The sequence below is a fragment of the Chelon labrosus genome (assembly GCF_963514085.1).
Source record: "Chelon labrosus genome assembly, chromosome: 11".
NCBI classification, from domain to species: domain Eukaryota; kingdom Metazoa; phylum Chordata; class Actinopteri; order Mugiliformes; family Mugilidae; genus Chelon; species Chelon labrosus.
In genome coordinates, this window is record NC_140344.1 from 21,233,098 (window position 1) to 21,365,624 (window position 132,527).

General features: G+C 43.0%; 4 protein-coding genes across 6 annotated transcripts in view; 2 read left to right on the top strand and 2 right to left on the bottom strand.

The window, feature by feature from the left end:
- Positions 1-4,823, bottom strand: part of LOC311495610 (receptor-type tyrosine-protein phosphatase eta-like) — a 17,735-nt gene extending 12,912 nt beyond the window's left edge. The window contains exons 1-7 of the mRNA XM_084555130.1: positions 4,733-4,823; positions 3,036-3,293; positions 2,665-2,934; positions 1,526-1,783; positions 794-1,066; positions 437-706; positions 78-341 (exon numbers count right to left, since the gene is read on the bottom strand). Coding sequence (XP_084411256.1) covers positions 78-341; positions 437-706; positions 794-1,066; positions 1,526-1,783; positions 2,665-2,934; positions 3,036-3,293; positions 4,733-4,751 — 1,612 coding nt within the window. The 5' untranslated portion in view covers positions 4,752-4,823. The remainder of the gene's footprint in view (positions 1-77; positions 342-436; positions 707-793; positions 1,067-1,525; positions 1,784-2,664; positions 2,935-3,035; positions 3,294-4,732) is intronic.
- Positions 4,824-21,784: 16,961 nt separating this feature from the next.
- On the bottom strand, positions 21,785-48,511 carry LOC311496229 (receptor-type tyrosine-protein phosphatase eta-like; the record flags this gene model as incomplete). The annotated part of the gene is made up of 7 exons (XM_084555991.1): positions 48,376-48,511; positions 32,755-32,776; positions 32,397-32,579; positions 31,994-32,254; positions 30,849-30,967; positions 25,159-25,264; positions 21,785-22,077 (listed from the first exon to the last, which is right to left on the bottom strand). The coding sequence occupies exons 1-7, from the start codon at positions 48,433-48,435 to the stop codon at positions 21,785-21,787; spliced, it is 1,044 nt and encodes a 347-aa protein (XP_084412117.1). The 5' UTR covers positions 48,436-48,511.
- Positions 48,512-68,324: 19,813 nt separating this feature from the next.
- ptpn5 (protein tyrosine phosphatase non-receptor type 5) lies at positions 68,325-76,258 on the top strand. Its single transcript, XM_084555900.1, has 12 exons — positions 68,325-68,705; positions 69,290-69,412; positions 69,580-69,675; positions 69,844-70,100; positions 70,709-70,901; positions 71,328-71,412; positions 71,616-71,695; positions 71,794-71,931; positions 72,031-72,141; positions 74,299-74,459; positions 74,638-74,751; positions 75,922-76,258. The coding sequence occupies exons 1-12, from the start codon at positions 68,436-68,438 to the stop codon at positions 76,013-76,015; spliced, it is 1,722 nt and encodes a 573-aa protein (XP_084412026.1). The 5' UTR covers positions 68,325-68,435; the 3' UTR covers positions 76,016-76,258.
- Positions 76,259-87,547: 11,289 nt separating this feature from the next.
- On the top strand, positions 87,548-120,646 carry dusp8a (dual specificity phosphatase 8a). Of its 3 annotated transcripts, XM_084554841.1 has the most exons (6): positions 87,548-87,799; positions 97,375-97,513; positions 117,827-117,993; positions 118,101-118,260; positions 118,613-118,736; positions 119,144-120,646. In XM_084554841.1, the coding sequence occupies exons 1-6, from the start codon at positions 87,563-87,565 to the stop codon at positions 120,384-120,386; spliced, it is 2,070 nt and encodes a 689-aa protein (XP_084410967.1). In that variant the 5' UTR covers positions 87,548-87,562; the 3' UTR covers positions 120,387-120,646. The 3 variants fall into 3 exon arrangements, with proteins under 3 accessions (XP_084410967.1, XP_084410965.1, XP_084410966.1); XM_084554839.1 differs by lacking the exon at positions 87,548-87,799 and having other exon boundaries at positions 96,924-97,513; XM_084554840.1 differs by lacking the exons at positions 87,548-87,799; positions 97,375-97,513 and adding an exon at positions 111,924-112,623.
- The last annotated feature ends 11,881 nt before the right edge of the window (positions 120,647-132,527 follow it).

The following is a 132,527-nucleotide window of genomic DNA, read 5'->3' on the forward strand; positions in this document are numbered from 1 at the left end:
TGAATGAAATTGCCCTTAGATTTTAATAAGCCTCTTTTCAACACAACACAACACATTTCAGACGATTCAAGACATACTTGTTTGACTAGATAGTTTCTGCTCTGTGGACTTGACCCCTTCCACCACTGTGACCACGGTAAACTCATAGTGTGTTCCAGGGACCAGATGGTAGAAGGTGTAATTCTCATTCCTGGTTGAATCATTGTGAACCTCTTTGTTGTTCAGGAGCGCTGTCACTAGGTAGTAGTAGGAAGGCTTGTGATCACTCTCTCTAAGCCATGTCAGCTGGATGGATGTTGTGTTCCTGTAATTCACTGTGATGTTTGTCACCGCTTTGGGCACTGTGGGGAATACAGGAGACAGTTAGAAAACAGGATAAAAATACTGTTGCATAATTCTGTGTCCTCCTTAAAAGCATTTATATGCAAATCCTTACTCGTGTAACTGGATGTCTGTTCTGCAGTAGATGTACTTCCTGGTGCAGCCATAGTTGTGACATAAACAGTGTAATTAGATCCTGGCTCCAGCTGACATATTACAGTGCTGTTCGTCGTACTGACTGTTGTGTTAACAAGTACTCCTGTGGCATTATAGGTTTCTACCATGTATTCGTAACACAGCCTAACCCCCACTGGGTCTGACCATGTCACACTGACTGAAGAGGTTGAGTTGGGGCTTGCTGCAACATTCAGCACTGGGTTTGGCACTGCAAATATAAATAAAAGTTGCAAGAATATATTAAAAAGTGATTAAATAACAAGAGCTTTCCGACGTATGCCTATCTTGTACTTACATGTGAAATTAGATGTATTGACAAAGGTGCTCCTCAAATTCTGGGGTCCAACGGTTTGCACAGATATATCGTAGGAGGTTCCAGACAAGAGCGAAGACAGCTCTGTGTTAGTGTCTGAGGAGTTTTTGCTTTGAATTTCACCATCTTCAGACTGGTAGGTGATGTAATATCTGATGGCTGGAGCGCCCGCCATCATGGCAGGAGTTGCCCACTCGAGCTGGAGCGAAGAGTTGGTCCTCCTACCAAACATGATGGAGCCAGGGGGGTTGGGAACTAAAAGATATGAACGACAGTAGCTTTATATTGATGAGAAAACAACAGGAGTTTTGGGTCAGGTGGATAATTCAGTCGATGGATAATTATGCAAAAACCTCACAAGAGGTTATTTCAGCTAAAGGGGGCAACACAAGCAACTTAAGTCAAGCATGTGCTTAATTTTCTACAGTTTTGTCAACTTAATTGTTAGGCAATGTTTCAAACAGGATTAAGTCTTTGCTTGTCCGAACATGCCAAACTATTAAACTGTTTCTATGGAATACAGAGAGTGAATACATGCACCCAGTATAGCATTTTATTAACACAGACTTGAATGCAAGGCAGCACTTGTGAGAAGCTGTCACGCAATCTGACTCAATTTCTCAGATTTTACATAATTGAATTATTTAACAGTGTTTTTTTGTCCCTCTCAAGATCTAGCTTAATAATAAGACCAGACTAGACTGTTGAACATACCAGTGGCAATTGCAGACGGGTCAGACGTGCTATTCAAGTTTCCAGCTACAGCTGTCACTTTGATGTCAAAGATTCTTCCAGGATACAAATCAGTGAAGTGGGCATTGGTGAATCTTGCTGAAGTGGAATTTTTATACGTCAGATTTGTATTGTTGATCTCCACCACGTAGTGATCAGCCCGTCCCAGAGGCAAAATCCAGCTGATGTTCAGACTGTCGGTTCCTCGTACGGCTGTAATATCCCCAGGCTTTACAGGTGCTAAATGAAAAGAAAAAAATATGCTTTTTTTGAGATTTGACATAGCATTGCATGAATGTTATTTCGTTATTTAGCCAGTCACCTGATCTCAGTCTGACTCAGGTGCATTTCTAACTCGCTAAAGACCAAGTTAAAACCACAGAGATGCAATGATAAGGAAGAGCAGAAGCTGGTTGTCTGGGAAGAACACTTCAGGTAGTCACCTTTATAATATCAGATGTGATTATGTGGTTTGATTTCACGTGTATGTGTCCATTGGCTTTTGGACTATAGGCTATATACAGGAAATATTCCATTACAGCTAAGTGATGGTCCTAAATTGGACACAATAACCTAGGGGGACCTGTGGATTAGTGGAGAGAGTAGCAGCTTTGGAACCCTAAGGTGACAGGTTTGCATCCCCCTATGTCCGTGGCGCCGCATGTGTGGCGTGGTGTGAATGAATGGATGAGTTACATGCAGAGAAGAATCTGTCGTAAGAAAAACGATATAAACCACTTTTTGTCTTACTTGTACAGTGAAAAATCTCTGCCTTTTCACTTTTTGTTTCATTATCTCCAGCCACTGTTATGACAGTGAAACTGTAGCGCACTCAAGTAGTCAACTCAGAGACTTTTAGTTTATTGTTCTGTGTAAAACATTTTTACTTTTACAACTAATCACATGTAAAAATTGAATAATTGAAGGTAGTATCCATGATATTATTTAAAAATGAATGTGTTGAATGCAGAGCCTGAAGAACAAAAAGCCATGTCAACATACAAATGCATGCATCTGAACTACAAATGCAAAACAATGACACTTAAAGTGTTATAAATGTCGCTAAATTTACAAACAGAAACTTGCTTAATTAAATTAATATTCTCAAAGTATGGGCTTACTTGTGAAGGCAGAAGTGAAGGCTTTCACCCCTTCCTTTGAGTATGCTACAGCAGCCACTGAAATGCTATACTGGAATCCAGGAGTTAAACCTTTGATGGTGAAGTTTTCATTAGCGGAATTACTGAAATTACTGGAATTACTGATTTTTTCTGTTCCTTCAGTCCACCGTATGGTGTACAAGTCAGCATTGCCTTCTGGTTTACTCCAGCTTAGAGACACAGTCGATGTTGTGACATCAGTGACAGTGAGATCTATGACCACAGCAGGGTCTGCAAATAAAAACAAAAACAAAAAAAACAACAACACAGGATTAAGTCAACAAACTCAACATGTTGAAATGTAATTAGCAGATAAATAAAGTGTTGCATACTTGTGAATTCGGTCACATTAAAAGGCTCTCCTTCTGTTTTATTGTCTCTAGCAATAGCAGTGACACTGACATTGTAGCTGGTGCCAGGCGTCAGGCTTGACAGCAAAACGGAGGTATTGTTTGTGATTTCGGTGTATAGCGATGAAGCATTACTCAACACCACCCGGTACTTGAACACGTGACCAGGAGGAGCTGTCCAGCTCAGTGAGATGGAGGAGTTGTCTGTGGTCACTTGAGGATTCTGAATAACACCGGGCTCTAAAGAGAAGAAGAGAGAAAACATCCAAATAAAAAAAAAACCAAACACATCAGATGGCACTTACGATTAACACATCAAGACAAAGAAACATAGATATTTAGGAAAAGTAGTAAAACACAATCATGAGGAAAAAAATGTACATCCACCAGGTCATAAGTACATTTAAATGAGCAGTGACAATTATTTTATACAGGTCACCAGTATTCAAGTTGCTAATGGCCTTAAATACTCATTTCCCTCCATAGAAAGAGTTGTTTCCCTCTGCTTTAAAACACAAGATTTAAACTCCCTGCGACTTGTCAAAAATCATACACATCGTCTTACTTGTATAGTGCGATATCTTTGCCTTTTCACTTTTTGTTTCATTATCTCCAGCCACTGCTATGACAGTGAAACTGTAGTGCACTCCAGGAGTCAACTCAGTGACATTAAGTTCAGTTTGAACAACAGTTCTGTTCCTGTTTGTTATTTCATCTGTCCACTGTACTATATAGAACGATCTGGAGCCCTCTGGTTCAGTCCAGTTCAAATTTATGGAGGATGTGGTGATTTCAGTGACAGAGAGTTCCCTGACTACCGCAGGCTCTGTGAAGGAAAATTTGTCATGTAGAAATGATTGTTAAAAAGAAGGAAAATAAATAAAAAAAACAAAACAACAACAACTAAAATCTTCAATTTTAGCAAATAATTCAGTGGCGACCGCTCAAGGCTGAAGCTGCATGAGACGACCAACACACCCACTGATGCGTCCAAGTACTGTTGTGAGAAAATACGGACAAAAGGTGCATTTGCTCCAAAGATTTACTCCTCAGTTTCACACAGGTGTACTAGAGACCTTTACAGTCCACCAGGTGTGCTCAGAGGACTCTTCACTGCCTGATTCTTTTAAGCACTAAGAATAAATATATCACGATGAAGAGGAACAAAAAATTAGGCCAACAAACAAAAAACTGCTGACAACGAAAAGCAGATGAAAGAGATGACTGTATCAAGTAAATCTTTAAAGGACCAGTGTGTGTAATTCAGTGCCATCTAGTGGTGAAAGTGAAGACTGCAAACAAATAAATCTCTATCATCTGCCACAGCAGTGACAGTTATTTCATACTGGACACGAGCAGTCAGGTTAGTAATGCTCTTAAATGTCTCAGTCACATTCTTAGACTTAGTTATTCTCCATCAGTCCACTGTACTCTATAGAAAGAGCTGTTTCCCACTGGCTCAGTCCAGTTCAGAGTTGTAGAGGAAGTTGTGAAACTAGTTACAGTAAGATTTGTGACTACTTCAGGCTCTGTGAGTGAGAGAAAGAGTAGTGGAAGCAAAGAAAACATAAAGGAATATAACCTAGAGTGTGGGAATAACACCAGTTTGGAAAACCGTGTTCTCATTATCCTTCAACTAATCCTTCTTCAATTTAAGCCAAACTTAAATTTGTACATACTTGTGTATTGAGACACCATGTCACTCGCTCCTTCAGTAATGTTATCAGCTGCCACTGCAGTGACATTTATTGTATACTGGACACCAGCAGTCAGGTCCGTAATATGCTTAAATATCTCAATTTCAGTTGTATTCCAAGTTACATTTCCATCAGTCCACTGTACTCTATAGCAAGAGCTCTTTCCCACTGGCTCAATCCAGTTCAGAGTTATAGAGGAAGTTGTGAAACTAGTGACAGTAAGATTTGTGACTACTGCAGGCTCTGTGAGCGAGAGAAAGTGTAGTGGAAGCAAAGAAAACATAAAGGAATATAACCTAGAGTGTGGGAATAACACTAGTTTGGAAATATCCAAAAAAGGTTCAAAAAAGGCAACTGGACTTGTAGAGAGACTGAGAACCTTCACAGACACTAGTTTGGAAAACCGTGTTCTCATCATCTTTCAACTAATTCTTCTTCAATTTAAGCCAAACTTAAATTTGTACTTACTTGTGTATTGAGACACCATGTCACTCGCTCCCTCAGTAATGTTATCACCTGCCACTGCAGTGACATTTATTGTATACTGGACACCGGCAGTCAGGTCAGGAATATGCTTAAATGTCTCAATTTCAGTTGTATTCCAAGTTACATTTCCATCAGTCCACTGTACTCTATAGGAAGAGCTCTTTCCCACTGGCTCAATCCAGTTCAGAGTTATAGAGGAAGTTGTGAAACTAGTGACAGTAAGATTTGTGACTACTGCAGGCTCTGTGAGTGAGAGAAAGAGTAGTGGAAGAAAAGAAAACATAAAGGAATATAACCTAGAGTGTGGGAATAACAACAGTTTGGAAAACCGTGTTCTCATTATCCTTCAACTAATCTTTCTTCAGATTAAGCCAAACTTAAATTTGTACATACTTGTGTATTGAGACACCATGTCACTCGCTCCTTCAGTAATGTTATCACCTGCCACTGCAGTGACATTTATTTTATACTGGACACCAGCAGTCAGGTCCATAATATGCTTAAATGTCTCAATTTCAGTTGTATTCCAAGTTACATTTCCATCAGTCCACTGTACTCTATAGGAAGAGCTGTTTCCCTCTGGTTTGTGCCAGCTCACAAACACAGAGGATGTCGTGACATTACTGACTTTCAGATCTCTGACTACTTCAGGCTCTGTGAGGGAAAAGGTGGTACATGGGTAAGAATATTTAAATCATATGAAATCCTCTTTGAGTCAAAGACCCTGTGGAAACCATGGAACAAGAAACACGTCATGCAGATGTCACCACGCTTCCTAAAACAGTAAGGTTAGGCCATAATTATCTTTGGTGTCACTGGACTACAATTGAAATATAACCAGCCAGCATATTGTTCTGTTTTTTTTGTACGACTATATTTCTATTTCAAAGAAAGGGCCGTCTTATTGACTCTTCTAAAATTCAGATGTAGGTGCGTACAGTTTCAGATGGTGTAAAGCCTGATTCACTGGAGGAGAATCCTGCAGAATATCTCAGCATAGGCAACAACTGTCTAAACTAAAAATGAAGTCAAAACCTTAAAAATGAGTCTAAAGGAAATCTCACAACTCATCTCTCTCAAGATGCAACCCAGACATTGTCATGGCTCTGTATTGAGTTTCCTGTTTTATTTTGTAAAGCTCTTCCTTGGTTTCCTGTGTGGTGTTCCTTCCTGTGATTCCACCTTTTGATTGCTTCACTGGTTTCTCCTTGTGTGCTCCGCCCTGATTAGTTTCACCTTTGTCTTGTCGCCCCTCTGCCACTCACGTATATATAGCCCTGCCTTTCATTTTATTCTCTGTCACGTCGTATTGTTGTCCTGCTGTACTGTCGCACTGATGTGTCCTAGTATTTCTTTCTCTTTGTTTTGGATGACCTGCCATCTTTGGATGACCTGCCATAGGAAGAGCTGTTTCCCTCTGGTTTGTGCCAGCTCACAAACACAGAGGATGTCGTGACATTACTGACTTTCAGATCTCTGACTACTTCAGGCTCTGTGAGGGAAAAGGTGGTACATGGGTAAGAATATTTAAATCATATGAAATCCTCTTTGAGTCAAAGACCCTGTGGAAACCATGGAACAAGAAACATGTCATGCAGATGTCACCACGCTTCCTAAAACAGTAAGGTTAGGCCATAATTATCTTTGGTGTCACTGGACTACAATTGAAATATAACCAGCCAGCATATTGTTCTGTTTTTTTTGTACGACTATATTTCTATTTCAAAGAAAGGGCCGTCTTATTGACTCTTCTAAAATTGAGATGTAGGTGCGTACAGTTTCAGATGGTGTAAAGCCTGATTCACTGGAGGAAAATCCTGCAGAATATCTCAGCATAGGCAACAACTGTCTAAAACCAAAATGAAGTCAAAACCTTAAAAATGAGTCTAAAGGAAATCTCACAACTCATCTCTCTCAAGATGCAACCCAGACATTGTCATGGCTCTGTATTGAGTTTCCTGTTTTATTTTGTAAAGCTCTTCCTTGGTTTCCTGTGTGGTGTTCCTTCCTGTGATTCCACCTTTTGATTGCTTCACTGGTTTCTCCTTGTGTGCTCCGCCCTGATTAGTTTCACCTTTGTCTTGTCGCCCCTCTGCCACTCACGTATATATAGCCCTGCCTTTCATTTTGTTCTCTGTCACGTCCTATTGTTGTCCTGCTGTACTGTCGCACTGATGTGTCCTAGTATTTCTTTCTCTTTGTTTTGGATGACCTGCCATCTCTGCAGCACATTCTGTTTTTCTTGTTTTCATTAAATACATTTTGTACCAACTCCTGCCTCAGCCTGTTCTGTCCAGCGCTTGGGTCCTACCCCACTACTCCGCAAACCTTGACAGACAAAGAATCATCTTCATTTTTAATCTACATCTAGACTTTTACTATAATCTCCTCTATATTTTTTCCAGCTTGTGCTTATAGAAGACTCTTTTCCATCATGTGTCCTCTGCAGACATTTACTAGATTATTGTATGAACCACATTTAAATGTTTACTTGTGTAATGAGACACAGTAACACTCGCTCCTTTAGTAACTCTATCATCTGCCACAGCAGTGACGGTTATTGTATTCTGGACAACAGAAGTCAGGTTAGTTTTTTTATCAAATGTCTCAGACACATTCATAGACTTAGTTATTTCTCCACCAGTCCACTGTACTCTATAGAAAGAGCTCTTTCCCACTGGCTTAATCCAGTTCAGAGTTACAGAGGAAGTTGTGAAACTAGTGACATTAAGGTTTGTGACTACTTCGGGCTCTGTGAGTGAGAGAAAGAGTAGTGGAAGCAAAGAAAACATAAAGGAATATAACCTAGAGTGTGGGAATAACAACAGTTTGGAAAACCGTGTTCTCATCATCTTTCAACTAATTCTTCTTCAATTCAAGCCAAACTTAAATTTGTACATACTTGTGTATTGAGACACCATGTCACTCGCTCCTTCAATAATGTTATCACCTGCCACTGCAGTGACATATATTTTATACTGGACACCAGCAGTCAGGTCAGGAATATGCTTAAATGTCTCAATTTCAGTTGTATTCCAAGTTACATTTCCATCAGTCCACTGTACTCTATAGGAAGAGCTCTTTCCCACTGGCTCAATCCAGTTCAGAGTTATAGAGGAAGTTGTGAAACTAGTGACAGTAAGATTTGTGACTACTGCAGGCTCTGTGAGCGAGAGAAAGTGTAGTGGAAGCAAAGAAAACATAAAGGAATATAACCTAGAGTGTGGGAATAACACTAGTTTGGAAATATCCAAAAAAGGTTCAAAAAAGGCAACTGGACTTGTAGAGAGACTGAGAACCTTCACAGACACTAGTTTGGAAAACCGTGTTCTCATCATCTTTCAACTAATTCTTCTTCAATTTAAGCCAAACTTAAATTTGTACTTACTTGTGTATTGAGACACCATGTCACTCGCTCCCTCAGTAATGTTATCACCTGCCACTGCAGTGACATTTATTGTATACTGGACACCGGCAGTCAGGTCAGGAATATGCTTAAATGTCTCAATTTCAGTTGTATTCCAAGTTACATTTCCATCAGTCCACTGTACTCTATAGGAAGAGCTCTTTCCCACTGGCTCAATCCAGTTCAGAGTTATAGAGGAAGTTGTGAAACTAGTGACAGTAAGATTTGTGACTACTGCAGGCTCTGTGAGTGAGAGAAAGAGTAGTGGAAGCAAAGAAAACATAAAGGAATATAACCTAGAGTGTGGGAATAACAACAGTTTGGAAAACCGTGTTCTCATTATCCTTCAACTAATCTTTCTTCAGATTAAGCCAAACTTAAATTTGTACATACTTGTGTATTGAGACACCATGTCACTCGCTCCTTCAGTAATGTTATCACCTGCCACTGCAGTGACATTTATTTTATACTGGACACCAGCAGTCAGGTCCATAATATGCTTAAATGTCTCAATTTCAGTTGTATTCCAAGTTACATTTCCATCAGTCCACTGTACTCTATAGGAAGAGCTGTTTCCCTCTGGTTTGTGCCAGCTCACAAACACAGAGGATGTCGTGACATTACTGACTTTCAGATCTCTGACTACTTCAGGCTCTGTGAGGGAAAAGGTGGTACATGGGTAAGAATATTTAAATCATATGAAATCCTCTTTGAGTCAAAGACCCTGTGGAAACCATGGAACAAGAAACACGTCATGCAGATGTCACCACGCTTCCTAAAACAGTAAGGTTAGGCCATAATTATCTTTGGTGTCACTGGACTACAATTGAAATATAACCAGCCAGCATATTGTTCTGTTTTTTTTGTACGACTATATTTCTATTTCAAAGAAAGGGCCGTCTTATTGACTCTTCTAAAATTCAGATGTAGGTGCGTACAGTTTCAGATGGTGTAAAGCCTGATTCACTGGAGGAGAATCCTGCAGAATATCTCAGCATAGGCAACAACTGTCTAAACTAAAAATGAAGTCAAAACCTTAAAAATGAGTCTAAAGGAAATCTCACAACTCATCTCTCTCAAGATGCAACCCAGACATTGTCATGGCTCTGTATTGAGTTTCCTGTTTTATTTTGTAAAGCTCTTCCTTGGTTTCCTGTGTGGTGTTCCTTCCTGTGATTCCACCTTTTGATTGCTTCACTGGTTTCTCCTTGTGTGCTCCGCCCTGATTAGTTTCACCTTTGTCTTGTCGCCCCTCTGCCACTCACGTATATATAGCCCTGCCTTTCATTTTATTCTCTGTCACGTCGTATTGTTGTCCTGCTGTACTTTCGCACTGATGTGTCCTAGTATTTCTTTCTCTTTGTTTTGGATGACCTGCCATCTTTGGATGACCTGCCATAGGAAGAGCTGTTTCCCTCTGGTTTGTGCCAGCTCACAAACACAGAGGATGTCGTGACATTACTGACTTTCAGATCTCTGACTACTTCAGGCTCTGTGAGGGAAAAGGTGGTACATGGGTAAGAATATTTAAATCATATGAAATCCTCTTTGAGTCAAAGACCCTGTGGAAACCATGGAACAAGAAACATGTCATGCAGATGTCACCACGCTTCCTAAAACAGTAAGGTTAGGCCATAATTATCTTTGGTGTCACTGGACTACAATTGAAATATAACCAGCCAGCATATTGTTCTGTTTTTTTTGTACGACTATATTTCTATTTCAAAGAAAGGGCCGTCTTATTGACTCTTCTAAAATTGAGATGTAGGTGCGTACAGTTTCAGATGGTGTAAAGCCTGATTCACTGGAGGAGAATCCTGCAGAATATCTCAGCATAGGCAACAACTGTCTAAAACCAAAATGAAGTCAAAACCTTAAAAATGAGTCTAAAGGAAATCTCACAACTCATCTCTCTCAAGATGCAACCCAGACATTGTCATGGCTCTGTATTGAGTTTCCTGTTTTATTTTGTAAAGCTCTTCCTTGGTTTCCTGTGTGGTGTTCCTTCCTGTGATTCCACCTTTTGATTGCTTCACTGGTTTCTCCTTGTGTGCTCCGCCCTGATTAGTTTCACCTTTGTCTTGTCGCCCCTCTGCCACTCACGTATATATAGCCCTGCCTTTCATTTTGTTCTCTGTCACGTCCTATTGTTGTCCTGCTGTACTGTCGCACTGATGTGTCCTAGTATTTCTTTCTCTTTGTTTTGGATGACCTGCCATCTCTGCAGCACATTCTGTTTTTCTTGTTTTCATTAAATACATTTTGTACCAACTCCTGCCTCAGCCTGTTCTGTCCAGCGCTTGGGTCCTACCCCACTACTCCGCAAACCTTGACAGACAAAGAATCATCTTCATTTTTAATCTACATCTAGACTTTTACTATAATCTCCTCTATATTTTTTCCAGCTTGTGCTTATAGAAGACTCTTTTCCATCATGTGTCCTCTGCAGACATTTACTAGATTATTGTATGAACCACATTTAAATGTTTACTTGTGTAATGAGACACAGTAACACTCGCTCCTTTAGTAACTCTATCATCTGCCACAGCAGTGACGGTTATTGTATTCTGGACAACAGAAGTCAGGTTAGTTTTTTTATCAAATGTCTCAGACACATTCATAGACTTAGTTATTTCTCCACCAGTCCACTGTACTCTATAGAAAGAGCTCTTTCCCACTGGCTTAATCCAGTTCAGAGTTACAGAGGAAGTTGTGAAACTAGTGACATTAAGGTTTGTGACTACTTCGGGCTCTGTGAGTGAGAGAAAGAGTAGTGGAAGCAAAGAAAACATAAAGGAATATAACCTAGAGTGTGGGAATAACAACAGTTTGGAAAACCGTGTTCTCATCATCTTTCAACTGATTCTTCTTCAATTCAAGCCAAACTTAAATTTGTACATACTTGTGTATTGAGACACCATGTCACTCGCTCCTTCAATAATGTTATCACCTGCCACTGCAGTGACATATATTTTATACTGGACACCAGCAGTCAGGTCAGGAATATGCTTAAATGTCTCAATTTCAGTTGTATTCCAAGTTACATTTCCATCAGTCCACTGTACTCTATAGGAAGAGCTCTTTCCCACTGGCTCAATCCAGTTCAGAGTTATAGAGGAAGTTGTGAAACTAGTGACAGTAAGATTTGTGACTACTGCAGGCTCTGTGAGCGAGAGAAAGTGTAGTGGAAGCAAAGAAAACATAAAGGAATATAACCTAGAGTGTGGGAATAACACTAGTTTGGAAATATCCAAAAAAGGTTCAAAAAAGGCAACTGGACTTGTAGAGAGACTGAGAACCTTCACAGACACTAGTTTGGAAAACCGTGTTCTCATCATCTTTCAACTAATTCTTCTTCAATTTAAGCCAAACTTAAATTTGTACTTACTTGTGTATTGAGACACCATGTCACTCGCTCCCTCAGTAATGTTATCACCTGCCACTGCAGTGACATTTATTGTATACTGGACACCGGCAGTCAGGTCAGGAATATGCTTAAATGTCTCAATTTCAGTTGTATTCCAAGTTACATTTCCATCAGTCCACTGTACTCTATAGGAAGAGCTCTTTCCCACTGGCTCAATCCAGTTCAGAGTTATAGAGGAAGTTGTGAAACTAGTGACAGTAAGATTTGTGACTACTGCAGGCTCTGTGAGTGAGAGAAAGAGTAGTGGAAGCAAAGAAAACATAAAGGAATATAACCTAGAGTGTGGGAATAACAACAGTTTGGAAAACCGTGTTCTCATTATCCTTCAACTAATCTTTCTTCAGATTAAGCCAAACTTAAATTTGTACATACTTGTGTATTGAGACACCATGTCACTCGCTCCTTCAGTAATGTTATCACCTGCCACTGCAGTGACATTTATTTTATACTGGACACCAGCAGTCAGGTCCATAATATGCTTAAATGTCTCAATTTCAGTTGTATTCCAAGTTACATTTCCATCAGTCCACTGTACTCTATAGGAAGAGCTGTTTCCCTCTGGTTTGTGCCAGCTCACAAACACAGAGGATGTCGTGACATTACTGACTTTCAGATCTCTGACTACTTCAGGCTCTGTGAGGGAAAAGGTGGTACATGGGTAAGAATATTTAAATCATATGAAATCCTCTTTGAGTCAAAGACCCTGTGGAAACCATGGAACAAGAAACACGTCATGCAGATGTCACCACGCTTCCTAAAACAGTAAGGTTAGGCCATAATTATCTTTGGTGTCACTGGACTACAATTGAAATATAACCAGCCAGCATATTGTTCTGTTTTTTTTGTACGACTATATTTCTATTTCAAAGAAAGGGCCGTCTTATTGACTCTTCTAAAATTCAGATGTAGGTGCGTACAGTTTCAGATGGTGTAAAGCCTGATTCACTGGAGGAAAATCCTGCAGAATATCTCAGCATAGGCAACAACTGTCTAAACTAAAAATGAAGTCAAAACCTTAAAAATGAGTCTAAAGGAAATCTCACAACTCATCTCTCTCAAGATGCAACCCAGACATTGTCATGGCTCTGTATTGAGTTTCCTGTTTTATTTTGTAAAGCTCTTCCTTGGTTTCCTGTGTGGTGTTCCTTCCTGTGATTCCACCTTTTGATTGCTTCACTGGTTTCTCCTTGTGTGCTCCGCCCTGATTAGTTTCACCTTTGTCTTGTCGCCCCTCTGCCACTCACGTATATATAGCCCTGCCTTTCATTTTATTCTCTGTCAGGTCGTATTGTTGTCCTGCTGTACTGTCGCACTGATGTGTCCTAGTATTTCTTTCTCTTTGTTTTGGATTACCTGCCATCTCTGCAGCACATTCTGTTTTTCTTGTTTTCATTAAATACATTTTGTACCAACTCCTGCCTCAGCCTGTTCTGTCCAGCGCTTGGGTCCTACCCCACTACTCCGCAAACCTTGACAGACAAAGAATCATCTTCATTTTTAATCTACATCTAGACTTTTACTATAATCTCCTCTATATTTTTTCCAGCCTGTGTTAACAGAAGACTCTTTTCCATCATGTGTCCTCTGCAGACATTTACTAGATTATTGTATGAACCACATTTAAATGTTTACTTGTGTAATGAGACACAGTAACACTCGCTCCTTTAGTAACTCTATCATCTGCCACAGCAGTGACGGTTATTGTATTCTGGACAACAGAAGTCAGGTTAGTTTTTTTATCAAATGTCTCAGACACATTCATAGACTTAGTTATTTCTCCACCAGTCCACTGTACTCTATAGAAAGAGCTCTTTCCCACTGGCTTAGTCCAGTTCAGAGTTACAGAGGAAGTTGTGAAACTAGTGACATTAAGGTTTGTGACTACTTCGGGCTCTGTGAGTGAGAGAAAGAGTAGTGGAAGCAAAGAAAACATAAAGGAATATAACCTAGAGTGTGGGAATAACAACAGTTTGGAAAACCGTGTTCTCATCATCTTTCAACTGATTCTTCTTCAATTCAAGCCAAACTTAAATTTGTACATACTTGTGTATTGAGACACCATGTCACTCGCTCCCTCAGTAATGTTATCACCTGCCACTGCAGTGACATATATTTTATACTGGACACCAGCAGTCAGGTCAGGAATATGCTTAAATGTCTCAATTTCAGTTGTATTCCAAGTTACATTTCCATCAGTCCACTGTACTCTATAGGAAGAGCTGTTTCCCTCTGGTTTGTGCCAGCTCACAAACACAGAGGATGTCGTGACATTACTGACTTTCAGATCTCTGACTACTTCAGGCTCTGTGAGGGAAAAGGTGGTACATGGGTAAGAATATTTAAATCATATGAAATCCTCTTTGAGTCAAAGACCCTGTGGAAACCATGGAACAAGAAACATGTCATGCAGATGTCACCATGCTTCCTAAAACAGTAAGGTTAGGCCATAATTATCTTTGGTGTCACTGGACTACAATTGAAATATAACCAGCCAGCATATTGTTCTGTTTTTTTTGTACGACTATATTTCTATTTCAAAGAAAGGGCCGTCTTATTGACTCTTCTAAAATTGAGATGTAGGTGCGTACAGTTTCAGATGGTGTAAAGCCTGATTCACTGGAGGAGAATCCTGCAGAAAATCTCAGCATAGGCAACAACTGTCTAAAACCAAAATGAAGTCAAAACCTTAAAAATGAGTCTAAAGGAAATCTCACAACTCATCTCTCTCAAGATGCAACCCAGACATTGTCATGGCTCTGTATTGAGTTTCCTGTTTTATTTTGTAAAGCTCTTCCTTGGTTTCCTGTGTGGTGTTCCTTCCTGTGATTCCACCTTTTGATTGCTTCACTGGTTTCTCCTTGTGTGCTCCGCCCTGATTAGTTTCACCTTTGTCTTGTCGCCCCTCTGCCACTCACGTATATATAGCCCTGCCTTTCATTTTGTTCTCTGTCGCGTCCTATTGTTGTCTTGCTGTACTGTCGCACTGATGTGTCCTAGTATTTCTTTCTCTTTGTTTTGGATGACCTGCCATCTCTGCAGCACATTCTGTTTTTCTTGTTTTCATTAAATACATTTTGTACCAACTCCTGCCTCAGCCTGTTCTGTCCAGCGCTTGGGTCCTACCCCACTACTCCGCAAACCTTGACAGACAAAGAATCATCTTCATTTTTAATCTACATCTAGACTTTTACTATAATCTCCTCTATATTTTTTCCAGCTTGTGCTTATAGAAGACTCTTTTCCATCATGTGTCCTCTGCAGACATTTACTAGATTATTGTATGAGCCACATTTAAATGTTTACTTGTGTAATGAGACACAGTAACACTCGCTCCTTTAGTAACTCTATCATCTGCCACAGCAGTGACGGTTATTGTATTCTGGACAACAGAAGTCAGGTTAGTTTTTTTATCAAATGTCTCAGACATATTCATAGACTTAGTTATTTCTCCACCAGTCCACTGTACTCTATAGAAAGAGCTGTTTCCCTCTGGCTTAGTCCAGTTCAGAGTTACAGAGGAAGTTGTGAATCTAGTGACATTAAGGTTTGTGACTACTTCGGGCTCTGTGAGTGAGAGAAAGAGTAGTGGAAGCAAAGAAAACATAAAGGAATATAACCTAGAGTGTGGGAATAACAACAGTTTGGAAAACCGTGTTCTCATCATCTTTCAACTAATTCTTCTTCAATTCAAGCCAAACTTAAATTTGTACATACTTGTGTATTGAGACACCATGTCACTCGCTCCTTCAATAATGTTATCACCTGCCACTGCAGTGACATATATTTTATACTGGACACCAGCAGTCAGGTCAGGAATATGCTTAAATGTCTCAATTTCAGTTGTATTCCAAGTTACATTTCCATCAGTCCACTGTACTCTATAGGAAGAGCTCTTTCCCACTGGCTCAATCCAGTTCAGAGTTATAGAGGAAGTTGTGAAACTAGTGACAGTAAGATTTGTGACTACTGCAGGCTCTGTGAGTGAGAGAAAGTGTAGTGGAAGCAAAGAAAACATAAAGGAATATAACCTAGAGTGTGGGAATAACAACAGTTTGGAAATATCCAAAAAAGGTTCAAAAAAGGCAACTGGACTTGTAGAGAGACTGAGAACCTTCACAGACACTAGTTTGGAAAACCGTGTTCTCATCATCTTTCAACTAATTCTTCTTCAATTTAAGCCAAACTTAAATTTGTACTTACTTGTGTATTGAGACACCATGTCACTCGCTCCCTCAGTAATGTTATCACCTGCCACTGCAGTGACATTTATTGTATACTGGACACCGGCAGTCAGGTCAGGAATATGCTTAAATGTCTCAATTTCAGTTGTATTCCAAGTTACATTTCCATCAGTCCACTGTACTCTATAGGAAGAGCTCTTTCCCACTGGCTCAATCCAGTTCAGAGTTATAGAGGAAGTTGTGAAACTAGTGACAGTAAGATTTGTGACTACTGCAGGCTCTGTGAGTGAGAGAAAGAGTAGTGGAAGAAAAGAAAACATAAAGGAATATAACCTAGAGTGTGGGAATAACAACAGTTTGGAAAACCGTGTTCTCATTATCCTTCAACTAATCTTTCTTCAGATTAAGCCAAACTTAAATTTGTACATACTTGTGTATTGAGACACCATGTCACTCGCTCCTTCAGTAATGTTATCACCTGCCACTGCAGTGACATTTATTTTATACTGGACACCAGCAGTCAGGTCCATAATATGCTTAAATGTCTCAATTTCAGTTGTATTCCAAGTTACATTTCCATCAGTCCACTGTACTCTATAGGAAGAGCTGTTTCCCTCTGGTTTGTGCCAGCTCACAAACACAGAGGATGTTGTGACATTACTGACTTTCAGATCTCTGACTACTTCAGGCTCTGTGAGGGAAAAGGTGGTACATGGGTAAGAATATTTAAATCATATGAAATCCTCTTTGAGTCAAAGACCCTGTGGAAACCATGGAACAAGAAACACGTCATGCAGATGTCACCACGCTTCCTAAAACAGTAAGGTTAGGCCATAATTATCTTTGGTGTCACTGGACTACAATTGAAATATAACCAGCCAGCATATTGTTCTGTTTTTTTTGTACGACTATATTTCTATTTCAAAGAAAGGGCCGTCTTATTGACTCTTCTAAAATTCAGATGTAGGTGCGTACAGTTTCAGATGGTGTAAAGCCTGATTCACTGGAGGAAAATCCTGCAGAATATCTCAGCATAGGCAACAACTGTCTAAACTAAAAATGAAGTCAAAACCTTAAAAATGAGTCTAAAGGAAATCTCACAACTCATCTCTCTCAAGATGCAACCCAGACATTGTCATGGCTCTGTATTGAGTTTCCTGTTTTATTTTGTAAAGCTCTTCCTTGGTTTCCTGTGTGGTGTTCCTTCCTGTGATTCCACCTTTTGATTGCTTCACTGGTTTCTCCTTGTGTGCTCCGCCCTGATTAGTTTCACCTTTGTCTTGTCGCCCCTCTGCCACTCACGTATATATAGCCCTGCCTTTCATTTTATTCTCTGTCACGTCGTATTGTTGTCCTGCTGTACTGTCGCACTGATGTGTCCTAGTATTTCTTTCTCTTTGTTTTGGATGACCTGCCATCTCTGCAGCACATTCTGTTTTTCTTGTTTTCATTAAATACATTTTGTACCAACTCCTGCCTCAGCCTGTTCTGTCCAGCGCTTGGGTCCTATCCCACTACTCCGCAAACCTTGACAGACAGAGAATCATCTTCATTTTTAATCTACATCTAGACTTTTACTATAATCTCCTCTATATTTTTTCCAGCCTGTGTTAACAGAAGACTCTTTTCCATCATGTGTCCTCTGCAGACATTTACTAGATTATTGTATGAACCACATTTAAATGTTTACTTGTGTAATGAGACACAGTAACACTCGCTCCTTTAGTAACTCTATCATCTGCCACAGCAGTGACGGTTATTGTATTCTGGACAACAGAAGTCAGGTTAGTTTTTTTATCAAATGTCTCAGACACATTCATAGACTTAGTTATTTCTCCACCAGTCCACTGTACTCTATAGAAAGAGCTCTTTCCCACTGGCTTAGTCCAGTTCAGAGTTACAGAGGAAGTTGTGAAACTAGTGACATTAAGGTTTGTGACTACTTCGGGCTCTGTGAGTGAGAGAAAGAGTAGTGGAAGCAAAGAAAACATAAAGGAATATAACCTAGAGTGTGGGAATAACAACAGTTTGGAAAACCGTGTTCTCATCATCTTTCAACTAATTCTTCTTCAATTCAAGCCAAACTTAAATTTGTACATACTTGTGTATTGAGACACCATGTCACTCGCTCCTTCAATAATGTTATCACCTGACACTGCAGTGACATATATTTTATACTGGACACCAGCAGTCAGGTCAGGAATATGCTTAAATGTCTCAATTTCAGTTGTATTCCAAGTTACATTTCCATCAGTCCATTGTACTCTATAGGAAGAGCTCTTTCCCACTGGCTCAATCCAGTTCAGAGTTATAGAGGAAGTTGTGAAACTAGTGACAGTAAGATTTGTGACTACTGCAGGCTCTGTGAGTGAGAGAAAGTGTAGTGGAAGCAAAGAAAACATAAAGGAATATAACCCAGAGTGTGGGAATAACACTAGTTTGGAAATATCCAAAAAAGGTTCAAAAAAGGCAACTGGACTTGTAGAGAGACTGAGAACCTTCACAGACACTAGTTTAGAAAACCGTGTTCTCATCATCTTTCAACTAATTCTTCTTCAATTTAAGCCAAACTTAAATTTGTACTTACTTGTGTATTGAGACACCATGTCACTCGCTCCCTCAGTAATGTTATCACCTGCCACTGCAGTGACATTTATTGTATACTGGACACCGGCAGTCAGGTCAGGAATATGCTTAAATGTCTCAATTTCAGTTGTATTCCAAGTTACATTTCCATCAGTCCACTGTACTCTATAGGAAGAGCTCTTTCCCACTGGCTCAATCCAGTTCAGAGTTATAGAGGAAGTTGTGAAACTAGTGACAGTAAGATTTGTGACTACTGCAGGCTCTGTGAGTGAGAGAAAGAGTAGTGGAAGCAAAGAAAACATAAAGGAATATAACCTAGAGTGTGGGAATAACAACAGTTTGGAAAACCGTGTTCTCATTATCCTTCAACTAATCTTTCTTCAGATTAAGCCAAACTTAAATTTGTACATACTTGTGTATTGAGACACCATGTCACTCGCTCCTTCAGTAATGTTATCACCTGCCACTGCAGAGACATTTATTTTATACTGGACACCAGCAGTCAGGTCCATAATATGCTTAAATGTCTCAATTTCAGTTGTATTCCAAGTTACATTTCCATCAGTCCACTGTACTCTATAGGAAGAGCTGTTTCCCTCTGGTTTGTGCCAGCTCACAAACACAGAGGATGTCGTGACATTACTGACTTTCAGATCTCTGACTACTTCAGGCTCTGTGAGGGAAAAGGTGGTACATGGGTAAGAATATTTAAATCATATGAAATCCTCTTTGAGTCAAAGACACTGTGGAAACCATGGAATAAGAAACATGTCATGCAGATGTCACCATGCTTCCTAAAACAGTAAGGTTAGGCCATAATTATCTTTGGTGTCACTGGACTACAATTGAAATATAACCAGCCAGCGTATTGTTCTGTTTTTTTTGTACGACTATATTTCTATTTCAAAGAAAGGGCCGTCTTATTGACTCTTCTAAAATTCAGATGTAGGTGCGTACAGTTTCAGATGGTGTAAAGCCTGATTCACTGGAGGAGAATCCTGCAGAATATCTCAGCATAGGCAACAACTGTCTAAACTAAAAATGAAGTCAAAACCTTAAAAATGAGTCTAAAGGAAATCTCACAACTCATCTCTCTCAAGATGCAACCCAGACATTGTCATGGCTCTGTATTGAGTTTCCTGTTTTATTTTGTAAAGCTCTTCCTTGGTTTCCTGTGTGGTGTTCCTTCCTGTGATTCCACCTTTTGATTGCTTCACTGGTTTCTCCTTGTGTGCTCCGCCCTGATTAGTTTCACCTTTGTCTTGTCGCCCCTCTGCCACTCACGTATATATAGCCCTGCCTTTCATTTTGTTCTCTGTCACGTCCTATTGTTGTCCTGCTGTACTGTCGCACTGATGTGTCCTAGTATTTCTTTCTCTTTGTTTTGGATGACCTGCCATCTCTGCAGCACATTCTGTTTTTCTTGTTTTCATTAAATACATTTTGTACCAACTCCTGCCTCAGCCTGTTCTGTCCAGCGCTTGGGTCCTACCCCACTACTCCGCAAACCTTGACAGACAAAGAATCATCTTCATTTTTAATCTACATCTAGACTTTTACTATAATCTCCTCTATATTTTTTCCAGCTTGTGCTTATAGAAGACTCTTTTCCATCATGTGTCCTCTGCAGACATTTACTAGATTATTGTATGAACCTCATTTAAATGTTTACTTGTGTAATGAGACACAGTAACACTCGCTCCTTTAGTAACTCTATCATCTGCCACAGCAGTGACGGTTATTGTATTCTGGACAACAGAAGTCAGGTTAGTTTTTTTATCAAATGTCTCAGACACATTCATAGACTTAGTTATTTCTCCACCAGTCCACTGTACTCTATAGAAAGAGCTCTTTCCCACTGGCTTAATCCAGTTCAGAGTTACAGAGGAAGTTGTGAAACTAGTGACATTTAGGTTTGTGACTACTTCGGGCTCTGTGAGTGAGAGAAAGAGTAGTGGAAGCAAAGAAAACATAAAGGAATATAACCTAGAGTGTGGGAATAACAACAGTTTGGAAAACCGTGTTCTCATCATCTTTCAACTAATTCTTCTTCAATTCAAGCCAAACTTAAATTTGTACATACTTGTGTATTGAGACACCATGTCACTCGCTCCTTCAATAATGTTATCACCTGCCACTGCAGTGACATATATTTTATACTGGACACCAGCAGTCAGGTCAGGAATATGCTTAAATGTCTCAATTTCAGTTGTATTCCAAGTTACATTTCCATCAGTCCACTGTACTCTATAGGAAGAGCTCTTTCCCACTGGCTCAATCCAGTTCAGAGTTATAGAGGAAGTTGTGAAACTAGTGACAGTAAGATTTGTGACTACTGCAGGCTCTGTGAGCGAGAGAAAGTGTAGTGGAAGCAAAGAAAACATAAAGGAATATAACCTAGAGTGTGGGAATAACACTAGTTTGGAAATATCCAAAAAAGGTTCAAAAAAGGCAACTGGACTTGTAGAGAGACTGAGAACCTTCACAGACACTAGTTTGGAAAACCGTGTTCTCATCATCTTTCAACTAATTCTTCTTCAATTTAAGCCAAACTTAAATTTGTACTTACTTGTGTATTGAGACACCATGTCACTCGCTCCCTCAGTAATGTTATCACCTGCCACTGCAGTGACATTTATTGTATACTGGACACCGGCAGTCAGGTCAGGAATATGCTTAAATGTCTCAATTTCAGTTGTATTCCAAGTTACATTTCCATCAGTCCACTGTACTCTATAGGAAGAGCTCTTTCCCACTGGCTCAATCCAGTTCAGAGTTATAGAGGAAGTTGTGAAACTAGTGACAGTAAGATTTGTGACTACTGCAGGCTCTGTGAGTGAGAGAAAGAGTAGTGGAAGCAAAGAAAACATAAAGGAATATAACCTAGAGTGTGGGAATAACAACAGTTTGGAAAACCGTGTTCTCATTATCCTTCAACTAATCTTTCTTCAGATTAAGCCAAACTTAAATTTGTACATACTTGTGTATTGAGACACCATGTCACTCGCTCCTTCAGTAATGTTATCACCTGCCACTGCAGTGACATTTATTTTATACTGGACACCAGCAGTCAGGTCCATAATATGCTTAAATGTCTCAATTTCAGTTGTATTCCAAGTTACATTTCCATCAGTCCACTGTACTCTATAGGAAGAGCTGTTTCCCTCTGGTTTGTGCCAGCTCACAAACACAGAGGATGTCGTGACATTACTGACTTTCAGATCTCTGACTACTTCAGGCTCTGTGAGGGAAAAGGTGGTACATGGGTAAGAATATTTAAATCATATGAAATCCTCTTTGAGTCAAAGACCCTGTGGAAACCATGGAACAAGAAACACGTCATGCAGATGTCACCACGCTTCCTAAAACAGTAAGGTTAGGCCATAATTATCTTTGGTGTCACTGGACTACAATTGAAATATAACCAGCCAGCATATTGTTCTGTTTTTTTTGTACGACTATATTTCTATTTCAAAGAAAGGGCCGTCTTATTGACTCTTCTAAAATTCAGATGTAGGTGCGTACAGTTTCAGATGGTGTAAAGCCTGATTCACTGGAGGAAAATCCTGCAGAATATCTCAGCATAGGCAACAACTGTCTAAACTAAAAATGAAGTCAAAACCTTAAAAATGAGTCTAAAGGAAATCTCACAACTCATCTCTCTCAAGATGCAACCCAGACATTGTCATGGCTCTGTATTGAGTTTCCTGTTTTATTTTGTAAAGCTCTTCCTTGGTTTCCTGTGTGGTGTTCCTTCCTGTGATTCCACCTTTTGATTGCTTCACTGGTTTCTCCTTGTGTGCTCCGCCCTGATTAGTTTCACCTTTGTCTTGTCGCCCCTCTGCCACTCACGTATATATAGCCCTGCCTTTCATTTTATTCTCTGTCACGTCGTATTGTTGTCCTGCTGTACTGTCGCACTGATGTGTCCTAGTATTTCTTTCTCTTTGTTTTGGATTACCTGCCATCTCTGCAGCACATTCTGTTTTTCTTGTTTTCATTAAATACATTTTGTACCAACTCCTGCCTCAGCCTGTTCTGTCCAGCGCTTGGGTCCTACCCCACTACTCCGCAAACCTTGACAGACAAAGAATCATCTTCATTTTTAATCTACATCTAGACTTTTACTATAATCTCCTCTATATTTTTTCCAGCCTGTGTTAACAGAAGACTCTTTTCCATCATGTGTCCTCTGCAGACATTTACTAGATTATTGTATGAACCACATTTAAATGTTTACTTGTGTAATGAGACACAGTAACACTCGCTCCTTTAGTAACTCTATCATCTGCCACAGCAGTGACGGTTATTGTATTCTGGACAACAGAAGTCAGGTTAGTTTTTTTATCAAATGTCTCAGACACATTCATAGACTTAGTTATTTCTCCACCAGTCCACTGTACTCTATAGAAAGAGCTCTTTCCCACTGGCTTAGTCCAGTTCAGAGTTACAGAGGAAGTTGTGAAACTAGTGACATTAAGGTTTGTGACTACTTCGGGCTCTGTGAGTGAGAGAAAGAGTAGTGGAAGCAAAGAAAACATAAAGGAATATAACCTAGAGTGTGGGAATAACAACAGTTTGGAAAACCGTGTTCTCATCATCTTTCAACTGATTCTTCTTCAATTCAAGCCAAACTTAAATTTGTACATACTTGTGTATTGAGACACCATGTCACTCGCTCCCTCAGTAATGTTATCACCTGCCACTGCAGTGACATATATTTTATACTGGACACCAGCAGTCAGGTCAGGAATATGCTTAAATGTCTCAATTTCAGTTGTATTCCAAGTTACATTTCCATCAGTCCACTGTACTCTATAGGAAGAGCTGTTTCCCTCTGGTTTGTGCCAGCTCACAAACACAGAGGATGTCGTGACATTACTGACTTTCAGATCTCTGACTACTTCAGGCTCTGTGAGGGAAAAGGTGGTACATGGGTAAGAATATTTAAATCATATGAAATCCTCTTTGAGTCAAAGACCCTGTGGAAACCATGGAACAAGAAACATGTCATGCAGATGTCACCATGCTTCCTAAAACAGTAAGGTTAGGCCATAATTATCTTTGGTGTCACTGGACTACAATTGAAATATAACCAGCCAGCATATTGTTCTGTTTTTTTTGTACGACTATATTTCTATTTCAAAGAAAGGGCCGTCTTATTGACTCTTCTAAAATTGAGATGTAGGTGCGTACAGTTTCAGATGGTGTAAAGCCTGATTCACTGGAGGAGAATCCTGCAGAAAATCTCAGCATAGGCAACAACTGTCTAAAACCAAAATGAAGTCAAAACCTTAAAAATGAGTCTAAAGGAAATCTCACAACTCATCTCTCTCAAGATGCAACCCAGACATTGTCATGGCTCTGTATTGAGTTTCCTGTTTTATTTTGTAAAGCTCTTCCTTGGTTTCCTGTGTGGTGTTCCTTCCTGTGATTCCACCTTTTGATTGCTTCACTGGTTTCTCCTTGTGTGCTCCGCCCTGATTAGTTTCACCTTTGTCTTGTCGCCCCTCTGCCACTCACGTATATATAGCCCTGCCTTTCATTTTGTTCTCTGTCACGTCCTATTGTTGTCCTGCTGTACTGTCGCACTGATGTGTCCTAGTATTTCTTTCTCTTTGTTTTGGATGACCTGCCATCTCTGCAGCACATTCTGTTTTTCTTGTTTTCATTAAATACATTTTGTACCAACTCCTGCCTCAGCCTGTTCTGTCCAGCGCTTGGGTCCTACCCCACTACTCCGCAAACCTTGACAGACAAAGAATCATCTTCATTTTTAATCTACATCTAGACTTTTACTATAATCTCCTCTATATTTTTTCCAGCTTGTGCTTATAGAAGACTCTTTTCCATCATGTGTCCTCTGCAGACATTTACTAGATTATTGTATGAACCACATTTAAATGTTTACTTGTGTAATGAGACACAGTAACACTCGCTCCTTTAGTAACTCTATCATCTGCCACAGCAGTGACGGTTATTGTATTCTGGACAACAGAAGTCAGGTTAGTTTTTTTATCAAATGTCTCAGACACATTCATAGACTTAGTTATTTCTCCACCAGTCCACTGTACTCTATAGAAAGAGCTCTTTCCCACTGGCTTAGTCCAGTTCAGAGTTACAGAGGAAGTTGTGAAACTAGTGACATTAAGGTTTGTGACTACTTCGGGCTCTGTGAGTGAGAGAAAGAGTAGTGGAAGCAAAGAAAACATAAAGGAATATAACCTAGAGCGTGGGAATAACAACAGTTTGGAAAACCGTGTTCTCATCATCTTTCAACTAATTCTTCTTCAATTCAAGCCAAACTTAAATTTGTACATACTTGTGTATTGAGACACCATGTCACTCGCTCCTTCAGTAATGTTATCACCTGCCACTGCAGTGACATATATTTTATACTGGACACCAGCAGTCAGGTCAGGAATATGCTTAAATGTCTCAATTTCAGTTGTATTCCAAGTTACATTTCCATCAGTCCACTGTACTCTATAGGAAGAGCTCTTTCCCACTGGCTCAATCCAGTTCAGAATTATAGAGGAAGTTGTGAAACTAGTGACAGTAAGATTTGTGACTACTGCAGGCTCTGTGAGTGAGAGAAAGAGTAGTGGAAGCAAAGAAAACATAAAGGAATATAACCTAGAGTGTGGGAATAACAACAGTTTGGAAAACCGTGTTCTCATTATCCTTCAACTAATCTTTCTTCAGATTAAGCCAAACTTAAATTTGTACATACTTGTGTATTGAGACACCATGTCACTCGCTCCTTCAGTAATGTTATCACCTGCCACTGCAGTGACATTTATTTTATACTGGACACCAGCAGTCAGGTCCATAATATGCTTAAATGTCTCAATTTCAGTTGTATTCCAAGTTACATTTCCATCAGTCCACTGTACTCTATAGGAAGAGCTGTTTCCCTCTGGTTTGTGCCAGCTCACAAACACAGAGGATGTCGTGACATTACTGACTTTCAGATCTCTGACTACTTCAGGCTCTGTGAGGGAAAAGGTGGTACATGGGTAAGAATATTTAAATCATATGAAATCCTCTTTGAGCCAAAGACCCTGTGGAAACCATGGAACAAGAAACACGTCATGCAGATGTCACCATGCTTCCTAAAACAGTAAGGTTAGGCCATAATTATCTTTGGTGTCACTGGACTACAATTGAAATATAACCAGCCAGCATATTGTTCTGTTTTTTTTGTACGACTATATTTCTATTTCAAAGAAAGGGCCGTCTTATTGACTCTTCTAAAATTGAGATGTAGGTGCGTACAGTTTCAGATGGTGTAAAGCCTGATTCACTGGAGGAGAATCCTGCAGAATATCTCAGCATAGGCAACAACTGTCTAAAACCAAAATGAAGTCAAAACCTTAAAAATGAGTCTAAAGGAAATCTCACAACTCATCTCTCTCAAGATGCAACCCAGACATTGTCATGGCTCTGTATTGAGTTTCCTGTTTTATTTTGTAAAGCTCTTCCTTGGTTTCCTGTGTGGTGTTCCTTCCTGTGATTCCACCTTTTGATTGCTTCACTGGTTTCTCCTTGTGTGCTCCGCCCTGATTAGTTTCACCTTTGTCTTGTCGCCCCTCTGCCACTCACGTATATATAGCCCTGCCTTTCATTTTGTTCTCTGTCACGTCGTATTGTTGTCCTGCTGTACTGTCGCACTGATGTGTCCTAGTATTTCTTTCTCTTTGTTTTGGACTACCTGCCATCTCTGCAGCACATTCTGTTTTTCTTGTTTTCATTAAATACATTTTGTACCAACTCCTGCCTCAGCCTGTTCTGTCCAGCGCTTGGGTCCTACCCCACTACTCCGCAAACCTTGACAGACAAAGAATCATCTTCATTTTTAATCTACATCTAGACTTTTACTATAATCTCCTCTATATTTTTTCCAGCTTGTGCTTATAGAAGACTCTTTTCCATCATGTGTCCTCTGCAGACATTTACTAGATTATTGTATGAACCACATTTAAATGTTTACTTGTGTAATGAGACACAGTAACACTCGCTCCTTTAGTAACTCTATCATCTGCCACAGCAGTGACGGTTATTGTATTCTGGACAACAGAAGTCAGGTTAGTTTTTTTATCAAATGTCTCAGACACATTCATAGACTTAGTTATTTCTCCACCAGTCCACTGTACTCTATAGAAAGAGCTCTTTCCCACTGGCTTAATCCAGTTCAGAGTTACAGAGGAAGTTGTGAAACTAGTGACATTAAGGTTTGTGACTACTTCGGGCTCTGTGAGTGAGAGAAAGAGTAGTGGAAGCAAATAAAACATAAAGGAATATAACCTAGAGCGTGGGAATAACAACAGTTTGGAAAACCGTGTTCTCATCATCTTTCAACTAATTCTTCTTCAATTCAAGCCAAACTTAAATTTGTACATACTTGTGTATTGAGACACCATGTCACTCGCTCCTTCAATAATGTTATCACCTGCCACTGCAGTGACATATATTTTATACTGGACACCAGCAGTCAGGTCAGGAATATGCTTAAATGTCTCAATTTCAGTTGTATTCCAAGTTACATTTCCATCAGTCCACTGTACTCTATAGGAAGAGCTCTTTCCCACTGGCTCAATCCAGTTCAGAGTTATAGAGGAAGTTGTGAAACTAGTGACAGTAAGATTTGTGACTACTGCAGGCTCTGTGAGTGAGAGAAAGTGTAGTGGAAGCAAAGAAAACATAAAGGAATATAACCTAGAGTGTGGGAATAACACTAGTTTGGAAATATCCAAAAAAGGTTCAAAAAAGGCAACTGGACTTGTAGAGAGACTGAGAACCTTCACAGACACTAGTTTGGAAAACCGTGTTCTCATCATCTTTCAACTAATTCTTCTTCAATTTAAGCCAAACTTAAATTTGTACTTACTTGTGTATTGAGACACCATGTCACTCGCTCCCTCAGTAATGTTATCACCTGCCACTGCAGTGACATTTATTGTATACTGGACACCAGCAGTCAGGTCAGGAATATGCTTAAATGTCTCAATTTCAGTTGTATTCCAAGTTACATTTCCATCAGTCCACTGTACTCTATAGGAAGAGCTCTTTCCCACTGGCTCAATCCAGTTCAGAGTTATAGAGGAAGTTGTGAAACTAGTGACAGTAAGATTTGTGACTACTGCAGGCTCTGTGAGTGAGAGAAAGAGTAGTGGAAGCAAAGAAAACATAAAGGAATATAACCTAGAGTGTGGGAATAACAACAGTTTGGAAAACCGTGTTCTCATTATCCTTCAACTAATCTTTCTTCAGATTAAGCCAAACTTAAATTTGTACATACTTGTGTATTGAGACACCATGTCACTCGCTCCTTCAGTAATGTTATCACCTGCCAATGCAGTGACATTTATTTTATACTGGACACCAGCAGTCAGGTCCATAATATGCTTAAATGTCTCAATTTCAGTTGTATTCCAAGTTACATTTCCATCAGTCCACTGTACTCTATAGGAAGAGCTGTTTCCCTCTGGTTTGTGCCAGCTCACAAACACAGAGGATGTCGTGACATTACTGACTTTCAGATCTCTGACTACTTCAGGCTCTGTGAGGGAAAAGGTGGTACATGGGTAAGAATATTTAAATCATATGAAATCCTCTTTGAGTCAAAGACCCTGTGGAAACCATGGAACAAGAAACACGTCATGCAGATGTCACCATGCTTCCTAAAACAGTAAGGTTAGGCCATAATTATCTTTGGTGTCACTGGACTACAATTGAAATATAACCAGCCAGCATATTGTTCTGTTTTTTTTGCACGACTATATTTCTATTTCAAAGAAAGGGCCGTCTTATTGACTCTTCTAAAATTCAGATGTAGGTGCGTACAGTTTCAGATGGTGTAAAGCCTGATTCACTGGAGGAGAATCCTGCAGAATATCTCAGCATAGGCAACAACTGTCTAAAATCAAAATGAAGTCAAAACCTTAAAAATGAGTCTAAAGGAAATCTCACAACTCATCTCTCTCAAGATGCAACCCAGACATTGTCATGGCTCTGTATTGAGTTTCCTGTTTTATTTTGTAAAGCTCTTCCTTGGTTTCCTGTGTGGTGTTCCTTCCTGTGATTCCACCTTTTGATTGCTTCACTGGTTTCTCCTTGTGTGCTCTGCCCTGATTAGTTTCACCTTTGTCTTGTCGCCCCTCTGGCACTCACGTATATATAGCCCTGCCTTTCATTTTATTCTCTGTCGCGTCCTATTGTTGTCCTGCTGTACTGTCGCACTGATGTGTCCTAGTATTTCTTTCTCTTTGTTTTGGATGACCTGCCATCTCTGCAGCACATTCTGTTTTTCTTGTTTTCATTAAATACATTTTGTACCAACTCCTGCCTCAGCCTGTTCTGTCCAGCGCTTGGGTCCTACCCCACTACTCCGCAAACCTTGACAGACAAAGAATCATCTTAATTTTTAATCTACATCTAGACTTTTACTATAATCTCCTCTATATTTTTTCCAGCTTGTGCTTATAGAAGACTCTTTTCCATCATGTGTCCTCTGCAGACATTTACTAGATTATTGTATGAACCACATTTAAATGTTTACTTGTGTAATGAGACACAGTAACACTCGCTCCTTTAGTAACTCTATCATCTGCCACAGCAGTGACGGTTATTGTATTCTGGACAACAGAAGTCAGGTTAGTTTTTTTATCAAATGTCTCAGACACATTCATAGACTAAGTTATTTCTCCACCAGTCCACTGTACTCTATAGAAAGAGCTCTTTCCCACTGGCTTAGTCCAGTTCAGAGTTACAGAGGAAGTTGTGAAACTAGTGACATTAAGGTTTGTGACTACTTCGGGCTCTGTGAGTGAGAGAAAGAGTAGTGGAAGCAAAGAAAACATAAAGGAATATAACCTAGAGTGTGGGAATAACAACAGTTTGGAAAACCGTGTTCTCATCATCTTTCAACTAATTCTTCTTCAATTTAACCCAAACTTAAATTTGTACTTACTTGTGTATTGAGACACCATGTCACTCGCTCCTTCAGTAATGTTATCAGCTGCCACTGCAGTGACATTTATTGTATACTGGACACCAGCAGTCAGGTCAGGAATATGCTTAAATGTCTCAATTTCAGTTGTATTCCAAGTTACATTTCCATCAGTCCATTGTACTCTATAGGAAGAGCTCTTTCCCACTGGCTCAATCCAGTTCAGAGTTATAGAGGAAGTTGTGAAACTAGTGACAGTAAGATTTGTGACTACTGCAGGCTCTGTGAGTGAGAGAAAGTGTAGTGGAAGCAAAGAAAACATAAAGGAATATAACCTAGAGTGTGGGAATAACACTAGTTTGGAAATATCCAAAAAAGGTTCAAAAAAGGCAACTGGACTTGTAGAGAGACTGAGAACCTTCACATACACTAGTTTGGAAAACTGTGTTCTCATCATCTTTCAACTAATTCTTCTTCAATTTAAGCCAAACTTAAATTTGTACTTACTTGTGTATTGAGACACCATGTCACTCGCTCCCTCAGTAATGTTATCACCTGCCACTGCAGTGACAGTTATTGTATAATGGACACCGGCAGTCAGGTCAGGAATATGCTTAAATGTCTCAATTTCAGTTGTATTCCAAGTTACATTTCCATCAGTCCACTGTACTCTATAGGAAGAGCTCTTTCCCACTGGCTCAATCCAGTTCAGAGTTATAGAGGAAGTTGTGAAACTAGTGACAGTAAGATTTGTGACTACTGCAGGCTCTGTGAGTGAGAGAAAGAGTAGTGGAAGCAAAGAAAACATAAAATGAATAAAACCTAGAGTGTGGGAATCACACCAGTTTGGAAAACCGTGTTCTCATTATCCTTCAACTTATTCTTCTTCAATTTAAGCCAATCTTAAATTTCTACTTACTTGTGTAATGAGACTCACTAACACTCGTTCCTTCAGTAACTCCATCATCTGCCACTGCAGTGACAGTTATTTTATACTGGACACCAGCAGTCAGGTCCGTAATATTCTTAAATGTCTCAATTTCAGTTGTATTCCAAGTTACATTTCCATCAGTCCACTGTACTCTATAGGAAGAGCTCAATCCCTCTGGTTTGTGCCAGCTCACAAACACAGAGGATGTTGTGATATTACTGACATTCAGATCTCTGACTACTTCAGGCTCTGTGAGGAAAAAGGTGGTACATGAGTAAGAATATTTAAATCATATAAAATCCTCTTTGAGTCAAAGACACTGTGGAAACTATGGAACCAGAAACACGTCATGCAGATGTCACCACGCTTCCTAAAACAGGGTTAGGCCATAATTATCTTTGGTGTCAATGGACTAAAACTGAAATATAACCAGCCAGGATATTGTTCTTTTTTTCTTTTTTGTACAACTATATTTCTATTTCAAAGAAAGGGCCGTCTTATTGACTCTTCTAAAATTCAGATGTAGCTGCGTACAGTTTCAGATGGTGTAAAGCCTGATTCACTGGAGGAAAATCCTGCAGAATATCCAAGCATAGGCAACAACCGTCTAAACTAAAAATTAAGTCAAAACCTTAAAAATGAGTCTAAAAGAAATCTCACAACACACACATTAACACATGTCGGTGAAAAGTTTTAGAAAAGGAGAAAACTTTACAACTGCATAATTCTCGTGTGTTTCAAGAGTGTCTGATGCCTGAGCTCTCTCATCGCTCTCAAGATGTAACCCAGATATAGAGAATCATCTTCATTTTTATTCTACATCTAGACTTTTAGTATATTCGATTATTGTCTGAACCACATTTAAATGTTTGTGTAATGAGACACAGTAACACTTGCTCCTACAGTAACTTCATCACCTGCCATTGCAGTGACAGTAATGTTATACTGGACACCAGCAATCAGGTTAGTGATGCTCATAAATGTCTACATTTGTAGAGTTAGTTATTTCTCCATCTGTCCACTGTACTCTATAGAAATAGCTGTTTCCCACTGGCTCAGTCCAGTTCACAGTTATAGAGGAAGTTGTGAAACTAGTGACAGTAAGATCTGTGACTACTTCAGGCTCTGTGAGTGAGAGAAAGAGTAGTGGAAGCAAAGAAAACATAAAGGAATATAACCTAGAGTGTGGGAATAACAACAGTTTGGAAAACCGTGTTCTCATTATCCTTCAACTAATCCTTCTTCAATTTAGTACAAACTTAAATGTTTACTTACTTGTGTAATGAGACTCAGTAGCACTTGCTCCTTCAGTAACGTTATCATCTGCCACAGCAGTGACATTTATTGTATACTGGACACCAGCAGTCAGGTTAGTGATGTTCACAAATGTCTCATTCACATTGACAGAGTCAGATTTTTCTCCATCAGTCCACCGTACTCTATAGAAAGAGCTGTTTCCCACTGCCTCAGTCCAGGTCAGAGTTATAGAGGAAGTTGTGGAACTAGTGACAGTAAGAAGTGTGACCCTTTCAGGCTCTGTGGGGGAAAGAACAGTACTATAACATGTGATTTATTCAAAACAATCACATATGCTGAATCTTCTGTAAGGGCCATGCTCTACAAAGTCATTGTTGCATACATGTTAATTAAAGGGGATTCAACAAGGCGACAGACTTACTCGTTGTGACATTTTGGCTGCAGTTCAAACAAGGAACAGATACTACATAGACGGCTCCAGGGGTCAGATCAGTTATCAGATTGTTTGCAGAGGTGTTGTTCCCAACGGTAAAGTTGCACTCACTTCCAGGTTCAATTCTGACATTAGTAGTCGTTGTTGGGAATGTGCTGCTTGCACAGGTTGCTATAAGATAAATGGACAAGAAAAACAAGAGAGTAAAACACTGTGCAAACAGATCTTTAAAACATCTTTAATAACACAGATCTGATATATTGACAGTCCCGCATAATTGGTATTGTGTGAGAACAAAAATAAGAGGCATGTAGTGCAGAAATCAAAAAGAAGAGACAGTACTTACAGCTAGTTTGTGCTTGGGTGTTCTGCAGAGGAGGGGACAAAGAAAAGCAAAGTAAATAATTTTGCACCAGCAGAGGTCAGCATTAAGTTTCGAACAGAGTCAACCCATCACATAGAAACCACACCATCGCTTTAGTGTCAGAGGGCACTTTTGGATTTATCAATGTCTGAACAAGTCTCAATTACTCTGATGGACAACTGTGAACAACACCACTGTTGAATAGATCGTGTCTCCTCAGTTTTTCTGAAACCGAGCCGAACATGCTGTAAACCCCCTATGGTCCCGTTTCTCTTCTTTATGGTGGTCAGGGAACACGGCGACTGAAAATCATCCCACCTGATGTGAGAGAGCAGGAACAAGACCAGATTTTTAAAACTCACATGAAACCCAGATATGTGAATTTTATTTTAAGTGTTCAAATAGTTTGTGAGAACATTTTATTTCCCAGCTCAGAGGAATTTATGATTTATTATTTTTCTTATTAACTTTAGAGTAATTATACATAAGTTTTAACTCCAGTATCACTTTTTTGATCACATATGATCTCATGAAAATAAGGGAACTGGTCTAAGCATTGATGACTTTATATTTATATTTTGCTGCACAAAGCATGTTTCTATTACCAGAATTAAGACACTGTAAAAGGCACAAATACTGACACCTAAATCAAGATATCTTTTTCTGACACCATCAGTCAGGTTAGTAATGCTCCTAAATGTCTCAGACACATCCATAGACTTATTTCTTTCTCCACCAGTCCACTGCACTCCATAAAAAGAACTGCTTCCCACTGGTTTGTCCCACCTCACAGACGCGGAATATGTCGTGAAATGACTGACATTCAGATCTGTGACTACTTCAGGCTCTGTGAGGGAAAAGGTGGTACATGGGTAAGAATATTTAAATCATATAAAATCATCTTTGAGTCAAAGACACCGCGGAAACCATCCAACCAGAAACATGTCATGCAGACAGAAGTTCATTTGAGGCTTTAATTTGGTCTGTGCTATGGTGACATGACACCTAAATCAAAATCTTTTTTCTGGTTTCTTGTTTGTTTTTGTTTTTCCCATCCCAGATCTAGTTTCTTATTCAACTTGATTAATTATTCATGGATGAAAAGTCCAAGCATATTGCTTTTAAACGTATTTTAAAACGGGTCTCACCAGGTTTCTAAAATCTACAAGTCCATTTCTATGGCTGTTAAGGGGGAAAAACAAAGGTGACTTGTTTTTCATTAATCCATTTCAATCCACTTCCTTTTTAAGGTTCAAAGGAGCACTCACAAAAGCAAAGTGTTATGCAATAAAATCCCATTGTAACTGATGAAAAGATCATGTTGGTACAAACAAGGAAGTAGACCTCGCTAATCCCTTGTGGGTAATGGTAAACGTGGGACTGAGAGTACAGTCCTTGTAGGATTACATCTAGTTATCTCAACCCCAAACCATAATTTCACATACGTACTTTCAAGCCACCTCATGTCCACTTGAGCTCTCTGTACTTCAACTGTGGCTATGGTCTGTATGTTGACCGAACACGCCACTCTGATTGCGCATTACTTATTAGCCAAAATTTAAACAGGCCAGAGTTACTCGCTGACATGTTGCCTTTCAGGTTGTTTGCCCGCTCAGCTAAACATTAAACGCATGGCATCATGGCTCAAACCTGCATCTTTCTCTCCCCCACAAAGATCCCAGACAAGGCCAATCATTAACGTCTATTAACTAATGACAGAACGAGGCCTCGCAGTTAAAATGTTCAGTTTGTTGCTCATACGCATTTAGGAAGATGTTCACTCAACGAATCCCTGTTGAATTCTATTGTTTTGTACTATTTTTTTTTTATCAAGGATTGAACACAGTTAACATTTTTGCTAAAATTATCCATTAGGAAATTGTTAATTAAGTCAGCATATAGATGTCAGCTCCAATGATAGCAAATGAAGACAGCTTTTATTGCTCATATGTTTTATCTCTGTCCACATAATGACGATTGTCTATTTCAAATTTTTTAAACAATTCGTCTTTTCCTTGACTTTACTACAATGAGAACCATCTGTTGATTGCTGTATATTAACCACAGCCAATCTAATTAAGCAAGACCTTTGAAATATAACAGCACAGACCTAACAACTCAAATATTGTCACACCATTCTGCGTTACACCTTTCTCCGTCCGCTCGCCAGTAGATGCAGATCAGCGTCCTCCCCTTAACTTTCCCTTTTCCATTCAACACCAGCGACCCTTCCCTTCCTGACAATCCTCTGGGACGCTATTTTTTCCTTTCTGAAGGTCTCACCCAGCGGCACATGAGAAAATTATGATTCATTACTCTGAGTAATTTTGTGTAAATATATTTATGCTTTTTGTGTCTTTTTACGGAAGTCTGTGGTTTATTCTTTCTTTCTAAGTGGCTATTATCTCTTAAACCTAAACCTCAAACATTAACCAACCAAGCTTCATATTAAACTGTCAGGTAGAAAAAAAAAACCCTCAAACTGTCACTTTGGGTGGATTTTGCACTTAAACAGGAGGAACAGTTAGCATGAGGAAGTATACCGTCCATGCGTGTGACTTTACTTCTGCTGTTTGAGTAGGGTGTCTAACAGGACAAACACCCTTTGAGGGAGCATGTAAATGGGTGAGTTTCTGGTTACAGTTTAGTGACACGTTACATTTCCAACAATGCAAATTCAACTTTTAGGCAATATATGTAAGACTAGAAACTAGATTTGGGTTGGACATACTGTACGATGTTTCCTTTTTTTCCTTTCCCCAAAAATGAACTGTTAAAAGTGCATTATCGCTATAGCCCTGGCAACATTTTACAGTAATCTATCTTCTTCTACTTAGCCTGCAAACATTCAACAAGTATCGCTAACAAATCCTGACCCTTATGTGGGTGAAGATATTGAGACAGATAATATAAAATCATTCGAGTAAAGACTGCCTGTATGGTAAAGTTGTGCCTTTGAGGACCATTGATGTCTAAAACACACACTTGTAAATAAGTCTCAATATTAAACGGACAATACTAAAAGAAATTCAGATCTAACATATATCCCACATGGAGCTGTGCCGAGTTAATTACCACCAAACCACACACAGCAAACTGGAGTAGGACAAACTCATAATAGCCTGGAGCAAGCTCGGACCTCCCCCACCCACAGTTTACGGAAAGGTATCACTCTGTTGGGAATTGATGGCAAAGTTCTTCCCGGAAAATCAAATCGTTTGGTCGTTAGTCATACACGAAGTCCAAATGGCTTGTTGCAAGACTCCGATCAAAGTGTTAGCATGCTAACAACTAATGATAGGCTAAACACATGTTGGTGAAGCCTCACCTGCTAACTGTAGAACGTAAAAACAAGCCGCCTTAACTTGTCAAGTGTTAAGATTCACAGCGATTAGTAGTCGTGCTTAAGTGCTAAACAGAAAAGAGCCTACTCTTTTAGCTTTTCAGCTAAGTGAACTAAGTTTGGGTCTTTTATGGCCTGTTAACTAGCATCACTGACATTTCCGCCCTACAAACTTTTCCAGCACCAACCTTAAGACAGACAAGCAAAACAGCAAAGCTAGTACAGCACAGCTACAAATAAAGTCAAACTTCCTCCGGCCCAGAGACGTAAAGGTGTGTGGACAAAATAGTGGACTTACATTTAGTTGGCCAGAAACATGACTTCAGCCGAACGTGAACATTTCTGACTTCACTGTGTAAGAAAATAGGCCTCAGCAAGCTAATATTCAGGCTAATAAGTTAGCTATAGCAACTTAAGTCAGAAAAAGCACAGGTGTAAGACATAACATAATATTAATGACCGGTGTTATAGAAAGACATGCTAATGACTGTGTGTGTGTAATCAGGAAATAATTATTAAAATGTAATGTTTGTTCTTTGCATTTCCTGCTAGGCTAAATGTAGTAGGAGTAGATGTCACGTAAAGCCTTAAAGGTTTGTATCTGTGTTCCTGTCTGCTGGCTTTGAATCTGAATCCTCAAAAAAAGTTTTCATACAGTTTAGACTGAGTGTGACAATGGTTATCTTTAATATATTACCACTAGGAGTCACCAAAGTCATAAAACCATATAGGCTTAAGGAACTGTCTTTTACCTTAACATGACCTGTTATTCACTGATTATGGTTAAATATAATGGAGTTGATGAAGGTTAGACAGTGTTTACTCCATTTGACTTTTTATGTTGTCAACTAACTAATCTGTAAATTGACCAGAAAATAAAATGGAAATCTAAGCAACAGCAAGTGGAGCACAGCTACCAACAGGACCTTTTGGTGAGTACATACAGTGCTCCATTTTTTAAAACTTGTGAACGTTGGGAAAAATGTTTGAAATTTAGTCGCACAGTAAATCAACTCTGCAACTAATGCAACACATTCTGGTGTCTGACCGACCAAATCACGAAAAGGTCACATACCAGCATGTAAACTATGCATCTCAACACTACCGCTATCTCATGTTTCATACAAATATTCATGTTAAGCTGATCTCTGGGGATGTGACTTCTCCCGAGCTGCGACTCCCGAAAGTTTTATTTTCTCTTGGCCCTCTTCCTAAGAAACACTTATTTTTTTCTCCTGACCAAATAAACAAAACAACGTCTCAAGCCATTATGCCTTGGCACTGACTCAGAGAACAGAAATAACATGAGCTCAAATTCCCTTTTGGGAAATGCTGCCCTAGAAATACTGAAACTCAAATAATGGCTTTCATTTATCTTTTGAATCCATGGCGACTCAGATCCACCCATCGCAAAACACTTCACTTCAATCAACGGCCGGTTCATCACGGTCATTATTCTTTGTCCTTTCTATCTGATGAGTGGTTGATAAATTAGATAAACTTGAATTTAATTTAAAGTTTGCTGGCACACAACTCAAATTTAAGGATGGACAGTTCTAAGAAACTGTCCGGGGTTACTTCTTGTGACCGTGACTTTCAACTAAGGAGCGATATTTAATTGGGAGACATACTGGCACTAAGCCAATGAACCCTTTGTCCTGTATACTATCTGTGCCCTTTGACTGGGTCCGTCTGCAGGAGGAGGAGGAAATGACTGTACTGACCACTATATAAACATTACATCACCCCTAAAGGCAGCCTGCCACTCTCCGATTTCTTCTGATTCCTACCAGTCCGCCTCTTGATAACACCCCAGTTCCTTCCTGCACAATAACACTTGGACCTTTAAAAGTTGTTTCCTCAGAGATCCGCCTTTTAACATTAGGGCCCCTCATAATCTGATAACCTGAAACAAAAACATGAAGAAAGAAAAAAAAAAAAGAAAAAAGAAAGTTTCTGCTCCTTGAATTACGCAAAGTCATAAAATATGGCTCGTGGTGCCCTCGTTGACTTGCTGAGCGGAGAAACTGGATTCCTCTCCAGCTGTAAGTTCTGCAAAATCACGTTATCTGATCAAACCGAGTTGTGTGTGTGTGTGTGTGTGTGTGACAGTGCTGATGATTAGCAACACAAAACGCCCAAGGGTCACGAGGAAGAAATGGATACATGTCGTAGTCTCCTTTTCCTTTAGTGGATTCTTCTTTTCCTTCTGTAATCATCTTTCTACTTTTCAGCTTTATTCCTGTTATCCAGCAAGTCAGCGCCTCAAAGCGAGAGAATTATTTTTTTTTTTTGTCCTTTAGATGTGATCAACTACCAACTACACAGAGAGAGTAAGTGTTGATTAACTTAGATTAGAACTTAAACTGATATTTGGCAGCCTTGGGCATGATACCAAACAGACTGGGTTAAAGCTTAACTTAGAAATAGCTAGAACAACAAATAACACAACACAAGCAGGAAAAGACACTACTGTTGAGAAAAAAATGGTGTTTAAGGCTTTCTTGTGCATATAAAATAATGTATTATATGTAAAATATTGACATTTAATTATCTGGCTTGACGGTCAAGGTGACCACATCACAGCATTTCTCAAGCTTGCAGATATGGCGGCTCTGTTGAGACAATCTACGTACCTTTGACGGACTATTTTAAATGTTATTTTAAGATTACCGTTTTGAGATTACCCAAGCCCTATTGCCACATTTATGTGGCAGAACAAACTCAACCGCTAATACACTGGAGTGTGGAGATGGATTTCTTGTAAAAAAATAAGTAAATTAGGTTTAGCCGTGGATAGCCCACCAGCTAGCCGTATCTTCCAGGAGGGAAATCACAGCAGCTTGGTTTCCACCTGTTTTGTGGATATTTTTTGATAGCGTAATATAAAAAATTAATTGTAGCATTTTAACCGTTGATGTGAGCGCAGCATTAGCCTCAGGAGGCTAATTTTTAAAAGCTAGCAAGCAGATATCATGACACAGCTATCTATGTAGCTACTCAGGCTTTGGGATCTTTCTGAAACCAGAAAGATCCCAAAGATCCCTTGCTCCTCGTCTACACATCCTACATATTCGCCCCCGAACCCAATACGCAATCGCCAGACTTGAAGCGCAGATGAAAACTGTAGGATTAACACACTACTGGCGGAAAGAAGTAGCCTGGCTGGGTAGCACAGGTCGAGCTTTCCTTACTCGTTGTGATCAAACAACGCAATGCACAACCACTGTGTGACTGACTGAGTTAAATAAACCATTTGAATGTGTTATTAATGGGTCAGTGCCTAGAAAATATTAAGATTTTTTAATTTTATTTTGGCGTTTCCTTGGCATGAGCGATCACTTGCCAGATTACTGGGTTCACAAGTGAAAATAAATGCATTCTAGTGTAACAGTCCTGCACCAAATCCGCCTTAAAACAGAGTCAGAAATTTAAATTGGATTGTCTAGAATGATAGAAACATGTATCAGTACAATACAATACAATTCAATATCACAAGTCAATACGTTTGAATCAACAGCTCTCTAAATTATTTTAAACAATACCATAACCTTAATGAAGCTCAGATTTAATACAGGGTTATTATATTAAAAAGAATTAGTTTTCTCTAGTGTACCTATTGAACTGGCTAGTGAGTGTGCATACTGCGCTTTCAAATGTGCGTCACGGGCTACATGATCAGCTAACTTTCCTCTCCAGAATGCAGAAGTTTAATTTCTGACCCAAACATTTAATATAACATGACGCGGGGCGAGTCCTGTCAGCTTGTTCTCTATTTAGAGTTCACTACCTTGGTAGCGACCTAGTCATTGTTTCTGTTCTAACATAACTTCCTGGCACTTCCTGAGCCCACCCAGAGACTCCCGATAACGCAGTCGGACGGCATTAAGGATGTTTAAGTTTAGCATTGCGCTGTACTTCATACCCTCGAGCTCATTAAGGTCGAACGCAGGAAGACGAGAGCCACACGACACCGGCTAATAAGTCAACACTTGTCTCTCTTTAACCGCTCTTAGGCCAAGCATCACTTTACAGACGTGCTTTGCTCCTTCCTATGCTGTGCACCCCTTAGAAATTCACTCGTGTCAATCCTTAGCTTTAACTTTTTTTAGATCTTTGACCTCTCTTTTGCTTCTTGGTTTTGAGATTACGCCTAGAGAAACAGGAGGCGGGGTGGGAGATTGACTTCACAGCTCTGGGGAAGAAGCTGTCTGTTGGTTAGCGGTTGTTAATCCAAGTAACACTGTGCTACCAGCTGTGGTGTCAAGTATCTTATGATGCTGCGTTCATGTCAAAAAAGCTAAACGGCAGAAAGGCAGAGGACGATGGAGAGAGGTGCACTCTCAACAGCTGCGAGCACCAATCACTATTTTGAGAGTGTCAAAGATGCAAGGAACATTGTAGTCCATTGTAAACTCGGTGCCAGCGGCAAAATGCATTAGACTGTGAAAATCTAATTTATTAAAGCATCTGATAAGGCAGCAACAAGCGCCAGCATTGACAGGGAGGCCTCTGCTTGCACTCGGCCTAAAGACCAGAAATCGGATTTCAGAGCAGGACACGGTGCTGGAGAGACATTAAGTTGAGAAAAAAAAAATCTCAAGGAGCTTGCTGGGCTATTTCCACAGTGGACGTATTGTGATAAAGAGCAAAGTGAATCTGCCACAAAGGAAGATGCTTGCTGGCTACTGAGAGAGAGATGCAAAACGTGATGGATAGGGAGACGATGTTTGCAAAACTCACTTTCTTTTGTGCTTTTTCTTAATTTAGTCTTTTCATCATTCAGATCACATCCACCGCTGATTCTCGTCTTCTTTTACACATTTGCATTCAGTATATTTTATTTTGCAGCTTTCGAACACAACAGCCTTCCTATATGAATACACGCGGCACCATACTCCCCAAGAGAAATTCGCCAGAAGCCTCTTGAATCATAAAACAATGCTGAAAGCCGTGTCTAAAAATAACCGCTGCTTCCAAATATTCCCTTTGCATGACAGCTCTAGCTATGACTGTGTCTGTCTCCAGGTATCAGCTTCCCGCACCACGGCCCGGCCGCTATCAGAGGCCACATCGGAGAACATGAAAATGAGTGACGTGATGTTTACTGTCAGTGGCACCGCGCTGCACCCTGCAGAGCGCTGAGCCGCTGGCCGGGCCGATACCCATCTGAGTACAATGCGCTCGCCATTAGAGCTTCCTCCTAATGCTAGTGGCCTGCAACAGGGGGAAATCGCGCATGAACGCATACATACCAACACCCATGGATTCTGGACACAGAGGGCCGGGCCTTTACACTGAGCTGAAGTGTGATCGGGGTGATGTTTGAAATGTGTGAAAGTTAAGCGTGGGGTGTGATGTGCGATAAAGCAAACTGTGTATTTATACATTTTTCTTTCAAATTTTTAATAACTGGGTGCCTTCTGCTGTATTTAACAGTGTAATAGCCATTTTCTAAGATCACAGGAGCTATGACTATATCTTGTCTTTTTTTTTTTAAATCCAGATATTGAAATCAAAGGTCAAAGGCATCTACCCACTCGCTCACACAATTCACACATATTCTGGGGATCGAACCGCTAACCCTCTGGTTCGTGGACAACCAGCTCTACTGAGCTACAACCGCATGCACAGGCTCCTTCCTCATGTACGCCTATCTTTGAATAGTTATGTAACAGGTTTTCATTTGAACGGGGGCATTAGATAATTCATTCAACAACCACGGAAGTGAAAAAAAAAACTCATTTCCTTGTAAAGCTGACCAGACAGACAGCTGCACCAAATTTTGCCGTAGAGCAATTGATTAGACTGCTCATAAGAGGAAATGTCAGCTGTTGCGTCTAATAAAAAAGTAAGGAGTCATAAACCGCGTACAGCAGCTGCAACATTTCCTGGCAAAACGGCGTGATGGCTGGCACTTGCGAACAGCACCATCCTCCGCCTTTGAGAAGCCGAAAATGCACCGCGTTGCAAATATGACGACGCCGAGGAGACACACTTGCGGCTCAGCGAAGGCATCGTGAATGCAAGCACATGAACTGATTTTTATTTTTTTGGTTTATGGTTGGAATTATTAAGATTATTATTATTTCATATAAGGACATTTGCTTGGAATTGTTTCCAATTTCTGTTTTTACACAATTTACATTAGTGCCAATTTAAAAGCTGTTTCATGTCCTGAACGCTGCATTATAAAACACACGTGCAGGAAGCGAAATAAGGTAATTGCATGGATGCATCCAGCTACTGTGGCCTTTCTATTTTTTACACAGCCTGCTGTCCGCATATGATGTCTGGTCGGTAGGAGTCAAGCTCTTTTATTTGCGGTTCTTCTCTCAAACTGATTTCGCAAAAAAAAAAAAAAAAAAACATTTTTCATTAATGAATGAAGAGGAGGATCGCTGTCAGAAACGATCAGCGTCACTGAATAAAAAAACTGCAAATTAATCATTTTTAAACTATAACCACCACCTTGAGCACATCTTATTCACCAGCGGCCTCAGGGTGCATACTCTGGGTACCCAGCCTGAAATTCTCCCACCTGGAAAAACTTTATTCTGGGAATTTCGGTTACCTTAAGTTGAACCATTTGGAGTTCATTATGCCCATTAAAGATCATTTATCTTTATTTGGAGATGGACAGAAGAGCGACAGCGATGGTGCTCAGATGACCACCAAAGTGGCGGAGGGGCTAGTTGCCACCTTTAGAGCCACGATAGTGAAGGAGCAGACCTTTCCTCACCTGATAGTCACTATTAGTGAGGAACAAACCTATTTAACATTAACACAGATAGCCAGCTCTATATTACATTTCATTCAGCACTAATGAAGATTAAAAGCTCAGTTTGAGGTCAATCAAGAACGACAGTAGGATTGAATTTTAGGAAGCCAGACAACACAGGAGGAAAATAATAACTTCTTCTTTCCGCTACAGCCTATGTCTGGCTATAAGTCGCTCAGAGGCCACTGATAAAATGATAGCTATCTGCTGACAATAAGGCCTTTCAGGCTGGGAGAGGAGCCTGTGTCTCATTTACATGGACTGGGAACTGTGACTCTTTGTAATTCATCTAGAACATGCTGAGCTTCCACTAGAAGCCCGGACCGAATGGCAGCGCGGTTAGGGGGATGTTAAATTGAAACTGGACTGTACTGGTGCAGTCGACAGGGACTGAGAGTGGGCGGAGGGTGCATCATTCCACAAAGGGGGACTTGATTTGTGACTTTTGCACTTCAGAACAATAATGGGATGCCAGACACTAGAAGTCTTGTGCTTTCTAATCTGGATAAAGCGAGAAGAATACATTTAGAGAGAGGAACTCGTCGGATGTCATCGTCAAGGCGCCGCGCGTCATCAACTTGTCATCCACGTCATATATTTTAAAAGTTCAAGGCACTGGCAGAAAGAGAGCGCTTCTCTACGGAGAGTCCGCGGGCCACAGACGGGCCAGTTCTTTCAAGTGTTAGAAAACGTCACATTTCCTTGTTCCAAGATATTTCCCACTGATAGCAATGTAGCCGTTCTCTCATTTGTACAAGCTGCAAGGAGGCAGCGCATGGGAACAGAGAAAAAGCTCCATACCATGATAAACTCATGCAAAGTGTTGTACTTTTCCTGGGTCATTAATGGGTGACTGTCAAGCTGGGACTTTGCACGCACCTGCCTGCACTTAACAAATCATACTTCGTGTTTTTTTTTTCGGTCTATATTTAGTTTTGCTTGTCTTTTTATCCCATTTCCATGTAATATCCTATGTTCCGTGCGATGGCCAGATAAATGACACGGAAGCGCAGCAGTGAATACAAGTGTCATTTGAATCAGAAGAAATCTGAGAGGCCACGTTAAAAGAGCGAATTCATAAGATATGAAGACACCTGTTCTATTTAATTTAGAGATTTTTCTATTTAATTTGTTTTTTAAAAAATGGCTATGCATCAAACTTAACCAGTCCACAAACGTGACAGATTGAGTGGGAAAGAGAAAACCAAGAAACACGGTTAAACTGTTTTCCTACCCTGGTCTTATACGAGTCTCAGTCTTCAAATTAAAAAGCATGTGAAGGAAAAAGGCGCGGGACGAGAGTAATTTACTTAAACGTAGATTAACAGGTCACGACATTGTCGGTAAAAAACAACTTTTTGGAGCAAATAATGAAGTTTCTCAGGTGTCCAGGTCACGGGAGGTCAAAACATAAAGCTAAAACAAAGGCAACTAGTGAGAGTAGTGTCCAGACGCGACAAAAAACAACACCACCCAAGTTAGTCTGAAGGACTTCCTCTAATTGTAGGTGAGCATTGTGTCATTAAAAGCCTAAACCAGTCATTCTGAAACTCCGACAAGTCCGGCTGCTTTTGTTTTAGCTTTGATTTTGGAGACAGAAATCATATCTGTGCATCTTATACAAGGAAATTAGAACGCCTAGCCTTCTCTACACTTTTCTACCAGCCGTTCGTGTACTTTTATCATCTTTTCAAACGTTCTCGCAGCTTTCTTATCTAGAACGATTCAGCTATGACAACCTTCTACAAGAATACGACCCACATTTTTTCGGTCATCATATGGATTTTTCTTTTTAGACTCCACATACTAAGTTTATTTTGAAACAGTCGGCTAAAAGGATTGAAGAATTAGAGTTAAAGCAGAAAAAGGGGAAACATTATGCTTCCCCGAATGGAATCTATTTTGCATAAAGAGACACTTTCTGTACATGTAATTAGCATTTCCACCTACAGGAACTGTGCCTGTTCTTATAAATTATTCAATTTAGTAAGCAGCTTGGCTCAAAAACAATGAAATATGTTGTTTTTATATTTATACAAATGTACATATAGAAAATTTGTACATTTTCTGCGTATTTTATTTTATTTTACTACATTTTTACTTATATTATTTCTATTTCTTTAGCCATCTTCACATATTTTTTGTGTGCATCTGAGCTACTGTGACCAAGCAATTTCCCTTGTGGATGAATAAAGTTCATCTAAGTCTAAGTATTTTTAAATTCTAGTATGAAAGTGTCTCAAAGAAATACAGAACTGCACCGAGAAAGACACGGCTAGCTTTCTACCATCCTCTAAAGGCTGAAATCATCCTCAAATATCCGGCGCAGCGTATTCTAGAGGAGCAATACGCAGCTTTGAGCTTTAAAACTGTATTTTGTTCAGTCAGCCTATCGTAGCATCATCCTTTACACAGTTACACAAATGTAAAATTTTTGGGCCAAGCTGCTTACGAAACTGAACAATTTGTAGGAACAGCCGCAGTTCCTGTAGGTGGAAATGCTAATTACATGTATGGAAAGTGTTAGTTTATGCAAAATAGATTCCATTCGGGGAAGCATAATGTTTCCCCTTTTTCTGCTTTAACTCCAGTTTCTTCAATTTAGTCGACTGTTTCAAAATAAACTAAATCTGGAGTCTAAAAAGAAAAATCCATACGATGACTCTGTGGGTCGTATTTTCGTATTTTTTTTCCCCCGTATTTTGGGGTCGTATTCTTGTAGAAGGTTGTCATAGCTGAATCGTTCTGGTATTAAGTTATGATCTCATCCTCCCTGACTTGTTTCCATGACGTAAGAGGGTCACAGCTTTCTCCAGACGCTTGTGTTGTGACGGACCCTCAAACCTATGTGAAGCGTGTTGAGGAGAAAGCTGCGAGGACGTTTGAAAAGATTATAAAAGTACGAGAAAAGCTGGTAGAAAAGAGGCGAGAAGGCCACGAGCAGAGACCAGCAGAGACCAGAGTGAACAATGGGAACAATGAATAAAGAGAAGAACCACCAGTATGTTTTTTTTCCCCCGTTTGAACTTTTGGTGTTATTGTGCTGCTCATCATCAACACTGATAACATGTGACCACAAACAAAAGTTCTCCAAAAGCTTCTCTGATTTTGAGAGGTGGAAACGAGGCATCCCATCTCTGAATGTTGTGTGTCTCAACTGCAAAGAAACAACACTATATTCTCATTATTAGATCAATAAATTGTATTAACCATTACGTAAAAAAAAAGAAAAACTTAATGACAAATCCCTTAAACGCCGAAGCACAAAGTTAAAGTTTTAAACATGTCCGTAAAAAGTCTTTCTTTCCGCAGCACTGAAAAACCATCTGTGTTTTGTTTTGTTTTTTTGTCACGCTCTCATTTGCATCTGCACTCTTCATCAAAGCTAAGCGGATTAATGGGCCACTGCACGTTTACTTGCCTTTGAAAACAACACAGTCAACATGACATTTCTGTGCATTTCACCTTGAAGACAATAAATGACTACATTCAAAAACTTGAAAAAAATTCTTTTCTCTTATTTTCATATTCTGGAGCTTTCTGACTGCATATCTTGCTCCTAATCGTGAATGTTTTCATTCATTCGTTCATCTTCTGTAACCGCTTGACCTGTGAAAGGGTCGCGGGAGGTGATGGAGCCTATCCGAGCTGTCATCGGGCGAGAGGCGGGGTACACCCGGGACAGGTCGCCTGTCTATCGCAGGGCTAACACAGAGAGAGACAGACAACCATTCACACTCACACCTACGGCCACTTTAGAATCGCCAGTTAACCTAACGAGCATGTCTTTGGGCGGTGTACCCGGAGAGAACCCACGCAGACACAGGGAGAACTTGCAAACTCCATTAACATTTTCTCAAATTAATATTTTTAAAGCTTAAAAATGAGCTTTATTGTCAAATATATAACAGATATTAATTGAATTTTATGATATTCTGCAAGTATTGCATATTTCAGTATATTACTGTATAGTATTTTTAGTAGTTTCATTTCAGATCAAACAAACACAAGAAATCTACACTAATTTCTAACTTCGAGCGCCAAATCTGCCGCCTTTAACAAGATGTTTTTGGCGTTTGACTATAAGGAAAAAGGGATGGAGAATTGAATAGCGAGTCCATGAGTCATTGTACCCTGTGCAACTAATGGGTTGCCAGGTTAGGTTGCCAAATAAGGTCCGATAAGGTGCTGTACATAAATAAATCATTAATCTCATTTGAATTAAAAACATTAACCGTATTCTTCTTTGGTCTGATGCTGTGCTGACATTCTGGATAAGGTGTGATTTAAATAAGAGCCCCTGGTGACTGAGACGCTGTCTCTGCTCTGAAAGTCACACATTTCACACACAGTAAATAAAATTAGACATCCACCCAAAACTTTCTCACTTAGCAGCTCTATGGTACAAAACCATCACGCCTAAATCTGTCCTGCAAGTGAAAGTGTTTTTTTTTTTTTTTTAGTTTGCATGGCAGCAGTTGATAATCAGCTAAACATTAACCACGCGTTGCATTTTAAAAAGTTCCGCGTTGGGAGGTAAACGGGTTTCAAATGTGGAACAGGAGCGAGCACAGGTACAGCGCGGGGGTCAGTGTCGACCGATGCACCGGCTGCCTTGTGAAGTTGGAACATCTCTTCTCGCAATGAAGGACGACTCAGTAGAGAGGAAACATGCACACTAGATGTGATCAGCGTCTTATTAATTCACTGGTGTGAAGCCTTGTGGCTGCAGGAGTGACGGGGGACACTGAGCCGGACCTCATTCCATTCCTGACCCCTTTGTGTTGGCCACACACACCCTCACATGCCATTCTCAACCTCTCTCACCCTTTCTTTCTCTCTCTCTCTCTCACCAGATAGACCAGTGGGGCAAGGACAGGTGGGTCTGAGGCAGCTGGATGCCACAGCCTATCTCTTATCTAATCTCTGTCCAGAGGCATATTTTTAAAAAATTAAAAATTACAATAATTTCAGGTCAGGTAACTTGTGCGATCTGGAACAAAAGTCTGATTTTTCAAAAGTGTCTTATCTTAATTGTGATTACAAACATATAAAACCAGGTTGGATCTAACACATCCTCTCCACTCCTTCCAATAAATACCCCAGCATTGTCACATCTGTCAAACCTGAAGGTCGTCCTATTAATTACCTGCTGACATCAAATCTGAATCCAATTAAACCTCTCAAAGGAGCATTGTTCGTCTAACAGGGGACCCATCTGAGCCGCCTCATCTTCTTTGCTGACAACCAGGATGAAACTGCTTCACATTTTCTCATAAACTTTTGAGAGAAGCGCAGCAACCGGCTTCTGACTACAATTGTAACAGCAGCTACCTGCGCAACAGGTGCAGGTGATAGTATCTGACCTTCATCACTGAAAGAAGTAGCCGTGCTGCGCTTGAAAAGTGAAAAGAGCAATACGGTATTGTTGAACGTAGCCATCTGTGTCAAATATAAGTGAGTTAAAGCTGATTCCTACCTTGAGGAGAGCGCTGAAGACCAGAAGAGTCCCCACGAAGGCGCCGAAGCGCAGCGTCATGATGCCGCACGCTTGGACCAAAGTAAAAAAAGGATTCAAGTGCCTCTTTCTACCCGTTGAGCGATTTCATGTCCAAACTTCTGCGAAAACGTCTCAGCTGTTTCTCTCACTTAAGCCGTCAAACCGTCTCTGCATCGGGAGAACTTTTTTAAAAAAAAAGTGAGACTGGGGAAACTTTTTTTTTCTCGCGGAGGGAGGGAGGGACGGAGGGAGGACGGCCGGGCGCGTCACTTGGGGAAGTTGGTAAAAGTCTGCCACTCCTCCTCTCATCATCAGCGCAGTCCTCCCGTCTTCACTATCGCCCTCGATGTGTCACAGCTCTCTGGTCCGTGTGTCCCGTAGACTTCGAGGAAGGCAGCCCCCTTCCTCGAAGAAATTAAAACAAGTCGTCCCACATTCTTAAACTCGGCCGCGCGGGGTGAAGGAATGCGTCCGTGGGGGTCCCTCTGCTAACACCACTCGAGGTCCGGCTGCCAAAGCAAGGTTTTTCCCAAAGTCCCTGGCTGTAGTTTCCCTGCTACCAGGCAGCAAGTGACATGAGCAGAGAGTTATCTTTAGCATGAGAGGTGACTTCAGTCAGAGGGATGTCATGGGCTCCTCATGTGATGAGCCTTTTCATGTCAGAGACAAGAGAAACATTTGTAAAGTGAGACACGTTACCCGAGGATCACCAGCCAGCTGCGAAAAGCGAAAGAAATCTACAAGAAGCTGACGAACAGCTTCACTATCGATCAAGCCATCTGTTACGTTTACAGCCGACGACTTGTTGTGTTATTATTCTGGGTCTTTTTTGTGTCAGGAGGCCCGAGGAGATGCCTGCGGGCGGGTTCATGCGGCTCACCGACTGTAGCGAGGCCTGGTTTGTTCTGCACCACTCCCGGCCCAAAACAGAAAGAAGACCATCTTTATTTTTGTTCATGTAAGGTTTTCTGAAGACAGAGGAATCATTTATTCACAGTCACAGTCGCATGCATGTATACCCGGACGTCAGCTACAGTCTGATGTTTTTTTTGGAGAGAGACGTGCATCGTTGACTTCCTGTTTCAGCTCTTCCTCGGCCGACTGAAAACGTTTCCCGTCACTGGTGTGGAAGATGTGCCACATAACCGCGTGAATTAAGCCACCCTCAGATCTGATATGAAAATGATTGCTTTATTGCCCAATTAATCAATCAATCAATCAATCAGCTGTGGTGCGGTGTGTGGCAGCCACTTTTGGTGGAGGAACCTGACCAACCAGAAGTCGCGGTCAGGCGGCCGGTTTGCATAAAAAAGGTAAAACATACGGGCACACTGGAAAGGCTCGCCAGATGCAAATGCATTAATCCGTTTCCCCGTGCTTACTGTTCAGAACAGCGGGGACAGACATAACACGGGCTGCTGAGAGCATTTTAAATTAATATCAGCGGTCTTTGTGGCCGCGGCAGATCGTCGAGTGTTCATCGTTCTCCCACTCAAACGTCGGAGCCGAGCCACTTGATATTTTTTACGCCGAGTATGAGCTTTCATGGAGACATTTAGCTGAGCTACGGTGCTGAATGGCATGTGTGAGGATGATTGTATAACTGTATATCATTTTCTGTTGAGATGGGTTTGTCTCAACAAACGTTTTCGTGTGGTGTTTTACGCCTTCAGTCTGTGTGGGTGTGTAATTTTTTTAATTTTTGAAAAAAAAAATGACTCCCATCAAATAATTAACCACATTAGTGAAAAGCATTTGATAACTGACCTGTGTTTGTTTGCATTGGTTTAACACCAGCGATAATGGGGCTTGTGGATGCGACACAGACACACCATCGAACGCATTTGGACACGAGCGCATGTGAAAAGAGATGGGAAGTGTTGTGTAACGAATGGAAAACAAGCTGAGAGAGTTCAACCCCGGCTCACCCGTTCTGTTCTCAGTTCTGGTGGAAACGTAGCAGTTATGAGCTCTGAGCAACAGTCTGCTCTTCAATAACCACGAGGCCTTCGCCGTGCAGTTAGTGCGACTAGCTGCCTTGAGTCCACTGTTTTCTTTATGAATATTCGAGCGGCACGGCTGCGAGCTAATCCTCAACAGAGATTGAGAGCGAGACAGGTTAACCAGAAACCTTGTTGCTGTTGTTGCTGTTCCAGTTCAAATGCTATTCTGGAACTGGATTAGCTTTGTACTAGCCGGGACCGCGTGGACGTTTTTGTGGCTGAACGTTGATCTGGATCCCCTCTGCTGAGAACTGATTATGCTGCAGCAAAGATCTGTTGGACCAATCAAATCTCTCCGGCTGACTTTATGTGGTGAAGGGCAGAAGAGTAACAGCAAGATAGTCATACATGTCATCGGTGCGCTGTGGAGTTCAGCGGCTGCATGGATGCAGCTGGAGAAGTTGTTGTCTGCTGTTGTATAATACACCAATCAGGAATAACATTATGACCACCTTCCTAATATTGTGTAGGTCTCCCTTGTGCCTCCAAAACAGTTGTGACTCATCAGAGAATAGACATGGGCTTTCTGAGGGTGTCCTGTGGTTTCTGGCAACAAGAATGATGTTAGTGGGGGCCATTGGGTCCTATGGGTGGAGGGGAGGGGCCTCTGTGGATCATCCCAAAGATACTTGATCAGTTTGGGATCTAGTGAATTTGGAGGTTGTTTTAGTGTGTGTGCCTGTGTCAGGCTGCATCCTGCTGGGGATGGCTGCTGCCATCAGGGAGTGTCATTGCTATGGGGTGGGGGTGCCTGGTCTGGCCTAGGTGGGTGGTACATGTCTAAGTAACATCCACAGGAATGAATGCCAGGTTCAGAAGTTTCCCAGCAGAACATTGCATTGTCACAAAATGGTCAATCTTATGTACTTCTCCTGTCAGTGGTTTTAATGTTGTGGCTGATCGGTGTCACACACTTCACCAGTTCGCTTTTTACAGTGAACTTCTCATTTCTGGTGAACTGCGGTCCATCTCATGCTCAAAAGCCACTTCTCCGGTGCCCTGTTACTTACTTGTGCACTATTTACACATTACATTCAACAGTGCTTGAAAGTATCAGAACATATCATTAAGCTGTGAACTGCTGCAATGCGTTCATGCAAAATTAACACCCCTTAAAACTTGCGTCGCCAGAGATGTGACGCATTGAGTGGGTGATTTTTTTCTGACCTTTAAATAGTACACTGGATGCTGAAGCTGCCGCTGTGTTCTGACAGGCAGCCTCACAATGGCTGTTATAAGAGGCCTGCTGATGACGGCTAATGGAGATAGAGATGATATGAACTGGTCACTATGACCCGCCATTCCCAAGGAAATGTTATGTAATCCTCTGGGGATTGTTGCAGCTTGCAACAATCCCCCCTCTCTCTCTCTCACACAAGTTCTTTCTGCAGGTCTCCCTTTCCATTTGTGCTTTCTTTTTTATGCCATATGTTGCATGTTTGCCTCCTGCACGTCACCATTATCAGCAGATCTAGTATTTTAATGTGGGAGATTATGCTGATAGCGTTCAGGCAAATAGACAGAAGGAATGTTGCGTGATCTGCACAGACTCACAAACACGCACACATCTGTTAAACTACATAAGCCACATTGAATGAACCGTAGGAACAATGTGTTGGTTCACGTTACATTTCAGCAATCAACATCTTTTCATGCTTGGCTCTGCTGAACTTCACACTCAACAGTCTTAGAAGCTTTAGAAGGGTAGACTGTAAAGTTTAGCACGTGTGTTTGAAACGGGAGCATTAGAAAGGCTACCGCTTTCCTCTTTTGTCTCAGCTTTTAGCCTCGTGTGTAATTTATTAAACTGGTAGAATTAGTTATGCAGGCTCGCGTGGAAACATCCCCTCCTCATCCTCGTCTAGAAATCCACTCGTCGCGGTGGCATTTTATTCTCAATAAAGAGCCTCTCAACGCTGATATTTCTCTCTCTCTCTCGTTTCCCCCTGTCCCCTCATTTTCTTCTACTTGGGCGATGGTTAATGTGCTGTTGCACTTAGACACGGATGAGTTTCCATCACACATTTAGAGTAAAACACTGCAGGTGAGTCATAAATTAAATTTTTATACAGTCATATAAATCGTGAAGACACAATATGAAATCCTTACAACAACCCCAGTAACGATCTAGACACAATAAAACCAATTAAAATGACTACAAGCTTCAAACGCAGTGACTCAGCAACGGGCGGCCCAGCCTCCAGTAGTAGAGTGGGGTTGACGTTTCCCCTCACCAACCCAAGGCCGGGCAAATTCTCCTTGGTCAAAACACGGAACGTGACGCTGAACCAGATGGCCGGCGAGCACTTTGCATGGCAACTTCCAACATTGGTGTCTTTGTGTGAAGGACAGACAGTGTGAAGCGCTTTGAATAGCATCATGAGTGCAGACCATTTACATCAGGTTGTGGCCTAGTGAGCCCTAAAAACCTTGACACTTATTTTTGGGGAGGCAGAGAGATGAGTGATTTCAGCTCTTGAAGAGGAACCAAATCTTGCATATGGTGCAGGTTAAATAAAAGCTCTTTATCTATTTTCATGCAAACTCTGGAACACTTAAAATAAGCGTCCTGAGAGTGATCATCATAAATGTTTACACGTTCATTTACATACCCAAATGAATGGCCCTTTGGAGTCATGGGATAACAACTCTTGATTGACAAGGTTTAACCACTTCCTGGTAGACGACAGCTCCGTCCGCTATTAAAACGTGACCGGCTGCCATTTTGAGAAGAACGCCGAGCACGGCCTGATCAGCTGTGACTAAAATCGAGGTGCTTCGCTTCTTTTGCGCCAGATTTTTCAAAGTTGCAGTTGGGAATTTTTTAGGATGAGTTCAGTGACAATCAGTGACAACTAATTTTGCAACTCTGAGAAGTTGAAAGCCATGTTTTTAAATCCCACTCTGACCTGGTGGCAGGAGACAGAGAGACAAAGACTGTCTCTCATCCAGACAGCTCAAGATCGCTCAATATAGAAATTAAAATAGTATAGGGACTAAGGTATTCCTAACAAGTTGGAATAAGTCCAGTCCAAGTTGGAGGTTACTAGTGGTGACTAATATCTCTTTTACCATGGCCTGTCTTCGTTTTGTGGAAAGTTTATTGGTCACAACTGATGCAAAATAAAGAAATAAAAGGTCTCTTTACTTATTTATTGTGTTGATCTGAAACCCAAGAACAGTATACGGCCATCTGATGCTCCACTCGCAGGCGTTTAAGCTAAACGCTAATGTCGGCACGTCGCCACCGATGTCTTCCACGCTGTCCCCCACGCTGTCCCCGTTGCTGTTCTTCTCGTGCTAGCTTCCTTATTTTGTGACTTCAGCTGCCTCTGAAGATAACTACAAGAGTTTATTTGGTCTGAACCTGTGAAATAATCACACTGCATTCAATTTAACTTAAAAAAATGGAACCAGACAGGGCTGTGAAATAAACATGTCATCAGAAAAGGAAGTTTTGTGTGGGTTATAAAAATTGTCTTAATTAAATTTTTGCTCAGAGACATAATAATTTATAGATATATTCAATACTGACCTAAAATGATTGGATAGGATTGCTTATCCTTCACACAATGCAAGAGATAATTGCAAATATTAAATCCTTGATGCCTTTATTATTCAGTAAGGTCAGTCAGCCGTGGAGCCATAAAGTTTTATGGCTCTTCTTTATTTGGAAAAGATGGAAATATTTACTGCGATTGTCATGTTTATATGTCCCTCTCCCGCAAGTCCACAATGTGAAGTGCAAACACAGATGCTACAGAGGTGAAATTTAGTCTCATAATGCAAAGCCAATGCAAATCAAGGCTGCTGTTCTTTCTATTCCTGCTGGCAGCATGTCAAAGACTGCCCTTATGTACAAATAATAACAAATAAGAGCAAAACATAACACAAATCTGCACATATCTATGAAAATTTTTATGTAGTTTCTAGATTTCAGCTATCTCTGAACAAACTCACACTTTTAGAAAAGTAAATAAAAGCATCCTGATTACATTAGATGGTGTCTATGATGATTGACTTCGTATTTGATTATCTTCTTCTTTGGGCAGAGCTTCAAAGAACAACAGACAAAGAAGCAGAAAACGGGTTCGAGTTCAAACGTCAGTCTGAAATAAAAAAAAAAGGTGATCCTTTGAGTTGTTGCTCCAAGCAGGAAAGAAACCGAGGCATTTCAAGTTCCAGGCCAAATAATGAAGACAATGGAGGAATTTCCTAATTAGGACAAAATGGTTATATACACTGGCCGTCAGCCAAAAAAACTCAAACTGGAGAAGAATGTGAAAAAGTGATTCCTGGTTCCAGTTTTTTTTTTTTGTTCACAGCTCGAAATAACAGGGAGGGTGAACCTCTCCTCAGATAACTGTGTGATGATGCCATAATTATATCATAAATACAGACGATCATTGAAGGTTGACCTAAACCTGACCGGAATTAAAGAAACAGAACAAGTGAACAATCTGCTGCCAGATATTTTGTTTCTCTCTTTCTTCAATGGGATAGTGAATTTAATTTATTTGTGCATGCTAGCCTCTTGTTGTTCAAATGTTCTTTAAAAGGTATACAATCCAGTGCTTCCTTAATTGAACTATTACTCTCAAAATCCTCAACAAAATGAAGTGAAATCAAACTCTGAGACTTTCAGTTCTGGCATTGATCATTTTTGTGCCCAGCATACAGACACATATGCACACTAGGTGTAGCACTAGAATACTCATAATAAATAATGCACAATACATATGAGTAATAATAATTATAATAATAATAATAATACTAAGCTAGACTACCACATGTAAGTATTAGGATAATGCAGTGCAATAGGACAATATAGTTTCTTTTAGTGCACCTTTAAGTTGAAAGTCTATTAAATCAATAGCATATGACATAAAAGCAGTTTCACTTCAACCAATTTAAAGTGACTTAGTGCCATGTGTAATGTCAATTAATCAATGGCAGTTCTTTGTTCAGTTAAGAGGTGAAAAGCGAGTGCGTTAAATGTTGGTAGCTGTGTGCTAATCGAGTAAATCCTACCGCACCATTGGGAAAAGGCATGAAGCGGTTGGGCTTGAGGCCTGCCAATGGGTGGGGTAGGTACATGGGTGAATCGTCATCCGTCCAAATTCTCTCCATCCATAAAAGCCTGACTTGTTTAGCAAACAGACATCGTCATTATCACCATCACCACCAGCCTTTCCATGTTAATGTACACTCATCACATCTTTCCTCAGTTTGTCTCACCAGTGTTCAGCCACATTTGTTTGTTTCACAGCAGCGGCACTTCAGCGCATCCAGTAATCCAAGAGCAGCAGTAGGAATGATCGGGTAGTGGTGGAGGCCTGTTAGCATTAGCATCAGTTAGCTTTGATACTAAACAGCTTCCAGACTTGTTTAAGATGAGCCCACAGGGGGTGAGTGTGGAAGGAAAAGCCCAGTTTCCTGCTTCCAGGTCATTTATGGTGAAGGAGTGGCGTGTGTGTCTAAATGAAGCTGGACTCATTTCAAACAAGGGAACAGGTGGGGATACCAGGTGGGAAAAACTGCAGGTGATTGGCTCAGGTGTGGTCAGTGACAGTGAGGAGGTGACTGATTATGTTGGCCAACAGTGAACTATGAGAGTGATTAGGTTACCAGTGCTACATAGGCGTTGCACGACTTCAGAATTTTTAAATTCGACTATTATGTGATGTAAGTAAATCTTTGCAAGAATGAAATCTACATTCTTGACCTGAATACATTGGCTGAGAACAGACTGCTCATGCACTACAGATACAGTATGTATAGCCTGTATAAAAACAGGCTGCAACTCAGCACCATGCAAACAGCATTTAATAGTACTCGACAGCACGTTGTTAGATGGGATAGCAGAGCAAAAAAAATAAGTATTTCTCTGAAGCCTTACGTATGTACAGCAGCTAAAGGTCAAACAAAATAGCTGATGTGCAGCCTCCTTCCCACTGTTACCACAGGGTGTTTAGCGAGGTTGTTAATTGACTTGCAGCAAAAACCCACTATGCACTTCCAACTGTCTTCTCTGAGGCGTCAGTGTCGTTATCGTCACATCATCGGTGTCATTTTTGATGCTTAAAGCGCCATGATACAGCAGTGAAGTCGTCAAACTCACTAGCTGAGTAGTCTGTACAACCCCTAACGCACAGTGCATACACTTGTATAGATCACAACTACGGATATTACTTCCCTTTAAAGAAATGCTGTCCGCCGTTCCTTTCCCTTCTCGCTCCTCCTCTCTGCCTCAACACCTTGTTAACTCATTACGCTGTCTGCATCACAGAATATAAAAGCAGACAGCGACTTTATTTCCTTCTTTCTTCTGCACTCTTTCTGCGTAGCTTTACTTCCCTCTCTTCAACCCACTCTGCCCTCTAATCTGCCCTCTTATCTGTCCTCTGTCACAGTAGCAAACTGGCACCAAAAAAAAAAATAGCTTTAAGTAGCCAGGGAGGGGGGAGGGAGGGAGCTGCACTCTGGTTTTTTATCATAATCAATAGGTCGTGACTGACAGGATCCATACTGTGCGGTTTCTGAGAGGCTGTGACAGAGCATGGAGACGCCCCTGCTACGTGCAAAATGCTCGTCACGGTTGAAGTAGCAGGCCCTGTTTCTTTTTTTATGATTATTTCCTGTGTGGAGATCTCGTGGAATCCACACCCCCTCCCCTCAACCCATATGACCCAAAGCCCCCCCCCACTAACAGCATTTTGTTGCCAGACACCACAGGACAACCTCAGAAGGCCCGTGTGCATTCTCTGATGAGTCACAGCTGTTTTACCTACACAATATTAGGAAAGTGGTCACAATGTTATGCCTGATCGGTGTAAATACATGTTATCTGCTCAGGCCATCTGAAACAGGTTGTCCCCACTGAGCAGAAACATTCAAGTTTTATGCGTCGCATGAAAAAAAAACTTCTCAAGTTTATCTCAGTTCTTTTCAAACAGCGCATCAGACTTTTCTTTTTTTTTGTGCTGCCCCATCAGCGACCTTGCACCTGATATATCTATGATTATTTCTGCACTCCTCTTCCCCCACCCCCACTACAACCCACTCTTTTTTTTTATGGAGCTAAACTAACTCAACTAAATGTCCTCTAATTCTTTTACATGCATGGCATTAGATGGATCAAAGTCCCTCTGTTTTCACTATCTTATGAAAGGCATGTAGCTGCGCTCTTCATCTCTCCATCTGCATGACTCTCATTTGTTTGTTTATGTTGGCCAAATGATCGTAATTGCTGCTATGACCCGCAAACATGTAGGTTCACATCTCCGCTGTCGGGGCCTGCTGTTTAGATTTGAACAGTGGCGTAAACAGGGCCTCCTAATCTAGCGCTCGAAGCCGCCCCATCTGAAGTTCTGCAACGTCGAAAAGAGGTCACCACCAGCGAAGGTGTGGCTGCTGCGACGGCGAGGGCGTAAATCCACTGGAGACGCATGATGTCTGCGGAAACTTTTAAAGACATTTGATTTATCTGTGTCTTCAGGTCCCCACGTTGCTCCCACATGCGCGCAGTTACCATAAAATAAATCCTGCACAGTTTGCACCCCCGGCCTCGCGAGCGCAAGTTAACACTTAATCATTCACAGATAAACTTTCCATGGCATTTCCATGAACTTTTAATTTCCTCTACTCATAGCTGATGTTTCCTGAACAAATACAAAAATACACGTTGCATAATGTTGGTAAATGTAGTTGGCAATGTTGCCTAAGTCATGTTCACGTCTTTGGTATGGGCGGTAAAGACGTGTTAAAATATGTTGCAAAGAAACACAGGAACTGGGAGGAGGTGTTTTCTGATTGCTTACTGTCATTTTGGGTGAAGAGGTGAAGGAAAGAAAAAACAAACTAAATAAATTCTTCCGGGTAAAGTCCCCAAACAATTTTATTTACTTTTAATGGTAACAGTTTAACTAGGACTCTGGAGTGGTTACCAAAAGCAGTAAATCAGCAATTAAGTGCTACCGAAGCGAAAGCGTTACTGAATAACTTTGCATCAACAGTAAAAGATCCGTCATGTAAGAAATATCTCAAAACTGTCAATGAGAATCAGACCTTCAGCTAATAACTGCATCACATGTTACCTGGAGGGCATCCAACCAGACTGCAGGAGCACACAGAGGGATCAACTCTGTGTCAAGTTGGTCGGGAGGTGGTAGCAATTTAACGCCTCCGAGCTGCACTAAATTCTGACCTTTAGTCCCTACATTGTTTGAGCTCCATCCCAAATTTCTGCTTCTCCATCTGTTTTTCGAGTTCCATTTATAACACATCTTTTCCCAGTAATAATGTTTAGTCACAAGGGATTAGGGCCCCTCCCGTGCAACAAGACTGTCCAACTATTTCATTTGCACTTCCCGTGACCACATGAGTAAACCGATCTGGTTTAGTAAAATCAACAGAATAATGCAAAGGTCAGCTATAATTAGCTCCTAATTTTTTAACTTTCAAATATTGAGGTTTTGGCACGGCGTAGGGAACAGTGTTGTCACTGTAGCCCTGATATATTCTCCTGATTTGCAGGAGCTAACGTCTGAATATACTCTGCGTGTTTCATTCTTCCCCACAGATCTGTGCGTCTGCAGAAAAAAAAAAAAAAAAGCTGCGGTCATCAGATGAACACCACACAGCTCCCTGATTCCCTCCAATGCAAATGTGCCTCAAGATTAGCCCGCATGTCTGCTGCGTTAGGCTGTGTTTTACAGCTCCAGATAGGCAGCCTGGAAGCTGCCGCCTTCCTCTGGATGCGACACGATGAGTCACAGTCAAATCTGAGATTGGCATCAGTTTGGTAACAGACAGGAAGGCTTTAAGCCCAATTATCTTGTTACAACACCACACAAAATATCACTTGGATAAATGTTCCAGAGGCGTGTATTAATGAGGCAGACCCAGCAGGAGACACGAAGATACCAGCAGTGAGTCACTCGGGCCACTAGATGCCTCCATTTGTTACCACAGGAATGCTTCTCCAGCCTCCGTCTTACACAGTCTTAAGATTTCTTCAGTTCTTCAGTTTTCCGATACTGATATCATTTAGTAAATGTACTGTAGCTTATTTTCCAGGAAGTCGCCTTCCTCTTCAAAATTCAAGTAACACATTTCAGTTAAACGGCCTCTAAAAAAAAAAAAAGTGGTGTCAATGGGCATCGCATGGTGAGAGAAAATGAGGAAGTGATGTAACAGTTTAATGTTTGAGTGCTGCAGCTAGAGAAGCAGACGGCTCAAGGCCACTGGATATCAGCCTCTTTCCCTGTATCATTAATTAGGTTAGATGATGCCTCCATGCTCAGTGAGAAAAATAAAAAATAAAGAGGAATAAGGTTGAGAAGATAAGCAAGGACAGAGGACTTCATTAAGTTGATTGGAAGCGGGGGGAAAGATATGTGTGGGAGTGGACGAAAAGAGAGTAGAAGACTCTGAAGAGGGTCATAAATAAGAAAGAGGGGGGAAGAAGGAAAGAGAACTAAAGTATGTCCGGTAACATGAGTAGTAGTGTAGAAAGTGACTTGAATATAACAGTCTAAATAAAGGAGATGGACCCATGTTTGGCGAAAAAGAAGCTTAGTTTGACATTATCAGAAAAGGCTGTGAAACAATGAACCTACAGTTTCCAGTGTTAGGCCAAGTGTGAGCGCCCTTTCAGCAGCTTTTCAGCTGATTCAACATGTTGAATGGACGGCAGTGGAACAAGTTGGTGAGCGACATTTATCTGATTGGCTGTTCAGCTTAAAGAGCCAGTAAACTAGGAGAGAAACAGCAGTGAAGGAAGTAATCAAAAACAAGCTGAAAGGACACACCAACGGCTTTTCTCGTGCATCTTCATCTCATCCGTACGCTCAGATACACAAATATTTTTACAACGTCGTGATCTTCTAGAATAAATGAACAGGTGACCAAGTGATCAGCATGATTCAGTAGAGGCTGCGTCCTCCTAGCTCCCTAGCCTCCCAGCTAGCCCTAGCTCTACCACAATACAAATATATACCGCTGCCACCTGCTGATGAAAGCAGATTTTTTTCCTATCACAAATATTGTGCTGCAGTCTCTGCGGTGCGTTCAAGTGCAACTTTTTGGCCCTCCTCGTTGCCAGTAATACTATGAAGACAGTTTTGGCTAGTTTTTGGCTAGTTTTTGGCTTTTCGGCTTGTGGCATCCATCAAGGAAAATGAACTTCCCCATCATCATCTCTCAAATCAAACTAATGTTTGTGAGGCATAACTACAAAGTGACGCAGAACTACCAGCGCATAAGTATAAATGTTCACAATAACAGCACTGGACCCTAAAGAAAACATACACATACACAAACACAACCAAGGTAACAGTGTTTGTGAAATTACTGCCACTTCCAGAAGGGGGAGACAAACGGTACGTGTTGTAGCTTTAAAAGGTGAATAAATGTCCACATGTTGTTTATAGTCTGTTTCTGTTGCCTTTAAAAAAAAATGTTCTTGGCAGATTGAGATTTAGTGTCTCCTTAATTACACTTTACAACAACTACTTAAGCAAATTACACAAGTAAATAACAGTTCAACGTTCTGCAGGGAAACTTCTGGACCTGGCATCCGTGTGGATGTTACTTAAATATGTAGCATCCAACTGGACCAGACAAGGCACCCCCACCCCATAGCAATGACACTCCTTGATGGCAGCAGGATGCATCCTGACACAGGCATGCACACAAAAACAGTTTAGGAGCAACTCACAAAACATGAAGAACAGCACAAGGTGTTGACCTGGCCTCCAGATTCACTAGATCCCAAAGTATATGTGGGATGATCCACAGAGGCCCCTCCCCTCAACACATAGGACCCAAAATCCCCCACTAACAACATCCTGTTGCCAGACACCACAGGACACCCTCAGAAGGCCCATGTCCATTCTCTGATGAGTCACAACTGTTTTGGAGGCACAAGGGAGACCTACACAATATTAGGAAGGTGGTCATAATGTTATGTCTGATCGGTGTATGTCTATATAGTATATTATAGTAGTATAGTGTTTGCTTGTTGCGTATTGTAGTAATGTGTCTTTGCATTTCCAGTACTCCTAACCTGTGATACGTGACAGGGCTGTAAACATTTGCTTTGCAAACTACGCGAATTTAAATTTGAAAACAAAAGTAGTGTTTGTGTTCCTCGCGATCTGTGTTGATCATATAGTGGCTGTTTTTTGCTGGTGAGTTCAGAGAGCTGACATGGAAAGGCTACCATATGGCAAGACAGGAAGGAGGGAGGGAGAGAGAGAGAGGTAGAGAGAGAGTGAGAGAGAGCACAACACACTAAAAGGAGGAGAGGCAAGAAATGACAGGAGGTTTAAGAAGAGAGAGTGAAAAAGAGCAACGTAGATTGGGGTAGGAAGAGAGAGAGAGGATGACACGGGGCGAGGAAAATGATGGAGACCGGAAAAAGGAGAATAGACCCGGGTGATGATGAGTGCGTATGTGTGTGTGTGTGGGGTGGGGTGGGGGGGTGTTGATCGAGATGAGTGAGAGAGGTGGGCGGCAGAGCGTACAGCTTGGAAGCAGAGGAGGTGACAGTGGGGGGTGTTCACTGCTCAGTGATGTGTTATGATCCGACTCCCCCCACTACACACACACACAAACATGTTTTTGTCACTTTGGACGACACCGATGTCACCTATTTGTTCTTTGCAGAATCACTTCACAAAAAAAAAAGAAAAAAGAAAAGAAAAGAAAACAACAGTGTGGGTATCAGTACTTTCCGATTTTTCTGTCCAGGCTGTTTATGGCACAAAGCCCCAGACTCACTCACTCACTCACTCACGCCTACCGAAGCTGTAAATCTTTAAAAACAAATGAGTCACCAGATATGGTTTAATCTTTAACTAAAGGTGCGGGCATTTCTCTAAGTGTTTTGGGTATTTATACGACAACACCAGTGCAAGATTGTGACACACACTGATGAACATTTTGTGTAAGCGTTTGTTGATGCTTTTGTGATTTTTACTGTGTTTGTTGACGGTAATTTAAATGTAGGACATCTAAAGGTTTACCTTGTAGGGGGGACGTCCTTTAGAGGTGAGTCCCCGTGATGTGACTGTATGAACAGATTTCTGTCCCCACAATATGATTAATAAACACATGCATCCACACACAGTCTCTCTCTCTCTCCCTCTGTTTCTCTCTCTCTCTCTCTCTCTCCAGCTCCCTCGCTCACTCGCTCTCCCTCATCCTGGCTCTGTTGCCAAGGCTACCGTACAGCCTCTTGCTGCATATACCTAGACGAAGCTGCCGCCTGTGGATCTCTCTCTCTCCCACTCTCTCTCTCCTCCAGGATACAAACAAAAGAAGAAGAAAAAAAACCCATCAGACTTTTATACCTCCGTCTCTCTTTCGCACGCAGACAAACATTTGTCCATTCTGCCTTTTCCTAACCTCGCACGCGTCCTCTGCATCTCCCCCCCCTCTATCTCTCTCTCTCTCTCTCTGTCTGTCTCTCACCGTCGGTCTGTCTCCTTCTTACATGCAAACACACTCCTTCTTCTCTCAGACAGAGAGGAGCGGTAAAGGGATTGGCGTGGCTCTCGGTGTTTGGCTCCTGGTCCTTGGCTCAGAGGGAGCGGAGCGGCAGATGGCGATGTGAAGACGGGCTCAGCCAGGTAAGAGGACTTATCCTAACCAGACTTGAGGCTGTGGGTGAGTGTTCCAGCCCTCCTCTCCTCCTCCTCCTCCTCCTCCTCCTCCTCCTCATCCTCCTGACTCTCCCTCTCCCTCTACCCCCCCCTCACCCCGCCTCCTCCGTGGCTGTGTGCGACATGAGGTGAATACCAATTCCTCAGCAAAGCCCCCACGGTTTATGTGGCTGCTGTGCTTTCCCGGCTGTGAAAAGGTAGGGATGTGTGATGTGTCTTCTGTGCATGTGTTATTTTTCTTTTTTTGAGATTATTGAAACTGCTCATCTGCCAACAGGTTGGTTCTTTGATGCCACTACTAACTGCGTAATCCCCCCCCCCCCACCCCTCCGCCCCCCATTAGTGCTCAAAGCTAGATTTCCTCTGTGTTGTATCATGTCTATGTGACAATGTGGGAGTTACCAGAAAGAGAGAGAGAGATGCAACAGTCCACCTCCCTGGGTGATTCATTACTAATCCATCCAGCTCTGCACTGTGTGGTCGCTCCAGCTCACCGTAGCCATGTACGTGATATGAATGGTGTTTTGTCTTATGTATGAATGACTGCCAGAGAATGCCATTCCTGCACTGGTGTTTTGATGCAGCGTAATCATGTAACACAATCCTTTGTCACCGGGAATCCAGATTTATCTCCGGCAGCCTGTAAATCAATTCGCTATGCAGCACATTTCAATTATTCATACCGTATAGCTTGGGCTTGAATTGCAAGTTTATACGTGCGTTAATGAGATTTCTCTTTGAAATGCTCCCGGAGCCGCTGCAAGAGATTGTAGGAGTCTATGTAAACAATAGAGCTGATTGATTATCTGTCTCTGTGATGTACAGGAGGAAGCTGCAGGCTCGCCGGGTATTTCATTTTAAGGTCACCGCGAGCTTATATGTGTGCGTTAATATCAAGATTTTCTCCCGTGCGCGTGTCCGTTTGTGTGTATGGCAGAGAAAGGTTGATGAGACAGGTCTTGGCCCTCGTGACTTTATCTCACGTTACCACCCCATCATCACTTTCAGTAACAGCTTCCTCTTACCTCCTCTCTCTGCGACATGAGCGCCTCAGCAAAACGCTCAATACTCACTCTTCATTCACTTTGATTCACCTGGAAACAGTGAACGCTGCCGCACTATAAACCTGTATATGGACTGTTTCCTCTAATAATGGGAGCACGTCGAACAAAGCGAGCCATACGTTAAAGAAACAAAAAGAGTAGAAAAGCAGATTTAGGCACATTTATATTCCAGCCAGAGAAACTGGGAGCATCAGGGATATCCATTAAAGCACAAGCCAGCTGTTACCATATTAATGCCCCTCGCTCCTGATTGCAGGAAAGAGCTTTAACACAGCTGGCGGCGCTCAGTCATCCCTGGTCCTGTGGTCCTCCTGGGACAGAGGCTTATTGTGCGGCTCGGTTTAGGCTCAGGAGGACGGTGGGTTCTTGAATGGACGCAGATCAATGGAAACACTATGCCCATACTCTATTTGAAGACTGAGGGGGTGGTGTTTGTAAGGAAGCAAGGACAGTGGACCCTCCAGTGAGGTATGAGGCTGAATCAGCCGTCAGGTTTGACTCGTTTCATCTGAATCCGTTTAGAAATCGTTGCTTGTCATACCATCAGTAGACCATCAGTAGACTTCCTTTTTTTCAAGTTTTGTGCAATTTGTAATAGCACCTTTGATATTCATTGTGCAATACTGCGCATTAGCTAACACAGGAAGCTTTTTTCACACTATTTATTTTATAAACGACTGCTGTCACGGTTAAAAAACGCTGAAATTTGCTTAAAATGTTCAAAGATGTTAAATATGTCGGTAAAATAAAGTTAAATTTGGAGGGAAATGGGTATAAAATCATTCACAGAACAGCGAGAATGTGGTAATTTGATGCGGCCTTGGTTTGTTTTTATCCACGTTTAAAAAGACCTATACTGTCAGACAGTGTGTAACACTCAACGTTATGATTTCTATACTACTAAATTTAAATTTGTACTACGTTTAAGGCTATAATTAAAAAGATATTTAATATTTCTGTACTGGAATTCTTGCCAGTGAAGATATGCTTTGATGGAATATTGAATACAGGCGACGTAACGGACAGAATAAATCATTTCAGGCTTATCTGAGGGTAGAGGGGACTCATGACCTCAGTGTTTGTAACTCCAACCTATGGCTCCGGTTAAATGCACCAGGCAATTTGACCAAACAAGCCAACTCGGCAGCCAGAGCAAGCGACTGAAAAACATTTACCTAAAAGAATAAAAGCGAAGAGAGGCCTATTTTCTTCTTCTTTTTTTTTTTTTTTTTGGTCGGTGAATATTGTCACTGCTCTCCCACTGCAGATGTATGTTTGTGTTTTTCATTTCTCGTGTCTGCCAAAGTGTGTGTGTGTGTGTGTGTGTGTGTGTGTGTGTGCACGCTACAGTATGTTGGTTGCCACAGTTACCAAAACGCCAACCTCACTGCGTCACCGCTTCAGACAACCTTCACACACACACACACACACACACACAAAAGAGTTGCTTTTCCTCCCATTCATCTCTCCATCCACTCATCTACCTGTCCACCTATTGTTTAAAAATGGAAGCGCGTTGAACTTTCTCTTATACAACACAGTCTACGCCTGTGTGTGTCTGCATGTGGGCGTGTGTGTGTGTGTGTGTGTGTGTGTACACCTCTGTGTACATTGCATGTATGCACATCTCCATGGCTACGAGCAGGGCTAACTGGCGTCATCACTTCAAAACCACCTTCACAAGCGAGCAAAGGGAGAAAGAAAAGGACTCAAAGCAGCTCCCCTCCGTTCCAACACCTGCACACACACACACACACAACGCACACAACACACTCATCTCCCGCTACTGGTGTGGTCTCATATTCCGCTGAGCTCACCCCCATTCGTTCAACAGGGTCCAGCGGCACAGAAGGAGAGGAGGGGAGACGGTAGAGGGGAGAGGAGAGGAGAGCAGCGAAGGCTTGACTTCGTGCATACTGATTCGACCGGAGCAATCACAGTGTATTTCTGAGGGTGTCTGCTCAGTCTGGCTTGAATCATCTCCGCCTCTTAGGAGGAAGGAGAGAGAGAGGGGAAGAAATATTGACAGTTTACTGTGTCACCTTACATCACCATCCTCCGCTCATGAAAGCACAGCTGGGAGCTGACAAGGGTGCTACTCTGCTCCATCTTTAGAGGAAACTGGATTACTAACCTTGTCTCAGTGTGACCAGTTGAATTTGTCACAGGGATGTCTCTATTGTAGAATTTAGGGGCAAAACCGAGCTTGTGTTTAGATGATCTGTGACTGTTTTCCTTCATTTTAAACCCTGAGATGCATGATCGGCTGCCGTCTTGTGTCCTTCAGAAGTGACTCTGCCTCACTATGGCAGACAGCGACCGGTTGCCACAGGACGCAGGATTTGACCTGATCATGTGATCTGACTCCCTCGCCACTTCCCTGCCATCTCTCATAGGTGAGTCACGTGACCCCGGCTGTATGGCTCTTTGATGATCCCAGCGAGCCAACTGGATTAGCCGCTTTGGTAGTCATTGATGAGAATTTGTTCCAAACTCGCTCGTGACAAATTTAGCCATCAGCAACACATTCAGACAAAAGTGATATGTGCGCAAACAGCACGGCACCACCGCCACTCCAGCAAAGCCCCCGCTTTCACACATCCACACAAACCACGTGGCGGTAATCAGCCAAATGTACAAAACACCTTTATTAATGGTTGAAGGACAAAAGTGCAAGGCGTAAAAAGGGCTTTGAATACACTGCTGACTGATACAGAGAGGTGTGTGTGTGTGTGTGTGTGTGTGTTGTCAGTAGATGATAATGCTCAGGACGGATGAGAGGGATGAGAGCCACTCTGTTGCCAAGGTGACGGACAGGGCTGTAAACACGCTACCCCTGACTCATCTCTCTCCACAATAGAGCCTCTCTCTCTCTCTCTCTCTAATACACACACGTATACACACACTGACACACACACATTCACACAATAGAGTCCAATCGGAGGGAGACAAGAGGATCCGGAGATGAGAGCCACTCCAAGCCGCTTAGCTATACATCTGAATAGGCGTGTGGAATAAGTGCAGCCCTTTCTGGCATATACACGCTTATTTAGAAACACACAACACACAACCAACACAGCTAGCTGAGCTGACAGTCAGTATGGCAGGACTTCTTATTGTCAACGTGTTAACTCAAAAGTACTTCTGCATGTTAGCAGTGTGTCTTAAACGTCATAAAACCCGTAAAACACTAACCATGTGTGTGACTTTTTAGAATACATAAAGGTTTAAACAAAAACATTGACAATTATCACACAGTGTGTGTGTGTGTGTGTGTGTGTGTGTGGGGGGGGGGGGGGGGGGGGGGGGGGGGGTGCACAAGGCATGGAAAACACATAATAAATAAGATAAGACTTTTTTGAGTAAGTATATTGAGGGTATCTGCATTCATTTTATCAAGCTTAAGTACAGTTTGATGAGAAATCAACCAGAGTTAAATAAGTAGAGTTAAGTGGAAAAAGTTGTTGGGGCAGAATATACATATTAGTCATTCATGGATATCATTAATTATGACAAACTCCAATAGGAATATTTCTCTTAACAAAAAATATTTCACAGAAATGGTGTATTTACTGTGGAAAGTGCCTGATATGTGTATTGCACTGAAAGGGGAACTACTGTTTTTTACAACCTGGACCTTATTTCTGGCATAAAATACGATTGTTTACTCACCCATATAACTTTTGTGTTATCTGCACTCGTTCATGAGATAATTAGATCAGCGTATATCCATATAGCGGGAGTGACAGGGCACCGAGACGCAGCCTCTAAATAACGCATTATCTGCCGCGAAACTCATTCATTTCGCCAATATTTTGTTATGATACGCTAATGCTATTCCCCGTTGAGTCCGAAGTTACCTGTTATCATCATCTGGGCCTGTAGATTGACCTACATTGGCACACATATGATCTAATTATCTCCTGAACGAGTGCAAATGACACAAAAGTTATATGGGTGAGTAAACAATCGTATTTCATGCTAGAAATAAGGTCCAGGTTGTAAAAAACAGTAGTTCCCCTTTAAGAATGCAATGATAAATAAGTCCTGAGATACAGAGTGGTGTCAGATGCCCTTTAGTTGAGGTTTAAACTTAGCAGCAGTGCTAACAAATGCTAATGGGACAAAGGACTCCAGGATGACTCCTTCTTGCACTGTGGGTGCAGCAGCGTCTAGCCGAAGGAGCTACCTAAGCTCCCAACAAATAAGTCAGTCACAGTCCAATCGTGGACGTCTTGTGATCGCGAAGAGAAAGACCAATCAAATACATTTAACTTTAAGGAGCCTCATTCAACAGGGGGACCATGACCCGCCGGCTGAGCAGCTCCACTCGTTCCCACACAGAGGATTCCATCTTCCTGAGGCCCGATGAGGACCCCGTCTGGCTAGATGAGCCCGTAAAGACTGAAAAAATAGGCGACGGGGCCCCTAAAAAAGTTGGGCTCCCTGAATGTAAAGACGGACCCACAGAGGGCCAACCCTCACAGGGGGAGGAAGTGTTTCTACATAAGGTCTACGCGCTGGTGATTGAGATCCACTGCTGGGCCGCACTGTTCATCGTCTCCCAAGTTACGGTATGTGTTTTTTTGAATTTTTTAGATTTTTTTTATCAATTGTCTGCATTAGGTTGATTGAGTTAATTGAGTCTTAGATCATGTTTGTCTTTTTAAGCTTTGGTTTTTAGCTCCCCCCGGTAATACATGAAAAATTCACAGTAGTGTTACTACAGCATTAGCAATGCAAATTATCTTTGAGTACTATGTATTTTCTAAAGTTGGCTTTTCTTTTCTTTTTTTAACATTTCCATACCCTTTATTAGTTTCATTTTTATTGGCTGTGTCTTAAATTGGACACCTCTTTAGTATTCATTCCTGTCCCTTTCTTTGTTACTTTCATGTTTGATTCATTCAAGACAAAAAAAAAGCACAGGTGCAACATTACCATAAGTTAAAAAAAAAAAAAAGGAGGTTTGTAAATGCAGCCGTGATTACGACAGCAGACTGCATGTGGTCAATTTACATATTTTTTTTATGCCCGTGTAATGGACCATCTTCCCTTTCTTCTCCATTCGCTTTTCACCTGAGAGCAACCGCCTGATTACCAGTGCATGAATGACTGGAGCCGTGACAATTTGCCTTCCCTCTTTCTCTCCTCCCAGGGGTACTGGGTGTTTTTTGTGTTGGAAGGAAATGGACCACTCTCTTCCATCTACAAAGCCCTGCAGGTCATCGATTTCTACCTTGGCTTCATCTTGCCCTGCCACCCGATTTTTGGAATGGATGTAAGTGTCAGTATAGGATGTGACCTACAGCTGTTTTTTTTTTTGTTGTTGTTGTTTTTCTTATTTTTTCCTGGACGGAGATCGCAAAGAAATAAAAGGGTGTGAAGGGTTCAGTATCTGCTGTGTCTGACTATCTCATCCTCTCTGTGTTTCTCTGTACTGGACAGTCTATGGTGTTGATGAGAGAGGTGGTAAACACCAAAGAGCACAACTGGATCGTCCATAGCACCGCAGGAATCGGTGTAGCCATCTGTGTTATCATGGTAAAACTAGCTTATTTTTCATTGACTAAAAGAAACTTCACTGGTTGAATCACATGTTTTTTTAACCCCAGTCTATTTAGTTGTTTGGTTGATTGATTTGTTAATTGACTGAGAAATGCATGAATGTTTGAAGAGGAGAAAATGCCACTCACTGCTTCGTCTCCTCAGGTCGTCCACATGGTGTGCAAGTGGCGCTACGGCACGGGCTTGTGGTCATCAGGAACGGTGTCAAGGGACATTGGTGACCGCCGTCAGTCGGTGAGCCGCCAGCCTTCCTTCACCTTGTCAGAGTGGACGGACGCCCAGGAGGATCTGATGGACCTGGACCCTGTGCCCCAGACCCCGGTTTTTGACATGGGCAACGACACCAGGACGGAGGGAGATGCCGCCACCCTCACCGTCACACCTGTGGGGCTACAGGAGAGGTCAGAGGAGGAGGGTTTTTGAGGATATTTTGGGAAGTGAGAGAAACTGCAGGAAGACATACACCGATCAGGCATAACATTATGACCACCTGCCTAATACTGTGCAGGTCTCCCTCGTGCCTCCAAAACAGTTGTGACCCTAACCCAGAACACTGTCAGTGGGGGCCTCTGTGGATCAGCCTTGTTTCAGTGCATCCCACAGATACTTGATCAGTTTGGGATCTAGTGAATTTGAAGGCCAGGTCAACACCTTGCGTAAACCGTTTTTGTGTGTGTGCCTGTGTCAAGCTGCATCCTGCTAGGGATGACTGCTGCCATCAAGGAGTGTCACTGCTATGGGGTAGGGGTCCCTGGTCTGGTCTAGGTGGGTGGTACATGTCAAAGTAACATCCACAATAATGCCAGGTCCCAAAGTTTCCCAGCAGAACATGGCATTGTCACAAGATGGTCAATATTATTAACTTCTCCTGTCTGTAGTTTTAATGTTGTGGCTGATCGGTGTATATCTGAACATTTTGAATCTGTATTGTGTAGGCAGTTGTATAGCAAATGTGTGTAGGCATGCTGTACACCTATCTGCATTGTCCGACTGTGTCTGAATCACACAGGAGAGGATCCAACGTTTCACTGACCTTGGACATGTGCACACCGGGCTGCACAGAGCCCTACGGCTACGGAGCTCAGCTCTCTCCCAGAGACCAGTCAGCCCAGGAGTACCTCCGACAGGGAACGCACGTCCTGACCCCTGCCATGCTACACACAAGGGCCATGGATGACCAGAGCCTGCAGGCTGAGTTTTATGTGAGTAGCGGAGCAGCAACAGCAGCTCCGCCACCTACACTCTCTAGATTAACAGACATGAACAGAGACTCACCGGAAAACATGTACACACACACACACAGACACCCATCAGAGCAGTGCACACACCCGTAAGCTTTTCCACTGGCTGCTAAGTGGGCGAAGGATGGAGGGATGCGAGCAGTTTTGCATACAAAAACCCACAGAGGATTCCAGTGTCTGTGAGGCAGAAAGATGAGCGTTCGCACGCATTATCCTTAGCCTTTCAGTCTCATTCGATTAGACAAAAACAGTTCACTGTGAAAGGCAGTAGATGACTTTATGTTTTTTTTTTTTTCCGCTGTTGCTTTGTAGAAGGAAAGGATTGGACTTTCCCGTTTGTGCAAGGACTAATTTTTGTTGCGCTCATTGTTCTGTGTCCATTGGCAGGAAACTCCCATGAACTTTGTAGACCCTAAGGAGTACAATTACCCAGGCCTGGTGAGAAAGAACCGCTACAAGACCATTTTACCCAGTGAGTACAGCTGTACAACAAAACTGGCCTGTCACTAAAAACACATCATGCCCTTTTTAATGCTGCTTCTCTTCAGCAATGTCACATCCTCGTAAAACCAGACATAACTGTTTTTTACCATCTTCTTCTGCTGTTATCGCTTCAACGTTCAGTCCATCTGTCTGTCTTATTCATTATAATAATCTCACACTGTCCACCTGCAGACACACACAGCAGAGTCATCTTAAAGTCGCAGGACGAGGAGGATTTTCTCACGACCTACATCAACGCTAATTATCTCAAAGTAAGTGGAAAAACGCGAGGATTTGCGAATGAAATTTCCCAACCCTGATTTCTTCTCAATGGAGCTCACCTTGTTGTCTGCTGGTACAACAAACACAGGGTTACGGTGGTGAGGAGCGCGCGTACATTGCCACCCAGGGCCCCACTGTGAACACGGTGGGAGACTTCTGGAGGATGGTCTGGCAGGAGAGAAGCCCAATCATAGTGATGATCACCAACCTGGAGGAGAAGAACGAGGTTTTGGAGAGACGCGTGATTGATATATACAATATTGGATGATATTAGCTGAGAATTAAAAAAAAAAAAAAAAAAGTGTTTTTTTTTTGCCTTTTATAGAAATGCGCAGAGTACTGGCCCGAGGACACTGTGACCCACGAGGGCATCGAGATCTCTATCGTCACGGTAACCCAGGAGGATGACTACAGCCTGAGGGTGTTTACTCTGAAGGTAATGTCTCTTAATATGTCACACAACAGAGGCACAACGTCACTTAAACTAAAAGTTTAAGGATTAGTTCAAACCATAGATTGCACAGTATATAAAGATGGATGAAGGGTCTTGACTTCCTCCCATTATTCAGGGATATGGTCAGTGCCATCTTGCGTGTTTGGATGTAGAGTGCTTGGTAGTGGAGCTGCAGTATTGATGCCATACCCCTGTTTCCACTAGACCCAACCGTGGACACACCCCTTTGAACTTTTGCTCTAACCTGGCTGCTCAGACATTGACGGCCTTTTTGCAGCAGTTTGTGCCTCTAAATATCATTTGATTTGAAAATTTAAGTTACCAAAAACTTGGATCATGACAACTCATAGGTTGGCTACCCAGATGATTTAATTGGCATGGGAGATCTTTGCTGGAGCATAATCATCTCCCAATGGAGAGACTCCGGAGCAACATTCCCCCACAACAGAAATGTGGTTCAAACAGTGTATTGCCAATTTGTTGGTTTGAAACACACGATTAAACTTGTAAATTAGAATAAATACTAAATCTCCAAAGTATACAGGAAGCTTCACAACTACTTTCCTTAAAGCAGCTGTCATTCACATGAGCATTATGGCATCTCTTCCCATCTCTATAGTATTAAATAACTACTTAAAAGTATGAAGAAAAAACACATGGACATGCAACAACTTTTATTATTATTTATGTTTTTGTTTTTTTTAGCTTGGCTCATATGCCAAACATAGACAGGGCAGCTTTCATGAACTGTACTGAAGCCAACCACTAGGGGGAGATAAAATGCTTTCCCTTTTATTTTAAGCAGCTGTTGGGTTGTCCATCTTCACAGTACAAAACGCATGGATCAAACTAATGGCAAACTACAATTTTCTCATTAACCTCCAGTGTTATCAAACTCTGCAATACAGAGGAGGTACTTGCAATTTAATTTCTGAAGATTATAGCATTAAAAACATGCATTAACACGATCTAATAGTTTGCAGCCATGCCGGAAGTAGGTGCATTAAGTTAAATCCTAGAATCTGTAAAATAATCTGCTTAAAACTACAATTGCAAACATTAGTCGCTAATGTTGATGTTTTCATTTTACCCTGCAGAGACGTTTTAACACTGTAAATAGCAGCACTATGCATGTTCTGCCTGATTCATGTGACCTCAGTCGTCTCCATTCACAGACAGTTAGTCCAGCTGCAAATTTGGATTTACATTAACAGCAATTAGGCCAGAGCACCTCCAGTTTTGTTTGACTCGACTCCGGTTTAGCTAAATCCTGATGCCAGTCGCCTATTTTTTAAGCCAACAGGCACTATGAAAATTTAAACGATGACTTGCAACATGAGTGGAAATAATACCCAATCTTCATCTTTACAATTTATTTCAGTATAAAGACTTCTGAGAGAAGACAAAGGATATTATTTCTGATCTTATTGTTTAATATGTTTTAGTGTAATCCAGTGAGAAACTGCAATAAAATCACCTCCAATGTATTTAGTTGCAAGTCAAAACTTTTAGCACGGGTAGTCAGAAAATACAGATTTGTTTACTTGACAGGGTCACAATTCGTATTTCACTACGTAATAAAAACCGCACAAGATTATTCTTGCATTCTCAACATACAAAGTCATTTTTTTAATAAGATTTTTCAGCAGCATCCAAACTCACCGCAGATGTGCGTGCAGAGCGGGGGTTGTCGTACTTTTCCGTTCCATTCATCATGGCTGCTTTATTAATTTGGGGTCACGGTGGCATTAGCACTTAACATGCCAAACATAATTCAGTAAATGCAGCCTGCATCTGATTACTAAGCACCAGGGGATCATTATTTCACTGAGCTCTCGGTTAAAAGCTTGTTGTTTATTCATCCCCTCGTGTTGTTTATCTGTACGATTAATCAGTAGATTTGATAATGAAAAATAGAAGCAAGGGAGAAATAGAGTATGCAAGCTCTTTTTATACAACCCTCGCTTTTTTTTTTTTTTTTATCGCTGTGTTCATTGTTGTCGTAGCAACTGATACCAAGGTAACAGTTTAGACATGCATGGAGAGGAACAGGCTGATCAGAAATCATTCTTAGCAAGTCTGCTTCATGTACATGTGTGCACAACATGATCACATACTGTACCTATTTAATGCCTGCAGTGCGGGGAGGAGGAGCGCAGCCTGCGGCAGTACTGGTACACCTCCTGGCCCGATCAGAAGACCCCAGACAAGGCCCCCCCTCTGCTGGAGCTGGTACAGGAAGTGGAAAGGGCCAGAGAGGAAGCCCCACCTTCAAGTGGCCCTATAATTGTCCACTGCAGGTATAGTGTTTGTTATATGGGGACAAATAAAGAGCTAATTCTGAATGATAAACACATGTTGATAATGTTAGCGTGTGTTTTTTTTATCAAGTGGATTTGCTTTAAATCAAACAGATGGGATCAGTTCTAATCAACAGATTGATCCAGCTAATTTCTTCGTCCAACTTCTTCTCCTCAGTGCTGGAATTGGTCGAACTGGCTGCTTCATTGCCACCTCCATCCTGTGCAAGCAGCTGAGGACTGAGGGTGTGGTTGACATCCTGAGAACCACCTGCCAGCTCCGTCTGGACAGGTGAGATATGCTTAGCCCTTATCCGTGCTCGGGTCTATCTTTAGTTCTGGCATAAAGGCCGGACTGACGTAGTTTGATTTGATTTTGCTCCAAATCACGAGGCGCTGTGAGGTTTACACAAGAATTAACGTTTGAAGCTATTGACAGTATGTCCATCAAACATGGGCGTTCACACATTCTTCCTGAGTCCGTCGCGAGAAGTTATTCAGTGGACGAAAAACAAGAAAATAACTCAAACTCCATTGACGTTCTACCACATACCTCTACATTCACGAGGAGGAATCCTATAAACGCTGAAGATCCTTTTGTGCCAGCAGTAGGTTCACATTTGTTGCTTTGAGTGAAATGTCTCAGTCCAGGAAAAAAATGTAATTAGATCCTCATTAGTTTAAATTTTTGAGCAAATACCGGCAAAACTGGCTCTTGCACTACTTACGAGGTTGTGAATACCACAGGTGGACGCCATTCATTTGGACTCTTCTCTTAAACTTGATACACATGGCAGCATTTGAAGGCAGCAAAAAGCAAGTTGCCCCCCTCTCGTTCAGCCGTCACTTCCCATCTCTTGACCGTTCAAATAAAGGCAGGAAAAAAAGTTAATAAGATAAATATCATGCAAAAACCTGAATACAAAAAATAAGAACATGAAAAAATAATAGAAACAAAACAATACAAGCAAAGGTTCACAGGGTTGAATTAAAATATACAGATACAAGTACAAAAGTACAAGATTAGAAAGGATTATATTCATTCATTCATTCATTCATTCATTCATCTTCTGTAACCGCTCCTGTTAAGGGTCGTGGGGCATGCTTGGGCCTATCCCAGCTGTCATCGGGCGAGAGGCGGGGTACACCCTAGACAGGTCGCCAGTCCATCAAAGGGCTGGATTATATTCTGATTTCATTAAATAATTATATTCCATCATTTTTGAGTGAATTATTCCTTCAAGCAATAAACTAGATTAGTAGAAAGGATTGTCACAAAGGAATTGACTTTTACATTTTTAGCATGTAGCCTGCAGATCAATATAATCAAACTAAGTATTGAGTTTGTGATTGAGTTCGTAGAGCATGCCACCCTAAACACTATGGCATACTTTGAATGTATAAATGCAAGTAATGATCTCCTCTCTAAATGTGTTTTTCTTTGCCTTCTTGTGTTTATCAGAGGCGGGATGATCCAGACGTGTGAGCAGTACCAGTTTGTGCATCACGTCCTCAGCCTGTACGAGAAGCAGCTGTCTCACACCGCTGAGGAGTAGAGTGAGCGCTACGGCCACACCCAGACCGAGACACACCACTGTACACTGTACCGCCTCTGGTGGTATGCACCACTGTACCTAGCATCATCTCAATTCTCACCCTTTAACAAGTCCACACCATGCTAATCTCTTCATCCACGGCAGGCTCAGACAGGACTGAATCGTTGACATTAAAAATCCGTGCTTATCGTACGTCTTTGGGCAGAACAAACGTAGGAAAAAGCCCCTCAAAAACAACCCCAATCACACAGTTTAGCGTCACTGATCAACACGTTCCCGGAGAGTTGCAGCAGTCGTGCCAAGCCCACACTCTCAGCGTCATTTCATGTGCACTGTCGAGTCTCAGCCATCATAGCCTCGTTTTCAACTTGGTCAAAAATCGCTCCTTCTCATACTGATTGCACAGCTATCGAAAGGTCAAACTGGAACTGAAGTAGAGTCAGATCGCCTGCAGTGTGGTGTCAGAAAATTTAAGTTAAGTGTATCAAAGTTAGTGTTGATAATAAGGGCCCTTCACAGTGTAAGTGCCAGCATAATTAAAACCTACAGAGATAATCAAATGCCAGCCTAATATTAAACACTATATTGATATGAAAGTGAAATACAATGTTTAGCTTTTTTTCCTCACTCTGACTCTCACTTATAATGTAAAAAAATTATCTTTACAGAAGGCCTGTTTCAACTTTTGATGCATTCAGGAGTCACCTCATCTTCAGGTTGCATGGTGCTAAGTGTTCATTAAAGGCATGTGCAATGTTATGGAACATAGGAATGTATAACAATTAGGTTATTAACTAATTAGGATTTCTGTGCAATCTACAGTAGTACAGTTTTACCATGCTGCCTGTGCAGTCCTCATGGCCCACGATGTTTACAGTAAACAACTTTCTGCATTGAGGCCACATAGACGTTCACTCAGGGGCGTCACAGAGCCGGCGAAACTGAGGGGACAGAGGCCAGAAATAGAAGCACGCCATCAGAAAAATCAATGCAGACCTCCGGAGAATCTGACACGCACACGATCAACGTTTCCTACGACACACACATACACACATAAAAAAAAAAAAAAAAAGTTGCATCAACAAATTCTTGTAAATGTCCCATTTGTCGCCCTCAGAGTTTCATGCTCTGCGATGCCTCTGCTTTCAACAGTAGCTTGAACACATCTGTGAAGTAAGAAGCCCATGATTGTTGTATAGACAGGCCAGGCCTAATCTGTATGAAGCACAATAGACCAACTAAGGTTGTCTCTCTGATGTTCAGCTGTAATAGTTCTTTTTTTTTTTTCCCCTCCCCCCCGTATTGTGTTTTGATTGTGTTGAGTTAAATGGATTGCATGTGCTGTATGGGACTTCCATAGGTCCACAATCAAAGCGACGTGATTGGTTGTCCTGCTTTTTGTTGTGTAAAAGGGTTTAAGCCTATTATATTGCTTGCTCTCGGCCAATGCTTTTGATACAGTTTGCTTTTGTGAAACCAACCAGAGATATTTTTAGAACATTTTGATACAATCCTTTCGAGTAGATGCCTTGTGTATATTTCCGTTTACACCATGATGGAATGTAGCTCATACTGTGGATCAAACCATCGGTTTATATTGCAAGATTTAACGGAACAAAATGTGACAACTACCTAAGTTACCTTACAGTACGGAAAAGAAACAGATTACGTTCAGTCTTCAGTATTATTACTTTAGGCCTTTAGGCTTTGCTTTAGTATGCTTTGCTTTCTGTGTATGTTTTTATCGTTTTCTTGGAGAATTTTACCTCAGACTGAGTTTCTACGCAGTCCCCACTCTATTCCATCTGTGACTCTAGGCCACTTTCCGTTGACAACACGAGAAACAATTGCTATGTGTAAGGCAGCTAAAACAGTGAAGACAGTTTTCTATGTAACAAAAAGCAAACAACTTCTATCTTGACATAGTGCATCAGATCAACGGCCATGGACATTATCAGAGGACGGTCTTAACTGCGCGGGATTGGACCAATTTGTAAACATCGATATGAGGAAGGGAAAATATAAAAAAAAGAAAGAAACTGCCAAAACGACCTTTTACAAGAACACAGGGACGAAATTGACAGCAGAATCCACGATCCTCCGATAATGTCCAGTGCACTTGACTGAAAGGCTTTTATTTTGAGTGCTTGTTGTCAGTGCTTACCCGGTCCTCTTCTGATGATCAACATGGGGGATGACGAAATAGCCAAACAGTCAGACATACAACAAACCAGCAATCAGTATTCCTCTCCTCTGCTACAGTATCGCTTTAAGTTGTGAGTTTTTGCATCCAAATAAAGGTAGATTTTCATGAATCTGTGCCACTGTATTTCTGACTCACTCTTTCTCAATTACACACACACACACACACACACACACACATCTGATTAGTCTTGGCTTCATGTTATGTTCACACAGGATGCAGTGACTATTTCCCACCACTAGGTGCCAGTGTGTGCAATCTAACAGCACATGCAGCCAGTGGCTCAAACACACTGCATTCAAGTGTTTACTCAATGACACACTGATGGCAGAACAACAGAACAAAGGCTTTCAATCCAACAAAAGAGAACTGATGATACTGAATTCAAACACCCACTTTTTACGGCTGTTATTCAGTATTCAGAAAGAATGTGACACTCTGCATAAAGCAGCGTCAATATCTGTAATATGTTAGCTGTATTTTTTCTATTTTTTTTATCTATTTCTTTTAAAATGTTTCATATTGTATCATAATATGTACATTAGAGCATGTGGGAGCCACACAGATCTCCAGATTTGTTGCCCTTGCTGAAGAAAAAGCATGCGTGTGTTGTTATTAATAGGCACATCATGTAATTCCCAGGGCCTTTAACTTATCTAGTTTGTCACTGTCAGCATGTGTCCGAGGCAGGCAATACCTTGTAAACCAAGACTTCTTTCTCCACTTGAGTAGGTCAAGGGTTTATTTTTATAATTTCGACACATAATAAAGGTAACACTTCTCATGTTACTGCAGAGGTGTAAGAATGGGATTATATTTACCCATAAACATTATCTGTACAAAGACTGATGCTAACAAAGGGAAGCAGTTTAGGTGAGCTCTCCAAATAGGCTGTTTTGGCACAGCAGGGGAACATCTCTATGCAAAGCTCCCTCCCGCGCAGGGAGCACTTGGGTTCGGGTGTTTGAATAAATAATCAAAAATACTGAGATTACACTGCCCGATTGTAGATCTGCTTTTTCATCATTTTGCTTCAGTCATGTTGTGTATTTAAATGGTGCAGCAGTCTGTAGTGCAAAAATTTTTTTGCAGTGCAGTGAATTATCTCATGATGTAATCGGGTCGGTTTTACTGGGATGATGAGAACATGACTATAATGCTGTCTTCAAGAGCATATTCAGAATTTAAATGGGACTCAGGGGAGGACAGCTAAGTTGCTTACAAATGCATTTCAATTAAGAAGCCTTGTGCATTTAATGAAGATTAAATAAATGTAAGTACAATAGAAAAAAAATCTAAATTAGTCCCTGCACCTAGAGGCTTAGTGAAACACTCGAATGTTCATGGTTTGTTACATAAACAGTGTAAGCCTATTTAAAAGTCTACAAAATACCTGTATGTTATGTTTGACCTACAAATGCTGGAGGTATGAAAGAAATGTTGTTCTGGTTTGCTCTAGGACAAAAACATGTCCCTCTATGAAGTAGTTTCATCTTCAAAAACAAACAAAAAAAAAGATTTTAAAGACCTAATTTTAACTAAAACGTCATTTTTTTTTGTATTTCCTAACCACTGAGTGACTAATCAGCAAGAGGCTGATGTCTGTTTGACAACTAAAATTTCCTTAAGGTATACACAGAAAACCAATTTACCCATTGTGGGATTTTTGTAATCTCGCTGACACAAATACGGTCCATGACTACTAAAAAAAAAAAAAAAAATACAGTGCCATCCAAAAGTAGGCCACCGGTAGAGACAAGAATGCAACAAAAGTATGGCCTTAATTTTAAGCTGACATATATGTCTTTAATTTATAAAGATACCCTAAATATGCACAATGACTAGCCAGTTCATTAGGTACCCTTGTGAAAACAAATGCATTTTAATATAGCAGCCCTGCAAGAGACCCTTGTTTCATGAATGATGTGGTACTCAGTATTTGTTTTAAAATAACGGTGAGAAATGTTGATTTAACTGTGTTTTCATTTGGGAGGACGTGGTTTGTAGTACTTGTATTCTATTATATTGACAGCCTCTTTTTAGTCATTACCACCTTTTTTTTTTTTTTTAACAGTTTCAACATAAGCTGAAAAGTACAACAGTCATGAATCAAATATATATATCAAATATATTAAAGTGCATTATTTTTCACTAATGTTCCTAATATTTTGGCAAGCGAGTGCACATGTACGTGAAACATTAATTTAACATTACTGTTAACTGCTGGATGATCCTTTATATTTATTGCTATAGTACACTGCAATAAAAATAAATCATTTCTTTCATTTATCCCTCGAGATAAATTAAGTATCTATGAGCGTGTCTCCTTTAAAAAAAATGTCGGACTGTCCCTTAAATCCGCGGATCAGAAGGCTGACGTCACCTTGCCCTTAAGCCTCCATCGCTGATTGGCTGGAGGTGACGTCAACCTCACAGCTTCCCCCCCCCCCCCCCCCCCCCCTTCTGAACCATGACCTCATCGCTTTAGTTCATGAAAGTGCTAAAGTGCACCTCCTGTACCTAGCCCCCCCCCCCCCCCTCCCTCCCTCCTCCACATACACATTCACACTAACCGTTTTAGCCTGTAACTAGCCTAGCAAAGCTAATCTATCACTCCACGAGCCGACAGCGTCTCCCGGCAAGACGAGCGGCTAAAAAGGAGCCGTTTGTAGCCTGTCACCGCCGCGCTTCCCATGCCTCGTTTGCTCCTGGCGTTGTCACCCTCCGTCAGCTGTGGGTTACTACTGTCACCCCGCAACGCCGCCAGGTAAACACCCACGGCCAGCCCCCATGAAGACACCGCCGCTGTCCCCTCACACATGGAGGCCAGCTGTATAACACGCAGACCCCGTCGTGGAGCCCGAGGTGAGTGTGCCTGTGTGCGTGTTGTTAAAACTGGCAGAAATTAGGTTTTATCAAGTGCGTTGCTACGCTCAGAGCTAGCTTACGTTAGCAACCGTGCTCGCGCCCCCTCCTGCTGCTGCTGCTGCGGCGAGTCCATCCGTCAGCGCGCACGCCCCCCCACCTCTCTTATTAATGTGCGCGCCCGTCTTATAATGGGGAATTAAACCCGTTCAGGCTGAAGTAATCGATTCTTTCACTGTGACAAACATTTGGCCGTTTGTCCAAACACAATTTGACGGTAAGTCGAAAATGTTTTTGGTTTTTTTTTAATTATTATTTTTCTTTCTGTTGAATTTGCGCGCTGCTGCTGCTGCTGCAGACTGTCTGATCAATGGAGTGGTTCGTTTTCGCATGCGGACATATCCACGCGTCATAACAACACAGGGCAGGTTTCCTCAAATAACACCTCTCACTACAGCTCGAGTGTCTATTAGTGTAATGTTCACATATGTTAAACGTGTGCAGAGTTTGTAAAGGAAACGTCCTCTGGTCGCGTTGTACTCAGTTCTTATTTCTAATGTAGGTCGCTTTATTATAGTGCGCTGCGTGCGCTCACCCTCCATTATTGTTATTGACGCTATCAAACTGAACCGTCCCATCTATTTCTTTGTGCGCTCCATCTCCCTATCATTTGCAATATCTGAGGCGTTTGCAATTTTTTTTTTCAGTACGCTTTTCCGCATTTCTCATCATGCACAATTTATTTCTATGACGTTATATTTGTTATCTTAGAGATTCTCGGTATTATTTCTGCGTTTGTGTCGTAATTTTGTTGTTATGGTGGAATCCGGAGGGTAGTCCCACTTTGTTACATGATCCTACAATCTGCAGCAGTCGCACTGGGAGAGTATTGATTAGAGGACACCAGAAGTCTTTATACCTGGGTATGTTGTTTACAGTGCAATGCTGCTAAATTGCCCCACCAGGGCCAACCAGGAATTGTTTGGGGGTTTTTTTCTTCTTCAAAATTACTTGATCCCTGTGACAGCACCGTTCATGCTGCACTCACTGTTTCAACTTGTAAACACCCCAGGCTTGTCATTATACTAATCTTTTTATAGATTTTTATTATTTATATCTACATGCCGCCACACACTTTGTTGTTCTGAGTACAGCATCCAAAAATAAAATAGGTGCTTTCAGATTAATTTGAGATGACTGTGACAAACACTGGTTTTGGATGCTTTTGTGGTTATTTTTATAGCTCTAAATGCAGTGACAGGACATGGTAGTAGAGCTGAATGTGTTTGTATGATAAAAAGTAAAATAAACTACAGTAAAACAATTTGTTAACTACTAAGTTCCAGTTTCTCTCTATCAACAGACAATTCTAACAAGTAAATCAGTACTTTTGTTTCATATTTTATAGCCTAAGACATTAATCCATTATATGCGAAAAACACAAATTCATAGCCCTACATTCTTATGGGGGAGCTGTGGAGTAGTGGTTAGAGGTGCAGCTTGGGACATATGGGTCCCAGGTTCGCCTCCATGGCTGAGGTGCCCCGAGCGAGTATCGTACCCCCAAATTGCTCCCCGGGCGCAGTCCTTAGAGGCTGCAGCCAACTGCTCCAACTGTACACACTATTGTGTGAACAAATGGATGGGTCAAACAGCAGGAACTGCAATTTCCCCATTGCAGGATTATGGGTTAAATATGTCTTTTTTTCTTTTAAGTTATTGTTGTGGTGAAATAGAGTTGTTCCTGTAATCGATTTATAAACTTCTATGTGTCCTAAAAATGCAGAACTGGATATTGGGTTAGTGCACATTGTACGTGACTTGGTATCAGCTGATATTTAAAGTATATTGGGGAAGGAAAAATGTCTAATATTGGAAATACCTCAGGAACATTCTTATCAGCCAATGTTTTCTATCACCCAGCAGTGGGTAAGGTGGTGACCCACTAATCCTCTGGCAGCTCTGTGTGTTGATGGTGTTACTTTTGAGTTCCTGCTCAGTGCTTTGTTGTGGTTGCTTTTTGAAAGTGTAAACGATACATACACTCAAAAGAGACAGGCACCTCGTACCCCCACACACACACACACACACACACAGGCAGATGCAGACTTTGAGTTCATGAGAGAGCCCGTGGCACGGAGTAAAGGGCATGGGATGCTTGGGTGATGTAAGTGTTTGCGGTCTAAACAAACATGTCATGTCTCTCATTGTGTGAAACCAAGAGCCCGCTTTATATCAGTCGACTCAAGGCTGTGGCCGCAGGTGACGTTATGCAGGGGGGTTAATGAATAACATGGATGGTATTACATCACCGCTGGTTGCCCTCCAGTTGCTCTCTTTGTGTTTGACTCTCTCCCCGATGTCTGATACGGCATTATTGAGCTGTCCCGTTGTAACTCACGGCTCTCCGTGTGAAAGGCCTGTGAATGTCGCCGTGTGGATTTTCCGTTTTGTGGAGATAAAGTTACTTCCTCAGCTTTATTCAATTATATATTACGGAGAAGCGTTTTTGTTATCAGGTTTTTATTATCTACTTGTAAAGAGAGTGACGTTAAAGTCTGTGGATGATTTGTGTGAACTTATTTTACTTGACAAGAACGGGGAAAAATGTTTATACGTACCTCTGGGGTTTTCCTCTTTGGCTCTGTACTTGGAAAACAATAATTTCTGAGCATACCTCATTCAGCATTCATGACAGACGGCTGACAGTTCCCGTACTCTGGAGAAAGTGCAAGTAAATTCAGGCATTCAAATTTCCCATCTCCTGTACAGGAGGTTAAGAAAAATCCCACAGCGTAGACCAGTTGATCTGGTTCTTCAGCCTTCGGCGACTCGTCACCGTGCCATTGTTTCACCGGCGAGGAGCAGCTTAGTCTTGTCTGCTTAGATCTGTTGACCTTCTGGACTCTCTTACCTCCACAAATATAGAAAACATGATGCTAAATTTGCTAAACTTGTTGACTGACTAGTTCCTTAATGGAACATGATAACTTCCTCGTAGCTGTGCAGCTAAATTTGAGACAGTCTATTTTGAGTGCCACTGTCAGTTTGTAGCCCCCCCCCCGCACCCCCCTCCTCCTTTTTGTATCCTCACCCAGCATCAGCACCAGTAGCATCCCATCAACATCACCCTCCGCGTGCCCCCCGATCACCCCAGCCAGGCTGTTTCTATGGCAACAGCAGAATCTGCTCCGGGCCTGTACACACTGTGTCTGTCTCTCTGCTTTCCCTCCTCTTTGGTTGTTTTCCTCCGCTCAGCCAGAGCCTCACAGCATGCTCCTGGCAGCGTATTTATTTTTTAATGTTTCCTTATTTTTCCCGGCCTGATGCTAAGCGAAGGGACAAAGGCGCTTTTGCGTAACGGTTGCGGTTGTTATGCTGAATAAGCATGTTGAGGTTCGTGCTCCCCCTCCACGCCGTCCATGATGTAATTGTCACTTTGTATTCTTTACTGCACTTTCTCTAATTAACTCCTCTCCTCGTTCCCATTCTTGTGCACGCAAACAGGGAGAGCAAGGTTACCGTAGGATGATTGTCTGGCGGCGCAGGAAGATGCAGAGCGCCGGTCTCTTGCTGCCACACATGTAAACCTGCACACTCCACTCCCCTCCCCTCCCCTCCCCATCTCCTTTCTCTGCACAAGAGCAAGAAAGAGAGTGATAGAGAAGGAAGGAGGGATTCAGAGGGAAAAAGTGCCAGACTCCGGGTGGGTGGGAGAGCGGTCGCCATTAGACATATGCAGCGTCAGATGCTGTGCTCAGCAGCAGGGACACGGGAAAAGAGAGAAAAAGATTCACACCCCTGGAAGCTGTGTTGTTAGCTGCTCGACTGACGGGCTCCCTGCCATATAAGGTATGCTATAACAGGTGATGGGGCAGGTCGTAATGTGGCAGGGGCTGTTTCTGGTATGTGGTGGTTGGGGGGGGGGGCATTGCAGCAAGGCTTAGTATTTCTGCAAATTGGATGTTCGGGTGCACATTATCTGAAAAGTGTGGATATGTCACTATGTCAGTATGCTGTGTACTGCGTCGCTGCAGGTCACCAAATTGTGCTATGCTTAAAGTATTAATGCAGAAGCCTGCACTGAATCACACAGAGACAGAATCGCTAAGTGGATTAGATGTGTTTGTTTGTGTTGCTTTTTAAAGGAACAATGTGTCCAGAGAGGTGGGTGTCTTACCTTCAACCTCCACTGACTGTCTTAATTGTTGTGTACTTTACAGCTCGCTTGTTTCTTTTGCTTTACTGCGGCCGCTTTCCAGTACAGCAGCAGTTTGGCTCTGTTTACCGTGCAGGCAGTTGCCACTGTCTGTCTAGATTTTTTCCTTCATGTTCTTGTGCTGCTGCTCTTGCATCAGGCAGGTTGCCAGGAAGCAACAGCATGTGTACATCTATGTTCAGGCTGCTGGCCAAACCTGATAATGGATATACCGGAGGCATAGGCCTGAATGTATGTGGTGGAAAATGATTATTTTGCGGCTCTAGAGGAATGATGCAAGGCCTTCCCTGTTATGAATTGCACTGCAAAGCTGTTTGTCACATCTCATGTTATGGCATTAACTACATGCCATTCGCTGGGTGCAGTCGTCCACAAGATTACTTATGAGAATGTTTTTATGTTGGTATTTCTCCCTCCGTTTATCTTTTTAGTCAGACTTTCTGTTTCTATGTTTTCTCTTTTTTTCCTTCCTACATCTCCACAATTGTCCCCTCCCTCACCTTGAGCTGGCTGAGTTGCTAGGCTGGAGAGATCCTCGCCGAATAACATCCTTCACTTCCTCCCCCATGCTCTGCTCTTCTCTTGTCTCCGTCTCCCTCCCTCCCTCCCTCCCTCCCTCCCTCCACGGTGCTGGTGTCAGAACACAGGTGAAAAGTTGCAGAGCAGAGCTAGGCTGCATGTCTTCTCAAGACACCACTGATCTGAAGACACAGTTTCACCACATTTCCTCTTGTTTCAGTGTCTCATTTCTCACCCACCTTTACCACTTTTTTTTTTTTTTTTTTTTGCTGCCTATCTTAGAGAAGTGCTGCTCTTTTTTCTTCTTGTAGAGGAACATACAGTCTTGTTTTCACCACATTAATTTTAGCATTTGTGTTGTTGATGTGATTAATCTCATTCTGTGTTGCCGCTGTTAAATTACGACGAGGCCTTTGTCTACTTTTATCGCCGCTATCTGTTTCTTCACCTCCGTCCCTCGTACTCTCCCTTTCCCGCTGAGGTTTAAACGTCCATTTAGGCTTCGGGGTAAATGAGAGGCGCCCCATTCATTTTTCATGACGCCATGTGCCTGTAGATGAATAAAACAACATGGCGGCATTCACATTCTGACCTTCTCACTTGTCGCGTGACACCTGGTTGACCAAGGAAGTGGTCCTCAGCCTGCATAGGTTTCTGTTTTTTTTTATTCGGACATTATCTCGAAACACACACACACACACACACGCTGTCTTTCACATGCAGTCACTGGTCTTTCAACCCTAATAAATGATTGCATGTGTGTGCGTGTCTCATGTTAAATGTACAAGTGCTCTGGTGAAAGTGAGCAGGGAGGAGATCGGTGTGATTAGAAGTGATGGATGGGAGGAGGCAGTTCATCAAGTTTATAGACGCTTCTCTCTAACACACAAACACACACACACACACGCACACTCACCCAGGATGTCACACGGGCCCTTTGCCTGTGTCCAGACCTGCTCTCTGAATTCCCCCAGCTTAATTTATCTCACGCCCTCAGTTTCCTGTTTCATGAGCTACCGCAAAAGAGACCCTCAATCAACAACCACCAGCCTTCACACACACTTGTGCACACACATACACACACACACACACGCAAGGGTTTTATTGTTGTGCATGTCTAATTTAAGTCTTTGTGTTTGGCAGTGTGATATTCCTTCAGATCTCAGGACTGATAAATCCTGGAGGATGATCCAGCTGTCTTTTAAGTCTTTTAATAGCTTTTATATCCATGTTTAGCGTTGTGGTTATTTTTGCATGCACGGTGTTAAAAGTCATAAAACAAAGGCACAAAAATACATTGTGTGCTAGACTCGAGTTTGGGAATTTACGCGAAATAGATATGTCCTTTTTACTTTGCAGTGTTTGGTTTTTTTATTTGTTCCACTGGCATGATTGGACTGAAGCTCGGGACTAGCAGTGGCCATGCCCTTTCTGATTATCAGCTGTCTCGTCCGCAGCATCTCAAAATTGACTGAGGCAGCCTTGAATGTCACTGGTAGCCAATAATAGCGCTGAAATAAACCATTGAATGGCACATACTTAAGCAGTGTGATTCTTCTAACTCTTATATTTTCCTTCTTCTCTCTTTAGGCACCATGGATCTCTTAGCGCCTGCTCCAGTGGTAGCCCTCCTCCACTGACCTCCTCTTCCTCCCCATCTCTTCCTTTCCCTCTCTCGTCTACCCTTCTTCCTTCGCCGCCCCCACATCTGTGACCCAGGGTGACCATCCCTTCCTACGTCATGGCAGGGGAGAAAGGGCCCAATAAACGAAGCGTGATGGACATCAAGCGGCTGGCGAGCCTCATCCAGAGAGGGACGGGCCGCCTGCTGGTGATTGACAGCAGGACGTTTTCTGAGTACAACGCGTCGCACGTGCAAGGCGCCGTCAACGTTTGCTGCTCGAAGCTGGTGAAGAGGCGACTGCAGCAGGACAAGGTGTCGGTTACTGAGCTGCTGCAACCCAACGGCAAGGTGAAGGTGAGTCAAAGCTCCGTTAAATCTACCTGACAGTTGATTCCTTTTTGGGTGGCAGGATGCGATGCCAGACTGTCTCTGTGGCAAGCTTCCACATTGCTGATAAGGCCAAGACACCTGATTCTTTCCAACTTAATAATCTATGTTAAAAGGAGTAGTGTAGTTTTTTTTTTAAGCCCTCTCACAAACAAAGGATATATAGGAGGTTAATTAATGTGCTGGTACATGGATTTTAGTTACCTGGTGCAGAGCAAGTCTATCTGATTCCCCTGTTTCCAGCCTTTGTGCTAAGCTAACCGGCTGCTGGATGCCTGTATTGATATTCTCATCTAGATTTCCATCAGAATATCACTTTGTGCTGTTCCCAAAATGCTGTTAATGCTTCAGAGGTCAATGATTTGTGACAGAAGACAACATTTTGATGTTGTTTTTACGTTTTGTAAATCCACCCCATGCTAACAAAACCCAAACTAAAAAGCTGACTTTAACAATGTGTTTGAGCCAAGTGGACTTTGGGGATTTACTAAATTTTTACAAAGAAAAACTTGCAAATAGCTTGGGGAATTAAAAAGGTGCATTTATTCAGTGTGTTGGGACAAGTCAGCATAATCTTGCTTGTTCCAGCAGAATCTGCACAGGAAATAGGCCCACACAAATATATCACAGCATCACACTTAGGGTGTGCTCCTCACTGTGGAATTATAGCAAAGCTGCTTGCATCATCCATGTGTTGTACAGTAGGGCCACCCAGTTGGTGTAGTAAGACTTTCCTTGAACCAGAGGCCTCAGATTCAAATTCCCTTGAGGCAATACACTGACTTTGATTTAGTTTTTTTTAAGATCATCACAAACAGCCTGACCCCATGTTACCACTGTGGTTCTGGACGGGCCTCCTCTGTGCGAGCCCAAGCCTGCACCACATCAGTGGGTGCTATATTTGGCGGGCATGCGGGCGTACTGTAGGTTTGTTGCTTATCAGTGGCCCTGAAATCGGATCCTCCCGTTTTCCATGACTTCTGCTCCGAATATGACAGCCTTTTTTTTTTTTTGTCCATGGCCTGTCCACCCATGGCACGCAGACTCCTGTATTTTTAGTCTCTCTGTGAAACTGAAGGAACTCTGAGAGGGGTGCAGTGAGAGGAGAGGATGAAGTTTTGTTTTGTTTTTTTTATGTATGGGATGTGTTTCTCGGCCGTATCTTGTTTGAGTGGCCCCACGTCACCCAGCAGTTTTACGTGACTGAAAAAAGACCACAATGCTTTGGGTTACATGGCTCATGGCATTCTAACTCTTGACTCCAAATGTTATTTTTAGGTATTTATTTAACTTTTAACCATGTTACACCCAATGCAGTAGCACAGTGATTTACAGCACTCTTAGCAGGTGATTGGCATTTTTTTCTTAGGTGTGACACAGAAGGGCAGTCCATAAAATGTTATTGCTGTTTTTGTTGTTTTACATCCTGGTTGCCAGGAGCAAGTCTAAAGGCTCTTTTAGAGTACTGTGGGACCTAGACGCCGTAACTTACGCATGCAGCCCGCGGCGGTGTTATTTGTGCGCTCGTCAGTCTGGCTCGCTCTCTAACAGCACCACCCAAATGCTAGCCGGCGCTGTGTTTTTCTTGACGGTCAGGTTATTTTTTAAAACAATCAATTGAAAAGTTGCAGAGATGGAGAAACAGCTGGAAATACTAAAGCGGAGACGCGCTACTACCTAGCGGACCGATCGCAGCTTTTGTGCTCTGCGTCGCCGCGGCGCGTAGTTAGATTTCTGGGGAGGTGCACGTCCAGTTACCAGGCTCTAGGGTCCGCGTTGTTGCCGTAGCTTCTGCGTCAACTTGCCGCAGAAATCTAAACCGCCTGTAAGTGTTGGACGTGTCACCTCCCATGTTGATAGCGTATCTGTCCATAGATTGTAGCTGAGAAACTGACTCTACTTGGTACATGACATGATGACAAACATGACCGGAAAATTTGAATCACCCTGTCTACCAAATGGCAAAAAAATCATTCATACATTATTACCCTAGATGATTGTACTGCTCTGCTGCTCTAGCTGGATTACAGTTAAACACTGACACTGGGTGACTGACACTTTCCAAATGATTACATGGTAAAATGGAGAACTATGCATTATTGCTACTTGACGTTTGCCTTTGCAGTGCTTTATTGCAAAGGCTTCAGCAGAGGCTTCAGCCAGATAAAGCTGTATTCTTTTTTCCTAAATTCTCATTAGCACGGATCTTGTGTAACACCAGCCTGAGTTATGGTTCGCCTGATGTGGCCTGAGGGCCACACGAAAGATCGTGCATCTCAGAATATTTGACTCATCCTCACAGAATGATCCAGTTTTGCCCAGATAATGATGTTTTTTTGGGTTGTGATGCTGCATGACCTACTCTCGCAGACTACGGATTTAGACAGAAAAACAACAACAAAGAGAAAACAACAGAGACAACTGAGGGAGCCAAAAAAAAAAAAAAAAAAACTGCAGCTGGAGAGCTGAGACATTTGTTAGGCTTTGGATCTATTCAGTCTGAGTTTCATTACTGTAGTCAGTGCAGCAAGCTTCACTGTGTTTCTGTGCTGGGTCTGTTAGGTTCATCTCTGTGTGGGGCCTTGTGCTTGGCACATCTCACACTGTGGCACCCCACAGAGCCATGCTTCCTCCTGATTTCTCTCACTTTCAGTCTCATGACAGATCTGTCTGTCTGGGCTCTGTCTGTCTTTCTGTCTCCTGCAGCTTCCCACCACCAGCCCGTTCCTTCATCGTTTAGTTAATTTTCCTCTCCCTGTCTGGTGTTGTCCCATGGCTGGTTTGTTATTATCCCTTCCCCACCCCCAGTAAAGAGGATAAGGCTTGTGATTAATGCTAGGCTGGATAAAGCTGGAACTAGCCGGGTGAGAGAGGAGGGCCTGACGGACCCAGACTCTTTTGTTATTGGCTAAGCATGACATCATCCCTTTTGTGTGGCCACTGGCAGGCCGTGGGCTGGGCACGTGCAGACTGGCTGTGTGGCGTTAAAGCCAGCTCCCAACTAACTCAACACACACAAAGACACACACCATCCTCTCTACCCCCCACATGGCTCTGAGCATCGCCAGGAGCCGCCTCATCCAGCCAAGACAGCAAAGAACACCATTGTGGCTCTTTGTTGGGGAAGTGAATGCAGGAAGCAGGAGAGCAGCATTGAGGGTATTCATGGATGGGCTGCTGCCTCCCGCCTCACATCCCATTGAGAACTAATAGCCTGCGTCCCCCAAGGCGATGCACTCACCCTCTTTCATAGAAGCTCCCATAGCTTCAGTTAACAGAGCTGAATGAACATCCCTGACCAGCACAGCAGCAATCAAAATGGTGTCCTCTTTCTTCTACCTATCGCATCCCATCCCCTTCATCACCTCTTTATTAATGCTCTCTATTAATGTAGGTCACAGAGAGCTGGATACAGTAGGTTACGTGTTGGTGGACCTCTGCAGGGAGAGGGATGGCACGGGCTTAGTCTGGAATGGGGCTTCCTCGTGCCTTTTCTGACAGGCTGGAGGGCAGGCGGCTGGTTTCTTGGCTTAAGCCCGGCTAATCCCCGCTGCTGTGATGGGAACAGCCGGCCGTGCAGGCCTGACAGATGGACCAGAGGTTTTCACTACCAGTCTGGAGGAGCACCCTTCTTTCTGTTTGTAGGCATGAATGCCACATCTCCGATGAATGAGCGAACACATCGTAATCTATTTAAAGTCCTATATAAAGCCTTCTCAGTGAGAGACACGTTACAAGTTGTCACATGCTGGAATGTTTTGGAACTTAAATACCACAAGAATCTTTCCAGTGTAAGGCTTTTCGTTGTTTTTTTTGTTTGTTTTTTTTTGTTTTTGAGCCGGAAATCAGCTTTTAAATCATTCTGACCCAGATGAGTGGATCAGGTATCGGCCAAATGTCGCTGACCCACATTCAAAAACTTTTTTTGTGAGTAAAATTTCCATTAGGAAAATGTGAATACTGGGAGGTGAGGAGTCCCACGCACTGTGGTGTAAAGATTTTAAATAGGACTGTAAAAAGAGACCAGAAATCGACCTAATACTGGAATCAGTATGGAACAAGAACTAATTAAAATTCCTATGTGGGGAGTTCATCTGACCTTTTTGGCTTTTTGACTTAAGAAATAAGTGGTAAATAAGTTACACTAATGTAGCCTTCAGAATCAATCAGAATCAGTCAGATTATGATTGATTCTCATTGATGTAGCTTTAAAGCATTTAGTCAGTGCATGACTAATTCAATTGACACAAAGTTATTAAAATGTTTTGAAAGACGGTCATTTAGCTAATTTATCAAGACAAGAGATGCCGCAGAAATTCTGTTCTTCTTCTGATGACAAAGCTTCTAATTTCAGTCATTAGACTCTGGCACGTCTTCAAGTGTTGCAATACCGTAATATGAGGAGCACGGGTGGAAATTAGCTTCTGGCTAAATCCGGCATAATTGCACAGCGTCATGTAGTTGCACGAAGTGTTCATTAATGTGCACTCTCCTCACCAAATAATCAAATAAAATAAAAATATTAGACATGATAATACACAGTTGTTCTTTTTGCCATAATGGCCACGAAGCAAATAAGCAAGCCAGGCAAAGTCTCTGTGATCTTGTCTGTGATCTTAATTGGTAGGACTGGCTGAGTGCCCTGCTGCACAGGCAGAGACGACACGTGACCAACTAATGCATTTATGCAATGAAGAAGTTCTCCATCAGTTCCACTGATGACGCACCATATGTTGTGTTTATCCCGCCTTGCGAAGGGGGAATGGGGGGTTGGCTGGGATGACACATTATGGGAAACCCAAGGTGAATTTGGAGAATGGAGGGTGAGACTTTACCGGCAAAAATGCTTGTGCTTGTAAATGAATTGTCAGACACAAGGCAAAGACGCTGGCCTTTGGAAAACACCATACATTTTTTCATATTAGACACAGAAGTTTCCAGTAATTACTCTTTCAAAATGAAGGACAACACTTGAGTGTTTCATGTGTCATCTGCCTCCATGGTAGAAGCAGAACTGAAAACTTAGTTGGTGACTCACTGTGTGGATTTTGTTTTTTCCCCTCATGACCCTCAGGTCATATTCAGGGAATTTTCTATGTGTTTCATTGACATCTTTCCTTATCCCAAGTTAGAACAAAGACGCTGTAACTGGCAGTGGTTGTTCCGCACAGCCGGATGTGTCATGTGTTTGCTTTGGTGAGGTCACGACATGAATCACTGTTTGCTTTAAAGATCCCACAGTTTGACATAGACGCATATGCTCTTATTCTGATGATAGTTTTAGACATACACCAGTGCATCCTGAAGTATGTGAAATATTATTTCACTGCTGTGAGATCAGATCATGAGAGATCATTTTAGAGGTATGGCATGTGGCGTCCATTATATTAAAAGTGTGGAGGATGAAATAACTGGATATGTGCGTGTCGCTTTTATAGACATCAGTTATGTCTGAGTGTATGTGAGACACAGAGAAACCTTATACTCGTATGTAAAAAGCTTACGGGCATTACCGAATGTATGCGGTGGCCCGGGTGTATGTCCAAAAGGTCCCCTGACACTCAGTGGTGTTAAGGTGTGACCGTATCATGTGACCCCATGTCTGAAATGATCAAGCATGACCTCACTCTGCACATGCACGGGGACATCGGGGACTTTCACCAGCCTGACACATCCTCACATCCCACAAACATTAATTCCCCATCCCGTAAACTGAAATAATCTTAAATCTTCACCTTAAACCCGGATTTGCTTGTTAATTACTTTATTACCCTGCGTCGGTCTTCATAAGGATAGAGATACGAGAGCTTTATGACACATAGCACACCTCCTGTAGCATACATGAAAGTGACAGCTGCCAGTGCCCGTCATTGACGTCATCTGGCCCCAGAGTGTTATCTATACAACGGAGAGTGGTGTATGTTGCACCCTGTGCGGCAGAGTCTTAAAATGACGCTCGCACTGCGAGAAGAGGTCACCGCCTGCTGCGTGTACTTTAAACTGTAAAGCTAGTATTAAGAATGTAAGAAATGCGGTCGTGTGTCAGTCAAAATAATAATTAAATGTCTGATATGTACTTCGTGTTCTGCAGTTGCTGGATTAGTATAAGGGGACAAAGTTTGACTCATGCACACAGTACCATCTTGGTATCAAAATCCCTAGTGTATTGTAATCCCGTGTCTCTTCTTTGCTGAGGTTCATTCGTTTTGTTTTTCATGGGACATCCCAGAGTGGACACACTGAGAGGAGATGGACTGCGTTTCAGGAATGCGGATCCATTTTTAGACTGTTTATGCTGATGCTGTGTCACAGACCAGTTCACACACACACACACACACACGGCCTCTACGCTCTGCACTGACCTTGACACTGGTCAGCGGCACTCCTGAGGTCAGGCGAAATCATGTTTCACTTTCTTGCACAAGCGCTTACCGTACGCACAATTCCACAAATATCTTTTGTTGCCAAGCTGCCCATCATCCATGTTTCATGGTGTGCGACTAAAATAAGGAGCATTGACTCGGAGGACAAGCCTCGACTCCAGCCTTGTTGTTCTTCGACTCCTTACATATTTTATAACACGGGGTCATTTGGAAACATGCAGGGGCCGCTGAGGATTTCTTGCACAACACAGTCACAATATCACATATCTAACGCAAATGTGCAGTTCTGTGTTGCTCTAATGGATTTAATCTTTTCTTGTGTCTTGCATGCCGTGCAGTAGTTTCTTTTTGTCTCTCTTGCCATCTTCCTTTGCAGTGGAAAGGAAGAAAACAACCTGTCCCCTGTGGCCGCTCCTTGTTTATGTCCTGCTGTGATACCAGCCTCCAGATCCTTTAGATAAATCTTGTGTACAGTGGGGTTGATAGCGATTGTTTTGCATGTGCCACCTCCTATCCCTCTTATCCCCCTCTCTGTCTCTCTCTCTCTGTATATATATATATCCGATCCTCCTCCCTCAACTTATCTCCCTTATTTCCTTGCTTCCTTTTGCATTCCTTCTTCCCTTGTTTTCCCTCTCTGCCAATGGCATTCCTTGTTTACCTGCAGTATGCATGCGTCAGAGAGCCTGAGGCCAGCACTGTAATATTAGTGATGCTGTAGCACTGCAGAGGCATGAGGGATCCGTACCAGTGCTGCAGTCTGACAGCGAGCCCGAGCCCTAGGTCGTTGACCTCTAACACTGCAGCAAACTTTGTACATGTCACATACTTAGCAGGATGTGTAATTTGGCCTGATATTCATGCAAACTTCATGCTGTAAAACACAGCAAATATCCCACACTCTCTGTACTGTCATTCACAGAGTGTGTTAAATATAGTACAGGGTGAAGACTTCCAAAGGGGAAGAGTTCAAATGTAATTTAATCCTCTTAGCTAAAAACACTGACTGCATCTTTTTTGTTTTTGTGAAAACTCCGTAAAGAGAAAAAACTCAATTGTTTTGTAAAATCTCAAAGGATCCCCACAAGATTTTATAGTTTTTTTTTTTACTGCTGCACTCGTTTGACGTTTTTTCAACCTAACAATGAAACTCGAACTGGGCCGTTCATAAACAAGAGCGCGTCGAGTTGCATGTGTGTGTTTGCGCTCTGCATGTATGTACAGTTAAAGTCTCGTAATCCTCAGGCATTGAGATCGCACGCCCAAATTAGATCTGATCCCATTAGGATTATTAGCCAAAATTACCCAGGGTTAGCAAAGATGGAGGATGTTGGGGATTTAAAACAAAGACGCCTAAAGGAAGAAAAAATAAATATATAGCAAATGTGTTTTGTGCACAGATAAAAGTGCATTTAAAATTTGTTGCATTGATGCCTTTTTGACAGATGCATAAAAAACAACAGCCAGGCTGTCACTACTAATAACCAGCGCTATTTTATTCCACCTCTTGATATTTTGATTGAGAGAATATACGTATATGACAACTACTCAGATAATTTGTGGGTGATTTTTCCGCCTTGATTAAACTGCTCACATTAGAGAAATGACAAATTAATGAGGGAAATGATAAGCAAGTTATCCAGCCAGACTCAACCCAGAGATGCTGTCGTTCATATTAAAGATGTGAAAAGATCTTGACGGTAACGAAGCAAGCTGTGGAGCTAAGTCAAGTTTTGCTCGACCGGAGTAACATCTTACTTCACAGACTGACCTTGTCCTGCCTAAATCCCCTCTCTGGCTTTCTTCCAAGCCACTCTGCTACAGCTGCTCTGTAAGCAGAAACATAATAAGGCACTCTCCATGCATACACATTGTGGAGCTGTGTATACCATGAGCCTATGATCATCACCGCTGTATCTTTAAAGCAAACGGGGAAAGAAGAAGCGGCCAGAGGTGTTGGGGAACAGTGCAGTTTTGCCTGGAAGCTAGCGACTATTCAAATGACACTTTGTACAAGCGAGTGGTGTGTTTGTGTTTGTGTATTGTGGTAAACAAAGAAATTCAATGCTTCACCGTCACCCCCTCCCCATCTTCAGTTTCCCCCTCATACAAGTCTCAGCTTCCCTCATCCTGCCTTTCATCCTCTTCAGTTTTGTCTTACACATCTTTCTCCATCTCGTCTCCATCGCTCCCTGCCCCGCTACTCCACCGCCCCCACCCTCTCCATCCCATCCTCCCTTAAGCGAGCCCTCCTTCCCCCTCCCACCCTCCTCCTTCCCTCCCTCCCTCCCTCCCTCTTCTCCTGTCCAGTGGCGGTTCAGTGATGCAGTGATTCATAGCTGCAGTAGGCGCTGCCTGATGGTCACGTGACCAAAGCCTGCCTGACAACATGGGGAACAACAGAGGCTGGCGAGCGTGTGTGCGAGCGGCCACGTGCACATGCTCACACTCCCTCATCCCGAACACACAGACACGCACAGAGAGACACTTTGTCGTATCGGCGCATGCTCATATCCTCACAACTCTCTCTCAATCTGACATGAACAGCGTCACTCGGATGCACTGGATGCCCACACCCTTCGCTATGTGTTGCCAGCTTTCATAATTTCGCCACCATTACAACAAACAACCTTCTCAGCAGTATCGGCGCAATAAATATCACAGACACCATTGCACGGTGCAACACTCAGACCTCATGCTTTATTTATAATCCTATACTTTATCTTCAAGAATCACCTGTGCACAACTTGCTGTTGCACTCGCTGGGAATAATAAAGCAAATGTTTATTGTTGCATCTCCAAACACCCGAGCTGCGTTTGAGTTCATTTTCTTGTTGCTGTTGTTGCTTTCTGGTGAAAATGAGAGCAGCCAGAGTTGTCAGGTGTTTCAGGAAAATATCCCAGGGTCCAACAGTCACAGTTTCAGACCTCTCTGCAGCACATTTATCAACACAGTGTCTTCTATCAATGCTCAACTTGACTCAGCCAGTGCAGGATATTACTCAGAACCAGCTTTTCAGGTGTAATACACATTGTGGCTACATGTGCTGCATTACACTTCCTGGTATGCAAATTAGATGCTTAAAATACCAGTCAAATTTTCCAACTCTGGATCCTTGTCACATTTCATCTCTTCCTTGTTGCTTACTCTTTGTGCAGGTGGAGCTGGGCAGGAAGCAGGAAGTGGTGGTTTACGACCAGAGTTCCAAAGAAGCGGGGCATCTGTCCAAAGACGGCTTTGTGCACATTCTCATGGGAAAGCTGGAGAGCACCTTCCACAAAGTCTCCCTGCTCACCGGTATGCAATAGGGTTATATGTGTGTGTGTGTGTGTGTGTGTGTGTGTGTGGTAAAAACTGAGCGTGTGTGTGATGATAAAGACACTTTTAATATCTAAAAGCTCCTATTTTTATAAACATATCGTCATGCTTTGTTTTTGTACAGCCAGCAGGTGCACTGGTGTAATTGCACACTTTGGCCAGCAGATGTCACCAATGAGCGCAATAAGTGCTCATGAAGCTGCACAAGTTGTATTCTGACTTTGTGGTGTCAGGTTCACGGGTATATGTGAAGATAGGAGGGAGATGAGGAAACATAAAAGCATGCCGACTTAATTCAAAGCCTCTCTGATGGCTCTTTGATGTTTAAGCTTCCCAATAATGCCGAAGCTTAACTTCCAATCCTCCCGCCTTATTTACCAGAGTTATTATCCCCGTCACAGCGTCCACTAAGCACGCTAAGACTTATAATTGAGACCCAGCAAGACTGTTAATAGCCTCGTTGAGTTAATAACACCTCGACTGTGGTGGCCGCAGTTTTTTAAGGGGCGACATCACACGCACACACACCCGTGGAGGCTTATGAATCCATCTCAAATGTGTCAGTGCAGAAAGGAGAGCGTAATCTGCCTCAGTCAGGATTGGAGATGAGACAGCGGAAGCATGCTGCTCGGGTAAATCTCGACCCTCCTCTCTGCAACCCCTCTCCCCCATTCTCTCCTTCTTCCTAGTTCTCTCCCTCCGCTGGTAGATTAATGCTTTTTCATGAGTCATTCATGGATGCTGAGGATTGCCTCAAAGAGCCAGGGCTCCACAGTTAGTCACAGTCACAGAAGATGTACTGAGCACATGCTTAGGTCGGGTGAATATTGTATGCGCACACACACACACACACACACACACACAAAACCTTGTTAGATGTCACACACACACACACACTTACACACTCTCTGATCCTCTCAGAAAGCCAGGATTTTCCTCCTCAGCTTTTCTGCTCAGACATTATATTGTTATTAATGAAAGACCCCCTGTCAGCACTGTCAGCCATTCCCTCCTCTTCCTCTTTATCGGCCTCACTCACAGCTCACTCTCGCTGTGTTCCTTCAGGAGAGAGAGAGAGAGAGAGAGGGAGAGAAAAAAAAGTCACACCTCTTCCATTTCTGTCCCTGCTTTTCTGCTGTTTCCACGACAACAGTGGCAGAGAATATTCCCCAGAAGGACTCAGCCAATGGCGTTGGCTGTTGTTTGGGTGGTTGTATTATCGGGGTCAGTGGAGCTAGCAGTCAGCGTGTAATCATACATGATGTTAATGCATGTATATGCATGTTTGTGGCTGGGCTGATGTGGGTGGGGTGGAGTGGGGGGGGTTGCGTGCAAGCGTCTGCATGCTTGCTTTATGACGTCACATGAATGCAGAATCCGCTTGTGTGTCAGAGGAAGCTGAGAGAGGAGGTGTGAGAAATATAAATAGGAAATAATTGTCAGGCTTTAATTAATGACACACGGCGCTCAGAACACATATATGGGGTTTTGTTATTTATATAGTCTTCGGGCAAGCCACAAGGAGGTGTCTGTGGAGTCTTTCTTTTTGGGGTACAAAGAATTTGTGCAGCTACAGCTTAGTCTCAGAGCCTGCAGTGGTGTAAAGTGTGATTCGTGAACAAACTGAGTACAGAGAAAGTTCAGGCGTCATCTTGGATCACAAGGTCTTCACGCACCAGACAACACGAATGTGCTAGGAGACTATATTATACAAAGTTGGAATCATTTAATCGAGAGCAATAGTTCAGCATAAATCTCCTGATCTAGTTTGTCACATGTAATGATTTGCTTCGTTCCTCAGTTTGTGTCTGTCATTTTTACACCATTAGTTGGACGGGCTGAAGACGTCACATTTGGCTCCAGAAGTTACGGCAAAAACATGAATAGATAAATGAGTCATTAGCAAAGATTTACGCAAACTTGAGACTTCCTTTTTCTCTGTCTGTCTCCTCAACCCTGCCTTTACATTCTTAAAGGCACGCATAGTTAGAAAAACTGCATGCAGTACTACACTCACTGTCTTTCTTTCTCCTCATTTCCTCCTCTCCCCTCTTCTCCTTCTCCGTCCACCTCCCTCTTTTCCACCTCCCCTCTGCCGAACCTCTGATTTATGATACTAATAATTCCTGCGATGACTTCATATCTGACTGACGACTTATTTTCAGGCTCACATATGCCGACCACACGTACATACACACACACACACTGTGATACAATGCTACAAATCAAGTGAGGGGGTGATGTGGGTGGGAGGGGGAAGAGGAAAGGAGGAAGAATCAGATAGAGAACGATGTGCTGAAAAGAATCCATAAATGGGATGGACAGGGTGAATCAAAGAATAATTACCGAGCTCGCTGTCCAAGGGGAAGCGGATTTTTTTGCCTTAAATGTTACTTACGCAAAAGCTTGCCAAAAAGGAGATTACGCAAGGACGCACATTTATAAAGTGGGTTATGTGGGCTATGCTTTTCATATTTTGAAATTCATTTTTTATTGACTTAAACGTCCCACAAACAAGGGTAATTAATTGCAGGAAAATAGAAGACGGCAGATAAGCTACTTGAATGACATGTTACACAACCCATTCTGCATGTTCCAGGAGCGTATTGATCCAAAAACAATCAGTAACTCCTCTTAGGTTTCTCCCCGTTCACTAAATAATCAATACCTCAGGTTTAGAAAGCAGACCACTTCCTACATGGGGGTGATGTCATGGAGCGAGCCTCGTCCCAATAGGGCCATTGTTTTTTTTTGAATGAGCCGAGTAATCCGGGTGCTGACAGAGTCTCGCCCCGTACTTAGTTTGAAATACGCAGGATGTGGTGGTCGTGCACTGTTTGTAAGTGTGCATGCTTGTGAATCCATGTGTGTGCGCGCGCAAGGGTTAAGCGTATCGTTGTGTACTTCATTGATTGTGTGAAAGTGTTTTGAGAAACTCGTCTCTCTCGGGACGGCCATATTTTTACCACAGGAGTGATCTCAGTAAGTTGATGCATGTTGAGTTTGGATTGCATATGTGTCTGTGTGTGTGTGTGTCTCTGTGTGTGTGTATATGTGTGCAAGGAGAACAGCACATCGCTTGGTCGGAGCCAGCTGCCTCCCCAGTGGGTCTAAAGTTTGCGTGTTTCCCACCAATCTGCAATCACACAGCCAAAATTAAGACAACAGCGAACACAGCCCGCTCGTCTGCAGCTAGTGCTGGTACGTTAGCTGCAGCCAGCTGCGTAGCTGTGTCATGCGTCACAGCAGCTCTGATGTCGGACGGCCAGGGTGAAACGTTTTGCTGTTGGCATCTGAAGCACATGTTCTAGTTTTAGCAGAAGCAGCAGAGGCAGGATTAAAAGAGAATGATCAAAAAGGGAATGAGAGGGAAAAGAAAGTGTGCTCTGCAGATGAAAAGAAAGCTGGATAATGGTTTCAAGAGGAGGGAGGTGGGGATAAAAATAACAAATCGTTTTATTCATAGCGCTCACATTTTGTTCGAGTACCGAAAAGAAATCAAGAAAGGTCAAAACATGACAAACAATAAAAGGGCCTGACAATAGAGTTGGGGTCACGAAAGAGGAAATGAAGGTGTAGTCACATGCAGATGTGTGTTTCATCCACCTAATGTGTGTGTGTGTGCAGATGTGCAAGATTGCTCCTAATCTTTCCTAGCACCATCTGCCTGTGTTTTTCATGAGCTTAGCGAAGCGTCACATCACTGGGTCAAAGAGAGAAAAGAGACACGGGAGGAAATGAGATGGCATGTGTTTAGATTGATGACACTCACAAGGCAGCGAGCACCTGACTTCACTTAGAGGCCGCAGTTGCGCCATTTATTCTATTCTAAAACGCTAACTCGATCAACAGAAAATTAACAGGCAAGTATTCTTTTTCAAGTAAATTGTTTAATCGAGCTTAAATGCGTAAAAACTGCTTCTGCTTCCGTTGGTTTTAGCACCTATTGTCAGATTATGCTGTCTACATGAGCTCCGAGAAAGTGTGCCGAGCAACTTTAATAATTTTCTGAGGCAAACCACATGTTTAACCATCAGCACAGTCATAGGAAATGAAAATAATTAGTAAAAAAAAAGTAGCCGTTCAACACTTGAGTTTAACCAGATAGGTAGGTGTACATTTTAGCTACAAGCTCCTCCAGTCCTGTACCAGAAACAGGTTTGTTGAGCTGATTCACATTCCATAACGCAAGCTAACTGTGGGGTATGCTGTCACGCTAAGAGATGACAAAATTATTTACACACAATAATGTCATTTTACATGCTCACATGTTAATTATCTGCAGTAGATGAGCAGCGTCGTCCCTGATTCCCACTGCACATATCCGCGTTTGTAAGCAGAAAAAGAAGAAGATGCTCTTTGATTTCTTATATGACCGGAAGAGTGCTGTAATGATTGATATGTTTTTGCTCACTGTAGTATTTGAGTGTCGTGTGTGGGACACAGTTTGGGTTTTTACAGGTTAGCGCGCCGACTCCCACGCTGTCAGCCTGCCAGCTCGGTGCAAAAGCACACAAGACGAGACACGGCGATGACATACTGATGAGAGGTATTAGGAGATGAAAGGTGCCTCTCTCTCATTTTCTTTCTCTCGCACACACACTGAAAACACACACAGGAGCTGCTGTGCACCCCGGGGCTTTGATGAGATCAGGTTAGGGTGTGACTGCACAGACGAAGGTACAAAGGTCAATTCAGTTATGTGTCATTCTGCTGTGCTGTTATACAACGGGGCGGCGGCCTCTGTCTAATGTGTGCATCTGTGTGTGTGTGTGTGTGTGCATCTGAGAAAAGCTGAAGAGGTGAGGTAATCATGGGAGGCCGAACCTCACAATGCGACCGTTCACAGGGACATTCCAATGAGCTACATAAGGACGCCTGTTTGTGTCCCCGTGTGTGTCTGCGTGCATGCATGATGTGATTCTGTGTGTCGCCTCGCTTTTCTGCATGAATATGTGCATATGAAGTAGCGCCGTGCACGAGCATGAGGCAATGTTTGAGAGTGCGGGTGTGAGAAAAATACCAAGACAAAATAGACGGATAAGAGCAATTGAGGAGATGAGGTAATACTCCTCATTTCATCTTGAATACGTGTGCGGTTGTCTCTGTGTGTGTGTGTGTGTTGTCAGTGTGCGAGTATTCAGTTGGCCACATTTATGTGCGTTCATGTGTGTTTATGTCAGTTAGAGCGTGTGTGTGGTCGGTGAGCTCAGTCAGTGAGACGGGCCATCCTTTGCAGAGTTCGCTGAAAGGCTTTCTTCAACGGCTGTCGCACCAATCTCAAGGTTGGGCCGTCGGTGCAGACCTAGTTTTTCTGGTGCATCCTGCACAATTGGCACTAACCTGCGGTAAACTAGTCAGACAATTCAGCATCCTGAGTGCTGAATCGGCAGCAGAAAAACAAGAGAGAGATCATCTTGATTGGCTCTTCAGCTTAGCACAAGAAGAAAAAAAAAATTGAATATTTTCAGAGCAACTAAGCTGCATGATTCAGGAGAGGCCAGCTCTCTTGGGCAGTTTGTAGCTCTTACTATCTCCCTAGCCTCTCAGCTAATAGTTGCTCTTCCGGTTTCTTCAGATGAAGACAGACTAATGCCACCTCCTGGTATGGAGAGCTATTTCCTTTAGAGCAGGTGCAGAACGGGTATGCCCACTGACATGTGCAAGTGCAACTTTTTGGTCCAGACACAGGCGATGTGGAGCAACATCAACACAGTCGGCCTTTGTTGCCTGTAGTTCTTTTATGTCGGTTTGGCGTGTCTGAGCCAGAAGGTTTCTTCTGCATCTGGAGCCCAGCAGGAAGTTCCTCCATCCTTCTCAAAATCTCCACGACCTGCTTCTTGCATTTGATTTTCAGCAGCGCCATCTCAACTCCTTCTAGGACTTGACAGGTACATCAGTCGCCGCAGATGCCTGTGCGGTGGAGATCAGATCGACATGATCAGTCAAGCTGTGTAAACAGTGTTTGAATGACATTTGCTCACCACTCTGTACCTCCAGATGTGTTGTCGCCGGCCTCAGTGAAGGTCAGAGGCTGCAAAACTAATTATAGTTGTGTGCCTGGGGTCCATTTCCTCCCTTCCTCCATCTTTCCTGCTCCATCACCGCGTCTCCGCTGTCTCTTAACCTTCTAACCTGCCCTTTCTGCACCTCCTTGCCCCTTTCTCCCCCTCGCCCTCCTCCTCCACCTGACCCCTCTCCATTACGCCACGGGGCGCTCCATCAGATCAATGATTTCATTGAGAAGGAGCCAGTGGTGCCATTAGGAGGTGAGCTCACCGTCCCCGGGGAGATCTGACACATTATTCTCAATGACCTCGCCTTCCTCGCCGTTCCTCCTTCAGCCCCTTTACCTTCCCCCTTACTTCTTCCTCTCCTTACCCATCCCCTCCTCCTCTTCCTCTTTCCTCTCTCCTGTTTCACGGTGCTGAGAACAGAACTCTATTTTTAGGCCCAGACTCCTGCGGTCGTCACATCTGGCGCCAGTGGCCTTGGTGCTCTCACCCTGGCCTGTAGATACACAAACACACAGAAAGGACGCACACACACACACACACACACCGGCCCCACCCCAGCCAGCACCAAGGGAGCGCAAAGGTCAAAGAATATGGGCTAGAAAATATGCATGACATCACCTCCCTGCTCTGAGAAGTGTTACAGCCTTTGAGAAGCCTCGGAGCTGCACAGTGACCTAACGCTCTGCAGGTATGTTAACAAGCACCTTTTTTAGGCCTTGATGAGGTATTGTCCAAATTCTCAACCTACACACACACACACACTCCACCAAGCCCGCAGATGCATGCACATATGGACAGACTCTCACACACACATAATACGGTAACAGGGCCCAGAGGAGGCCTGTGCCGAGTTGAATTTTTATGTAACAATGTTCTGTTTCTGCCAGTGTTCTCACCCCCTCCCTCGTCTTGTCTCATTGGCCTCACATGATGAGCTTGATGTCATTTTCCCCTTCTTTCCCTCAAAACTGAAGAACAAAAACAGGCCCGCGTGTGTGTATGTGTGTGTGTGTTTATGCGTCTGTGTGCGTGTGTGTGTTTATGTGAGCCGTTGCCAAATGTTTCCACCATGACGTGATCTCTCCCTGCTCTGCTTGCCTCCTGCTCTTCTTCCCTTTCTCCTCCATCAGTCTTTCGCTGGCTCAAAAGGGCCACACACACGCAATCTAGGGAAACACAGTCATACGTATACACTTTAGCATGCAAAGGAGGGGAATGACATTGTATCCCACATCCGCACATAGGAGGGATATGCATAAATTCCAAGCGGTGCGGATAAAGATTAGAGCTCAAGACGTCAGTGAAGGCGCACGCACGCAATATTTAAGCTGAGAAGTGTTTCAAAGGAAAGTTCACATTATTGTTTTTATGTGCTAATGATTACTTTAATTGAGCAGAAAAACATGGACTGTAAAATAAAAATGTACAGTTCAGTGAAGACATTGAAACTTAAATTAGACACACACAATAATCTCTGCTGTCTTTATTACAGGATGCAAGTTTCATATTTTATAATAAGTAAAGTAAACTGACCTAAATACTTAAGCGAGTTTGTGTATACAGGCTGTTCACGGCGCATTCCTTCTGGGCCCGGCTGCATTTGAAATCTATCTAGAGGCCTTTTGAACATCCAAACCCACGCCTGTCATGCATTCATCCAGCATGGGATAAAAATAAGTTTGTTGAAACGGTTACCTAGGCAGTGTCAACACATCAGGTCAACAGGAGCTGAAGTTGAACAGCGTGCTAAACCCAGACCCGGTTCACCTCCATCAGCACCTCATAACTCCAACCTTATCGTGACTTTGGGCCAAGTGCTGTGCAGCGCGGTTGCTGCTCCGTCAGTTTACCCGCTGCAGAGTTTATGCTGATGACTTTGACACACATGTGGAGTGGAAATTTCCAAAGGCAGAAGAAAAGGAAAAGGAGTAGCTGAAGATTGTGCTAGTTTATCCTAACCGGGGCCTGGCCTGCATCCACCAAATTCCATTCATGCTCGGACTGCCCACTGCCGCTCTTGTCATAGCGTCATTCCCTGGAACAATGGTGGATTCCTGTTTATCGCCTTGTCTTTGATGCACTTTATCTCTGGCATGCCACAGCGCTGCTTCCTTCTTTACCTATTTGGTGTTTTCTTTTTTCCGACATCGTCTGATTCAGACTCTAACTTTGCTGTGTGGAAGACGTTGTATTTCTTGGCAGCCAGCTGAAATGTGTCACAGTTTGTGAACATCTATTTTAACATGTTGTTTGCAAATTATTTTCCAGAAAAAAAAGGCAGAGGGGTTTTCTTTTCCAGGCTCTGGCAGTTTAAATCCTCTGCAGTTTAACACTTTTCCTGGTATGTATACAAGCGGCCTTTTTACCGTAAATACATGCTGACCACACAGAAGCGTTCTGGGTTGAACCTCTGGGGCTGCTTCTGTTTCCTGATAAAGGCGAGAGATTTTCCATTACCACGGCAACAGGCTAAATTTGGAGTTCCCGGCGAGTCCACGGCTTTGGATTGAGGAATGCAGCAGTTTGTGATCATTCCCGGTCCTGTTGATATCTCCCCCTCTGCACGCACACAAACACGGCCCCTCATACACAAACAGATACACACATGCATAGATGAAGGCAGGTCAGCGCAAGGAGGCTACTTCCCCTTCTGTTGTGTAACTATTTCCTGTTTCTGATGAAGTGACACCGGGGCTCCCCTGGGCGAAAGAAGGAGACGCCTGGGGTATGTACTGTATACAGAAATGCATATCTAGATGAAGTATGCATGTTTTTTTTTAATAGCCAGAAAAAGGAAGTTCTAAAGTTCCACCATCAGCTTAAGAAAAGTCATTTAACAGCGTGATGTGGGCATTGGCAGGGTGCACACAGAAAACAGCTTGCCCATATCCTCTCGCGGCATCTCGTCATTCCTTCTCTATTGTTCCTCTGTAGCTGACTGAGTGATGTCACTGCTGCACTGTGGATGTAACACATTCACACACACACACACACACACACACACACACACACAGAGAAACGCACGCAGTCTCCATGGCATGTAATGGCAGGAAAAGCCGTCCCTGACCGCGAGTGTTGCGATAGCCACTGTCACCACGTCCTCTACGCCCACATACTGCTTCCAGGGTGTAACGCCTTACTTCTGCTGCATGTCTGTGTGTTAGAGGACACTGCTGACTGACTAAAAGTTTAGTTATGTTCCTGGAACTGATGTGCACAGTTTTTTTTTTTTTTTATCCCGAAATGTAGTTATGTAAACTCCAAAAAAAATATAAAGTAGTCACCCGGATGAGATAATAGCAGTTGTTAAAGAGTTGGTGAAACGGATCAAACCACTCGGTGGCAGACTCCCTTCAAACTAAAGAGGGACAGTTTGAGACCTGAGCCAATTTTAAGACAGGTAGACAAGACGCTGGACGACCGGTGTGCCTTGTCTGCCTGCCTGCTGAGCTGATATGATCTAATTAACACCGAACCGATCTGAGACCTGTCTGTCAGTCTGCATGTAGCGGCGGTACAAGCTCATTAACTGATCGGCCTCCATCTCGCCTCCGTTGGAGCAGTGCGGTTATTACAGTGCCGCCACCTGTGTCAGACTACCCTGCATGTGAGCGAGGTGAGATGCGTTTCCACAGTGTTATTGCCTCCAAGTGCCCCAAGGAAAATCTGTGCGTCCCGGCTCAGGACATTAGCATTTAGAATGAAATAACCATCCGTTCTGCTCAAGTGAACCTGTGTAGACAAACTCAGCTCTGGGGAAATCAGCATAAAGAGAAGTGTAGTCGCTTTTTACACACTCATTACATACACATTCATCTTTCCACGTTAACGCGGACTGAGGTGGGTGCGTGTGCATATTTAGCCTTTCCGTTGCACGCACACATGCAACCTCAGAATACAGCTGTTAGCCTTCTTACTCTCGGCGAACATTAACATTCAGTTTCGTGAGCAAATTCATGGGATTTTTATGCATGCAAACATACTGTAAGCACATGCCTGCGGGTGTCCAGCAGCGTTTCATATTGAGGCTTAACAGCCCCCCTTTGTCTCCACACACACATTCGGTAGACACACACACACACACCAGTGAACACCTCCAACTGGGATTTTTAAGTAGTTCATCTGGTTTATGAAGGCCTGTCTGGTCCTGAAAGCCCCCCTTGGTGTGTTTGATAGCTTACCCTCTTCTTTCCTTTGTGTGAGTTTGAGTGAGTGAGTATATATATATATATATGTGTGTGTGTGTGTGTGCGTGTGTGTGTGTGTGTGAGCAAACTAATTTCTCGCTAGTGAGACAGAATTACTGGTGCAGTAGCCGTGGGTGTGGATCTCCTCCAGGGGGTTAAGTTGTTTGGAGGGCAGGGGGTCCGCTGCATGACTGATGCGAGCATGCCTCCCTCCAGGCTGCACAGATAGAGATGAAACTACCTCATGCATGAGCACACACACACACACATTACGGAGCAGCACATCAGTGCTATCCTAATCCGCTCCATCCTAAGAAGCATTTCCCTCTTCTTTTTTTTTTTATCATCTCTAATTAAAGCTACTTTTACGCATTAAAAAAGATGGTGAAGGATATTCAGCTATATTCATATACTGTAAACTAAAGTGTACAGTACTATTACGGTTTTAAATGTGGAAATATATGATCTAATGATAAATAAATATAATAAACTCTCTTAGAAGCGACAGTTTTGGTAATTAAATGTGGACATTTGCGGTGGCCCAAGTATTGATGTTTGATATCGGAAGGTCCCCCTTGCCATATGACCACATCGCTTCCCCCTGTGGATTCAAACACCCTCTCCGCTGTCCAGCACCCCCACTCACCTAATCTCCCCCTCCTCTTCTCTTCTCCCCTCCACCACCACCACCCCCACCCCCACCCTCAATTGCTCCATCCCTCTATCTATCCTCCCCTCTTCGTCCCTTGGTGACTACCTCACCCCCCAGGCATGGCAGCTGTGTTCTCCTGTAGGCATTACATCACTGCAAGAGCAGCCTTGTTACTGATCCCCTGACAACCCGCTCTATCAACACACACACCAATAGGCATGCACATACAGTGATAAACACACACACACACACAAGTGCACAGGCACATATGCTTGCATTTACGTAGAGTGGAGAAAATAACTGTCTACCCCGACCTTAACACCTGCAGCAGTGTCCTCGCTGTCTTTCTCTCACCTTTGCGCCACTCATTTTCCTCACACATGGTTGCACACGCACACAAACAAACCCCAACCCTAACGCGCACGCACACACACATTAACTCAGAGTCTTCATCACCCTAACCTACCCTATCCAGAGAATGACGTATCTCTTTCCTGTGATATCTTGACAGATGATCCACGGTGTAGGATGACGCTCCTGTCGCTGCCTGTCTCAGCGGGGAGCGAAGGGGGGGGGGGGCAGATTCTTACAACATACTGTATATTAAATGAAAGAAGACATGGATCTGTGTTAGCATGTCTGTGCAAGATTACCTTGCAGCATTTTATCTTTTCTTTTCTGTAATGTAGGAATCAGAATAAATATAAAAGGCTATAATTGATTCAGTTTCCTAAAAAACGTGGATCCAAAGCCGTAAATGTTTCGTCTGTGCTGGTGTCCCAAAGTAGTATATTACTGTATCTGTACACACATATTAGACCTGACATGAACGAAGGAATAAAATAGTTTTCTTTTTGAATAGAAATCGCATATCTTTTGGTTTTGCACTCTAGGTCCAGTCAGTCAATTTAAGTCAAGTAACTTTTTAAAGACATATTCTAAAACAATGAATCCATCAGCTAATATATTAACATATAAACATTAGTTAATTATTTAATTTCACATTAAGAGTTGTGAAACACTAAAAACTGTGTTTGTATTTATTTTTATTTACCGTAGTAAAAAGTAAAAAGCCAAAATCACTGATCTACCATGAGGAAGTTCACACTTCCATAACATGCAGTATATGGAAAAAATATGAATATAATAATGTACATAGTGTATAATCATACGTTTCAATAAGACTTTTTAAGGCGTTATGAGTCAAGACCGTTTATTACTTGAATATTTACACTCGTACTTAAGGCAAAACTTGATTAATCTGAATGTAAACATGTCGACTCTGGTGCAGAGATTCACATTAGCCTTTATAAAGTCTTGCTGTTTTCATTCAACGTCCAAATATCTCGTGACTTCAGGTCTGGTGAGGCGGTCCCAACTAGTTTTGATCTCCGAGGCCACATTTAGCCTTCGCCTTCTCTCTGTCTCAAACTCATCTCCACCTCTCTCCTTGTCTGTTTTGGTCGGTTAGTGTGTGTGTGTGTGTGGGTGTAAACTGTGCGTTGTCCCAGTAACAAGCCCTGCACCATAAGAGCGCCCTCTAAATCTAAGAGAGACTCTCAGAGGAGGGGGTGCCCCAGAGTGACCGTCCCACCTATTTCTGTCGCAGCAGGGCACACATGTGCAGTCAATAAAAAAAAATAAATAAATAAAATGGCTTGGCTGTCATTTATAGCGCCTTGGCCCGTAATCCTCTAATTAACACACCTACTATTCTGAGCCCTGTTACCCTGCTGAGGACTAGAGGAGGAGAACAGGGGCACGGTGTTTGCTTTAGGAACTTAGAAAGAGTGTGGCCATTAAAACACCAGCCAGCAGCTACTTTGTTTTGTTGCTCTTGGCTTCCACTGCTGTGAGCTTGCAGGTGTTAGGAAGTCGTGTGTTTCAAAGCTGGCTTAAGGCTTCAAGGGACACGGGCACTTAAGCCGTGGTGTGGATTCGGACCGTGGTGATGACCGTGTGTGTTTGAAGTGTAGTGACACCGGTTGACCACTGAGGAGTGCCACACCTGTTCCTGCCGGCTGCGGATGGAGGAACAGTGTGTGTGTGCATTATAATGTGTGTTTGTCCATGGTTTGACACACTCCCAAACCCAATGTCTGCATTTCTCACAAAGCTCGTCATAAGTGACCTATTTCCTCTCCCTCCCTGTCCCGCTGTTGAACGGAGGGTGACGTAAGGCTGTTCTCACCCGTGTGTGATCATTCAGGGGTCCACAGTGATGAGATGAGGTCAGTCAGCATGCAGCTGGCCCCCTAACTGGACGTCTTGTATAAGCTCTTTTGCCTTTTTTTGGAGCTGGGCAGTAACTTAATGTGCTTGAATTCCATCTGGCCTGGTTTGAATGTAATCAGCGTGACGCGTCGTCTCAACCTGAGACTGAACAGTCAGTCAGGCCGGACGTCTGAACGCGGCTGCTTTTAAAAATACTAAACCAAAAATTTTAAAGATAAACTTATGTTATAATTTGTCAAATAGTCTCCTCCGGTAGTTTTGTCTTGTGTTGCTATGTTTCCATGGCTGGACTTGTGGCCTACTGCATGCTTTTCATTCCATAGTAAAGTGCAAGGAGTCTGCAGCCTGTCAAAAAGGATGATGGTCGCCAACTACAAGCTTGTTTGGTCTTCTCATCACCTCTACTCTTCCGTTCCCCTTTTTGTCTGCTTTAATTTCATGTATCCCCCCCTCCCTCTTTTGCTGCTCAGTGGTTCTTCTTCCTCTCTCCTCCTCCTCCTTTACATCCTCAAAGACGAGAACACGGTGTCCAAACACAGGCGCGTTAGACATGAACCAGCGCAGGAAACGTGGTGAAGTCACACACATTCCCTCACCTTCAGGGACAAATCAGCTGTCAACACACTGACACAGTCTTAATCCCCCCCCCCTGCAGTAAGTGTAACGTGCTGAGAAGCTGCAGTACATTTAAGGTAATCAAGCTAATGTAGGCATTTAGCCTCTGTCTACAGGTAATCATGTCTGACATCTTATGCAACGATTTAAGAAAGCAATGTAAAAGTAGAACTCTGCAGCCCATGTTAGTTTACGAACCCTAAAAAAAAAAACAGTAGCTCGTTGTGTATCAGCACAAGCTTCTTTTTTAAGCCAACTACTGTAGTCTCTTCTCTAAATGACAGGAAATCTTGTAGCAGTGTGTATGTATGTGCTACCAGCACAGATAGCTCTGTCGTAGCCTCCATGCTGCCCTGATAGAGGCCAGCTTCTTAGCTAGGCCCCTGAGGTGGCCGCATATTTGTTGGGTGAGTAAGGAATGTGGTTACATGCCTTAGACATTAGCTATGACGGAGTGCTGGCTCCACAAGAGAGGGAGGTAGCAGCGGAGGAGGAGGGAGGGAGGGAGAGAGAGAGGGAGGGCAGAGTCTGAGCTCACGGCAAGTGAGCTCATTCACCCCCAGAGCTCGAGGAGAGAGTGCAGCTCCGTCATCCTGTTTGCAGAGAGAGAGAGAGAGAGAGAGAGAAGAGGAGGGAGGGAAGGAGAGGGAGGAGTGAAAGCCAGTGACTGAGCGAATGAGAGACGGGGAGAGTGTAGCAGCACAACAATAGTGGGCTGCTCTTCTGGCTGTGGACTCACAGAGACAGAGAGAGCGCTCAGAGAGGCACACAGACGCTCTGTGAAGCAGCTGCAGGCAGATTACAGCTGGCGTTTACATACAGACATTACAGGCTACTCACTTTTGTTTTCCCTCTTGCGCTCTCTGTGGCAACCATTCTTCACAAAACCACAGAACTACCAAATATTGACGCAGGAGCATTTTAGGAATTTTTGTGGTCATTGCATGGGATTTTGGCCATATGTTCACTTGAGGAGCGTGTCCACAGACATTTTGGACTAGTTTTTGTTCTTCTGGGTCCATACCCCGAGGGTCACCGCCTGGACACAGGGGCAGCTAACTTGACCGAAGTGGAGTTTTGTGGACTTGTAATACTTTTACGTTCAGATTGAAGGCTCCGCCAGTTCGCCCCTCTGAGGAGAACACTTCTGTTTGTTTGTTCTGACATTTTTGGGTGGCGAAGGGTCGCTCCATCCCTGAAGGAAGGAGCACCAGAACATTTCCGTCGGTGTGTGTGTGTGTGAGAGACAGAGTGTGTCCTGGGGGATGCCTCTGGATGTGGTGATTACCCCAGCAGAGGACTGTTTTTGGCCGGACCTGCAGGACACAGACATGAGGCTGAAGATCAGGGTTCGCCGGATGAAGGAGGGGAGAGAGCTGCGAGGTGTGTATCCACCTGGAGGAGAAGGGATGTGTGTGTGTATTTGTGTGCAGGTTTATGAGACTAAAACATCCCTGTCTGCTCAGCAACATGCTGAGGATAGAGACCCAGGTATACATGTGCACATAGATCATTGATCATGATGTAATATGGATTCAACACATGCGAGCGTACATGCTTGGAGGCATATTACTTTTGTTGAATACAGTTATAGGAGATGTGTAGAAGGGGAATGCCCCTGATAACGGTTTTACCACCGCAAAGGCACAACTGACTCTCAGGTATTAAGGTATTGAGGTATTCCAGTCCAGGCTTGCCACAAATGAAAAACAGACGTGAAGCGAATTTCAAGGATCTCCACTGGATCAATAGTGGTATTCACTGCTACATGAGCCTTGAAGAATATATCGCGAGGCCCGAGCCAGATCTGCTTATTGTTGTCTCACCTTTTTGCCTGTGCAGTTAATTTGTTTAGAGACAGAGAATAGGAAGGAGGAGGATTAAGAGGATGACATCATGAAGATGAGAAGCGTTGGAGAGGAAAGAGAGGAGAGAAAAAGGGCTCAAGGGGGGAAGAATGAGAGCCGTGACCCGCGGTATGACATAGTGCTCATGCTTTCTCAGCCTGTGGTCATTGAGATGTAAAACTGTCACAAAGGCTCTCTTTCTCTTTCTTCTCCTCCTCTGCACTTGGCTTTTCTCTCTCACTCCTGCTCACTCTCTCTCTGCAGAATGGTGTCTTGTGGAGACTGTGTTATCAATATGTGTGCAGTGTGCACTGCAGGTGTTTGACATAACACCTTTTCACACAGAGCGATGAGGCAATGCAGAGCAATGGTAATGTGGAAAAATCCTTTTTGTACAACAACAATGTCGTGCATATTGCACAATGTTCGCCCGGTTATCAAATACAGTGCATTTGCACGGTTTATGAAGGTGTGAGAGTACTAGTGTAAAGTTTGCATATAGATGTAGACGCTGTATGCATATCACGGCGTATCATAGCTCCGGCTCAAAGCAATTAGCACAGCAGCCTTCCACACCTGCCATGCCTCACACTCGTGCACCGTGCTCATGTGCATGTACAGTTTTATCTCTGCACAGTCGGGTTTTTGCTGCTGCAAGTGTCAAAATCACACATTTTCCATCAGCAGATGAAAATAGAATTGCGCGTCACAGGTACTGGGGAACTTTAACACATCTCTGTTGAAATAGACTTCTGAGTGCAGGCTAAATTATAGGAGGGTTTATCGTCCCATATTGCAGTCACACAGTACTGCTGAAACAGCAGTTGATCAAAGTGACATATTCCCGCTATCTGCCCAGTGAGATAAAGGAACAATAAACAGTTTAGCCGTCAGCCAAGATGACGTGTTAATCATATACTCATTCCCGGGTATCATAAAGCTGTGCATGAAAACCAGTGACCTCATCCGACTATCTCATCATCCATGTTCTGTCAGTCCACACTTCTCTGGCAGACACTGAAACATGCACACTCTCATTTGATTCTTCAGGCTCCTGCACGGCCTTTGTGGAGCTGAGTGGGACATGTGTGCAATGATGTCATGTTGGGAGGGTGAGGGATGTGTGTGTGTGTGTGTGGTGGTGGTGGGGGGGTCACATTGAAATGCTAATGTCCCCTCATAGTGGAGGGGACAGCTGGAGGGGCACAGAGGATGGCGTCATGTCTCCCCTGATATGAACCACAGAGGGGTGCGGGGTAGTCATTCAGGCAGATCAATGCCCACAGGCTGTGGAGGGCTGTGTGTGTGTGAGAGAGTGTGTACACGCCTGCCTTATGTGCCCCCCCGCCCCCTTTTCCCCTCCATTAACAGACGAGTTAAAGAGGACAACTGAAAGCTACATAGAGGCTAATGCACACACACACACACACACACACACGAGACGGAGGGGGGGTGAGCTTGTATTGACAAGGCAGTCAATTGTACCAGCAGCCGTGATGTAACAGCAGTGCTCCCATTAACCATAGCTACAAGGCAGGTGTTTCATGCATCTATGCCCATCCAGTCAATATCTCAGAGATTCCACATCCTCTCCACAGCAGCACAGCTCCAGATATCCTGAATTTGATCCAGTTCATCTTTCGCTAAGCGCACAGTAACCAAACTGAAGCGTGGATGTTGGGTTAGATGTAGGAAATGACTGATGAGGAAGGGGACTGCCGCTCTCTCCCGGCGAACAAAGAAGGCCTGAGTGCTCGGCTCTGACAGGCCAAGAGAGGAAAATAAGCAGTTGCCTAAATGATGAAGTGGGCAGAGGGAAAACGGAAAAAGGAAGTCACCGCTGGCTAGCGTTGCCGATGGCGACACAGTGCCCTCTTTCCCGGCGGTGTGTGTTTTCCTTCTGCTTCAACATTTTCTCCTTTTTTAGAACGTCCACTCGGATTTGGGTTAGTCACATCCTGTCCAAGTACATTTACGTGGCTTCGGAGTGTGACTGAAAATGACGTTTCAGCCTCACAGAAGCACTTTCTTGGACAATGTCAGTGGAATTTGTTTGCAGCCAATTAAGTTTATCTCCGGGGCTTAATGTGGCAGCATGTTAGTTTCTGTTGATAATCACGCTGCACTGAAGGTGAACTCATCTCTCCCATTTGACTTTCTGATGTCATCTCCACGGACAGCTGGGCTGGTGTGTGTCACGGGGTATTTTCGGTGATCTCAGTGTGAGTGTACAGTGCGTTCATGTGTGCGCATTGTGTGCTTAGATCGGAATGGCCGGATGTGTCATCGTCTTCTCGGAGGAGAGTGTGAGGCCGTGTCACATTTGGGTCCGCTTGCGTGCGCGCGCCATGTGTGTGTGTGTGTGTGTGTGTTTGACTTTTTGTTCCACCTTGACAACGCTCGGGGAGGGACGCGTTGAGCCGGCTGTCATCGACGTCGGTGCTCTGCCTCGTTGTCATGGCAACCTCGAGTTAGAAGCGCGGTCAGGTGGCGAGGCGACAATAAAGCGCTATCTCCTCTGTGACTAACGTCAATTAGCGCTGACCGTTTAAAGCTTTGGCTACAAAGAAGGTGCTTGTAATTGTGTTGACGTCATGTCACTGTGATGTGAAAGCAGGCAGGCACAATCAGTCCCGCTCTCTTATCTCTGACTCCCCTTTATGCCAGTAACCCCTTACTCACTTTCCTGGTCACACACTGGTTTAGCAGGAAACGCCTTCCTGCCATTTAATGTCTATTTAACACGAGATGAGGTCAGCTACAGTGAGAATGGCAGTAATTATTAATCCAGAAATGCACCAGATCAAAGGTTAAAGAAGCGTATTTTTAGAGGAGTATTTTCATTCATGTGTTCACTTCCCTTCATACGCCCTAACACACTTTCTCTTGTCGCCTCCGCCGTGGCACGTCCTGTCTTCTGTCCTTCTAACAACTCTCTAACAATGTCCTCACTTAGAAAGGGAAATGGTTGGCGTATGACGTGAGGCCTTTCCTGTTGATTTAACTGTCCCCAGGAACATAGCGCTTCCTCACGCAGATACAGTAAATACTTTATGTTGCATGTATGTGTGCGGACAGCATATTCTCCCACCGCTGCGCCCTGGGAACGGAGAAACCAGGAAGAAACCCTTCAAAGAACCCTTCCTCCCTCTGTTTTGTCAATTAATGCTGCTGTAGCGCTGCCCTTAGGATCACTACAGAGACTACAGAGCTCTGGTGGAAACTACACGGTGCCAGTGCAGTCTAAAGCCAACTACAGATGTCTGTTTAGTCTACACTATGGAGGCCAGAAAAAGTTTAGCTCACAGAGTTGTGCTGCCACAGTAGAACTTTCTTTCTGAACTCACTTCTTTCTTTACATTAAGCTTTCCCTCCTGAATCAAGTTATCCGATAGCTATTTCTGCATCTGTGCATCTATCCTTCCCTCCGCTCCCCCCCCCCATGTTGAGCACTGATGTCATTGCTCCGCCGGCTGCCATTAATAGCTGGAAACAGACAGGCCTTCTTCACTGTGCTCTTAAAGGGACAGTGCACCCAGAATAGCACTGGGTCATGAGGATGCACCCTCGGCCTACTCACTCCTCAGAAGCTGTGCTGTTGGGAAATTTTTCCAAAGAGCAAAGCTGATGTCCTCTGAACATTTGCACATTATTTTTATTTTTTTCCCCTACTATTGTGAAGTCAGTACATGCTGCTGACACCGTGCACTTTTTGTGTGTCTTGGCTAGTTGCTGCTACATGAGTAGTGCAGCCGGGTGTGCGTTACAGCGGAAGGCAATGTCCTGCCTGCACTGTGCTGTGTGTGCTACTTTAGAGCAGTGATGTCATGTCTCACTCACTCACTCTCACTCTGTGACCGTGTACGTGCATGTGTGTGTGTGTGTGTGCGCGCGTGTTTCCGTGTGGACGCGCTACGCCCCAGATTGGGTCAGGCAGGGCTGAACCTAGATTAGGTTCTAATCTCCTTTCTGGGGCTCAGGGTTTCCTTGAAGTACTGCCCCTCCCTTCTCCACACTTTTCAGCGAGGTCATTACCCACTCCTCAACACACACACACACCTCACCCCCATCTCCTCTCACAGTCCCCCACCCTGTAGTTATACAACCACGGTAGTGGAGCGTAATAATAATGTGTGTGTGTGTGTGTGTGTGCATTGGGTGGGGAGAGAATTAAAGACAGTGAAAGTGAATATTGAGCATATGTTGACTGCAAGATTATCTAATCTTGTTAATATATATGTATGTGTGTGTGTGAGTGCATGTGTGTGTCCGTGCATGTGCGGTTGTCAGATGGATGTTACTGGGCCTCTGTCCTGGCCCTGCACCTGTGGCCTCTCTCATTCCCCACGTCTGACGCAATGCACTGCTACAGGACATGAGCTCATGCAGGAAACAGAGCCACACACACACACACACACTTATACACATATGCCAAAAGTGGAGCCGCCTGCCTCTTAAAGGGCCAGACACACATTCCTGGCCGCCCAGCAGTTAACCTAACTTGCACACAGAAGCACAGAGAGCCTCTCTTTTGCTTCTGTTGCACTAAGGACCCAGACTTTGTAGCTCAGATTCACCCCTGAAAGCGTACTCAGCGTCTGTCTGCCCTCCTAATGGTGGTGCAGTGTTGTTTGAGAAGTTCATGGGAGTTTTTGCAGACTTCCCAGTGAGTCGTATGACTGTTGTAAAAAACCATTAATGTACCTAACCGGTTCTGTCCTTCTCATCTTTCCCTGCAGGAGGATTTGCAGCTTTCTCCTCCTGTTTCCCCGGCCTGTGTGAAGGGAAGCCTGCCACTGCTCTACCTATGAGCTTGTCCCAGCCCTGCTTGCCTGTGGCTAATGTAGGGCCCACTCGCATCCTGCCACACCTCTATCTGGGATCACAGAAAGACGTCCTCAACAAGGTAAACATTTCTTTTGCAGCTTATCTTTTTCCACCATCAGTCGAAGATTATTGACTCGTTGCCGTTACCTGTCAACAGAACATGACTTTTTATCTCTGTCTCTGCAGGATCTGATGGCTCAGAATGGTATTACCTACGTGCTGAATGCCAGCAACACCTGCCCCAAGCCAGACTTCATTAGTGAGAGCCATTTCATGCGCATCCCGGTTAACGACAACTACTGTGAGAAATTACTCCCTTGGCTGGACAAAACTAATGAATTTATAGGTAAGAGGTGGGGCATGCTGTGTTTGAATGAAAGTGAACCTATAGAATAGCTGAGGAAAGTGTCTTTAGAAGAATTCATCTCAAGTTATGTGTTTAAAAAAATGCTGTGATATTTAATACAACATATCCGCACATTGTCACAGTTAGTGAGCATTCAAGAGCAGCTTAGCTGACAATAGAGTCAGGTATAACATGTCCGTTCAAATGACTCCCTTTACTCTTCCGGGGTAATGTCGCTTTCAGTGGACACTGATTGTCTCCAGACACTTTCTGCCAAAGAGGTTGTTGCCAATGTTGTGTGTATTGGTGTATAGTTGTGTGTATTCATACTTGTTCATTTCCCCTCCAACAGACAAAGCTAAGGTGTCAAACTGCAGAGTCATTGTGCACTGCCTGGCCGGAATCTCGCGTTCAGCAACCATCGCCATTGCATACATCATGAAGACAATGGGCTTGTCGTCTGATGATGCCTACAGGTATGCTTGCTCCTCCCGTCCACCACACACCAGCTGAGCTAAGGTGTCAGCCCTCGTTAAAAAGACAACTCACTGTCGAGGGAAATGCTAGACGACTCCCTCCCCCAAGTCGTGTGAAATGAAATTGTTAGATGGCTGAAGGGAACAGAGCTTGTACAAAAGGCTTCGCTTTGCCCTGTCAGGAGAAGACAGACACTGCATTGTGTATTGTACTTCGGTAAAATTGTTCACACCTTACACCTATAGAAGGGTCATTTAGGGATATTCAGACCTTAAAAAGTATTTCATTATTATGTTGCCAAGACATAATTTACTGGAAAAACTTGTCCACAGACACTTAGCCATAATACATTCTTTTCAGCAGATTTCGTGTGACTTATCTTTTCAAACCTTTTTCCTCCTGACAGGTTTGTGAAGGACAGAAGACCGTCCATATCCCCCAACTTTAACTTCCTGGGTCAGCTGCTGGAGTTTGAGAAGGGCCTACGGTTACTCCAGGCTTTAACTTCAGACGACAAGAGCTTTGAAAACAACGCCAAGCAAAGCTCAGAGGTTAATGGAGTCACCACAGGTTTCGAAATGAATGGCCACCACAGTCACAATGACTCATCTGTGTCAGAGCCACATATCGCGCCAGAACCCAAGCTGCCGTCACCCACATCCCTCCAGCAAGGCTTCAACGGCCTGCACCTCTCTGCAGAGAGGATCATGGACACTAATAGGCTCAAACGCTCGTTTTCCTTGGACATTAAGTCTGTCTACTCCCCTAACAGTCCCCACTGCCCCGGCCTGGCACCCACACACTCTGAAGACGTCCCCAAGCTGTGCAAGCTTGACAGTCCAGGAACAGGCTCCTCCAATGGTGTCTGCTCTCAGTCTCCCGTCCTAGACAGCCCGAGCTCCTCTGATTCGCCGTTCCCTTCGCCAGGCAGCGGGGGCAGCATAGGAGGTTTGGGGCTCGGTGGAAGTGAAGGAGTTCATCGGTCTGGTACATCCAGACCCAGGAGAAAAACCAAGCACAGCCGTGGCAGTTCCCCTGTCCACTCTCAACCAAACCAACCTCCACAGTCCCTCAGCTTGTTGCTGGACCAGAAGAACCCCAGCCTGGACGAAAATCTAAAGGGCTCCCTGCTCCTATCGCTCCCCTCCCTGCCCACCGTGGGGTCTGGGGTCATGTGGACCAAACACAGAGACACTGTCCAGGCCACCACTCCCGTCACTCCAGTCACCCCAACCACAGATGCTCCCTGGCACTTTGGTGCAGAGGAAGGTGGTGAGGGAGGGATGGAGCTAGGAGGAGGAGGAGTAGATGGAGGGGGACAGGAGTCGACGGTGAGGTTCGGTAGCAGCTCGGCATATGTGGCGTTTGGGTGCAGCGAAGGCGTGCGGTTACGAGACAAATCCCAAAGGGAGAAGCCCTCAGCGCTGCAAACGCAGAGAGACCACCGGGACTCCAAATCCTCATCAACAGTGACCATGTCCTCCAGCTCAAACAATAGCGGGCCTGCATCAGAGAAGCAGTTCAAACGACGGAGCTGTCAGATGGAGTTTGAGGAGGGCATCTCCGAGACGAGGTCCCGAGAAGAACTGGGTAAAATCGGGAAGCAGTCAAGCTTCTCTGGGAGCATGGAGATCATCGAGGTATCCTGACAGATAATGGATATAATTAGAGCTGTCCCTTGGGGGCAGAAATGGACCTGGTTAGAGGTAGAGGACATATGAGGAGGAGCAGAAGAGGGATTTTTCTGTGCTGCCCTCACAGACAGTGTTAAAGACTCCAGCTGAGAGAAGGACAAATACAAACTGAGAGTTAATGTGAAAAGCAAGCGAAATGAGCATTCGTACTTGGACAGACAGAGCCTCAGATGTGGTGCTTAGCAGACCATACCCATCCTGAACTCTTATACAAATTTGAAGAAAAGTATGGGGGAGGGGGGAGGTAAGGGGGGGGGGGGGGGTGACTGTAGGTACTGAAACTCTTTATGTTCATGAGCTCTGTCAAAGTAAAAAGAAACAACCCAGGGCAAATGTCATGTTGCATCCTTAATATATAGAATTTCCTTAATTTGACGGAGACACAAACTGCTTGCCTGTGGTCAAATGTAGTGTGCTTCAGTGGGTGTATAGCTTGTGATTTGAACCAAGACCCATGTTTCCTCCCAAAGCTTCACCCCAGTGTCAGAAAGCCTCAGAACCTCGCACGGCTACGTCTGCCCCCCCCCCCCCCCCCCCTCCCCTTCTTTCCCATTGGCTCTGCCTGCTACGGACTCTGCATAACATCGACAACCGTAATGGACTCCTTAACAGCACCGTCTCCTCACACCACCACAGCACAAGGCAGAGCGATTCTAAAGACACAATATAAAGGCGGTACTGCATCCACACGATGAAGGATCCTCTGTGTTTTGTTGATGAAAAGACTTTGAGTGAGGACTCTTAGCGATGGGCAGTGTTTCCCCCCCCCCCTAAAGCACATTGTGTCTTTCCTGCCTTTGGCTCCTTTGTTTCCAGTGTTAACAGCGTGATGGGACTGAGGTTTTAGGATGCTGATGAGGGTTCGCTTTAATGACCCCTCAGCTCCTTCATAGACCCCCTCCAAGCCCCCTGTCACCTCCTATGGTCACCACTGAGCATGCACCTGAAAGGCTGACTACAGACAGACAAATACTATATATACAATATGAATATATATAGCAATTTTAATGGACTTCTGTTCAGTTATAGTTTTAATTTATTGTATTGGTTCATTCTGGTAATGAGAAATAATATAATGTTTTGTGGATTTATTTCTTTTTTTCCTCTTTTGTTGAATTATTATTATTATTATTATTATTTGCTGTATGGTATTTATGAACACACACTCATACAAATACACACATTCAACAAATTCAAGCAAGCAATATGTGCTGTTCCTTCTTTGGGGAGAGTGATGTATGACTTTGAAATGCACTTTTCTGATTTCTGGTAACAAACAAAGTCCGATTACCATTCACACCCTGGCAACGCGACAACACCGAAAGCCAAGTTTTGTATTTGGAGACGTCTCACCAATAAGATTAAGCTTAAGAACGGGACCTGTATTTTGGCACAACCGCAGTGTGAATTCATGGTATATCACAATTGAGGGCTGAAGCATTTGACTTATAAGACTGTTTAGTTTGACCGTGTGCAGAGGGAGGCAGAGCAGCCACACACACTCTCTGATCACTCGGATACAGTGAAACATCTTCTGCCAGTTTCATGAGGCCGTGCATGACGACAACTATATGCAAACAGACGCACACACTCTTTCACAGGATTTAAGTGTTTTCTCCAGACCGGTTCATCAGGTCATGATCACAGCACATCCCACCAAAGCTGAAACCAACACACACACACAAACACACATAACCTATACTGTATGCACTTACACTCACACATGTAAAACGTATAGGCCCAACACACACACACACATACACACACCCTTCTGTTCATTCTCAGGGGATCTTTCAGTGAGCCAAGCCCAACACAGGGTACACAGCTGCTGGTACATCAGCACAATGCATGTCCATGAAGCTCCCTCGCATTCTTGTCTCTTATTTCTTATTTTCCAAAGCTTTGATAAAAAAGAAAAACAACACAACGGAATGAAATGGAAATTTAAAAAAATAAATAAATAAAAAAAAATGAGGATCTTCAAAATCCTGAAGTGAAAGATATGAAAACTTTGCTCTCCTGGTGCGAGATGGTTATTTATTTATGACGTAAAATGTGTTTTCTTTTTTTTTTTCTTTCTTTTGACCCTTGATTAGCTTTACTCTCTGGCGATCTCTGACTCTTTGACCTTATGCTGCTGCAGCTACAGTAAGTTCAAATAGACTCCTCCATGTTTCCCCTCGAGGCTCAAGCGACCTCTCACGTCCTCGCCCTACTCCCTATATTTTTAAGAACTGTTGTTAGAATTATTTATGACATGTAACAAGGATGATGCAGGCTGTCCCATTTGCTAAAATTGTTGTTATTGAATTATTATTATTATTATTATCATTATTATTATTATTATTATGTTGTGTAAATAGCAACGCATCTAAGAACACTGATGAATTTAGATGAGTTTTTAAAAGAAAATCCTGATACCTTAGGCTGCTTGATGCAAAAATACCTCAGGTTCTATTGAAAGGCTTTTCCTTCCCCTGTACATGTTTTGTGAAAATGATACAAAAATACAGACATGACAAAATACAACCTCCTCTCTGCTTCTTCTTCTTCTTTTTCTTATTCTTCATCTTCATCTTCTTCTTCTTGTTGTGTACTCACATTGGGATCCGAACGGGGCTGAGAGGGGAATTCCTCCAAACAAGAACCCCACAACACATTACGACATCCAGAGACTTGCTATTGATTTTGTGTTAAACAATCTCCACCACAAAACACAGCTTCATTAATTAGATTTTTTTTTCCCTCTCAGACAGTGCAAGTGCCACATGTTTCCATATCCTGGTGGGACTGTGAATTATTTAATAGAGAACATGAATTTCTAAATATCTCCTGAGAAAACCATGCACATCTTACGTAAAGTGTAGACCTAATATACCAATAGTATAAGATTGGCTTTGAAAATAATTATTTAAATAATTTAGAGCTAAATTTATTTATTTATTTTGAGTAGCTTATCTTCGATTAGCTTAAAGACAGAAAATAAACAGGAACAGCTAGCCTAGTAACAAAACCCACTTACAGTAGCTACTCCTAAAACTGTCAAATTTATGTTATAACACGTCTTTGTATAATCAATAAATTTAGAAAAGAACAATAAATAAGTTAGGATTTAGTGGTGGCTGAAAGAAGCAAGGCTGTTTCCTCGTTTCCAGTTTGTAAGCTAAGCTAACCTGCTGCTAGCTAGGTTAGTATTTGCGGCACTGACAAAGCCATGCTGCCTTCAGATGAAAGCTCAAGGTTACGACGTGGGACGCCGTGTATATAAAAGGCTTGGTGCTCAAGTGCTAAGCTGTGAGAACACTGCTGCAAGGCAGCTGTTAGCATCTAAAAACCACTGACGCTAACATGTTAGCAAGCTAACTACAAGGTAACTTAATGTAGGAAATGCAACTGTGTGATGAAAGAGTGAGACCTTTGAAAATATTAACATTTTCCTTAAACATAGTATAAAATTATGAAATATATGACTAAATTACAGAACATCAGCTTACCATCCACTTCCAACATTTCTAAAAACATCAGCAAACACGTCACAGCTTGTGAACATGGACCTTACCGGAAAGTTCCGCTTACCGTTCACACTGCTGCCTTCAAATGAAACTCCTGAGCAAAGTGTTTGCCGTTAAAGTGGTAAGTCGAAAGAACTTAGCATCTGGAAGCTACAACGGTTTAGCAAGCTAACAACTGGGTAACTTACCGTTGGACATACAAAGGCATAATATGAGGATGAGGCTGTTGGGAATGTCAACATTTACTATGAGATATTATAAAATTACAGGTACAGAAAATGTTCTACAACTAAAATACGATACATTAAACAAACATTGACCATACTGTGACAATACGATGTTCTGCTGGGAAACTTCTGGACCTGGCATTTGTGTGGATGTTACTTAGACATGTACCACCCACCTAGACCAGACCAGGCACCCCCACCCCATAGCAATGACACTCCTTGATGGCAGCAGCCATCCCCAGCAGGATGCGGCCTGACACAGGCACAGGCACACAAAAACGGTTTAGGAACAACTCAAAAAAACATGAAGAACAGCACAAGGTGTTGACCCGGCCTCCAGATTCACTTGATCCTAAACTGATCAAGTATCTGAGTTTTCTAACAGTGTTCACTCACTTCTGGCTAACAGAGGAAATATGCATATGCTCCATCACTTTCCCACAGGATTACAGAAACCAGAGGGATAACCTTTAACACTCCAATACAACAGATCTGCCATAAATTCTACCTATATATTGCTCATTTTTAGTTTTCATTTGCCAGACATGTGATTGTGGTGTTCTGGCTTTGTGCACGTCTAAGTTAATTGTTCTCAATATTTCATCCGTATCCCACGTTTATAGCAGACTGATTGCACAGGTGGTCCTAATAAAGAGCTCAGTGAGCGTCTGAGAATAGGGAAGGGACCTGTTAGCCACGCCTCGGAGAGTGTCAACCTGTTGTTCCCTTTTTTTTCCCAGATTGACTCATTGTCTGGTTTTATCCCTCTGCTTCCTCTTCTCACTCCCAACACACACACACACATACGCATGACAGGTCCGCCTCTTCCTTATCCGACTGTGGGCACAGGAGCCGTAAAGCTGACCGGTGAGGGTGCGGTGTTTGCCGATGATGTGATGTGTTTGAACAGTGCTTACCTCCAGGGGACGAGAGAATGAGATGAGGTAGCGAGTGCGAGTGTGTTTGTGTGAGAAACCAAAAGACAAAGAGAGGTATTTAACCCCAGGGGATACAGTGTACACTGATGTTACAAGAAAAAAAAGAAAAGAAGTCCAAACCCAGCAGGGAGGCCTGTTCACCGAGTCCCCTCAATGGTGGCTTGAGCACAAAAGACGGTTTTGGTTTCATGATGTCACGGTGGAATTTCACCTGGTGCAATCAAACAACATCTCTCCGCAAATCTAGATGAACAACCAGCGTGCTGTGTGTTGTATACAGGGCCTGACGAGTGCGGTGAGGACAAGCAAAGATGGAGTAAATCCTTTGAACACTCACACACACAAACAACAAGCGAAACCAGATGACTCCTTAGCTTTGTCTTAATGAGTCCCGTATGAGACAGGAAGAGGTACTGGCATTACCAGCATCTCCATCATGGGAATCCCCCTTTGACAAGACCTCTGTCTTTCTTTGATTCACCCTGCCACGACCATACCTGCCCGCCGTGTCTGTATTCATAACCTGGATCATAACAGATAATCCTCCCACAATGTGCTTCCTCTGTATGTGCGTGCTTGCTTTCCAAGGTGCCCTCAGCTCGTATTATATGGATCTGCATCTCGGGTAACCTGCCTCGTCTCTCCTTGTTTGTGCTGTGGTCTGCAACTCCGCGCAGGTTTCCTGTTGCCAGTGTTCAGCGTCTTAAAATAGCTTTCGGGTGCAATTTCTCGTAGTTATTTATACTTTTAGTTCTGTCTTTGCGTCATGTGTTGAGTTGTTTAGTAAAATAAATATACAGTCTGGGAAGTTTACAGCCAGGAAAGGATGCAAATATGTGCGTGCAGATACTCGTACTCATTGACAGGACGTATTTGCATGCGTATATGAGTATGCATTTTGTGTGTATATGATTATGTGGTAAATATAGGGACTAAGCAACCAGTAAAGCGTCCCGACGTGAATCCTGCAAGTTTTAATGGCTTGTGTGGTGAAACATTAGACGCTGGTCATGGCGGTGATGACTGCAGACAACAGTGATTTAACTGAACTTAATGAATATATATGTACACACACGTAAGGGTCCCAGTTTCAATATATCCAGTATATGATGTTTACATGGCACACAAAAGTTTAACTTGAAATTCAATGCAGTTTATAGCATGCACGGCCAAAGTCAGACACATGTTCACACATAGCAGATAAGGATAAGTTTGTGGCTTAATGTGAAAAACATACTCATCTATGTGCAGTTCACCACTTTGACTTTAATGCTAACGGTGTAAAATTGTCGTTAGCTTCGGGTTATCCCCCTTAAAGATAGATTCTTCAAGTTTTTCCTCAGCTGCACTGGAAGGGATAGACACCACTCCTCCAAAAAAGGATCCATTTGTTTTTTTTTTTTGTTTTTTTTTGTTTGTTTCTTTTTTTTTGATGATGGTGCTCTTTGGTCCAAAATTGTCCATATTTGTCCTTTGGGGTTGAGATCGGATGACTGAATATGACCATAATTTACTGTCACACTCATCAAACCGTTCAATTGCATCATTACCCGTTTGGAAAAACCCACGTTAGCTTGTTCATGAGTGTGTACGTATATTTTTTTCTGCATGAACGAGGCAAAACTAAAAGAGGGCGTCTGTTGAGTGGGCGGTCCATCAGTGTGGTTCAGGCCCCTAAAAGATTGTAGTCAAAATGTCACGGACCACCTCCAAATGTGGTCTTAGCGATCCGATTTTAAATGCATCCTAAGAGCAAAGCTGGTCACATGTGATTGGACCACTGACGATACCAGGTCTGAGCAGAGATGCCGTGTGCAGGTATGCGTTCTTTCATGTGTGCGTTTTTGAGTATCTCCAAGCCGTTAATGTGCCGGCAACGCGCGCTCGAGTGTGCATCGCAAATGTGTGCTTGTGTTGCAGTGTGTTTCCGCCCTCTCACAGTGGCTGATGGGTACCAGACGTATGCCGAGGGCCTGCCTGGCGCCTGATCCCGGGCCTTCTATATGGAAACAGTTAGGAACCGTTACGTCAGCAATCTGCTGCGCTTTTCCACTCACGCACACACATTCACATTCGCGCAGAACATGCCCACTTTCTCTTCCTCTCTTTCCCCTCTCCGAGCCGCCTCTTTAATCTCGAGCACATACTCATTACACACGTTCTGCTGCTCGAAAGTTGCGTCAGCGCAGCATTCCACACTTTTCCACGCGTCACCGGGGATGGCTGACTCCAAACAGCATTTCTTGCCCTTTTTTTCCCATGGAAAACTCTTGTCCTTATATAACCCTGCAGTCTGGCAGGCTGCTCGTCCTACAAATTTCTCCCCGTCTGACTCCCTCTCTCTAACCTCTTCCTCATCCTTATCCGTGTCTCACGCAACTGGGCAAAAAGTTGAACTTTGCGGGTTGGGAGTTTGAGCCGACTGTGGTGGTTCCCTTCCCCTCTATGCCAGGCCATCAAGAGCCCTGGTACAAACATATGTGTCCAATATTCTCTTCCTACCGACGCCCTTGTGCAGCCATAAGCACATTCATGGGTCAATCTTAATTTCTGCATGAACTGCAGTGAAATGAGCTGAATAAATGAATGCAAGGAGATCGTTCGTGTTACTTTTCTGAAGCAACAGGCGTGCGTGTGAGGCCTGCGGTGAGGAGGAATCCCTGGCTGGCTCCGAGGCTCAGCAGGCCTCAGGTAATCCAGCTTAATGCAGTTGGCGTTGCCATGGCCACCTGCGTATTACACACAGCAGCGTTACGGCGAGACAAGAGGCGGCGTCTAGACTGGCAAATCACTGGAAAACAAAGAAAGGTTGCGAGGGGCACACTCTGCAGCCTTGAGCCTTTGACACGAAAAACAACTCAAGTGTTTACAGAGATGAGTCATGGCAACAGACAGGCATCCGTTGGGTTGATTTTCATAAGCCGCAGAGACAGGATCAATATAATTTCCATCTTTAGAGAAGCGTGTTTGGATGATGAGGGTTTCCATTTGTGCACAGAGAGCAGACACACACTCATTCTGATTACTCAGGCAGGTGTTGTGTAACTGACTGCTGCCACCTACTGCTGGCTCCCGGACAAACTCAGCAGCTCCGGTTTGTCCCCTGACAGGAAGGTGAGAGGCGATCAATACTTTTGTTCCACGAGTCAAGCCAGCAGCAGATTGAATGCACATCAGCCCGTCAGGCCTCGGGTTTCGCTTGCTTTCCGTTTTCAGGAATGAAACGAAATGTGAATGAAAGTCTTCATTTCCCCTCCATTCTCTGTATGTGCAAGCAAGTCAGACCCCCCTCCCTCCCCCTTTTCCGTCACCGTCGGTGAGAGCGAGCATGTATGCTCAAAGTGCTGACTAAAGCGGCCGGTGGTGCTGACATCTGTCTCTGTCTTTCTAATGGTGGAACAAACTGCAACTCCCTCTCTCTCTTTCACCGCATCAGCCCCATCAGCACTCTCTGGCCAGGTCCAAGCCCCCCATCAGCGCGGCAACACACTGTAGTAAGCAACACACAGCATACAGCGGAGCATATCCCATAACTGGGCATCTGCACCTCCACAAACCACATCCTGGACCACCCCCGAGGAAGAAGAAGTCAGGGGGTTTCAGGTGGACGCGGTGCCGCAAGTTGAGACACAACCTCAACTCTCTAAAGTTTGGTAGCAATGAGTTTCTGACCCAGCTGTTTAAACTGCAAAGCTTGGTTTATTCTTAGGTAACAGATTTCAGTGAGTAGCCAGACACATTTTCTGATTCATCCGCTAAAACTAGTCAGCTGTGTTTAGTTGCTCTGTGTACTTCAAACTATGGCAACTGGAACCAATAGACACCTTTACTGAAATCACTGCAACTCACTAAAGAGAGAAGATTAGAGGAGATGTGGGAGAGATGTGGCACGACATAGATTTAAATATTTTTCTGATCACACCGGCCTTGACCATGCACTCATTCCCTACTGAATCAGTCTTGTAGAGCTGCATGAACGTCTATTTATGTCTAGATTCTTGGTGATGGGAGATAACTTTTTCTCAAGTTTGAGGCTCTTTTACTTCACTTTCTACTTCTGCTCCACTGCATGTCAGATGGAAACTTTATGCTTTTTATCTGCCTTTCTGCTGATTTACATGTTCTCCCTATGTCTTTGGGTTCCTCCCACCGTCCAAAGACATGCTTGTTAGGTTAACTGGTAATTCTAAACTGGCCGTAGGTGTGAGTGTGAATGGTTGTCTGTCTCTTTGTGTTAGCCCTTTGATAGACTGGAGACCTGCCCAGGGTGTACCCCGCCTCTCGCCCGATGACAGCTGGGATAGGCTCCAGCCCACCCGTGACCCTTCAGAGGACAAGTGATTGCAGAAAATGAATGGACAATTCAAAGACAGAAATTAAACTAACCAACAGCATTATAACACACTGCCTGGCCAAAAAAAAAAAAAAAAAAGAGTCACCACCTGGATTTAACTAAGCAAATAGGTACAAGCCTACTATTGGATAATTACAGCATGGGTAATTATCTTTCAGCTGGCAACAAGTTATTTAACCCCAACTGATGCAATGAGTAGCTTCTCATTTCTTAAACAAAGACATGTCAAATCATTGGCATGTATTAAGCAGAGAAAACATCTAAGGAGATTGAAGAAACTACTAAAAAAATAAGAAGACAGACAGATGAAGTGATGGACCCATCATGCCTAGTGCCTACTGTACAAGCCTGTGGGGGCAGTGCTATGATCTGGGGTTGCTGCAGTTGCTCAGGTCTAGGTTCAGCAACATTTTGTGCCCAAAGAATGAGGTCAGCTGACTACCTGAATATACTGAATGACCAGGTTATTCCATCAATGGATTTTTTCTTCCCTGATGTTCACGGGCATATTCCAAGACGACAATGCAAGGATTCATTGGGCTCAAATTGTGAAACATTGGTTCAGGGAGCATGAGACATCATTTTCACACATGGATTGGCCACCACAGAGTCCAGACCTCAACCTCACTGAGAATCTTTGGGATGTGCTGGAGAAGGCTTTGTGCAGTGGTCAGACTCTCCCATCATCAATACAAGATCTTGGTGAAAAATGAATGCAACACTGGATGGAAATCAATATTGTGACATTGCAGAAGCTTATCGAAACAATGCCACAGTGAATGTGTTCTGTAATCAAAGCTAAAGGTAGAAATATTATAGTGTATGACTTTTTTGTTTGTTTTTTGGCGAGGCAGTGTATAACAACATTAAGTATTACTTTAACTATGTAAATCTTTATTATTTTGGTGGTTACAGGATTTTTTAATTATTAAAATGATTCATTATAAAAATTAGAGAAGCACCCTAAAAAAGTAGATAAAATGAGTCTGTGCAAAACACCAACAATGTGTCTTTTGTAAAGACTCATGCCAGTTTGATGCCTTCGAATCAATTTTAAAACAGTATTTTGTGTCTTATTATATGTGTTAATATATTTATGAAGCAAATTCACTCAGTTTTTTTGTCTGATCGACACGCCATGCACACTGTGCATCCATTTTCCAGAACCGCTTGTCCTCCGGAGCGCATCCGCGGTGAGAGACGAGGTACATCTATCACTTTGCCAGAGTACCCGGAGAAAACCCACTCTGGTTGGGCAGTGCATTCAAACCCAGAACCTTCTTCTGCACTAACCACTACACCACTGTGCCGCCTCATACTGTACATATTATCTGAGTTCTGTACTTAAAGGGTATTTGACGCTTAAATTCCTCCCAACTGTAAACTATAATTAGACTTGTTGTTTGGAGGACTTGATGACTTGTATGTTGCTAAGACAAAGGCTGAGTCTCTCTCGGAGCAGACTGCTTGGTGCTGACACACAGTGTTTGTGGCCGCTGCTCTGTTATCATTTCTCCTCTCTCTGCCCATGACCTCAGAGCCACATGCAAGCTATTTCTGTTGAGTTGCTTCTGGCTGAAAATGACTTCATGTCTGATTTGCTTGAAACAAAAAAAAAAAAGGGGGGGAGGGGTCTGCATCATGTTCATGGGAAATTTGCTGCATTGAAACAGCATGTTTCGACAGTTCTGGCTGGTTTGGGTTTGTTGCGCCGCAGGGCAGAGGTGCACAGCGACTCGGCTGCATTTTGCTCTCCGTCCGGAGATCCGCATCCATCCTCCCTCCATCCTTTCCTCCACCTCTGTTGTTCTGTAAAGGATGGGAGCGCTGGAGCCAGGTAGCTCCACAGACATGAGTAATGTGGCTAAGACTGACTCATGCGCCGAGACATCAGCCGTCAGCGCGGAGCCAGCAGTGACACAAGCGCGGGAGCCAAACACACACACACACACACACACATCGCGCACTGAAACGACACACAGGCAGTCAGACTTGGCGGTGCCGGCGATCTGAAACCCAGTCATGCAAGTGGCCATTATCATCACCTCATATTATGTGATCATTATGGAGAAACTGAAAATGAATCCATCAGTGATGAGATCAGACTGCTGACAGTAAACATGGCTTTGACACAAACACACATAAGCCACTGTTTCACCCATTAGTTAACAGGAAAATACCCTGAAGTCAGAGTTTTACCATCGTGATCTCACTTTTATATGTTACTGAAGTTATTGAACACACCGGTCAAAGCAAACTTTTTAGTTTCATGCAGGCAAAAAGAAATGTTCCACCAAATCTGCAAAACAAATATCTAATCGAGCTGCCGTGAACATGCAAACACTCGTCTGTGCACGCTCCTCGTTGCATCTATTAAACATTTATTATTCATGCAAGAGTAATGTGAGGTGTCTCCGTTTTAATGCCTCCTAATGGCTTTTTGAGTTACCGCTGCCAGCTATGAATAAATCATATCAGTCATGGTGCAGCACAGAGCCCATCCATAGGTATGTTGATGCGCTGGACTGCTGTTGCGACATGTCTGATCTCTTTCTGATAAAACAAAAGCTTTGAAAGACTTAGAGAGAGAAAGGATTTGGGATTTTTGGGTTCAGTAAAGCTGCTATTATAGTCGAAGGCCGTGTTATAATTACAGCAAAGATTTGAAGTGACGTCCTCTTCAAACAGCTGCAGCAGGTGCACACAATAAAAAGCCAACAGTCAGTGCGGCCTTCCACAACAGGTAGGCGAAAACATCCCCTTTGTGACGCTTATAATGTCTCATTTCCTATTCTGTATTGTGCACTTTTGAAAGTATTTTGCACACCTGTGCTTTTGTTGCTATGCAAAAGGTGAAACAGGTTTAAAATGTGTTGTATTTTTCTCTGCTTATGCCCCCAGACAAGGCCGAGGTTAATCCACGCTTTCTATAAAACGGAACAAGCTTCACAATGCTTCTATTAAACGGGGGATAGTTGTTTTTGTCACATTCACTGATAGCAGATGAGACGTGGTGCAGGCAGAAGTGACGCACACCTCACCGCCCGGGACGGCGCGGGATGGGA

Excerpts from the sequence above, each read along its gene's own strand:
- ptpn5 (XM_084555900.1), top strand. The coding sequence starts at position 68,436 with ATGACCCGCCGGCTGAGCAGCTCCACTCGTTCCCACACAGAGGATTCC. Across the intron at positions 74,460-74,637 it reads CCTATAATTGTCCACTGCAG|TGCTGGAATTGGTCGAACTG; the intron begins GTATAGTGTTTG and ends TCTTCTCCTCAG. Across the intron at positions 74,752-75,921 it reads TGCCAGCTCCGTCTGGACAG|AGGCGGGATGATCCAGACGT; the intron begins GTGAGATATGCT and ends TGTGTTTATCAG.
- dusp8a (XM_084554839.1), top strand. The coding sequence starts at position 97,075 with ATGAGAGCAGCCAGAGTTGTCAGGTGTTTCAGGAAAATATCCCAGGGT. Across the intron at positions 117,994-118,100 it reads AGAAAGACGTCCTCAACAAG|GATCTGATGGCTCAGAATGG; the intron begins GTAAACATTTCT and ends CTGTCTCTGCAG. Across the intron at positions 118,261-118,612 it reads CAAAACTAATGAATTTATAG|ACAAAGCTAAGGTGTCAAAC; the intron begins GTAAGAGGTGGG and ends CCCCTCCAACAG.